The 123,068-nt window shown below is 35.8% G+C and overlaps 5 protein-coding genes, 2 non-coding genes and 3 pseudogenes across 9 annotated transcripts; 3 read left to right on the top strand and 7 right to left on the bottom strand.

Annotated features, from left to right (window-relative positions):
* The first annotated feature begins 1,852 nt into the window (after window positions 1–1,852).
* On the top strand, window positions 1,853–16,274 carry LOC145571697 (DNA-directed RNA polymerase I subunit 1-like; annotated as a pseudogene). Its single transcript, XR_014096617.1, has 20 exons — window positions 1,853–2,034; window positions 5,820–5,988; window positions 6,143–6,412; window positions 7,055–7,216; window positions 7,379–7,552; window positions 8,226–8,388; window positions 8,755–8,939; window positions 9,044–9,307; window positions 9,385–9,473; window positions 9,568–9,715; window positions 9,839–10,057; window positions 10,181–10,639; window positions 10,769–10,913; window positions 11,682–11,884; window positions 12,286–12,488; window positions 13,002–13,202; window positions 13,293–13,579; window positions 14,158–14,298; window positions 14,743–15,445; window positions 15,664–16,274. The product of XR_014096617.1 is annotated as a DNA-directed RNA polymerase I subunit 1-like (transcript).
* Window positions 16,275–28,884: 12,610 nt separating this feature from the next.
* Window positions 28,885–30,199, top strand: LOC145570699 (serine carboxypeptidase 1-like; annotated as a pseudogene).
* A 140-nt stretch (window positions 30,200–30,339) lies between these two features.
* Window positions 30,340–34,964, bottom strand: LOC145571696 (uncharacterized). Its single transcript, XM_081630722.1, has 3 exons — window positions 34,615–34,964; window positions 31,297–31,624; window positions 30,340–30,658 (listed from the first exon to the last, which is right to left on the bottom strand). The coding sequence occupies exons 1-3, from the start codon at window positions 34,766–34,768 to the stop codon at window positions 30,448–30,450; spliced, it is 693 nt and encodes a 230-aa protein (XP_081486848.1). The 5' UTR covers window positions 34,769–34,964; the 3' UTR covers window positions 30,340–30,447.
* Window positions 34,965–39,149: 4,185 nt separating this feature from the next.
* LOC145571695 (uncharacterized) lies at window positions 39,150–42,511 on the top strand. Its single transcript, XM_081630721.1, has 6 exons — window positions 39,150–39,540; window positions 39,642–39,838; window positions 40,501–40,581; window positions 41,188–41,424; window positions 41,872–41,949; window positions 42,056–42,511. Exons 1-6 carry the CDS (start codon window positions 39,426–39,428, stop codon window positions 42,284–42,286), a joined length of 939 nt encoding a protein of 312 aa, XP_081486847.1. The 5' UTR covers window positions 39,150–39,425; the 3' UTR covers window positions 42,287–42,511.
* Window positions 42,512–49,007: 6,496 nt separating this feature from the next.
* Window positions 49,008–60,365, bottom strand: LOC145570102 (clathrin heavy chain 1). The gene is made up of 30 exons (XM_081629094.1): window positions 60,074–60,365; window positions 59,261–59,465; window positions 58,742–58,830; window positions 58,546–58,624; window positions 58,328–58,455; window positions 57,726–57,824; window positions 57,517–57,625; window positions 57,059–57,138; window positions 56,746–56,973; window positions 56,596–56,661; window positions 55,790–55,906; window positions 55,308–55,505; window positions 55,071–55,187; window positions 54,564–54,623; window positions 54,387–54,473; window positions 54,108–54,191; window positions 53,888–54,022; window positions 53,740–53,802; window positions 53,560–53,664; window positions 53,373–53,485; window positions 53,025–53,277; window positions 52,787–52,923; window positions 52,426–52,704; window positions 51,304–52,306; window positions 50,718–51,203; window positions 50,461–50,631; window positions 50,188–50,373; window positions 49,953–50,075; window positions 49,743–49,853; window positions 49,008–49,610 (listed from the first exon to the last, which is right to left on the bottom strand). The coding sequence occupies exons 1-30, from the start codon at window positions 60,119–60,121 to the stop codon at window positions 49,458–49,460; spliced, it is 5,112 nt and encodes a 1,703-aa protein (XP_081485220.1). The 5' UTR covers window positions 60,122–60,365; the 3' UTR covers window positions 49,008–49,457.
* A 6,617-nt stretch (window positions 60,366–66,982) lies between these two features.
* On the bottom strand, window positions 66,983–68,692 carry LOC145570698 (uncharacterized). The gene has a single exon (XM_081629855.1). It carries the CDS (start codon window positions 68,570–68,572, stop codon window positions 66,983–66,985), a length of 1,590 nt encoding a protein of 529 aa, XP_081485981.1. The 5' UTR covers window positions 68,573–68,692.
* Window positions 68,693–85,493: 16,801 nt separating this feature from the next.
* On the bottom strand, window positions 85,494–87,907 carry LOC145571694 (putative protein phosphatase 2C 25). Its single transcript, XM_081630720.1, has 4 exons — window positions 87,415–87,907; window positions 86,423–86,764; window positions 86,133–86,312; window positions 85,494–85,980 (listed from the first exon to the last, which is right to left on the bottom strand). Exons 1-4 carry the CDS (start codon window positions 87,793–87,795, stop codon window positions 85,816–85,818), a joined length of 1,068 nt encoding a protein of 355 aa, XP_081486846.1. The 5' UTR covers window positions 87,796–87,907; the 3' UTR covers window positions 85,494–85,815.
* Window positions 87,908–97,614: 9,707 nt separating this feature from the next.
* Window positions 97,615–97,761, bottom strand: LOC145573596 (small nucleolar RNA snoR136). Its single transcript, XR_014097579.1, has one exon. It is a non-coding gene; the product is annotated as a small nucleolar RNA snoR136 (small nucleolar RNA).
* Window positions 97,762–97,856: 95 nt separating this feature from the next.
* LOC145573284 (small nucleolar RNA SNORD25) lies at window positions 97,857–97,942 on the bottom strand. Its single transcript, XR_014097333.1, has one exon. It is a non-coding gene; the product is annotated as a small nucleolar RNA SNORD25 (small nucleolar RNA).
* A 1,385-nt stretch (window positions 97,943–99,327) lies between these two features.
* LOC145571693 (uncharacterized) lies at window positions 99,328–103,787 on the bottom strand (annotated as a pseudogene). Its single transcript, XR_014096616.1, has 4 exons — window positions 103,360–103,787; window positions 103,155–103,252; window positions 102,239–102,304; window positions 99,328–101,602 (listed from the first exon to the last, which is right to left on the bottom strand). The product of XR_014096616.1 is annotated as an uncharacterized LOC145571693 (transcript).
* Between the last annotated feature and the right edge of the window lie 19,281 nt (window positions 103,788–123,068).

Raw genomic sequence — 123,068 nt, 5'->3', positions numbered from 1 at the left:
AGAGAGAACGGAAGAGAGGGGAAGGACAAATTTAAGGCATTTTTATTTTGTCAATATATTATGGGCCTTGAGAAGGTAAATTGAGTCTGAATATGAAGTAGAATTTTATCTGGCCCTTTTATAAAAGTTTACATTTTATTTTATTATAATATTTATATACTCAAACCACTTTATTTCATAAAAATAAAACAATATTTTTCTAAAAAAAATATTTGACTATTAAAATTAGTCAAACTTCAAAATAAAATTAATTAAATAATTACAAATAAACTTAAAATCTAGACTACATAATCATCTATTATTCCCTCTTGGATTTCTCATAATTTTCTGGTTTCCTCTAAGAAGAAAGAGGATATCCCTGTCTAATGTCTTTTGAATTTTTGATGGCTTGAAAGACCAGTAGCAAACAAACCTCTATCTTTAATCACGGATATCTCAAAGTAAATTTGATTGACTAGTAGCGCAAAGGCTTATTTGTTAGGCTTAGTTATATATAGGGTTTGGTTAAATGAAATGGGCTTGGTGAGGTTGTTGAGTTTGTTGGGCTAGATTGAGTTGTGGAAAAAATAGATAAGTAATTAGCTAATTTTTTAAAAAAATAGATTTTTTTTTTTTTTTTTTTTTTGTCCAACAAATATGCTATTAGTAAGAAGATAAGATTTCTAATTTTTTTTTTTTTTTGAGGGAAAAAAAAAGATTTCTAATGATATTATTACTTTCTGTTCAAAAAAAAAAAAAAAAAAAGATTTCTAATGGTATCGTCACTATCGTGTGTTAGATGACTATTATTTAATGATATTATTACTTCCCGTTCAAAAAAAAAAAAGATTTCTAATAGTATTGTGTGTTATAAACTATGAATCTATTATTTAAAATATACATTAGGTTTTTTTTTCTCTTTTCTTTTCTTCAAATTGTTACAAAATTAGCTACGTATAACTTTATAACTAGTGAGTAGTCCGGACGTTGCCCCAGACTGCTACTGTTGTAGTGCTGTAAACGTGCAATCGATAAATTTTATTAACGACTTTTTAAAACTGAAATTGTCGTTGTACGTCTTTGAGTATTTTTTTTAATTGAACCTTGGCTTGTAGTATGCATTTATATAAGTTTTTTTTTACATATTAATGACATAGTTGATGATTGGCTAAGATGGTTAAGTAGTCACCTTTGTTATAAAAAAGGTTGAGGGTTCGAACTTCCTTATCCTTAGAATTACCACATCTATAACAATTGGTGATTGACATTTGCTTAAAAAATAAAATAAAAGGATGGGCGAGGGTGGGCAGCCGAATGCCGGTGACGATGACGCGGGTTGATGGGCTAGGTTGTGGTGGTGGGAGGGGTAATTGGTTATTTTTTTAATTAATTCTTAATTAAGTTTTAATTATTTTATTTTCTGATTTTTTTTAATTTTTTTTAAAGTGATAGACCAGTTAGAATAGGATACATGTTAAATTAATAATGTCATTTAGCGTTCGTTAACGGAAATGACTGTCAAATAATATTGTTGATAAAATATCGTAAGAGGGAGGACATAACTTATAACTTTGAAAAAAATATTCAATAACTTGGGGGCATACCTTAGAAAAACCATAAAATAAAAAAAAGTGAATATTTCGCGATCAATTCCTATAATCAGTCTTAAAATTATTTCGCGAAAAAGTATTCCAACTTTGTTTTTTTTTTCTTTCTTCTTCTTATAAATAGAGTGATTTCAGGAGAGGAGAGAGAATTTTCAGTTCAATTCTCTATAATTTTGAAGATGAATGGAACAGAGGTATAATCAATTTGAACACTGATTTAGTCTATAACTCTTGTTTTGTTTTGAAAAATTAATTTGTTCGTCTGATTGAATTTATAGGTAGCAACAGAATGTGTGAAGGAAATCGAATTCGGGTTAATGACAGATGAAGAAGCAAAGAAGCTTAGCGTTCTTAAAATTACGAACCCGAATGTGCTTGACACTGTTGGCCGGCCTCTCCCTGGTGGCCTCTATGACCCTCTATTGGGTCCGATGAATGATTATACTCCGTATGTGATTTTATTTTATTTCGACGTTATTTTTTTTTATGATACGATTATTTTAATTACAATATTGCATTGAAAACTGTGCAAAAAGCGACAAAAAATAAGGAGTATTATAATGTTGTAGCACGGCCAAATTCGATTAATTCTAATAATTAATTGCAATGCTGTATTGATAATTGTGCAAATTTGATGGACCAAAAAAACGGTGAGGGTTGAGGTTCGGTTATAGTCTTTCTCCTTACCGTAAAAAAAAATTGTGCAAATTTGATTAATTATTAGGGAGTATAATTAACTCCGCCAGTGGGTTTCCCGCTGCCAGTCCCAAGCCTGGATAAAGGAGGAGGGTTACGGTAGGCCAGTGACAGCCAGTATAAAACTTCGTCACATCCCATGACATGAGCCAAACAGATATTTTCGTGGGGGCGTTCCCTACTCAGCGACGCGCTGCACTTCCTAGACCCGGGTGTAGTGATAAGTATGCAAGGGTTGCTAGGTCGTCGCCCAGAAGCGACGCGCCACATTGCCCGAGTGTGGTGTCAAATGAGCAAGGGCGTGCCATTGGGGCGTTCCCTACTGAGCGACGCGCTGCACTTCCCAGACCCGGGTGCAGTGATAAGTATGTAAGGGTTGCTAGGTCGTCGCCCAGAAGCGACGCGCCATATTGCCCAATTGTGGTGTCAAATAATCAAGGACTTGGAGTTGGGATCAGGAGGGAGCGTGGGAGAAAAGATTTTAGTTTGCGGATTGGTTCTTGGAATGTGGGGTCTCTTACGGGAAAATCAGCAGAATTGGTAGAAGTAATGAAAAGACGACGCGTGAACATCATGTGCCTCCAAGAGACAAGATGGACAGGAGAAGGAGCTCGAGGCTTGGTTTTGGGGTATAAGGTATGGTATGTTGGGCAAGAAACGAGCCACAGAACAAGGAATGGTGGAGCTAGGAACGGAGTTGGTGTGGTTCTCGATGAGAGGTTGGCAAAAGAGGTGATCGAGGTCTATCGGAAGAACGATAGGTTGATAAGGCTGAAGTTGCTATGTGGCAAGGAGATTGTGAATGTTATCAGTGCTTATGCTCCCCAAGTGGGTTTAGATGCAGAAGAGAAACGACAATTTTGGGAGGACCTAGACGAGGTGGTGCAGGGTGTCCACCACTCAGAGAAGTTATATATTGGAGGGGATCTAAATGGGCACGTTGGGGCGAGCCGAGATGGCTATGAGAGTGTCCATGGAGGCTTTGGGTATGGGCAGAGGGACGCCGGTGGTGAAGCTATTATGGATTTTGCCCAATCATATGATTTAATTTTGGCTAATACTTGGTTTAAGAAGAGGGATTCACACTTGATAACTTTTCGGAATGGAGCAAATGCAACTCAAATAGACTTCCTGCTCACAAGGAGCATAGATAGCCAAAGTTGCATAAACTGTAAGGTTATCCCAGGGGAGAGTGTGGTCACCCAACACCGGCTATTGGTAATGACTATTCGTCTGAAAGAGAAGGCGAAGAAAAAAGTTAGACAAGAAGAACCAAGGATAAGATGGTGGACCCTAAGGGATGCAAAAGCTAAGGTTTTTACAGAAAAGGTAATTGAAGAAGCGGATTGGGATGGAGAGGTGGATCCGGACATGACCTGGTTACGAATGAAGAACTGTTTCCTAAGAGTGGCCAAAGAGGTCTTAGGGGAAGTAAGGGGAAGAACTTCGGTACAGAGAGATACTTCGTGGTGGACTGAAGAGGTGAAAGCAGTAATTAAGCAAAAAAGGGAATGCTATCAAGCCTTAGGAAAATGTAGGAGTGATGAAACCTTTGCAGCGTATAAGGAGGCTAAGAGTAAGGCAAAGGCAGCTGTTCGCCAAGCAAAAGAAAAGGCATATCAGGAGGTTTATGAAAAGCTTGATTCCAAGGAGGGAGAAAGGATCATTTATAAGATGGCAAAGAGAAGACAAGAGGCAAGGAAGGATATTGGCATGGTGAAGTGTGTCAAAGATAAGAACCAAATGGTCCTAGTGCAAGAGGAGGGCATCAAGGACAGGTGGAAGGGGTACTTCGATGAATTATTTAATGGAAGTAATGGAGTTGTGATAGGAGATACCTCTATGAGTGATGAAGAAATCAACATGGAGTATGTGCGAAGGATTAGGAGAGTAGAGGTGGAGATTGCACTGAGGAAGATGAAACCTAAGAAGGCGGTTGGCCCTGATGGGGTACCGATAGAGGTGTGGAGGTGTTTGGGTAAGATTGGTATTGATTGGTTAACAAACCTTTTCAACAAGATATGGACGGCTACAAGGATCCCACAAGATTGGAGGAAGAGCACCTTGGTCCCGGTTTATAAAAACAAAGGAGACGCTCAAGATTGTTCTAACTATCGAGGAATTAAGCTTATGAGCCATACTATGAAGTTGTGGGAAAGGGTGATTGAACAAAGGTTGAGGGCATGCACAAGCATTTCAGATAACCAATTTGGTTTTATGCCTGGGAGATCTACTATGGAGGCAATCCATTTGATAAGACAAATGATGGAGTTTTATAGGGTAAAGAAGAAAGATCTTCATATGGTCTTTATTGATTTAGAGAAGGCATATGACAAGGTGCCAAGAGAGATACCTTGGTGGGCAATGTTGAAGAAAGGTATCCCACGAAGGTATGTAGACCTAGTTAAGGATATGTATCGGGATGTGTCAACAAATGTGAGGACATGCGGAGGGTTGACAAAAGATTTCCCTATTACAATCGGATTGCATCAAGGGTCTGCATTAAGCCCTTTTCTTTTTGCAACGGTTCTAGACGAATTAACTAGACCAATTCAAGATGAGGGTCCATGGTGTATGCTGTTCGCAGATGATATCGTTTTGGTGGATGAGACTAAGGATGGGGTTAATGTCAAGTTGGAGCAATGGAGGCAAAGGTTGGAATCTAGAGGGTTTAAGCTAAGTCGGAGTAAGACTGAATATTTGGTATGTCGTTTTGGCACTCAGAGGGGGACAAGCAATGAAGTGGTGAGTTTGGATGGAAAGGATTTGACCATGAGTGAATGTTTTAAGTACCTAGGGTCGATCATCCAGAAGAATGGTGACATTGATCAAGACGTGACCCACAGGATTAAGTCAGGGTGGCTTAAATGGAGAGCGGCCACGGGAGTGCTATGCGACCGCAGCATTCCCTTAAAGTTGAAGGGAAAATTCTACAGGACTGCCATAAGACCAGTGTTGCTCTATGGTACAGAATGTTGGGCTTCTAAGAAAGAGCATATTAAAAAGATGGAGGTTACGGAAATGCGCATGTTAAGGTGGATGTGTGGAAACACTTTAAGAGATAGAATCAGAAATGAGGTTATTCGCAAGAAAGTAGGTGTGGCGGGCATTGTAGATAAATTAAGGGAAAATCGTCTGCGTTGGTTTGGACATGTAAGACGGAGACCCGAGGGTGCACCGGTGCGAAGAGTGGAAGAGTGGGACCATGGAGGGATTAAACGAGGAAGAGGGAGACCAAAGATGACTTGGTTGGAAGGAGTGAGGAAGGATATGAAGTGCATGGATTTACGTGAGGATGAAGTTTTGGATCGTAAGGGATGGAGGAGAAAGATTTATGTTGATGACTACACGGAATAATCAAATTTGGTTCATGTTAGCCGACCCCACTTTTGGGATTAAGGCTTTGATTGATTGATTGATTGATTAGGGAGTATAATTAATTTAGGGGGTGGCATTATGTTTGTTGATTGTTTTGTTTGATTGTTAGAATGTGCATATTGTTTGTTTTAAGACATTGTTGTTTTATTTTATGTACAGTTGCAAAAAGTGTGGTCTTCGTGACCATTTTTGCCCGGGACATTTTGGTCACATTGATCTTGTGTCACCGGTTTACCACCCAGTCCACCCTATATTGTTCGATAGGCTCGTGCGTGTTGTACAGAACACTTGTTTGATTTGTTACCGTTTCAAGGCATCACAAGAGGAGGTAATATACTATTTCGTCGTGGCAAATAATATAATGAACCTAGTTAGTCCATGTTAAGCTCCTTGGTGATTTCTTGCTTGTATATATGATTTTTTAGACGTATGTATCCTGCCTAAATGAATGTTGGTTGGTACGGTTTTTCAAATGCTTGCAGGTTGAAATGTGCATCTCTAAGTTGAACCTCATAATGAAGGGTGATGTTTCTGGCGCTAGAGAGTTACATGATGATGATGGTGATCGTGTTTTAAGTAATGATCACGAGGACAGTGATAGCAGGGTTGTTCATGATGTTTGGACCTCTTTTCAGCTTTCTGAAACACTTTCGGTCTTGGATAATTTCATGATGAAGAAAAGGACCAAGTGTAGTCATTGTGATGTCAAGAGTCCTCCCATTACTAAACCAACCTTTGGTTTGATTCACATGGTAAATATATACACTAACAAGCTGCAAATTTTGGTTGAGTTAGTCGTATGTGTGTAATGACTACTTAGTGTTTATTTGAAAATACTTTATTTGGTCATTCTGCTATCTATATATTGAGATGAAAGAGATTGATCCTGAAAACTTAGTCAAACACAGTCGTAATTTAAGGATTGCTTTGCCTTCCCTACTCCTTTTGTTTGGGTATTATACTAGTGTATGGAGGAGTTCATGGAGTCTAACTTATGAGTTACAGGGAATACTCGGAATCTATCCTGGAGTTATAAGGATGCATTTACATTAACACAGTAGTTAATGATAATTAAAAATTGTGAATGTATTCTATCAAAATTTTGAAGATCGATTTACTAGTTATGTGTTTCTTCTGCCAACATGATTTTGTTTTTCATTCTGTTTACTGTATTGAGTTTCGGTGGTGAACTGGGATTATAAATATTGCTGCTAGAAACCAGAATTTTTTTTGTCCAGACTAAATGAGGAAATTCGCTCTCATTGTTTAATCATTGACTAAATGCGTAGCTACCTTTTCCATGGCTCTATCATTTCACAAAAATCTGATTATAAAAACTATTAATATGATTTCTTTCTTTCTAAGTTGATATGTATATAATTACTCTTTTTTAGGGTGGCTGGAGTGATGACAACACAAAGGCAAATATTATCAGAGGGCATAAGTTGGATGAAGGAGATGTTGAAGGTTCATCAAACAAGCGGAGGAAAATAAATGATGATGTGCAGTTAAAATATATGAAGTGGAAAAAACCACGTTCTCTATTGCCAACAGAAGTATGTTATTTCTCCTTTTCATATCATATATCATAAGGATAGTACAAACTGTGGCTTAAGCTTTTCTAGTTTTATGTATGCTCTTGATGCTTTAGCAAGAGGTATTGCATAAATACTAACATGGACATGAATCACATGATGCAATTAACTTGATACTTGCAGGTCAGAGGGATAGTAGAGCGTCTTTGGGAAAATGAGGCTCGGTTATGCTCATTCATTTTTGATATTCGGCAACTTCACAATACATCTCAGAAGAAATCAGCTTTTACGATGTTCTTCTTAAAAACTATTCTCGTGCCTCCTACGAAGTTTCGTAACGCTTCGAAAGGTGTACTAGTAAGTTTCAACTATATTCTCTTTTGTACACCCCAACTAACCTGGGGAGATTTCGCTGCTTGTTTATTGTGATTTATGAAGGTGATTATCTTTTATCAAGCTTGTTAAGCTGGCTAACTATTTGTCTTTGTGCCTTTTTTTTTTTTCAAAAATACAATAAAAAAAAAATTTGACCATTGACACTAGACTACTAGAGAGAAAGCATGAATTATCAGGTCACTTTTTAAAGTAGTTTATTACGGATCATGAAGTTTAAAGTATACTCTAGTATCATAGAGTAATTCTGTAGTGATAATTCCCTTTTAATTTTGTGATATAATTCATGTAATAATGGCTAATATGGTATAAGAAAACTATGAGAACTAATTCTAGGTTTTTTTGGGATGTGGAAGTGCTTGGACTTGGGGAGAGCATCAAGGACATTAGTATGATTCATTTTAGAGGCAAGGATTTGTTAGATGAGGACCTTGAGAGAATAATTCCTTTTGTTAGATGCAAGTTATGAACTTTGTTTTATGACTGCAAAGTTTTGGTTTTGGCTACAAGTTTACAACTGGTATAATAGTGATTCTGCCTTTCATTGTTACTGCTGATGACTTTTTGGTTGTATTGCTGTATTACATCTTTATAATGCACACTCACATTTACAGGGTTATGATTATTGTTCTTTTAGGTTACGGAGCATCCTCAAACTGTTCTGTTGGGCAAGATTTTGGATGCTAATGTGTCCTTGGCTAATGCTTATGAGCAGCATGCTGAGATTGATGTTATTCTTAGTAGGTGGATGAATCTTCAACAATATATAAATGTTTATTTTAACAACAAGCGTGCAGCAGGTGAGTCTGCATCTTTGTTTATTCATCAATCATCACCTTCTTGTCCATGATATTCATATTATGACCTTGTTCAAACATGTGATAGAGACTCATCTTGCGTTACGTCTTGGTATAATTCTATTCATAGTTTCAGTAACTCTAACAAGTGTAGATGTTGTTTTGATTAGTATCCTAATATCACACAGATTTTCTCCTGAATATGCCGGTTATTAGCTGCTTTAGATAAATTTGTCTTGTCTTTGTTTGGATAAATTTGTTGAAACTGATCATGTGTGACTATGTCTTGTCTTGTTCATAGAATGACAAGTTGCTGCCTAAATAAAGCTTCTTTGATCGCCCTTAATTTATGCACATTGTCAGGTCTAGCACAAAGAAATAAGACTTCTGGAATATGTCAAATGCTGGATAAAAAGGAAGGCATATTCCGGCACAAGATGCTTGGGAAAACAGTTAATTATGCTTGTCGTTCTGTAATATCACCTGATCCTTATTTAGCTACCAATGAGATTGGTATTCCTCTTGTTTTTGCATTAAAGTTGACCTATCCAGAGGTGAGATTGATCTCTTTGAAATTAAGCTTTTGCAACCTTGGAAGAGAGTTAATATTGGACAATAAGGTTGTGGTTTCAATTGAAGTTTTATGTTGTCAATGCAGAGAGTGACACCATGGAATTTGACAAACTTAAAGGATGCCATTCTCAACGGGCCTGAGATTCACCCTGGTGCCACACACTATGCTGATAAAGTATCAAATTATAAACTATCATGCAGTAGAAAATCGCGGGTAGCTTTCGCAAAAAAATTATCATCTTCAAGAGGAGTCACAACACAATCGGGGAAGACTTTTAGTAATAACTATGAAGAGAAGGTTGTACAGCGTCACCTGCGTAATGGGGACGTAGTTCTGGTAAATCGCCAGGTATGACTGTATGAGGAGATAATACATTACTTCTGTCTAATGCTTTTTTAGTCCCTGATACATTTTGTAAATTACAGCCAACTCTCCATAAACCAAGTATGATTGCACTTACTGTTCGTGTCTTGCCTAAAGAGAGGACTCTTCGTTTTCATTATGCTAACTGCGAGTATGTTTTTCCTCCTACAATGATTCTTTGGTATATAATTCTGTAAGGTTTTTGATGCTTAACTTGTCACTACTTGGTGATTGTTTTGATTCAGCTCCTTCAATGCTGATTTTGATGGTGATGAAATTAATGTTCACTTTCCACAAGATGAGATCTCCCGTGCTGAAGCTTACAATATTGTCAATGCTGATAACCAGTATATTGTTCCTACTCGTGGTGATCCTAAAAGAGGCTTAATTCAGGTTTTAATCTTTAATATTAACTGAGGGTCAATAACTCAATATTGAATTTTTCCTGCCTATATCCCACTATCTTTTTTTCCCTATTTGTTTTAATGTTTCTCATGTATCTGTACTTGTAAATAGGATAACATTGTAGGTGCTGTGCTTCTCACAAAGAGGGATACATTTCTTACCTTGGAAGAATTTAATCAACTTATTTGTATGTCCGGTGTGTGTTCTTTTGGCGTCCCCTCTCTCAATGCCAAACCTGGCCAGAAATTATCTGTTTTGGATTCAGAAAATGTGGTACAGGCTTATCCACCGGTTATAATTAGACCAAAGAGGCTTTGGACAGGAAAGCAGGTTCGAATGAATGCTTGTCTATAACGCTGTATCAATCATTTGTATATCTTAGGTGTTAGAAATCTTATCTTTTAACCTTCTCAATGGACTTAGCTTTGACATTCTTTAATCACTCCTGTGCAGGTCATAACTGCAATCTTAAATCAAATCACAACAGGATGCTTACCGTTTACTGCTCAAAAGCGTGCAAAAATTGCACGAGAGTATTTTGGGATGGATGAATCTAAGAAGAATGGTGAAAGTCTTAAAGCAACTGATGAGGTTTCTCGAAAATTTAAAAAGATTCGGAAATCTAAGAAGATGAATGTTGGAAGTTTGACAAAAAGCAGTGAAAAAGAGTGTTGGAGGTTCAGAAAAAAACATTCAGAAACTGGTTTGGAAAGAAGGATGTCTGGGTATTCTAGTCACAGCATTGATGAAGATGTTGTGTTTGTTTACAAAAATGAACTAATTCAAGGGGTTATTGACAAGGAGCAGTTTGGAAAGTATGGATTAATTCACACAGTGCAGGAGATGTATGGGTCTAATGCTGCAGGACACTTGCTTACTGCATTGTGTCGTGTTTTGATTGCTTTTCTACAGGTGGCCTCCTGCTATCTTATTGATTTTTCTTCCACTTATTGTGGAATGATTTGTTTATGATTTGATATTGCAATTGCAATGTTGCATGTGACTTGCATTAATATTTTTTTTGCTCATGCTATGCTTTAGATGATGCATGGTTTTACTTGCGGAGTTCATGATCTTCTCCTAGTACAACCTTGTGACAACCAAAGGAAAAAGTTGCTTGATGCTTGCCTTAACTGTGGCAACGATGTTCACCAACAATTTATTGGCCGTGAGAAAGAACATTTAGGTATGTGATATAGTTCTTCACTGTAGAATTTTTGCCTTATTAACTTTAAGAAGAGTTAGTATCGCATTATGTCCTAAGTCTCTTAACCTCTGTCACTTAAGGACTTATCATGATTTTATCTGCAAAAATTTGTTCATGATCAATTTTCTTTCGACCAACTCTTTTACCACTTAATGTGAGTGGGGTACTGGGGCATACCATGATTTTAATGAATGATGTTGCTCCTTTCATCCAAAAGTTTAATTTGGGTCACCAGATTGACCATTCTCATGTCTATGTTCCTTAAAACAACTATGTTCCATTGTTTGATACTCTATTTCATTGGGATAACTTCTTTGCTAACACAAAACTACTAGGGGTAGAGGTTCTCCTAGTTCACCTATTTTTCTACCTTGGTTTCACTTAAGTCTTGAAACCATCCTATAAAAGCCTCAAATTTCCAATTGTGAAAGGCGTTCAAAGCTCAAAACAAATCACAACACAATAAAAATATTCTTGGAACAAGGTAATGTGTTTTGACTTTATAATTTGACCTTGGTATCACATACTACCTCTTTTTCTGTTTTTGATAAATTGCTATGTATCTTTAGTCTCACTTGTCAATGTATAACATGGATTACATGGAGGAGTTTCCAAGGCTTTCCTTTATTAGACTTGAAAGCTATGTGCGGCTTCTTGTTATTGTGCCTTAATTCATAATTTTGTATTGCAATTTACTTGTTAATTGTTCTAATTTTTAGCTTTGTCCTTTTCTTTCCGTCCTTTTAGACTCTTTGGAGATGCAAATTGGAATAGAGAAAGCAATTCGGGCTAATGGAGAATCTGCAATAATGCTACTTGATGGGATGATGAGAAGTAAGCTTAATACATTGAGCTCAGCTGTCACTAAGCTATTTCCTGAAGGTCTAGTTAAGCCTTTTCGGAAAAACGCTCTTTCTCTTATGACACTCTCTGGAGCTAAAGGTGGCAGTGTAAGTTTTTGACTCTAACTGGCTTGTTGCTTTATTGCTCATGTCTGAACATATTAGTTCGTGGTCCAATGACTCCAATAGTCCAATCAAAATGATCAGATTTTATATTTTGAATGGTCACACATAAATGGTAATTATGTCAACAAGCTAAAGCATATAATTGCTTTACAAATACATGCTTAAAAAGTAGCATAATTAAATAATATGATCAAAATAACATGCATTTGAGTGATTTGACAGATTAATGCTTTGATGTTTATTTTAACAATACCCCTTTATTTTTTCTCATTTGACTAGTGACTCCTATATTCTCTAAGTTTGTTGGTTTGTACACTTGCTACAGCTTGGCTGCAATCTCATGTGATCTTCACTGGTATTCATTTTCTTTTTACATTTGGCAGTTCAATTTCCAACAAATTTCTCTCTTGTTGGGTCAACAAGAGCTGGAAGGGAAGCGTGTACCTCGGATGGTCTCTGGAAAGACATTACCATGTTTTGCCCCTTGGGACAGTTCAGCTCGAGCTGGAGGATTTATTAGTGATCGTTATCTCACTGGTCTCCGCCCCCAAGAGTTTTATTTCCACTGCATGGCTGGTCGCGAAGGGTATACTTTGTTCAATTGTTTTTCTCAGACATTTAATTTTTGCCCCCAAAATGTCTCATTTAGAACTTTTATCTATGCCTTAAATAGCAGTGACAATCCACCTAAATGGAAAGTAGCTAGCTGAGATAACTTTGCACGTGTTTTAAGATTTGAAGCTCGTAATACGCTCTTAATCACACTGTCTGGACTCTGGAATGACTAATTCCAGACCAGTGTTTTCTAAGGGGGGAAAGAAACCTAGTTAGGAACTTAGGATCATCATCTTTCCTATATTTTAAGGAATCATTAATATACTGAATTGGAAGTAGCTTTGCCTTCAGATTCTTGTAATTTGCTAGGAAGGTGGGCTTAGTTTTCCCCTTTCCTGTTTTAGGTAGCCCCATTATTTAAGTTTTATGTACGAAATTTTCTTTTACATGTAATAAGGAATCAGGGGCTTGGGGTGAGGATGTTAGTTAAGAATAACTTGACGTTTAGCTTTTTTTGATTCATGTGCTGTCTTTTTGTTTATAGATTAGTCGATACAGCTGTCAAAACATCTCGCAGTGGATACCTGCAAAGGTGCTTGATTAAAAATCTGGAGTGCCTCAGTGTTAATTATGACTACACAGTTCGTGATGGAGATGGGTCCATCATCCAGTTTCGCTATATGGAGAAGATGGGGTTGATGTTCATAAGATGAGCTATATTCGGCAATTTGAAGCATTAGCATTGGTTGGGGTGCCTTAACCTACAAATGTTTGAGGGTTCCTTTCAAATTCTATGTAAGACTTACTATATTTTGATTTTGAATTTTCCTTCCAGAATCAACAACTGATCGTTAGCAAAAATCCTATTGGTGAAAATGATGATGAATTCTTATCCAAGTATGTTGAAGAAGACAATGAAGTTCCAAATCAACTTGCTAAGGAAGCTGAAGAATTCTTAAAAAATCATGCAGCAGCATTGAATTCTCGACATACACACCCCAAGGATTGTTTGAACTTTCTGAAATTGGTTAAGAACAAATACTACATGAGTCTTGCTCATCCAGGGGAGCCTGTTGGAATCATTGCCGCTCAGTCCATTGGGGAACCTTCCACCCAAATGACGTAGGTATTCATTCTCCCTCCTAGTTTGTGCAAATATTAAGCTTTTTTGGTTATCAGCAGCAGGAAAACTTTTAAGTGAGGATTAAAAAAGTTGTGGCTAGTTGGTTCTCCTAACATGCAGTAAGTGCAGCAGTTAGCCAGTTAGTATGATGTGATTTCTGTATTATATTGCTTTAAACAAAGAGAAGGTGGAACATTCTCTGTTTTAAGCTCCTCCACGCGTTATGCCTATTGTCTTTCAGAATACTTTGACTAGATGTCCTGAAATTGGATTTTGTTTAAGTCATGTTCTTACAAGCTGTTAGATGCTTTATTTATTTATTTATTTTTTTACTGCACCAACCTCTCATCTGTACAGTCATATTTTAATGCTTTTCTCAAACTTCTTCATTAATTCATCTTAATCCTCTTCTTGTTACTTTGATTACTATGATTTTAGTGAGAGAATAGCTAAAAAATGAAGTTTATTCATAGCATGTTATTGCCAGATTGCAAGTGGCATCCATTTTCTCCACTTTCGCTCAGGAACCCTTTAATTTATGCACTCTCTTTTTGGTTTCGTGATTATGAATTTTCAGATTGAATACATTCCATCATGCTGGTCGAGGAGAGATGAATGTGACGCTGGGAATTCCACGTCTGTCAGAGATTTTAAAGGATGCGTCAAAGACCATTAAGACTCCTACTATGACATGCCCTTTGCTAAAATGCAAGGCAATGTGAGTTCTGTTTTTCTTTCTCGCATTTTGATCAAATCTCATTATGTGTGTGACTGAAAATTAGAGACAGATAGATTATCTGTGCCGAATTGTTTGAACCTAAAATTTTCGACTGCCAAAAAATAAAAGGTGAAATCAGAAAGGAAGATGAATGTGGAATGGTACAAGAACTTTTTTGCATGTGGCAATTAATTGTTACATGTGGAGTTGGATTTTCTTGGGGAAAAACAATGATTTTCCTAGTATTAGGATCTATGAAGGTCTACATACGAGTCTGCTTATCACATTTGTAATTGTCGGAATGGAGAATTGTTTGCTGTTCTTTCGAGTTTCTGCCACATGCAAAGTTCTACTTTTCTCAGTGCCTATAATGTTGCAATATCTATGGTTATTACATTTTTCATTTCACGAAGTTCTGCTGATTAATATGCTGTACATTTGCAGGGATGATGCAGAGCAGCTTGCTGCAAAGTTAAAGAGGATTTCGGTTGCTGACTTGATAGAAAACATGGAAGTTAGTGTTCTTCCATTTTCCATTAAGGAACATGAAATCTGCAGTATTTACAAGCTGAAATTAAAGCTTTATGATCCTGAACTTTATCCTCGTCACACTGATATAACTTTAGAAGACTGTCAAAATACCCTGCTAAATGAGTACTTGAAGAAAATGGAAGCGGCAATATCAAGTCATTTGCATTTGCTTTCAAGGATAAGTGGTATTAAATTGGAATCCCAAGCTCAAACGGTAGGTTCAGATGAGATGGATGAAGATGGCTCTGAGTTTGAGTCACAAACAAATGAAGATAGTGATAGTGATAGTGAAGAAGAGGGTGATCCTTTCAGTTCAAAGGCTCGGAAAAAGAAAGGGCGATCTAAAGATGAGGTGGACTATGAGGATGAAAACTCTGAAGAGGAAGTTGAGGAGGAGGTAGAACTGAACGAGGATGAAATTGTGAAAGAAAGTGTGGAGCAAGAAGAACTAAAAGCCTCCTCTGACCCGGATTCACTGCAGCCGCAAAAGGAAAAATCAGAAGCTGAACAAAGAAAAACATCAGCTAAAGATAGAGCAATACATGTTGCTTGTGATGGACTGTTTTTCGAAGTCCATTTTAAGTTAACCAATGAACCGCATATATTGCTAACACAGGTATGTTGGTATTGCAAAAATTCGTATTTGTTTCTGTTGGTTTTCATCATCTTGTAGACTATTTATGTTTGTGTTTATGTGACCGCTGTTAGAACATACCTACACTTTAAACTATACCTTCACGACTGGCATTAGAGAAACTTCATTGATTTTATGTGATGAAGAAGTATGTCTTAGATATCATTAAGTTATATTTTCTCACTCGAGGTTTTGTGCAGATTGCTCAGAAGACAGCTGAGAAAGTTTATGTCAAGAACCCTGGCAAGATCGAGCATTGTAAAGCTGTGGAGCTTCATTTGGATGACTCAGGAAATGGAGGGTTCTCAATGCTTAAAAAAAGTGAAAATTCTCGTCCTGCTCTTCAGACTGCAGGTGTGGATTTTACTACCTTTTGGAATATGCAAGATGAGCTTGATCTCAATTTCATTATGTCCAATGACATACATGCGATGCTCGATACTTATGGGGTTGAAGCAGCCAGAGCGACCATTATAGCAGAAGTATCTTCAGTTTTTGGCCACTATGGAGTTACAGTGGACATGCGGCATTTGACCTTAGTTGCTGATTACATGACACATACGGGCAAGTATAGGCCATTGAACAGATTTGGGGGCTTAGCAGAATCGATATCTCCATTGAGCAAGATGGCCTTTGAGACTCCCTCCAAGTTCATCACTCAAGCAGCTTCTGGAGAAGTTGACAACTTGCAAACTCCTACTGCAAGGAATTGTCTTGGTTTACCTGCTAAAATTGGTACAGGATGTTTCGACTTGAACTGAAATTTAGATGTGTGATATGTTTGTTAAAACGTGGATTATAGAACTCTAATAGATGGTATAAATAATAAATTTAGCATAATACTTATCTAATTATTTTATATGGCAATAAGTAAATTTGTTAATGTAGAAAAACCCCTAACAAATCCACTACATCTGGTTATATACTTGTACCAATTCATGGGTATGGATTCGAGTACAATTTTCAAAAACCAACTGGACATCCACTAAAATAGGAATTTCGAGGTGGTTGTTGAACAAAATAGAATTTTTGTTCAAAATATCACCCAAGTTAAATTCTTTTTACCAAATTGTAAGATTAATTTATTTTTATCAAACTGTCACTGGTGTAATATTTTTTATTAAGGTCTTGTTCAGTTCACCTTAAAAAAATAATAATATTCAGTAAAAATAATTTCAATTTAGTAAAAATAAGTTCAGTTCAGTAAAAATAATTTTAGTTCAATTAATTTAATTTCAATTCAATAAAAATCAGAAACTCTAAAGAAGAAATATAATAGAGAATCAGTAAAAATAATTTTAGTTCAACAAAATTAATTTCAGTTCAATAAAAAATAATTTCATTTTTGTTCGGTAAAAATAATTTTGGTTCATCAATAATAAGGTAAAGTGAACGGGCCCTAAATTATCGCTAGAGTTTTTTTTTTTTTTTTTGACCAATCTATTATAAGTATATAGGTATTCACTTTCTTGATTTTTACGAGTAAATATTTTTTTTTTACAATTGTAAAGAATACTTCGTATATAGATCCTCACTTGGATTCACTTGTGAATATACAGTCCGTCTTGTGTGTGGCCACTTATAAATGAACAAAGTAACCCCTATAACACTAACAAGTAACCCTTGTAATACTGACTGAGTAACCCCTATAAAATTGACTAAGTAACCCTATAACACTAAAAAAAAAAAGTAACCCCTTTAACACTGTCCAAGTAACAACCCCTATTACAATACGAATTAACCCCTATGATGGTTGGTCACACGGTGTGGCCAGCCACATATAAGAATTTGTGGTTTTAGTTTCTTATCATGTCCTTAATTTTACATTATTTATTATCTCTTTGCTTTCAAATCTTTATTGTTTGTAAAATTAAAATACTAAACAACATTATTATAATATAAATTGAGAAGTTAAACAACATTACAATTTTTCATTAATGGAGGAAAATCATCAAACTACAAGTGCTTGGGACCTGTTTTGTTCAGCTTAATTTCAGTTCAGTTCGGTTCCTAATTTCCTTCTATCATAAACAATTCATTTCAGTTCAGTTCAGCTCCAATCAGTTCACTTCAGTTATTTTCAGTAAATCGGAACAGGCCTTTAAAGTCAACAGATCCATAAATTATCCATACAAATTAACTAAGAGTTCCTTGTAGAAATGAAGAAATCAAAGCAAAGTTCTCCGAAACTGTGTAATTGTAACTTCACGCCCTGCCCCTCATATTGTCACGTGTAGGGCTGTGCACCGGTCCAAAACCGGACCGGTCCGGACCGGGACCGGCAGGGACCGGAACCCGGAATAAGCAATTTTTAAGAACCGGAAACCGGACCGTATTATGCCGGTCCGGTTCCGGTCTGGACCTGTTTAATACGGTCCATTCCGGTTTTGGACCGGTTGGGACCGACTGTACCTGTTTTTTTTTCCTGCATTTTAACCTGTTTTTTTTAACGATTTAACCTGTATACTTTTTTTATCATTTTTTTTAACCTGTGTACTTTTTCCCCAAAAATATATAAATCACAAAATTAAAAAAAAAACCAAACATCATACACCCCACTCAATAGTCAATACATCCGAATATCCGATTTATCCAAATACAAACCAAAACAAGTCCCAAGTTAAATACAACACCAAAGTAATACAAGTTTAATGAAAAAGAGCTAAGTTCTTCAATCTTTGATAATTTCTCCTCTCCATTTTTCTATCAATTCTCCATCACCGCTCTAGCAAAAAAAAAAAAAAAAAATCATCAACGTTAGAGATTAGAAGTTTAAAGATACTTTAAATGAAAATAAAAGTTGGAAACATTACCTCCAAATCTTAAATCATGCAAAATAGTCCACAAAAATGACCTCATGATCTCCATCATCAACTTCCACCTCTAATCAAATGAAAAAAATAAATATTTAAAATTTCAAAAAAATTGAAAATGCAAGTAATAGTGTAAGAAATACCTTTCTCAATCTCCTCTAAATCTTTTACTTTTTCTTCAACATCAACTTCCATCATTCCCTTTGGTTTAAGCCAATCTTGAGAGCAAATCAAAGCTTGAACCATCTTTCATATAAAAAAATAAAATTAAATAACAAAGCCAACATAGAATATAAGAATATCAATATGTAAAAATAAAATAACTTAAAGCAAAAAACATTACCTTAGGTGTCAAAGAACTCCGAAAAGGATCGAGATGGCGACCTCCCGTACTAAAGGCGGATTCCGATGCAACGGTAGACAATGGAATGGCTAATATGTCACGTGCCATACGTGAAACAATAGGATAACGATGTCCATTTTGTGCCCACCAAGATAAAGCATCCATTTCTTCTTCCTCCAGCCCTAATTGTTCATTGATGTATCTATCAAACTCACTATTTGCAAATGAATTATCCGCTCTCATCTTTTTATTAACTCTACCCTTAACTTTTGCAAAATACGCCTTATTCTTACTCTTATCCGCCACATCAACATCTACATCAATTGGCACATGATCTTCACTGTTGCCACTTTGAGGAATGAAGGAAGAATACAAATTTTTATACTCTTCAAATAAAGAGTAAGTAAATTGCTTTACTTGAACACCAAGTCTTGTCCCTTCTTCCTCTCCATACATATCCCTAAGTATTTCCTCAACAATACGAAATTTGGATTGATGATCAAGAATGGCAGCAACATATATAAACATATTCATATTAGCCACTTTTCCCCAATACTTATCAAATTTTTTCTTCATTGAAATGGCCATAGCTTGAAAATTCAAATCATCACTTTTTTCCCATTCCTTTAGCAAATCATAAACATATGCAATGTCAAACAAACCTTTATTACTTGTCACATAAAGAGAACCAGAGACATTACGAGTCAAATGATAAAACTCCTCCAAAAACAAAACTAACCTTCCCACCTTGACCCAATCATCATGGTCAGGAGGTTTTTCATTATCTTTCACACCTTCTCCATCGGGAAGTGACACCCCACCAATAACTTTTTGAAATTTCAAAGCTGTTTCCAACATCATGTAAGTTGAATTCCATCGAGTAGGAACATCAAAGCATAAAGAAGATTTGCTTTGTATATTAGCCTTTTGAGCAAGATCTTTGAACCTAGCAATTCTAGCAGGAGAATTCTTGATATATTTTACAGCATGTCTAACCCTATCAATGCACACACCATGCTCTCTAATACCATCCCAAACAATAAGATTAATAATATGAGCTATGCATCGAACATGAAGAGAATTTCCATTATTAACACATCCGGTTCGTTGAACCATTTTTTTCAAATGTGCACAAGCAAGATCATTAGAGCTAGCATTATCAACTGTAACAGTGTACAACTTATCCTCAATACCCCAATACTCTAAACATGCCTCCACTGCTTTACCAATGGCCTCACCCTTATGACTAGAAATAGGACAAAAATTTATAATTTTTTTATTCAATTTCCAATCACTATCTATGTAATGAGCTGTGAGACACATATAGTTGATTCTTTGAATTGAGGTCCAAGTATCAGTTGTGACACAAATTTTTTGACATCCCTCAAATGATTTTTTAAGTATTTCTTTTTCACGATAATAAAGGCGTAAAAAATCACGAGCAATAGTAGTACGACTAGGGATGGTAAACCCAGGACAAGCAACTTCCACAAAATACTTAAAACCAGGTTTTTCAACATGTTTGAATGGCAATTCATCAATAATGACCATACGAATCAATGCTTCTCTAACCTCTTTAAAATTAACAACCCCACACTTCAGTTTTCCAGCCTCATTTTCATTATCCCCGGGTTGAAAATTCAATTGACTTTGCTTACCCTTACCCTTGTCTTTATTTTCAGGATTACCAAAACAATTTTCAGAATGATTTTTAACATTTTTAGTACCATTAACATTGCCATCAGCAGCAAAAGTTTTTGTACAAAACTTACATTCAGCACGTAGTTTGCCATCATCATCTAAGTACTCAATGTAGTTCTTCCAATATTCAGCCTTCCTCTTGGTTTTTGTTCTAACCAAATACTTCCGTCCCTCCGTAAGTGTCTTGTCCGGAGGCAAGGATTGCCGCAATAAATCAATATCAGTGTTGTTAGCAGCATCCGAAAGTGTATGTGTCGTTTGATCAGAAGAGTATATAGGTGCCCTTTTGGATTGGGAGCTCGCCATCTACAACATTATATTTAATTATATGTTAAGAATAGAATGCATTATTTGGCGAAACCACAGAATCATAAAACATTAAATTGAACATGCAACTGAATACAACATTATATTTAATACTCTGACATTATATAACATTATATGGCAGAAACCGCAGAATACAATATTATATTTGATTATATATCCCAAAAATATGGCAGAATCATATGAATAAAAACATATTAAAATCAAAAACAATTTTGTAAAAGAATTGAACATGCAACTGATGCAAGCAACTTACATTGCATGAATATGAATCCGTTGTTGAACAATTGAATAGTAATACTCTGAAAACAAATTAAATACACACAATTACATGATTTACATCCAAAAATGCCTATCAATTTATTAAGTAACAAAAACAGAAGAAAAAAAATTAAAAAAAAAAATCACAAACCTGACTTTCGAACTAGAACAGGAGCAATTTCCGGTGAGGGCTGTTAGGCGTCGACGGCTGGAGTCATCGGAGGAGGAGGCTGAGTCATACAAATTGAATTTAATTAAACAAAAAAAAAAAAAAAAAAACCGAAGAGATGAGGAGGCTGGAACATACCTGGAGCCTGGAGGGCTGTAGGCTGGAAGTCGAAAAAGAGGGCGGTGCTGCGGCGGTGCGGGCTGCGGAGATGAGGGCGGTGCGTCCTGCGGAGATGAGGGCGGTGCCGCGGCGGCTTCGGGCAGTGAGTGAGAACGGGAAAGAGGTTAGAGGAGGACAGAGAGTGAGAGTGAAGACTGAAGAGGCTGTGAATGAGATTGATAGAAATTAGGGTTTTTAGGAAATTGTTAAAAAAAAAAAAAAATATACATTTTTCCCGGGTTTCCGGTCCAGCCCGGAATTTACCGGGTTTTACCCGGACCGGACCGGGAACCCGGAATGACTGATTTCAAAGGACCGAGGACCGACCCGGAAGGCTACGGTCCGGTCCGGGTCCGGTCCGGTCCCGGTCGGTCCCGGTCGGTTTTACGGTCCAGGTCTAAAAGTGCACAGCCCTAGTCACGTGTATAAAAAATAGATTAAGTCAAGCTATTAATGATGATTAATAACAATTAATTATATTCGATTTTTTTTCCTTTAATGATTTATTGGTACAAATAATTTTTACCTCGTTGTTATGATACCAATTACCAAGGATGCCAAACTAACGTAATAGGAAAATTGAGACTTTTTTTTGAAAAAAAAGAGGGAGATTGAGACTTCTAAGTGCTCTTCTTGTTGAATTGGAGGAACATATCCATCAATATCGTGATAACGATTGTAAATTTACTATTTTTGGACTCTCCAACACTGGTTGGAATTTCTTACGAAATGATTCAAACATCCACACCAAGTCACCAACCATATCAGAGACATAAGTACCGCTAATGTACTTTATATATACTCGTATATTATATTATATATTAAGAAAAATTGATAAAAAAAAAACCCTCTCTTGATTCCTCTTGAATCACATTGCCGGCCAAAATCAAACAAAATCGGGCTCACGTTGAACCTCAACATGGTTTCATGGAGGTCAACTCTTCATTCAAGAATGGCGCATTTACGGGAAATGACCCTTTTAGGGTTCCAAAAAAATATGGAAACGCTATACCGAAATCCATTTGCTTGGAATATTAGTACAAAATTATCTCTCTTTTTTTTTTTTTTTTCCCAACTTTACTTCACATGCAACTTATGTATTATAAGCAGTAATTTTTTTATACATATCAATTTTTTCCTAGTAATGCAAGGGTAGGGGACTTCCTTTGAGACAAGCTAGAAGCCTAAATTTGATGCAAAGAAGTATTGTTTGGTCATTTGTTAAAATGTACTACATATATTTTAGTAATAGCCAAACTTTACTATTGATAAAAAATTAAACATAATAATTTAAAGGATAAGTAAACTACAAAATTAAAATTTGATTATTAAAATAAAAGTTTTATCTCATCAATCACGTATATAATCCGGAAGCGAGTGTGCATGAATGGCTTGTTTAACTTCTTTGAGATGGAAAAGCCTCAACGTATCTCATTGTACACAAACTACAAAATAGCAGCCTTTATTTTATTTTTCATTTCTCGACTCTTTTTAGCATCGGTCTCTAGGGAGTTGATACCCAATGAGACTAAGAACCTCTAATTTGATCATGTTGATGAGCCTTAAGAAAAGGGTTAGCGGAGGCAGCATATTTAACTAATTAAAATTTTATTATATTATTATCATATTTACTAAATGTAAATTAGAGCTTTAATGAGTGCGTTTCTAATGTTAATAGCCTTCAAAATTGCAGGGCCTTTATGACAATAATGTTCTTCAATTGGTCATGCATCTCTTTAACTCGGGCCTTTTAAAGTTCAACAAGATGGGAAACACTTCTTTAGAACACATACTCATGGCATAAAGGTATGACATCTTAATAAGTACCGCTAAGGATTCGCTAATATATATTTATGATATATTGGCTGAAAAGATTTCCATAATTCAAAATTCACAAATTATACTTAACGGAAGATTTTTATGCCGGACACTACGTACCCCAACTTGGGTGTTCGGGTTACATTCAATGAAATCAGATTCAGTCGGATCTATTTTAAACATGAGTTATGATAAATTATTGTGTTTATAAAAGTCGAAATTGAATAACTGAATTGGATATTTTTCAAGTCAGTTTCGAATCAAGTTGGGTTGGGTGTGGTTTTAACACCTCTAGTGTATGAGTGCCATATACTTATATATATATACCATGTCGTTACAAGTATGATGACCTATTGAAGTACCTATTCCTAAATCAAGTAGGTTTACAATGCCAGCTTTATATCAAGGAAACTAAATTACATAAAGAAGATAAAACAAGAGCTATAGAAATTATTATGAGTCTTTAATACCCTTAGGAGTCATGTGACAAGCTTTTAGTTGGTTCAACTAAAGTGTTTGGTACTATTAGTAGAAATTTAACTCTAAGTTATGAATCTTTAATTTACTTTTGCTATGAAATTTGTGCGACCAAAAGATAAACAAGTATAATTGTTTGTATAAGAATCGATACTAGGTGTAATGACATTCGAGATCAAAGTTTCCTTTCATAATACAAGTTTACTTTCATAATACAAATTCTTCTAAAAATTCAAGATGAAAATCATGAAATCATCCCAATTTATCTCTATCATGCTGGTCCTACTACTCATTGCTAGTTCCTACAGTATATATTTTATGTATTTTTTTATTTTAAAAAAAAAAAGTTATTGTCTTATTGATGGATTGATCATTTGACTCTTTTCTAATTGTTTTATTTATTTAATACTTGTCCCCTATTCATGTTAACATGCAAATAATTTAAGTATTTTTCACTAATTTATTTATTTTAAGGGATACTATGTACGGAGTATTTGATAATTTAAGGTTTGTTCCTTATATAAAGGACATCATTTTATGGGTATATAAACTCAATACGTTTAAATCATGTCAATTGAGAATGTTAAAAGTCACACAATGAATTAAAACAAGTATGCGTGTGCTAGTTATATTTTACGAGTATAATTTTATTTTTCATAGAAAAATAAATTGTATGGGGTGCAAATTTAATCATCTCTACGTGTCATTGCAATTATTTATGTATTTTCTTCATATATCCAAGTAATACAACTAAAATATCAATGTTATAATCAAATAGCTAGCCCATTATTCATTCAGATATACTACGTTATAATTTGGTGGGTACATTATTTATGACAGGGTCTAATAAATTGTGTTGTAATGTTAAAACAGGTGGTACATTGGCAGCAAGAGTACAAGGGTCAGCGGACATAGATGCCATCATTGTTGCCGAGTGTGACAATGTCGGTGCATGTACTCCCGATCTTTGTAATTCACATTGCCAGTCCCGTCGGGGTACTTCGGGTCAATGCCAAACCGATCCCACGAAAAAGTCGTTGTTTGCTGTTGTTCTTAAATTAATCGCGTTAATTACACTAAACTGAATAATTTAAGTAATGACAATAATTTTTTGATATTATTTTCCGTACATTATTTTTTCTCGAATTTAGAAAATTCGTTCATACTCCCTCTGTCCCTTTTTTACATTCCTGCTTTCTTTTTTGGGTATTCCAAAATTACATTCCTCTTTTCCTTTTTTAATAAGTATTTTTTTTCCAAATATCTCAAATTATCCCTCTTTTTCTGTTATGTAATTAATGCTCACTCTTATTTTCTCACTCTTACTTTCCTATTCTCACTCCTAAATTTAGATAAATATGATTGGTTCTTAATTTTCTAATAGGAGTATGTTATTGATCCTTTTTTTTTTTTTTTGCAAAGGATTGATGACATGACATCATTAAATATTAATCTATCTTTGTTTTACTCAAACACATCATTTAATGTTTTGTACTTCCCTGTGTTTTGTTTTATTGTTATTTGTTTTATTCTTAGTTCCTTAATTCCCGTGTAATTTTACAAACAGGAATGTAAAAAAAGGACGAAGGGTGTACATAAAATTAATTTTAAAGTAAATAAGTAATCAGTATTATTACCTAACAAATTTTTTACATAAGATCAATTATCCATGACATGGCAAAGAGGGAAGCAAAATTTATAAATAAACCTGAACTCTGAATCATATCTAAACTTTTACTTAAAATTTACCAACAGGTGACATTGAAATGGATGATAGAATGAAATAATGAATGCCGAATGATAAAGTTAAAAAAAACAAATGCACCAATTTTTCCTGAAGAGTATTGCTAGTTTGCTACGGATTATAATATGGGAATTGGGATAAATTATTTGATTTGATTTAAAAGTAAAGACATGATATATAAACTTCGCATTTCGCAAAATCGCAATATGCACTCATTGAAAATACCCAAGTCCAGTAGTCCACCCTGCAATCATGCATGCATGAGCGAGTATGTACTTGACACCGCCGGTGCCAAAATTTGTAATTAAGTGCCCAATCATTTATTTATTTATTTATCTACATAGGTTAATTTTTATTTTGGAGGAAGGGTAAAAAATATTAATTTATTTTTGTCCCTTTTGGGGTGATTTCTTTTTTCTTTGTATCGATAAAGATATTTAAATTCCAATATTGCATTAATTAAAATTCATACGACATCTATAATAGAGATTCGACGTTAACAAAAACATAAGATATTGAATCAAATAAAATTTTCCTTCATAAAAACTACGATCGTCGAGTAGATCTTGCACAGTGGAGCATCTCTCTCTTATATCACTGGAAAATACAGCCTTGTTGGAGAGATAATCTAACGATCTTTTGTAGTCGTTAGGATGTTTTCCTTCTGATTTATCTGTCTGTATTCGAAAACTTGATAATTTTTTCACCAACAAAATAATTTCACGACAATCCATTAGATCTAATATCATGGATTCAAAACTAAGAAATTCCTCCCCCGAAAAGAGGAGATAAACCTTGTCTTTTGAATAAGGTCGAAAAACCCTTGTCTTTCGAAGGAGATCATAAATCCTTTCTTTCGAGAGAGAAAAGTTCTAGGAGGAAGCATTATTATAAACCAAAAAAAAAACTTTAAAGAAACAAGAATTGGGGCTTTCAACCCCTTTAAAGTTCAACAATAGAGGCTAGGGTTTTGGAGAGAGGAAGGAGAAGAGAGGAGAAATTTACAATGGGTTATACCTAGCAAGGTAAAATATGTTTTAAATTTGCTCATTTGATTTAAATGAGCAAAATTCATACTATGATTAGTGATATAAAAAATATAAGCTTTGCTCATTTCTATTTAATTGAATGAGTAAATATTATGGAGTAATTTCTTTGTAAAGAGAAAAAGTTTATTTGGATTGAGGTTTACAAATTAATATGCTTGTTGTTGGAATAATATAAAAGCTAAATTTTGTGTATTTATGGTCCATAAGTTGGAATAGAGTAACAAAAAGAAAAGTTTGGACAAATTTGCTAATGTGCTAATCCTCAACAATCAACAAAGAAATAAACTTATGCCTCTTTACAAATTTAGCATAATGGTCTGGACGATAAAAGAAGATAGGAAATGATTGTACCTCACAATAATATAAAAATTTAAAGAGAAGGAAGTACATAAAAATAAATCGAAGTTTAAATCTAAAATGATCAATTGTTCTTGGTATTCAAAATAGGGGAACGAAATTATAAAGTGAAGAGATAGAGAGAAAATGAATTTATAGAAAGAATATGAATCTTATGAGACTAGAGTTAGATAGAGAGTTAAAGACGCGAAAGAAAGTAAGTCTTGTTATATAAATATTCAAAAAATAATAACATATTAAGGGCCTATTCACATTTACTTAATTTCAGTTCAGTTCAGTTCCAATCAGTTCAATTCAGTTCAGTTCAGTTCAGCTCCTAATTTCCCTCTCTCATAAAATATCCATTTCAGCTCAGTTCAGTTCAGTTTAGTTCAGTTCAGCTCAGCTCCAATCAGTTCAGTTCAGTTCAATCCAGCTCAATTCAGTAAATGTGACAGACCTTAACTACAAATGAGCAAACAAAAATTGATTACTCTGCATTATTTTCCCCTAAGAAAAGGTTATTATTTAAAAAAACCAAGCAAGTAAATTACTTACTCCGTATTTCATAAAAATGAGCTGGAAATGTATTTGCTCATTTCAATTAAGAATTAAGTATATACAAGTTGAAAAAGAGTCATATCCTTGGACCTTGGAGCCTTAGACAGTTAGACATAATGAGGGAAGATACAGCTTATCCAAGTAGGGATGTTGGGCCTGAATTAAGATTAAAATTGGGCCTAGACTAAGAAAATATGTTTATATACTGATATTTGGAAATTGAAAATACAGATTTTTAGGCCCTTTTTATTAATACATTACACGGAGTCATAGTTTTTGTTGCAACGCTTAGGAAAAAATACAGATATTGGTTGTATAACTGTTGAGTGATAGTTTTTGTTGCAACGCTTAGGAAAAAATATACCTATTGATGGATGATGAACAAATTAAATGTATTTATTTTAGGTGGGTAAATCAGTTAGTGTAACGGAAGAGGTGTATCTGTGTATGATCACTTTTGCAGGTGGTATGTTAAGTACAAAATATAATTTTAGATTTTTTTTCCGGGTATAAATAGATGAATTTAATATTCTTATATTACTCCGTATTATTTATTACTATTTAAATTAGTAAAATAACAAATCTTTTATATAATTTAAGAGTAAGTTAATGAGGTTTCTCCAAACCCCCAATCCTCAATTCTCATGCACTTTTTTTTTTTTTTGGCATTATCCTCCAAATAATTTCCACATTTTTTAAAAAAAAAAAATAAAAACAAAAATAGATTTCTAAGTAACTTCCACTATTACTATTTTTACTAATAACACACATACTATGCAATTTTAATTAAAAAAAATGAAAAACAAAAAATAACTTATTTTAATACATCAACCAATAATTTATAAAGACTTTTTTTTTACTTATTTTAACAAATACTTGTTTAATTTTATAAAGACATGAGTAAAATGGGTTATGGGCACCTGAGTGGATCTATTCCGAAAGTTTAATGGTCATGTACCTGTTCAATGTTATATACATTTAAAATTTAAAATACAACAAAACTAGAGATGATCAAGAGGCAGGCTTTTCCAAAACAGGTGGCCCATTTTAGGCCTTAAAAAAATATGTCCAAACCCGCTATTTCGAAACAAATTCGAACCGAACTTGATTTATAACTAAAAATGTAATTTTAGGTAGTCTAAAACCCATATTATTTTTGTAAAAAATGGGCTGGGCTCAAATTTTGGGCCCCAAAATCCTTTCCTAACCTAACTTTTTTTGGGTCGGTCCGAGCCAACTTTGATAAAGAGTCTATGCATAACAACTTAATAATTTTTTGGTAAAATTGGCTTCGACACTCTGAACTATGGCTTGGGTGCACTCAGCACCCTGAACTAAGCGGCATAGCCAAAACACCCTAAAGTATTAGCTTGGGCGCACTTAGCACCATAAATGAAAATTTCCGGCCAAAAGTAGCTGAATTCAGACGAATTTTTTTTAATAAAAAAAAAATGTTTTTTTTTTTAATATTCTTATAATTTCTTCTTCTTCTTCTTCTTCTTATTATTATTATTATTATTATTATTATTATTATTATTATTATTATTATTATTATTATTATTATTATTCACGAAAATACCACGTTTTGCGTGTTGTTATTTTTTTGTGACGGAAATTGTCCGAGTAAGGTTTTGGGGTCATTTTTGTTGAGCCATAGAATGGCCTCATGGAGGCTGACAGGATCGCAACCTTGCCCGACCAACCTATTGGGGTTGATTTCAACCAATATGCCGGGTATATGACGGTTGATCCGGCTCAGGGGAAGACATTGTTCTATTACTTTGTCGAATCCCCTAAGAACTCTTCTACAAATCCTTTGGTTTTGTGGCTAAATGGAGGTTTGCAATAACATATTATTTTTTTGTATGTGATTGTTTTATTTTATGTACAAATAATTGACTACTTGTGGTCGCATGCCATAATTTCGGACCAAACTCATGCTAGTATCCATACATATTGCAACTTTTCTGATATTTTTTCATCAAAAAAGTGTATGGATTACTATGTAAAAGAAGCTGGTGAAGAAATGGGGAACATTGATGTTTTTAACATCTATGCTCCCTTATGCAACATTTCTAATAACCCGAAGCTGCACGATTCGGTACGTTATCCAAGAAAACACACCATAAAGTGATTTATTATTCGATAGATTATACCTTAATTAGACATTAAAATTAATTAATTATATATATATATATATATATATGCAGGTTGAAATTTTTGATCCCTGCTCTTTTTATTATGTGGACATGTACTTAAACAACAAAAATGTGAGGAAAGCTCTGCATACCAAGAGTAATCCCAAAACATGGTCTCCATGCACGTACGTATACTCATAAATTTTCCATTTTAAATTTTCATTGTACTATAAGAATATGTCATTATTTAAGGCAATATTAGTTACTAATTCATTTTTATTAATTAATTTCTTAATATAATCTCAAATTTCAGCTATATGTTTGACTGGCATGATGCACGGTTGACTGTTTTACCTCTAATTAAAGAGTTGATTAGTGATAACATCACAATCTGGATGTACAGGTAATGTATTGAATCAACTATTTTATAAGATTAAAATATTGATTATAAAAAAAATTACTATTGTGCTAATTGTGCTATGCTAATTATATTTCGACAAAAATATGTGACTACTTTCAGCGGAGATTTAGAAGAACGAGTGCCCGTGACGGCAACTCGATACGCCATGGAAATCTGGCAACAATGAGGTCTAAATAATCTTTTTATTCAAATTATCTTTTGATTTAGTGTTACATTAGTAGTTAGTAGAATTGGTGAAATAATTCAATAATTAACATTATTAATTTAATATACAGGTTGGAGGGTATTTGGTGGAGTATGAAGGGCTGGTATTCATAACAGTAAGAGAAGCAGGACATCAAGTACCAAGCTATCAACTAGAGAGAGCTTTAACCCTTTTCTCTTCATTTCTTCAAGGAACTTTGCCTCCTCGTCCTAGTTAATTAATTATAGATTATGTGTGTAATCAGTACTTTAATTAAAATATTTCGGAATTGTATGATTTGTATCTACCTAAGTTTAAAATCCTGTTTAACGATAATGATAATAATAAAGTGGTTTTTTTTTTTTTTTGAAAAAGAAACTTTGATCTCGAATTTCAAGTACACCTAGTATGCTTCTTATAGTACAAAATGCTTTATACTTGTTAATGTTCCGAAATAATACACAAAATTTTATAGCAGAAGTAAAATTAAAGATTCAGAACTTTTCTGGACAAATGCTCTCTTGCTCCACCATGATGATGATGATGGTCGTGATCATGAAAAATGAGGGTTAAAATTCCTACCAAACACAGAACTGAACCAACAAGAACCTTGTCATACCGCTCCACCCAGTGAAACTTCAGCTGACTAGCACCATAGTAGGAGAGAGCTACCAAAGAGGTCATCACAGTGATAGTGCTGCAAAAACAACATCAGCAAATAAACATCATACACAACTGTAGTCCAAATAAATTCATTGATTTTTTTTTTTTAAAAAAAAAGATTATTTCACGGAGCAACGGAGTTTTTTAAAAAAAGAAAGCAAATACAGTCATAATAAAAGGGACCAAGGCTAGATTCATGGACTAAGGCTGCTTAGGATGATGCTTAAATATAGTAAAGTTAACCTGAAGTGAGGGCAGCAGAACTGGCCTGAATTTTTGGAGTTCCAACATATTATTGACCCAAGACCAAAAAAAAAATTCCCAGCATAATAGCTCATTTCAGCTAGCATCCAGTCAAAAGGTGATGTAAACTGATAACAAATACCAATTTTGCTTATTTTTAACCTGAAACTGATATGAACCTCATTGACAGTAGTCACAGTACTGACCAGTTTGACAGTCTCACGATGCCCTTACAGATATTAACATAATCTGATTCCCAAGAATGTTAATGTATACAAATGCAGAGTGAATTAGATATTAACATAATCTAATTCCCAAGAATGTTAATGTACACCAAAATAAAAACAGAATTCATTATTTCCTTCCAGCACATTATTTGGATTGTTAGGTTAAGGAGACCTGCAAATTAATGAAAATCAAGCATTGTACCTGAATAACAGTACTATGATGGCTAGGACCATCATTGAGGATGAATTTCCAACAGCTAGAAACACTGGAAGTGTGGTTGCACAAGGTGACAGCGCAGGAACTAGGACAAGTCCAGCGACAGCCATTTTTTCCATGGGCTGATGATGAGAATGACTATGGCCGCCCTTTCCTAAAAGAAACAGCAAGATGTAACTTCCGCCAAGTACTACAAGTAGCAAAGAAGCAAGCTTATGCACAGTTTCTTCCCCCGCAATGGTATTGGCCATGGTTACAGCTGTTATGCCAAGAAGTGCAGTAGATATCACATGCAAACATGCTCCAAATACAGCTGCATGAAGAGAAGGTCAACTACAATGAGTGTCTAGTTATCAAAGGCATGCAAAGTCTTCTGAAAACTTAAAGCCAGCTTAATATAGATGAGACTTGATAGCATGATAGAAAAAAATCAGATAAATTCACAAAAAAGGGTGCATCCACAATATACAGTAAAAGCATCTGCAGCTGTGCATTTCAGAAGATGCAATTGTCAGAATGTACAGGATTTGCGGGTCTATGGGACAAGCTAAATTGACACCCAGACATGCAGAGAGATGCAAGCATGATTATGGATGCTCAAAGAGTCGTTCATCATCAAAGAGCTAACTCGCATCAAACTTTCAAGTTTAAAGTTTAAGAGGCAGTAGATTTTTCATGATTTATACAAAATTACAAAGTATATAGATTGTCACATGATAGCTAGAAAACAGTGTATAGACTAGACTGTATTGTCTGTAATTCTGTATATGGGCACAACGTTGTGGCAATTTCAGTGAGGTGCACAGCTCTTTACCACATTATTTTTTTTTCACTTTTTTATCAGGTGTGCATCGCTCCAAGGTGCACTGAAGATGACCTTTGAGAGGACATAAAATTTTAATTAGCTAAGCCCTTCTCCTGTACATGGGTGACAGCCGTGGCACCCCCTAGGTGTACTCAATCAATCAATCAAAGCTTTAATCCCATAAGTGGGGTCGGCTACATGAACCAAATTTCATTATTTTACCCCCTTGGTGTACTATATATTTAAGTTTTAATAAGCATTCTTCACTAAACCAATTAAAAGGAATAATAAAATTGTTTTTTTACAGGTTCAAAAGCAGAGTAGAAAATTAATCTACTTGCAGACAAACAAAAATACCAGCCAAACTAGGAACACTCTCAAAAGCGGGGTAACCAAGTAATCTAGAGAACACACTAGAGTTGAGTATACTAGTATACTAGAAGGTTGACAGAGAATTAGGTAGACGAAAGCAATGCTTTGTCAATCATGAGCTTTAAGGCAACTAGTGCAAGATCTCAGCTAATGTGGTATAATGATGATTGGAAGAGGACCTCAGTAAGCCATTAATGGAAAATGGAAATATGAAATTATGCAGGTAGTAAAGTTGTGGCCAACAAATTTCTTTTTCTTTTTTTTTAGGTTAACATATTTGTAATTGTCTCAGCTATCAAATGCTTGTGTTAAAAATAGTTAGCTGCTTTGAAAATGGGGTCTTTAGATCCTGGGCTGGCATGTCATGGTACTAGATAGACCTTTTGATGTGGGTTTCTGATTCCATGTTGACCATAGTTGTGCAGTCATAATGTTTCATGACTCAAGGAGAAAGAAATTAAGAAAATATTGGTGTATTGATGTATACAAAGAACATACATACTTTGACATCAGGATGCAATATATGCTTTACCTTCTCATATTCTGGTGTTGGACCAAATTGCAATTCACTAAAGATTTACAGCTAAAAGCAAGACACGGAAGATTTTTTTTTTTCTTTAATGGTGAAAACAAATTAAGAAGTGTTGCCTTATGATTAAACATGTAGATGTCCTCCCTAAAGGTATATCATACAAGAGTGATGGTAGGTAAAAAATCATCCTACTTGTATTATAACCAAGTAAAGACTCTAGTTAGTCTAGTATTCGTCAGCCTTCTTTGAAGCTCCATCACTCTGAATACGCATATAAGATCATACCGAAGATACAGAATCTCATGCAGCTAAAGGATTCAGCAAATATGAATATGTAGTTCCCCTTCTTCCTTCTCGGTGACATCTCTCAGTCTATGGATAAGTAAAAGTTGTGCTGGACCACCACTTATCATGTTATCAATAACTGTAAGGATTGCCTCTGGATTACTATTCTCACCCTAAAAATAATATCATTTCAAGCAAACCGCTTACTCCAAATAGTAACAGAACAGAACAATATACACCATTCCCCCTAAAAACATCTAAATTATTCATAAAGAGAAAAACTAAATCCGCAAATCTATATTTGAACCCATATAAACACTAGCATCCATTCTCAACCTGAACCTACCAACAATCCAAATTCTTTCACACTTAAAAATCCCTAAAGTACAAACAATCCATGGTCTCTCTACTTTGAGACATGAGGGTCAACTTCTTTATACTTGAACAGCTTTTCTTTTGCCAGTTCCAATGCTCAGGATTTACTATGGACCTTCAATCCAAAATCTTTCACACTTTAGAATCATTTAAAAAAAATTAACTTTTGCTACGCACCATCTTAAAGATTTACAACATTTACCATCTGGTAAATAGAGCTGAAAAAAACAGATATTAAGACGATAATCTTGCCTAAGGAGAAAAATCCACAACCAAATCTAATCAATCACTTTATTAGAAATTTATAATCTCACAAATGTTGGACTTCAATGTGGATTTCAGAGAATTATTGAACATCTTAGATCACTCACATTAGGAATAATGATCATCAAAACCCCTCAATACAACTTCTTCTTCCATAGTCCATGGCTCCATACCCACTCCATAACAAATCTTAACAATGAACCACTAGTCCACTACACTATTGAGGATACCTTTACGGCTTTACCTACCGAAGAAGCCTCAAGAAAGAACCATTGATTTCATCTAATGCCGAAAATCATCCACTAGAAAATGGAAGTCTCTAAATATTTCTTCCCACCTCCTATAATTATCTAAACTTGGAACTCTATATACCCTTCATTATGTGTAAATCCTAACCACCTATTCCAAATCCTTGAAGAACTAAATCACGAGATTAAAAACAAGCAATTTACAAAGAATTATACAAACAATACATAGACTATACATAAATAAACAATATTAATACCATAAATGACAATAGATCCACATAAATTGAGCAAATTAATGCAAAAATAAGACCAAACCCACAAGATTTAACAACAATTTAAGATTGATTAAGCAAGAAAGAAAGAAACCCAATTACCAAAAATTACAGATTAATTGGAAGATGCTGAAAAAAAAAGGAACTTACTGACTAAAAGGGTGCGAGAAAGAGTCCATTTTTGGGCGCGACCAACGATGGAAAAGGGCAACCAATGAGTAGGAATGAAGGAATGAAGTAGGGAAACTGTTGCGATCCCTCCGATTGTTGATAAATCTTCAGGTCCTATGCTTTCAAATTTCATTTTTAAGATCACCCCACAAAATTTCTTGCCCTAATTTTACAAGTTTCAAACTTTAACAATTCCCAGATTTTCTCTCTCTTTCAGTGTTGCTCACTGTATCGACATTGAATTTTGATTTAGTGTACTAAACTTTCATTTCCTGGGTTTTAATTTCTGGGTTGTTGGCTTGTAATCGAAGCAAATTTACGATTAGATGAAATAACCTTTTTAGCAATAGACCCTACAAAATTAAATACTCAATTTAACAACATAAACCCAACATATCTAGACATGTACAGTATTTATGTATTACGAAGTACAAGCTAAGAGACACACGCTACGCGTGTACCATATAAGAAATGTCCTATATTAGCCCCTATACAACTACGATTTAATCTACCTAATTTTAGTATTAAATTTTATTCCGTACATCATTATCTTTATATTTTCAGATATTTTTAATTTAAAAATTATTAAAATAGAAAAATGCATATACTATTAGAATGCATCAAGGAGTTCAAATCTAACAATTAAAAATTACTCGTATAAATTTATTGAAATATTTATAAATCATAGGATAGGAGAAAACAAATCTACATAGTATTCTATCTAATGATTTGTTACATAATAATTTTATAAGTATCAGACTATATACCCCAATTTTCTTAAGCAATTTAGACAACCTTGGCCCCAAATTGTAGATGTAAATCTACTCTATAAAAAAATACATTCAAATTTTGGATAAATAAAGATAAAATTTAGCAATCTATGCAGTACATGTAAACTTGCAGAGTGCCTGTCAAAAAAAAAAAAAAAAAAAAAAAAAAAAAAAACTGCAAACTGTTTGAATTTGTACTCCATTCTTTTTCTTTTTTCTTCTTCTTTTTTTTGAAAATATTTGTACTCCATTCTTCTTACTCTAATATGAAGTAATTGATAAAAAAAAATTAAAAAACATCGGATAGATTTTAACTTCAACTATCAATTTTTCATCAGATTTCATATAAAAAAGTAACACAAATATAACAATCATAATGTTTTTAAATTAAAAAAATGAAAAAAATTTAAAAGCAAAAGATTATGATACATGCCCTCGTTGGGTTTTCTTCAAAAAAAAAATTAAAAAATCATCATTATTTAAAAAAAAAAAAAAAAAACTTCATAAATTTTCACAATCATGTTTCAATAAGAAAGAAAAAAAAAAAGAAACTCAATTATTTCAAAGGTATACCTTTTTTTTAATAAAAAAAACGATTACCTAGTAAAAAGGATTAAATTTATTTGATTGCTGTGGCAATATAATTTAATTAGAAAAGCACCTTAATCGACGAGTATGCGACAATGGCGATAAAGATTGCATTCTCTACCTTGCATTTGCATTACATCTTTAATTACAGTAGCCGATAGTTTTTTTATTATTGTGGAAGGATTTGCTTAATGATGGAATTAAATAAGGGAATAGTTAATGGGTTCTTAAAAAAAAAAAAAGGAAAAGTTAAGGTGAAATTTAGAAATTTTGAGTGGAAGTAGTTGTGGTATGTAACCGGTAAATAATATAAATGTAATTTTTTTAGTGAAAAAAAAAATCTAAATGTACTTCTGCAATTTAAGAAGGGTAGTTTTTTGAGGGAATTTAAGAAGGTAGTTTATTTTTTCTAAAAAAAAACACACACTTAGAAAAGTAATTTTTGCAAATTGAGAAGGGCATTTTGGGAAAAGACAAATTTATCAACCAAGATGCCCATACTATAAATATATATTACTATAGATTAACAAAATTAGAAAACGCTAAACAACACTCTTATTTTACCGGGTAATGCCCGTATTTTAAAATGAATGGACGAATCTACTTTTTCATAAACTCTATTGTTTACACCCCTCTAACTCGAGAGCATTCTCCCTCCTCCTAACAAATTAAACCACCACCGACCACCACCAATTAATGGACATTTGCCAGAGAAAATGTGGTGATATACATATTTTTTCCCAAATAAAGTCATAAACGTTTTATTAAAACCAAGGTCGGAAATGCGCAAAAATCCTAGTGCGTGGTTCTTACAGGCTCCTGTACGGTACAGACGTTTCTCGTATAAGAACATATTATACAAATGTAAAGAACATACAGCTGTAGTAATAAGAGCATACTATTAAAATGTAATGAACATATACCTAAAGTAAAAAAGAACATATTTGCACCAAAAAAAGAGTAAAAAGAACATATGTCCATGTTCTTTGATAGTCAGTGTAATGTACTTTTATTTGTGATATAATATTCATTGCTTATTGTGAAACGTTTTTTGAATTTTGTCTTTAAATTATGTTCATTACATGTTATTATCATGTTCTTCATTATTATTACATATGTTCTTTAGATTTAAAAAAAAAAAAAGGATGTTCTTTACAAAACAGTTGTATGTTCTTTACAAAACAGCTATATGTTCTTTCCGCGATTTTTGTCTGTACCAAGTAAAGTACAACCGCATGTACCTTAAAATTTTCACAAAAATCTGTATACCCGCATAGTTATACAAAATTTTTGGGCGTTTCTGCCATTATATTCTATAAACGTTCGAAAATTTCAAATAACCATGCGGTTTTACAAATAAATTAGGCGTTTCTGACATGATAGTCTAAAAAAACAAACCCAAACGCCTAAAAATTTAGAACTACCAAGGCAAAATTTCTGGACTTTCAAACGCCACTGCGTGAGATTATGATTGTCATTGTCACCCTTGATTTTCGAAAAAAGTAGGCACTTTTGCCTTTCAAGATAAAAGGAAAAAAAATATTATTGTGGTGATTTGTGTAGTGTGGGTAGTGGTGATTTGTATGTAAAAGGGAGGAGGTGGTGGTGGTGGTGATGGTAATAGTTTAGAGAGAGGGGTAAAATACGAGTATGCTCGTAAAATAACTTTTATTTTACGGGCGTTAACTGGAGAATCAAGGGCGTTGCTAATTATTTTATTTTATTAATTTTTTTTTTAAAAAGTATTTATTAGTTCCTACCCCCTCCTGCCCTTAATTTTTGCTCGTACGTAAGGTCTTATTTACCTTACTTTAAAAAAAAAAAAGATTATAAAAAATAAGTTTAGTTTTAGCATACATAATTTCAGTTCAATAAAAATATATAACTTTAAAAAAGAAACACAATAGAAAATAAATAAATAAATAAAAGTAAGTTTAGCAAAAATGATCGCAATTAGTAAAGTTAGTTTCAATCCAGTGAAAATAATTCAATTTAATAACAATAATTTAGTTCACCAAAAATATGGTAAAGTGAACACGGCCTAAGTTAATTTATTACGGTGTATTTTTTTTGTTGGAAAAAAGTGATGAGAGAGAAAATCAGTGGGGTTAATGGGATGATTGTGAGAGTGGTCTCCTATGTCTTAAATAAGGCAAAACTAAAAGGACAAACTAATTGAGACAAAAAAATAAGGGATGGAAGGAGTATATGACAACTTTTTAATATATACATATACATATATATATATATATATATATACATATACATATATATATATATATATATACATATACATATATATATATATATATATATATATAACAACACTTGTGGCCTGACCGGGCATTTTTCTATAGAGTAGCATAAACTTAACTACAACTCCAAATGTGACTTGTCTAGTAGTAATCTAGTACTTGGTATAAAGAATAAATGATACAAAATATGCATTAGCAAATGTGTGAGGATGAAATGGGTAGAATAGACTCAATAGAGACTTTCAAGCATAAAGCAAATCCAATAATCAATTAACCTCATTTCTACTTCATGTACTCACTTTATTGGTTTATACAAATTCAAATTATTCATTCCAACTACAGTAGGTTTCAGTGGGTCACTAACTTACAAGCATAAAGTTGATTCATTCACCTCATTTTTGTTTTACCCCAACTCATTCCTATTACTATGTAGTAGTTGAGATTTATCTTTGTTAACCAATTTATTATTATATATATACTAGTATATTTGTTTGTTATTGTAGAAAGCCATAAATGTAATATTACAGACGGGTTCGATTCTAAAATTTTAAGTGTCACCTTTAAAATTTTAACCAATTAAGCTAGTTGACATCCACATCAGCAATGATTTTATCAACATAAAAAAGAAAAAAAGAATGTTCTGTAAGATTATATAATTAATCTAGTATCATTACATGTGTGATCAATGCTGAGTCAATCATATTCACGGCCTAATGTGTAATAATTAAATATGGGTTTAATGTGAAAGCATTTGTGGTGATTTAAAAAAAAATTCAATATTTTTGTAATTCGCAATTTAATATGTGCTTAAGGACACACCTTACATAGATCATTATTAATATAGCGATATTAAACTTTAGATCATGTCAATTTACGTTAAACTATTGTTTGTTCGATCAATTTCACATGTGATATGGATATGGGTCGAAAAATTCAAGTCTGGATCAATTTTGCAATTTGTACTACACTTGCGACGGCCTTCGAGAGAAGCAACTAATGATTACTTGTTTAGGGGATTGGCGCCAAAAAGAAACCTTTCAGATATTCAGCAAAATGGAGCGCAAAAATTAGGGTTCCTCCGTTTACATTTGATTTACCCCAATTTGCAAACTTCTACTCTCCAATTTCGCTCTTCGTCATCAATTAGGGTTCTAGGAGAGAAGAAATTGGGCGAAAAATGCCGGAATTAAGCTGGAAGCACCACACTCTAATTCAATCTCTACTCTCTCGCGGCCCTCTTAAGTCCGAAGAATTCAACAAAATTTTCGAGGGAGTTACTGGAAGAAACCCAGGTTTCAATTTCCCCCTTTAATTTATTTTAATCTGAAATTATTGTGGTATGAAATTAGTATTGTGAACCCTAATTCCTCTGTAATTGTAACCGTTTTTTCAGGTTCTAATGACAAAATGTTTAACGATTATTTATTGAAGATTAATAAAGAGCTTTCCTTTGTTCAATTTGAGTTGCGAGCGTGTAGAAATCAGTATGATGGTACAGTTTATTATGGCGTCGTCAACAACGTTGAAGATGAACAATCGAAGCTAGGGTCTAGGTACTCAGCTCCTCAAATTGCCTTTTATAAGGGCATTGTAAGCTTCATATCCCTGTGAATTTCAGTATTTTTTCTTCGATTTTTATGATTACCGTTCTATAACAATGTTTTGGTATTTGGGAGATTAATTGAATAATTGAATTGCTAATAATTACATTGTTGTGTTGTTGCTACTAATGCGGGTTTAGTTGTTGTCAAAGGTTATGCTTAAGCTATAAGAAATCGTTAGTTGTACGGAGTATCTATTTTAACTGACAAAGTATAATGCGTTATATTATATGTGACCTTAGTAGTTTAGTGAATAGATCAATGAATGAACAAATGTGTGAATTATTTTTAAAACGAATATAGTGTTGCACAATTTTTGTCAAAGCAAAATGTCAAAAAGTGTGAGTGTTATATATTTGGAAATGGATAGGGTAGTATGCTTGTGTGAATTTCATGTTATAATGTGAATTTTCATAGTACATTGAATGTGGAATGTATGGTTTTAAGCGGGAAATTTGCTGATTATTTGGGGTTGGCTGCTCTGTGTAGTGTGTAAGACATAATTTGGATGGTTTGATTTTGAAACTGGCTGTTCAGTGCAAGATAAAACCTGCATTTTTGCTTGTTGTGGAATGTATGGTGGAAACTGGAGTAAATACTCCAAAACTTTTTGTTGAATTGCTGAGATTTGCTTTCATTTTCAAATGGCAGATAGAAGCAATTGCACAAGATACTGCAGGTCAAGGTTGCATCACTAATATTGATGCCCTCCATATAAGATTGGACAGTCAGGTTTGTAAACTTCTCTGTGTGGATAACAGTTTTCAAATTTTGGAAAACTTATCAGGCGATTATTGTAGGAAGTAGGAACTTCTTGTTATATAATGATATAATCATAACACGTGTATTCAATATGTTCTTCCTTTCATTTATGATGGTCCCTTTAAACCCCCCCCCCCCCCCCCTTCACCTTTTTCTCTCGTTAGATCTGTGTGGGGTCTCAGGGTCTAGGGGGATAATATCATGAAAGAATGGGGACGGGTGAATGGACGGTGAGTTCCAGAATCAAGGATTGCAAAACGCAGATGTTTGTGTCAACTGCACAATCTGCTATATACCTGTGATCATTGGCCTTAAAAATAAGAGTAGTCCTAATTTACTAGCTTTAATTTGCTTTGGGGAGAGGGATGGGGGTCAATTTGCTATATTTCCAGACTTGTTAAATTAATAACCTTTCGCTAATGTTCCATATATTTCCAGTCAGATGTTCTTGCTTCTGTCTTTACTCTGTAGCTCTCCTTTTTCTTAGTCAACTAGATAGAGGCATCTTTCTTATTCTCGTCCCACTATTAGGCAGCTTAATTCTGGTGGCTGACAATTGTTGTTTCTAAATGACAGATCCCTGGTGGCTCACAACCACAGTCAGAATCACAATTCCAGGATGCGCCTCCTGCTTTAAGGAATTTTTCAATGTCCCAAAAAGAAAAGGCTCTTGAAGAGCTTGTACATGATGGATGGCTCTCCAATGTAGATGGTAATATCGGACTTGGTATTAGATCATTCCTTGATCTCCGAAGTTGGTTCCGCTTAAATGAGATTCCTTCGTGTGAGGTTTGCAATGAGGCTGGGGTGAAGGTGGGTTATTTCTCTATGTTAAGTTTTTATTTTTGTTATTTTTTCGTCTTTATTTTGTTTTACAGGGAAGTGAATTTCTAACTTTTAAACTCGTTCAACAATAAGTTAATAAACATCTCTTTCTATAAAGTGATTGTTTATGTTCATGAGATGATGTGTGCTGTTTTAATGTATTAGCTGTATTGAGCCTCTCACTTCTGCAGTTCTGCTACTAGTTACTGTTTCTCTAAGTTAAGGTAAATTATGCTGTTACCATGTAAATGCAAATGGGATTTTAGCATTCTTTTAATTTTGGTTTTGTAGATCACATCTGAATATCTGATCTTAGTCGTCAATTGCTTATGTCAGAACTGAAGTGTTTTGCATCGTTTTAGTGGCTGCCAATTCTTGTTGTCTTTGCTACTTCTCTAATCTAATATATGTAGGTGCAATTATTTTTTCTAATAGGCGGATTTGTGCCCAACTGAAGGCTGTCCCATCCGAATCCATAAGTACTGCCTCCTTAAGAAGTTTTCTCAAAGAACGGTAACACATCAGTTTCCAGGATTTTTTTTTTTTTTTTTTCCCCCTCTTTTTTTTTGGCAATCAGGCTATTCTTGTTAAATAAGCAACTCGTATTTATCATTTTCAGGCTGAAAAGGTTTGTCCTGGCTGTCATAGTCCTTGGCCATATACAGTTACCAAAGCAGAAATGGTGGACAATGAGGATGAACCAAGTGAGGCAACAGAAACTCAACCTTCAAATGGATCTTCTCAGAGAAAGAGGAGAAAGAACACCCAGTCTCAGACACAGGAATCAGATAATGTAGGATCTGGTTCCTCTCGGACAACTAAATTGAGGAGATCTTCCCGCATTGGCTAACATTGCCGATGTCAACTGTTAGGCGCTTCTGAAGATTTGATGTTCTTAATGCATAGTTTTTTTGTTGTAAATAGTTGTTTGGAACTTCTGAGGATGTCATTGTCTAAATCAAAATTGTGTTAGAAGGTAGGAAACTTAGCTGAAGATCAAACATTGGGGATCAGTGGCTTCCTCTTGGCAAGAATGTTGAGGTTTGTTACCTTCCATCTATATATGATGGTTGTGCACTTAGCTAACCTACCTACAGCATCTTAGGGTTTTCCTCATTTTGTAAAGGAATGGTTTGAGTTATCACATTGATATTGAGTATCACTTTCAAATTTGCAAAACTTGAATCCATTTACTAGGAAAATCTATTTCCTTTTTATTTTTGTGTGTTAATTGTTTATTAACATATAAAATCAAACTGTTAATAGAATTATTCTAACAAATCGAATGAGAATTATTCCATTGTTATTTAATTTAAAAATGAGTACTCCGTATCCACATAAATAATTGCATAGTTGTATGGAGCACGATTCGTTATTTGTTTTGGGGGCCTAAAATTGTAGCATTTGATGTTGCTTAAGGTCGCCTACAACTATTAGCAATTGAGCAAATATTATTGGAGGTTTGAATAAGTACGGCAGCAACAAGTGTTAGGTTGTTCGGACTCACAACAACCCTAGGCGGCGTCGGTATATTCACATTGACAAATTTATCACATACTATTTCCTCCATCCTCAATTATTTGCCATCATTATGTACACTTTAGAAATAGATTAAAAAAGAAAAATGGAGAAAATTATAACTCACTAAATAATACAAATATACAATCAGTTATATGTTAGAGATTTAAAACGACATATCGATAGAGGTGATCGACAATCGGCCTAATGGCCCGAAAAATGTAGATTTTGTTATACATATCAAGGTGTCCGTACGCCCAAATAACCCAAGATTAGTTTGCTCTTCATTTGATGACTAAATAAAGAACAATCATCAAACTCATGGGTGTACGGTACTTCCAGATGGGTGGCCGGATGTATATAACAAGCTACAGGTTGGGTGCAAGATTTTGTATTATAGCCTGGCTCGATTTTAGATCAACTCAATGTCTCCATTATATTTGTGGAATATACAAAAAAAAATTGCAAGTTTGTCGCAAACACCCCCCTCTTTGCTCTTTCACTCTTCAAAACCTTTGATAAGTGCGCAAAATTGAGGGCAATCAGAAAAACAAAGGCATCGTAAACATGATTATTCCAGTTCGTTGTTTCACTTGCGGCAAGGTAACCGTCTTTAGGGTTTAGGGTTTAATCTGTTGACCTTTTCGATTAAATTTGTTGTTTGAATGTTTTCAGGTCATCGGAAATAAATGGGACACTTACCTTGACCTTCTTCAAGCTGATTACACTGAAGGGTAATTTTACACTAATTCTTCTTCTGCATTATACCTAATTTTATTGAAAATCCCACTTTACCATTAGTTTAGGGATTGGATTTCTACTTTTTGGATGAAATTATGTGCATATCTTAATGGGTTTCTTGTGGTTTTGGTTTTTGAATTGTTCTTTATTAAGATTAGAGAGTGCAAATTTGGTTACTTTTACTGCTTAATGAACTTTGTATGTATTTAAGGTTCTTGTTTTCTTGCTTATTGAAAAATGTCGGAGTGTTTGAATGACAGTTGGAATTTCAATTCCTACTGTTTTCAACTATTTGGTTCTCGGGTCCGAATTGGGTTTGGGTAGTGCTGTTAGATTTTTCATGTTTTGGAATCAAATTAGGTTGGCATAACCGCATAAGAATCAGATTTAATTACTTCTGTTTGCATTTGATTGGCATATATTTTGATTTAGGGATAGAAGTACTTCTGCATGCGTTTGATCGTCTGAATGGCTGTGTGTGCTTGGATTCGATTGAATATAATCTCGACTTTGATGTCTTTTTGCTGCTTCTTTGACCTCATTTTACCATATTGGGCAGCAACAATAGATATCAAAGAGGTCATAGCTGTCAGAGAATGAAGTTGGGGTTGGGGGGGGGGGGGGGGGTGGGGGGGGGGTGGGGGGGGGGGGGGGTGGGGGAATGTGGTGGTGGTGATCTTTGGGTTGGGATTATATGGGTGTTTATGAATATACTCATCTCATTTCATTGCTCTAGAAAAATATTTGTCGATCACATTTTGGGTTTGGCTTATTGTTTTTGTGTGATTGTGTTGTCATGGAAAGACTGAGGCTTAAAAATGTGATGTGTGCTATGTAGCTTCTATGAGAATTCTGTTTTCTTTCAAGAAGACTTGCATGGCTGGATCATTAAAGACCCCGAGGATGTTGTTCTTTGCTGACATGAATACATAATGCTTTTTCACAGGGATGCCCTTGATGCATTGGGATTAGTTCGCTATTGTTGCAGGAGAATGCTGATGACCCACGTCGACTTGATTGAGAAGCTCTTGAACTACAACAGTAAGTTCTCTCCTTCCATATCATGCCTTGCTCATACTCATGCACTCAATACTTTCAAAATTGTAATTGCGTGACTGCATATGATGTGCTTGTTAGACTTTGTTTGCAACTTTTCACACAGATATAAACCTACAAATGTATGTACGTTGAGTTTTACTTTTCTATTAGAGTGGTTCTTGCCTGTTCAGTCTACCATTTCTCAGATCACTACCACCTAATATATTATGAGTGCCTGTATTGGGAGAATGACCATGATGTAAATTGATCTTAACGTCCAAGAAAATTGATTGTTTAAGCTTTATAAGTTACAAATGGTGGATCTTTTCTTGTTGTTTACACTGTTGTAAGGTTGTCTTATCCTGTTACACTGATGTAAGGTTGTCTTATCCTGATTCGTCCCCTAGTTTCACACTTCCGTTTGGTTTATACTAATATGTTTATCTGATAGACAATCTGTGAGAATCCGTGAGAAAAGAACTTGAGAGAAAACATATTGTGTGTATGTTTCAATTTCTGTCCAATTAGCTGAGCCTACTTATTCATTTCCTCCAATTTGAGATCGAGTTCTTCCTTTGTTTCTTTCTATGGTTGCACAATGATGTGTTTTACCCTCTATTTTCTATCATTCAGAGTAATCTTGACATTTTTCTTTTGTTTATAGACATTATAGAGTCGAGTTTTGGTTTTTAAGTAGTCTTCATATAATTGCTATCTGACTCGTATTATTTCTTGCAGCTCTAGACAAGTCTGATACTAGCTGATGAGCTTTTTGGGAGCAGTGGTGGAACCGTATAAGATGACCATCATTTGCTGAATAGTATTAGGGGCTAATTGTGGTGGATTCAAGATATGAAGATTGCCATAGTTTAGGACGCAAGTATGAATCTTCTATTGTTTACATGAAGTTATGAACCAATGCTCATCTACTACATTAATACAGCTTGTTATGTCATGTAAACTGTGACTGTTCTGTTTTCGGCTATTATATATGAAGTACCTCTTTGTTATTTCTTGAGTAATTCAATTTGAGACTGCATTAGTAAACATATTAACATACAGCTCGGTTTCAAGTTTTCAGAAGGCTTTTTGTTGGAGACTCTGGTAAATTCTGTAAATTTTTGTGGACAAATGAATAATGTTGTATGGTATATATTTCTTTCTTTCAACTTACCTGAAGCAATTAGCATCAGATCAGCCTTTGAAAACTTTACTGAGTGAAGTTGTTCAGCCATCTTAGAGGCTTGACCTCAGGGGAGATTGAGTTGGGTCTGGATGCTATCAAAGCAATGGGAAATTGGCGCTAATCCTAAAATGGACGTCCAATGTAACCAATTAGTTTTGCTATCATTACTGCTAAACTATTGTTAGTTTAATAATCTGTTGCAGATTAATGTTTTTGATATTTGAACGGATTAAATGCAAATTAAGTGTTAAACTTGTAATTAAAGTTTACAATTTTAAAACAAAAAGTAGGCCTTACATATACACTTATTGACTTTATTACGGAAATGTTAAGTTGACAAAGTATTTTTGTTGACTTAATTATAAGTTTGTCACTAGATTTGCTTTTTCCGTTTATCATAAAGATAGGGGCTTTCTCAAAAAAATCACTGATATGTAAGTATCAATTAAACAATACAAACATTGTTCAAAAAAAAAAAAAAAAAAAAAACCAAAACAAAAATTAAACAATACAAACATTTAGTACTTGATTTTTATTCAGAATTAAACAGGTTCATACAAAAATAAACTAACGAACAATAAGCTGAAATAGAACATGCATAGAATCATAGAGGCGTTTAGCATGGATCCTATTGCCAAGCACTAAAGATGGAATAGTGAGGTTGTTACTAGACTCTGAAAGAAACACTTTTACACATTCAAACACTGATCTTCTCGCTGTTTTCGAGTAATTCCACGCTTGCAGGTTCTTGTGACTCTCCATGGATACCATTGCATCCACCGCACGATTTGCAGCATCAAACAATAGGGATGAACAATGAGTTAATGCATTTTTAAGGCTTGGATCTGATACATTCTGAGATAAAAGGTCAGCGTTGACATGATCATAATTGGCTTCAGAATACATGCAGTACAAAAGGGAATGTATAAGCTCTGAAAAATCATTGGAATCTCTACTTGTGTCTGCACTTAAGCAATCAAAACACTTGTGTGGCTCCAATGTTTTGCTACAAATCGCTTCAAGTTGTGTTTCGTTGGTGGAAGGCGAAACTACTGCTGGTTTTATGAAGCTGAGGTGATTCAGAAGGGTTATTAAGAGGATGGCTAATAGAAGGATGAAATGACTCAAATGAGAGACCGAAAACTGAGCCATTTGTCCTAGTTTTGTGATTGGTATGAAAATAATGTGAATAATGATGGTTAATCAATCTCTTAATTATTATTATTATTATATATATTAAATCTTGTCAAAACTTATATGGTAATTTTGATGTCAAAAAAGGAAGGAAATCATGATTTGATTCATTACCAAATGATGTCATGGAAAAGGATAATCACAATAAGTATTTGTAATCATTTGACATATAACTATATTTAACGATGCATAACTTTGAACAGTAACACAATAATGGGTTATTTGGGAGACCAAATGAAATCCAAATGAGCCCAAACTTGGGAGTCCACCGTTTTTGGGCCCAATGAAGACAATGGTGCAGCCGGATTCTTGAGAAGAAGTCCAGAACATTCTAGAACGTGCTAGGAGTCTCGGAATGTGTCCGGAAGCTTCTGGACTTTCTAGAATACTCTTGTACATTCTTGTACGCCTAGAGTATTATAGAATACTCCGGAAAGTTGTACATAAGAGATGTAACTCAGAATTGTATAGAAGTGTCTAAAATAGCCTTGTTCTATGACCCTCTATTTGAGGAGGTTAGAATGTTCTGGAATAGAACTCTCTAGGTACTTGAGAGGCCTATAAATAGGGACCTTCCCCTCATTTGCAAGACATCCAAGCATTTTTTGTAAATACTCTCTCTCAAGCAATGCAAGTTCTCTTAACTCACTCTTTTGTGTTCTTACTTACTTTCTCACTTATTTAAGCTTTCGTTGCCTTACTTGCTAGGAGCAATACTTGGGGTTAAGCCTTGATTAGCAACCTTTCGGAAGGAAGTTAGTGGGCGCGTACATCTATAATTATTTTTAAGAAAAAGCTAAACAAGAATGACTACTTAAAAATATTTTATTAAAACTAATCTGAAAATATTATCTTATACAAGGGTAAGGAATGACATGAGCAGGTGACTTAAGACATGATTATGAAGAGTGCAATGTTATGAGTTGAGTTATGAATTTGAAGGTTTCAGACACCACATGGACCTATCTTCCGGAGTACTGTCATGGAAGGATCTCAATGTCCAACTTTAGCAAGTCCTATAATATTCATTATCAGCGATAATACATGATTTTGAACCATTTTTAGTGATTTTTGAAAAAAATCAATCAATTACATACTACTAAAAGCGAATCTAAGAGGACACTTGTCAATGTGTTATTAAAAAAAATCCCGTCAAAATTACTTTCTAAAAAAAAAAATTATTACATTAAAAAAAAGGATTGCATTTAGATTATGACTTTTATTTTATATAAAATCTAAAGTAAACTTCCTAAAATATCGACTTGATTTTCTCTCTCGTGTTTTTATTGTTTTAATACGAACTGTATTTCATTTTTAATACAAACTGTATTTCATAAGGTTTAATACTGATCAATCGATTTAGTGTTTTAATATCTAATTATATTTTCATTATAATTAGTCAATATCCGTGCATTGCACGGGGTTTCACCTAGTTCAAGTAATAATGGAAAATGCATTGCAAATCATAAAATGTTGTTTGAATCCATATACGGCAACCAGTCAATACGAGGTCAAATAAAGGGTTGTGATGGCAATGACGGAGCTGTGTTCGTAATCAGCTAAATATATGAATAAGAAGCAAATTATATGGTTCCAAGTACCTGATGTAACATAGTCTAAAAAAGTCTGTAATTCTTCAAAATTAAAGTCTATTACTTACTCCGTACAATTATAGACCCTTTTTGATGAATTCCAGAACTCGGTATGAACAACTTAACTAATGATTGAGGATACACCCCAAATCGTAAAAAGTTAATGTTGAACTCGCAGGTTTTGCTCTAAGTGCAATAGAGTCTAGAACCCATTAGTTGATACTTTGTTATTGAAATAAACTTCGCCTCTGATTACTCAGAAAAGGAAATACAAGGTGCAGAAAATTTGCTGAAATACAAGGTGCAGAAAATTTGCTTCTCATGTATTCAACTTGCAAATAGTTTCAAATACGTCCAACATTATAAAACAAATTGTTCGACATTAAATTCCATAACCTATAACCTATACACAATGGCAAATCCGCCACTTGCACTTCAAAATCCACAAGATTCGAATATTTCAACAAGCCAGCACTATAAACTTACAACGAGATAACCTAAGGACCAACCCGGACTACCCAAAGTGAGAAAACTTCGACTCAGCTAACAAAGAATAATTAAAGGCATATCCACAACTCCTACAGCTACTTGGTGCATTCACAAACCGCAGAGATCCAAATGCAAGACGCCTGAAACTTCACCTCGATAACCCAGCTACTAGAAAATTTGATAATGCCGCAACACTCTAACAGCAAGTTTACAAAAATTTCTAGCACCTAATGTCACATATTACTTGTATGAATTGACCATTTTTAGTACGAACCCATTGGTGGCATGCCAAAAGCAGGCATGCCCATGGTGCCCATAGGAGGTGGAGGACCATATCCGCCACCCATTGCACCTCCTCCCATTCCTGGCATTGGTGGTGCTGGTAGAGCAAGAGGGAGCAGCTGTGCATACATATTCTGCACAAGATTTCAAGGGGATGTCAGAGAAACATAAATTATAAGGAATTGGAACAAACAAAAGAGGAAAAAATGAAGCAGACATAAACCGAGAATTCAATAAAACATCAAGGGCAACTTCAAGAATCTTACCTGCTGTGCAACCATGTCTTTCTCTTCTTCTTCTTTTGCTTTAACCTCTTTTTGAGCTTCGAGTTTAGCTTTAATCAACTCATCCACTTTGCCCATGTACTCTCGAATAAACTGTGGAAGAGAAATAACAACAGACACAAGACTTAAGGAGTGAAATCAAGGTCGACGTAAATCACTAAAGAAGTCACAAAACAAGTCTTTATTATTGACCTGTAAGAGATATGGGAAGGCAAAGTCGATCATATTGTTTAGCCATGCAAGCTCCAATGCAACATCGGCTCTTATCAAATCGTAACAAACAAAAAGACATGAGGCAAAGCATTCCTTCTTTCCCTACAAAGAAAAAAGAAACAAACATGTTAAAAGAGCAATTACAATTCAACAAAGTCACTTTAGCTTTCTTCCCAGGAAGGCTCGTCATTGAAAAAGCAGCAAAAAATAATACCTGCTCAATAAAGTACACAAGCAACTCCTCAGCAAGCTCACGATCACCTGACTGAGAAGCGGTTTCCATCGCATCCTTGTAAAGACTGTCTTTCTTTGACAATGCGATGGATTGCTTCCATCTGCCGGCCTTCTTGTATATATAAGCTGCAATACGCCTCATTTCTAGCAACTCGTGTTTCTCCACCTGTTTACATTGATCAGACCGGTTGTTAAAGCATTATCCACAACACAAAGATACTATAAGAAGCAAAGGAAAAGTCGATCATTCTACCTTCTGGGCAAGACCAATCTGATCAAAGTTATCATGCAAGTCAATGGACTCACGAAGCCTGTCATAGTCTTCTTCCTCAAGATAGATTTCATTCAGTGCTTCATTCACAGCAGATACATTGTTGCTTTGGACAGCTACCATGTATGGTTTCACAAGAGGAAGTTGACCAGCCTGATATATATAGTAGATAATGATAATAGATTAATACAACACAAATGGAAATATTGATCAAAATGCAGGACAAGAGCAAGAGGCACCTTTCTCATGATGTCCACAACACGTGTATGGTCCACACGAAGTGCAAGAACATTAAGTACATCATTAATCAGATCGGGATGCTCCTGCAAGTAGAAGTGCACTGCCTTGTAGTAATGCTCCACATTTGCAACCTTAACAATAATGTCTTTAAACTGCATGTGATCCCATGCTTCTGGAGAATGATTCATCACAGTGGTGGCAGCATTGTCATACTCATCATATTGAATGTATAAATAAGTAAGCTCCTTCCAATGCTGTTGCTCATCACAAGCCCTAATCAGCTTGGGTATGTTGAGACGGGTAGAGAACAATTTGATATGCTCCATGAGCTTCTCTGGGCGGTATCTTGCGTAGAGAACTCCCAACTCGGTGAAGATACCCATGTGTGCACGTTCCAGTCCCAAACCACTTTCCATAAGGGAAATGAGCTCGTTAAAGCATCCCCTGTTTTGATAGTATTCACTGACCTCTTCCAGATCATCCACCTATAGAAGAGATTCACAATTGAGATGGATAGTAAATGTAAAGATCACATAGAAAAATCTGGCAATAAAAACATCATTTAACCAAGAACAACTAAATTACCTGTATGATGACATTAAGACCACATATCTGAGCCAATCGGAATTCCTCAGCATCTACACAGGCAAAACAAACTTCCTTCCATGTCTTTGCACTGTTAGCCTTGCGAGCTGCGTCAACAGCACCTTGGAACTGTTTCAATTTCACAAGAGTGACAGCAAGCTTAGCCCAGTTGGAAATGAATGCATATATGATCTTTGCCGCTTCATATAAAGCTTCATCATATAGGCGATCGCCAACAAGTTGAAGATTGGCAACATTGGGCATTAAAATGAACTCTTCAATTTCACTGAGTCTATCAATCTTTGCATATGCATATATAAGCTCACTGTCAACCTTGGGCTCCTTAACCTTCTCCCTAACCATCAGCAGATACTTCACCAAGTCATGGTAAACATCTGCATCCTCAGAAGCTTTGATAACTTCCAAGAAATGGGTTGAATCCTCAGCCCGAATAAATGACTCTATTGCATCACTGACTAGACCTTCCCTGAGTTGGGCCTTTGCAACCTGGCTCCACACAGCATCCTCTTCAACACGGAATGCAAACTCTACAGCTCGGTCAATGTTGCGAATATTATCAAGCAACACATTCACAGCCTGGACATTTAAGTTGAATTTTTTGAAGATCGCAAAAGCTTCCTCATACAACTGGGCTTCCACTGCCACTTCACCAACAGCAGGTCCATCAAAGTTGTCCAACCTATTGATGTAATCCATAACTCTAGAAGAATCTGCCTTAATAGCAGTTAAGATAAGTAGATTTTGCAAATTAAAGTTTCCACTGAATGCAGAGTTTTGAAGGACGATCTTTTCAAGAAGCTCAATCAGCTCATGGGGAAGATCAGCAGTCATGAAGGCCTTAACAGCAGCAGAAACCTGCTCGGGGCTCTTACTCTCTGGCAATGCAGTTGAAACAACTTGATCTATCAATTGCCTTCTGTACTCATTTTCAGGAGTTAGGACCTTATCCCAGAGTTCACCGTCCATTCTTTCCACAACATATCTGGATACAACATTAAATTGCAGATTAATAAACAAACACCAACAAAAAAGTAGCAACAAACATTCTTCTCCATAGAGATAGGAATAATCATTCTTGCAAGGTCTCACGCTTTGACTTACCTAGCCTGCAATTTGAATAAAGAATTCTTAGCTGTAACACTAATAAGCTCATCGTCACATTGTCCCCGCCTATATGCAACAACAGCAAGAGTAGGATCCCTTTTCTCACAATATTTACCCACAACACGCGAATCGTAGTAAGGATTGGTTGTGAGAAAATGCTCTGGGTTGTTATTGCTGTCAATGATAATTTTACCAAGAGCGTTGTGAACATGCACGTCAGTGCTCCCCTCACTGACAAGGTGCTCCAAGAACTGTGTGAGCAAGCGTAACCGATTTCTGTTTAAAAAGATAAAATTAGCAGACCTAACACAAATACTTGCAAAGAAAAGGGTTACGAAAAAAGAAAAGGTATGCCCACCTCTTCTCACATTCCTCCACGAGAGGCTCAACAGGAAGAAGAGAACGCACAGAGAGAATGAGGCCTTTGATAAAATCTTCAGGACATTCATCATCTAGCAGCTGCCCGACAACTAGCGGAGCATTGGCAGGGTTGACCTATAGAGCAGAATTCAAAAAGTAATTAAAGATCAATCATGCTTAAAAAGCTTTCAATTAATTACAAGTAAGTATCGGTAACTTTTGAGTCAAAAGAGCACCTTCTGAACATAGCCTTCAATATAACGGAGCATGTTGTTCCTGTAGAGATAGTGGGTAAGATCCGGAACAAACCCAAACCGGTCACACACGTTTATCAAAGGTCTAGCATCGGGAAGCTTTGCTTCCATCAAGAAATTCTTCGTTTTTTCAGGATCATAGAAATTCGATTCACGAGTTACCCGCTCCACTTCCTTAATTTGCCCGGTTTTAGCGGCGGCTTCAATGTACTTGAAATGGATTTCTGGATCTTCACTGTCATAACAAACGAGAACATTAGGGGGAAAAAAAATGTTTAATGAAATAGTTAAAAATTGAATTGATCCAGAATTTATTTAACTACACTTTACCTGGAGCTCAAGTATGAACCCAAGAAGAAATATAGTCCTTCATAAGATTTGAACTGCTCAAAAAGCTTTATACAGCCATCAATACCCAACTGCTCACAATATTCTTTGGCAACCTGCACAGTGCACAAAAACACGTCAGACCCTTTAAAATCCAACGATACAAAATAGAGAAATAAATGAACAGTACCTGCACAATTATCTGCAAATTGCCTCTGAGATTAACCATCAAAAGATCTTTCATGCATTCAAGGGCCCACTCCTTAGAAAGGGTTCCAAAGAACTCTACAAGTGCCTGAACCAAAATCATTACTTAGAGGCAATGTCACAACCATCAAGAAACAGTCACTCAAAAACAAGGCTACCAAACCTGTGGCTCAATAGCATGTGTGTTGACTATGACACGCTTCACATCCGGCAACTCAGTGTAATGCTGCATATTTGAGAAGACACTTAGTCCAAGAAAGTATCAAAAGATACAAAAAAAAATACTGCCCATTAATAAGAACAGGCATTACCTTCAAAGCCTGCAAATACAAGCCAGCCTTTTCACAGAGTTGTGCAATTCGAGGACGATCATAATGGCTAAACATGCCATTAGCTAAGATTGCATCCGCAACATTGGGAAATGTCACAAGATTAATTTCCAAAACCTGTGAAATTCAGATTGTGTAAGGAAAGTGATAAGATGCAAAATAATAAAAAAAATTACAAGAAGCTTAAAGCACAAGGTCTCACTTTAGTTTGGAGATGACCATGTTCTGGTAAATTGGGCTTAAGCACATCAAGCAAAAATGCTGTTGCCTCTCTAATCAAATTTCTCTGATAAAACAAAGTAAATCTTGTCATACTCTAGGCAGTTGGCACTATGGATTTTGAAAATTAGATAATAAAGTCAAATTTGTTAACTATCACACAGATAGAAAAGTCTAAACAAATTCTGAAACAAGCGTGAATCATCAACTGATAATCAGAATAAACCACTAATGTGTCCTATAATAAATACACATACAGTACCTGAAGAAACAGGTCTGTGATTGTATTGTAATCAATAGGGCATCCTCCCTCCATTTGAGACATCATCAAAGCAAAATTAACAGCTCCCTGCAATAAATTTCAAATGTTAGATCACACATTGAACTTTCTTCATCAATCCATACAAAGCCAGCAATCAAACTCACAGTAGAAAATTACCTGTGGATCAGTTCGCAAAATCGTTTGCAAGAGGAACAAATAATCAGGTGTGTACCCAACCTGCACCGATGAAACTGATATTCAGCATCCTAATACAATATACCAGTAATTTTAACAAGTACATGGTAAAAAAAAAAAGCATACACGGAGAACCATAAGAGATTAAGAGGTTCTGTTCACAAAAAATTACATCGCACAACAACAAAAAACACTCAGCTAAATAGTAGTAATACAGAGTAAATACAAAAGGTCCACAACTTGTATATATCTATTCTATATATAGCAAGCAAATAAAGTAACCAGCTTTGTATATGGAATCTGTAACCTCTGTTCCAGCTAACAAACAGTCTAAATCTGGCAAAAGCCCTTACCAAAATGTGACAAGACAAGAGATAGCTAAACAGAGAATATAAAAAACCTAAAACAGATTTCCTACAAGAATGTTGTTCAGAAACTCTCAATCATTACTGCTCTTCTCCAAAATTAATTAATCAGGAATGCACCAACCTGCTTGGAATATATCAAAATCTTATCAAATTCCCTCCTCTCAGCAAACGCTGCAACAACCTTTGGAGTCGCCCTAGCTTTAATGTATATTTTGAGAGCAAGGTCAGTATCGACTGTCTGCATACAAAGAAATATGCGAAATCAGAAAGATGTATGAAGCTGCCTCAGAGACAGCAAACAGGCATCTGATGACAAACTTGAAGACCTAACACTGTGGCATAAAAGTCTCAAACTAACCTTCACAAGATCTCCAAGCTCCTCGCTACATTCAAGCTTGTCCTCTGCCAACCAATTCTCCAACAAATTCTTTTTGTTCTGATTAACAACCAGTCTAGATAGTTCCAGTGATTCAAAGGCATTGAGTTTTCCTCTAGTTAGCAATGTTCCAAAGTACTGCAATAATGGAGGTGTTTGCCCAGATTGAACAGGAACACTCTGCAAAAAGCAATCATAGTTAGAAGATGAGGAGTCCCGAAATGTCGAAATGTCAAGCAATCAAGCCAAAATCATAAAAATAAAGCCTCTCGCTCAGAGGAATTTAATAGTGACATGCACCTATGAAGAATTCCAATGCGAGAAACCACAAATGATTGACTGTATTATACCTCCACCAAACCCCACATAAGTACATATAACATTTTCTACCTAAATGGAAAAAAAATATGCAAGTCGTGAAGGAAAGGAAATGCCTGCAAGTAAGAAATATATATATTGAATACCTGGAACTTGGCAACAGTATCAGGAGTACGCAAAATTCCTTGGGGAGATTCAGCAGCAAGCTCAGCTGCCTCCTTGTACTTCGTTTGGGCAAATAATTCCTGGAATCGTTGGACAACCTAAACAAAGAAGGAAAAAATAGGTTAGGTTATTTCAAAACAGGGAGGAAAAAAAAAAAGAAGCATAACTTTCAACCTGAGAGATTTCTCTATGCTATTAAAATGAATTTTGAAAGTTTTTACATAACAAAAAAGACACAATGAATTATTACTAATATAGAATTCAGAATCTTATAGATCTATAGTCATTTCGTGACAGCCCACAAGAAGAAAAGGTTTAAAGTTCACTGTTCAAAGCGGATGAATTATTCAACAGTTTAGAGCCATAGCTCAACTATCCAATTTCCATAACAAACGAGCAAAAGATTTACTAAATGTTTAATATATATAACAACAAATAATAAAGCCCATCCTATTCTCCCATCTCACCCCATAAGCCAAAGTTGCAGCAATTAATTCCTTCCTGATACTAATATAGTAAATGCCATTAAGTATGCTGAATCTTGTTACATAATTATCAACAGAATGACTTAAATGTCACCTGAATGGCCTCAAAACAAGTTAAAAGGAAAGGTTACACTAAATGTATGCGGTATCGAGAAACATGCAAATAAAAGTGTTTCCAAAGCCAAAAACGAAGGAAATAAATACAAATTAGTTATCAGAGTTGATCAATTTTACCTAAGCAAATAAAAATAAAAAATAAAAAAACATTTGTTGTAGCGAAAAAATTAAAATATAACACTAACCAAGTTTTCTGCACCAGGAAGGTTTCCTCGTTTTGCGAGGTTAACTGCAAGCTCCAAATTGTTAAGCTGCCAAACACCAGGAAAATGTCAATATACATATTCATGTATTGGCTAATTACACAGATAAAGCATTTAATTTCAAATTCTAACCTGGCTACTAACAAATGTCACAATTGAAGCTTCGTTTACAGTGGCTAACAACACCTGTCCTCGTCTGTTGATAGCATAAAATCCACCAACTGATGAAGCTTCAGATGTCAAAAAAATTGGATCGGGACTAATTCTGTTTCTGTAAACTGCACTAGCTGTTTCCAAATCATACACAAACAGAAGCCCAAGCTTTGTGATAACATATATCAAGCCATACTTCTGGGATATCTGCAAGATACAAACACAATTGTTTTATAAAATTACTTAATGACTTCCAAAGTTGCAGCAAAATTATGAGAAACACTCAAGTTACCTGCATTGCAACAGGAAAATCGTCCGCAAAATCAGGTGGGAAGAAGAGATCAGCTTGTTTCTTACTAAATCCAGGTTTCCCTGAGTAATTTGGTGGAATATGTATCAGTAAGAATAAAATGAATATTCCAAATCTAAAAGTAGTGCATGAATTGCTCTTCAAAGACTCGCAATTATAAGAACTATTATATGTGAGTAATGCGACAAAGCAGACAATCGAGAAATAGCATTCTGCCAGCAAAGGAAAGAAGGATTTTTGGTTAATGCCCAAACAACAATGCAAAACTCAATCGTATATCTAACTTCTGTCATAAAAAAAAAAAGGCTACAACACATAAAGCATGCCGACCATAAAATGGAAAAAAACATATATATCCAGTAAAATTCAAGATCAAAAATTCATAATTGTCAGCATGAAAATATTTTTGATAAAATGAAAGAAACTGTAAAACATCATACCAGCCTGAGCACCAAGTTCAATGACATGCAACTTTGAAGTAACTTGTCCAGCATTGGAGGTCTTGCTGGCAAAGGCAATAAGAGTCGAAGGATTTTCATTTCCAGGAACCTACACGAAAATAAAATCACCAGGGATTAGTAAGTAGGGGGAAAACATCATTGAAGTAACAAACTACAAATATGGGTAGGAGCATTTTTGGGATTTGAACCTTAAATTGAGCAAATGAAGCTGCATGAGCTTCAAGAGCTTGACTACGTTGTTGATCCACTGAAAACAGCTGCATGTTTCCCTTAACCAATTGTGGTCTCTGTAATGTGATAAGACGAATCCTGAGTTATATCATCAGGCGAAGAGAAGAGATAGCCCATACCATATTTTTTTTTAACATACATGTAAAGTATTGAATGACATACTCTGATATTACTTCATATTAATTAAGAAAAGGCATATCCCAATGACTTAACTCTTGGTGGAGATTATCAGTATTATACGACTAATGTTTTAACAACAGCTCAGTCTTTTTCAAAATGATCTTTAGAATGGATATGCCAGGAATGATAGTTGGATTATATAACCTCAATGACTAAAATTTGAAAACATTAGCAAAATTATTACACTCTGACTTTAGTAAAATCTAGAAGTATATATGAATTTCCTGCTTGAGATTTATAAACAAACACATCATACATATTCAAAAAATAAGCGGGGTAGTGAGGTAAAATGTGAAATTATCAATGCTCCGCCAACCCCTAAAGTGACCATTCAATTACCACCAGTAGCCGAGACTATATAAATTAGGTAAAGTCAAACCTCAGGAGCACCAGGAGCGATTCCGATCAAAACCAACCATTTCTCTGAGGGATCACAACGGTAGTTGATTATTTGATTGTTTGCCAGATTTGCAGTCCGCTCAAACATTTTCACAGGCTCCGTATCACCTATTCACAGTAAGCATAGTTTCTTAAAAATTGCATTCAGGGGAAGACGATCAAAAAGAAGAAAATATTGTTGTGGGTAAAGAGACTTGCCTTCAATTGACCAGTGGTATACCGATGTCTGTGTTACAAGGCCCAACATTTTAGGGGTAATCCATTTCCAGAAGACAACCTACAGGGGGCAAAAAAAAAAAAGGACAATAGACTAATGTAAATTTCTAGATCAGGAAAGCAAGCAACCAACAGCATGACCAAATTCTGCTGAATGAAAGTCCAATATGCAGCATACCATCTCAGGCATTTGGTGGGACTTTATCTTTGCTTTTGCTTCAATATTGAAAATCTGAAGGTGATCCTGAGTAGTCCCCGGAAGTTGAGCTTCATATCAAAGATCACAAATCAGACAACATCCAAACCCCTGCCCTACTCCCCCCAATGCGACAATAGAACTGTAATTAAACTTAGCACTAGTAGCTTATGCAATCATACTCTGTACCAAAGAAATAACAAAATTCTAGAGCAGATGACTAGAACTTGGGTTGATGTAAAATCATAAAAACATCTTTGAGCACAGGTTAAAAAACTACAGCCTGAAATTTAAACCTAACACTTTAACAGTACAACATGAAGCCAAATACAAAATGTGTCTTAAATAGCAGCAACAGCTACCACAAAAAGTGAAATTTTTTATAAGCAAATATGACAGAATTACAGCACCAAATTCAAAGAAACTGGTCACTAGCATCTAACCATGCAAGTACTCTTTCAAATTTAAGCAAAAAAAAGAACATGAGAAATGTAATCCTACCTTTAAGAGCAAGAATTCTTGAGTTAGGGTTCATCAAAGCAGAATCAGCCGTGATGGGACGCCTCAAAGGCTGATTAGGCATGTTCATGTCAATAATTACAACGCTGTTCTGAGGCGAGGTCTCTCTCACACAAATGTACTTGTCTGATTCCATCGTTACATGAGTGAAAGTAATGAACTGTGACCCGATTCCTACGCTTGGAAGCTGCAATTCCCAGTAAATAACATAAAAACTCAGCCTCACTCCAAACTTATAAATCCAACAAAACATCTTAAGTTTACAAAATTAAGGATCAAAAGTAGCAACTTAAGTTCATATGAATTGCACCAACTCATTTCAGTTTAACCTCAAACAAAGGTAGAATTCATCCTAATTTCACTGAATTTACAGATCATAATTCAGTATAACTTAAACTAAACTACTTCCAATACGCAAATTATTCCACTAAATTCCACGAACTCAACTTAACTACTAATCAAAATCAATAACCAAACATGATTAGCAACCCTAAAAATCGCAAATTTCCAGTGAATCAACAAAATTCAACTTCACTGAATTATATCGACTCAATTATACATAATTTCCAATCAAATCTATAACAAAGCACATCAATCAAAGTCCAAATCAACTAAAGTGCTCAATCACGACAAAGATCTGAGCAGATCCGATAGAAAAAGCCATACATACAAACAGCACCAAAATCACTAGGGTTTCAACTGAAATAACTCAAAACAACAAAAAAATTCAAAAAAAACACCAAAAAATCTCAAAATAAAAGCTGAATTTGAAAATGATGAAGGAATAGAGTTTACCGTAAGAACTTCCTTCATGACAATAGGAGCATTAGCGGCGGCAGCCATGGCTGAAGATTAAGTAGATCTCAGAGTGAATCGAAAATTAGGGATTTGATTTGATTGTTGTGAGTTGCGAAGAATGGAAGTGCGAACCCTCCCTTGTGAAAGCGAGGGTTCTTGGATGATGAGAAACCAGAGGAGAGAGAAAGATCTGTGTGTTTTTTTAGAGAGAGAAAGTGAAGAAGAGAGGTGAAAGAAAGAAGAAGAAAATGAGATCTGTTGGATAAAAATACGAGTGTACTAGTCTCAATTTTGTGACTGCCTAAAAATGTGAGCGAGTAAAATTTTTGGGAGTACTCGTATATCTTGTTGTTTTATGGATTGTGCTCCATGAAAATCAAATTGTTGCGGCTAAATAAACGTTGAAAAATATAAAGTGTGTAATACAGAGATATGATATAGAGTGTTAATTTAGAAATTTATAACATGATCATTTGTTAATTGAGATTACTCGGGATTAATGTGTGTGTTATGATACTTAACTACACTATTAGAATTGTATGGAAAATTGAAGTTGTTGCGTATGTTTTATACCATGCTCGACTGTGCTTTAAAATGGTAGTATATCTAATGTGTGTCTCGTACGGATATTACGGAATATGTATAATTGGAGCATTTACCATATTTATCAAGAAGTGAATATAGCAACATATTAGATAGCAAGCGTGGATCATTTAATTAGCGATAATATGGATATTATTCTTGTAATAACTTTGGTTTAGGATTCTTTTTTCAAATGTATTAGGACTTTGGGAGAGGATTTTTTTTTAATGTTTTTTTCCCTTTTCTTATCTTTTTATTTAAAAGATAAAAAACCATTTTTACATCTTTATTTGCAATGTCGTCTGAATACTCTTTTTTACTTTCTTTTTTTTTCACAATTTTCGTCGTTGGAAACAATATTTTCTAGTTTTTGTATATGTAGAGTGTATGTATTATACTCTATATTACTTTGAATTTTTATGTAATGCAATTTTTGTTAGATAAGGAAGTGTTTGATCTTTATGTCATAACAAAATTTAAATAGTGTAATTTTAGAGTAATATTATGAAATAATGCTCATAGAAATTGAAAGGTCTTCCTCAATTTGACAAAAATTAAGCAAGGTTAAATCTCACCCTTTTTTTTTTATACAAACTTTGCAATCTAGATCGCACAACGTAAGTTACAAATCACTTCTTGAAAGTCTATTGTCCAAATTCAAACTTCCTAAAATCATTTTTTTTTAAGTTGATAACATAAAATCAAGGTATCTTAAATTCAGAAAACAAACATTATAGTCCCTTTGTTTCAGAATAAATGCCCCACTTTAATCGGCGCATATTTAACTATCTGTAAGAATATAAAATTAATATTCAAAAAGTATATATTGAGACGATTAGAATAAATATCAACATTATTATGTATAAAAACTTAGCCTTGTTTGGTTGCACTTCAATAATGGGGGAAATACAAAATCATGGAAAATGTGTTTATGAGTAGTTGTTTGGTTGGCAAAAATGTAGGAAGTGGAAATTCCTTAGGAATTTGGAATTCCTACAAAACATGGGAATTAATTTCCCTCACCCTACCTTGGTCACTCAAATTTCCCACATGTATTTTGGGTGAAATTACATTATTGTCCTCAAAATTTTGTAAAAGTAGTTCAAGTTATAATAATACATGGGTATTACATAAGTTAACCAAACAAAATATAGGAAACTAATTCATGGGAAATACGATTCCTATATGTCAACCAAACACAATTTTAGTATTTCCTAGGCAATAAAATTTCTCATGTATTGTAACTTCCTATAGGCATTTAATTCCCATATGCAACCAAATGAGGCCTTATAAGCATAAATGGAGGTCAAAGTGGTGTGTGGATAATGCAAAAATCAAAATGTGATATTTGATTTAAAACGTAGATAGTATTTCGAATATTATCTAGACGTAAACATTTAACATAGTATTAGAATATTTCAATGAACAATACTAATATACTTTAAATAGTTCATCAAATGGATTAGTAAGAACATGAAGATATATTTTTTCATAGTCATCATGTTGCAACAATATGTTCATTTTATTTGTTGTATGTTAATTAATGGGTCTAGCTTATAAATTTTGCCTTCCTTCTGCCAAGCTGCCAACAGCTAAAAAGCATTGCTTTCTTGCTGCCCATAGAAAAAGGCCCATATCCATTTGTGGGTGGTATAATCCATGTTTTGCAACATAGGCCCATTAAATAAACAAGGAAATTAGCTCAAAATGCTTTAACACAAACACACCAAGTCTCCAAATCCATCACATGCCATGCGGCCCAACATATTTGAGCTTCTTCTTTTGTTTTTGAGGAAACAACATACTTGAGCTTAGAACTATAGAAATGAATTTTTATTAATAGAGGTAAGAACTAAGAAGAGTATAGATTGAACGTCCTCCTCAAGGGGCTACACCTAACGACTAACTCGTACTAGTAAGAATCGAGAGCAGTTACAAGCTATTACAAGGATCAATATGCTACATTTGCTATCTAACTTGCGGCTCTATTAGCTTCCTTTTATATGCGGTGAATCTGTTATTTGTCAAATACTCAGAGTTAATTGTTAAGTATATCAAGGTGTTTATGCTCATATTAGTCATATACACACAATACATTGGTCACTATATAGGACTATAGTAGTTCTAAACTTTTCTCGATCCTTGCGAGTGGATTTCATGTACTATGGTTGGTCAGCTATATATAGTAGTCCTAAACATGTGTAATCAATTTCGTCTAACAAGACTATCAAAAATAGTATAACCTAAATGAAAAAGAATTTTGATATAACTTCTAAATACATTCATTAAAAAACACAATTAAAAGAAAATAAATGACACCGACTTATCCACCTTGAAAAAGTACTAACATGTATACACATAATATAACTAATATATAAAGCTAAACTTTTAGCCAGGTCATGAGGCAGCGACACTTGGCGTTCCAACTTTTTGCCAAGTGTCGAGTGTCGCGCCACGTTGGATAGATTTAAATAGAGTTCAAAATATAAAAAGGTTAGTTTAGAATTCTTTTTGGATAGAATTTTGGATAAAATTGTTAGTTTAGAGTTTTATTTTCGATAAAATACCAATATTTCAGATGTATTATAATTTCATTCAAAAAAATTATTAGATTATAATTCTAAAAAATTATCATATACATTTATTTTTTATATAATAATATATTTTGGAGCGAATGAAATAGTTCAAAACGTAAAACATCCATTTATAATATATGCTAATCGGTTAAAATGATATACTTCACAACCTAATCGAATTTTATTACTATGTACATTTATTTTTTATATAATAATATATTTTGGAGCGAATGAAGTAGTTCAAAACGTAAAACATTCATTTATAATATATGCTAATTGGTTAAAATGATATACTTCACAACCTAATCGAATTTTATTACTATGTAGATCTGTCAATTAGGGTCGGGTCATAAGTCATGTCGGATTGGGTCATTTTAGGTTACGAGTCAAGAAATGTTCAACCCTTGCCCAAAGTTTTGGGTTCGGGTCAATCCAACGGGCTTTGAACATTTATTTTATTTATTTCTAATTTTTAATTTTTTTCAATGTATTAAATCGAACGTTTCCACCAACATTATTATTAGTCATTACATGTCTACTAGATAGCAAATTGTCACAAAACTACATCAATTCCTAACTAATTTTATATCAATGATATATTTTATAATTTGATATATAGATTAAAAATTTATCTTAAAATTTAATAAACAACCCGGGCATCGCACGAGGCACAAAACTAATACAATATATAAACTCAGGTTAAATTGATCAAAATGTTTCTTATTTATGGTCGTAATATTTATTTATTTATTGAAATAATTAGTAGAAACAAGGTCATCACAAAGGGAAATGATATTATGGAATTCAATCACATGTACTATTTGTTATCACCCCAAGAAGATTGCATATATGAATTCAAGTTGTTTATCATTTATGTGAACAATAGCCAATCAAGTTGATCTAGACAATTTCAACTCCAAATAGATCAAATATGGCATATTCTCGTGCATATAGGGATCTATTATTTTAGACAACATGACAAAGTAAAAGCTAAGTATAAAATTAATCCTCGTTACATAAAATAAAGTATTCAAACTACTGCTAGAGTACTAGGACCAACCACTTTTCTAATCTAACTTTTATCTTTTCACAAGCATTATAAGTTATAATCCAACAGATCAACCACCATGATGTAAATTACTTTTACAAGAACCTTTATACCCGCCTAAAACAAATATCTTCTTAATGAAACAATGCACATAAATATAAAGACGCAATTTGCTAAAGTTTTTGATATGAATGGAATATATTTATAACCTAAGTTGCAATTTGCATTAGTAATTAAGGGGGTATACATAGAATTAGTATGGATTAGGAGATAGGATAAGAATATGTGTATCGTGTATGCTTAGGAAACCAGCCGAAGATGCGACCAACCAAGTGTTCCTTTGTTTCTTGACTGTATCACAACAAAAAACCAACCATCCAAATCAAGCAATAATCCTTTGTTTCTTCAAACTATATTGTTCATCAATGAGGGTTGTGATGGAATTGTTGAGACCCCGATTGAAAAAAACATACCCACTTTAAGGCATGGCAAAGATTGTCCGGGTTCGTTGTCTCTTCTAGTATACCTAATCCTTAATAAGTTCATTCATAACATATTATGTGAGCGACTTTTTATTTAACTATTTGATCTAAAATGATAATATGCTCCTTTGTTAATCAAAATCAGTAACACCATATAATGACGTAAAGTATTATCATATTGGACCTCTTTGAAATGTTTTAATCCACGGTCTATCAACAATTCTTTTGCTCGATTAATTGACTCGACCTACTTATCAATCTATAATAAATTAACCTTCGGCTCAATTTGGCCCACTTTTACTAAGTTTGGACATTGAATTGATTTCCCAATCCAAATAATAGCTTACAATACCTTTATACTATAACCCGTGTTACTCAATCCCACTCATAATAATCATATGAGATTTCAATATCAATCTGTGTAGTGGCTTCAATCAAGTAAAAATCGGTTAGAAAGAACAAAACATAAATGTAAAAAACAAAAATACTTGTCATTATTAATTCTTTAAAGGTAACAAAAAAGGAAAGAACCGAGTTGGATTTGACAAAAGATAGTAAGAAAGCAAAGCATGTGAGATAAGGAATTAGAAGGGAACCAAAAGCATGTGAAATCTATGAAGCAAAAACTCCCATATATTAAAGTGGCTAGATGTTGATGAGCCATATATCACTGTAAGACAACCGAGTATATCGTAACTATTATCTACACTTCACTACACTACACGTGATTAGCCATTACATTGAGATAAAATTGAATTGAATTCAAAGTTTGTGTAAATAATGAAGAGATAAAATCCAAGTCAGATCATATCATAGCAATTTCTTATTGTGTGGTTGTTTATTGAAACCGTCTTTTTCATGCCTACTTGTGCTCTTTGCCTGTGCACTTGGCGTCTTTGCCTCGGACCTTCTCGTTCTTCCCAATAGCCCAACGCCTTTACTTCGCTCCTAAAGTCCTTTTTTTTTTTACATTATCCAATCTTTTTTAGATGTAAATTACTTATTTTATTATTTGTCAACCGCATAATTTGAAGAAAGATTGATAAACTTATTGCCTCAAAAATATAAATAATACAAAAGATTATAGTATAATAAACTTTATCCCTACTTAAATACTCCTTCTGTTTCACAATAATTAACTTGTTTTACTTCTTACCTAAAACTTATAGAGTTTTGAACCATAAACCCTCATCAAAGTTGTAAATATCGTATCAAAACATTATGACTTAGCTAATATTAGTTTCATCTTTATATGCAGTATAGTAAAAAAAAAAGAAGAATTACTTATGAGCATATAAATACATGATTAGTGCATGCGCAAAAAATAGAAAAATAAAAAAATTAAAGTTAAATAAGGATGGAGAGGATATTATATGTACATAGCATACTCCCTTGCCCTTAATTCTAGAAAATTGTTTTCTTCCAACTTTCTCTTAAGCTTATCTTAATTAATGGTCATAAGTGGCTACTCGTTGCTTTCTTTGTCACTTATAAAAATATTCCTAATTAACCTAGTACCAAGTATTTGATTATATGCAATTTGGGCAACTAGATAAATATCCAACTTGGTCAAGTTCATTGTTGTTTGACTTGGCTTAGGTAGGTTCGTTGTACCATTCATTTTCATAATTCCATTTTATTTAAAGATAAATAAATAGTACTAATAACATTACAAGGCTTCTTTTAGAGTAGTAGCATACCTAATATCCATATTAGTAGCAACCCACATCTTATACATGCACACCTAATTGATGCCATCTTAATCAAATAACTGTTATCTTTTTAAAATTTATATTATTGCCAACTTAAAACTTACACTTAACTTTTTTAAGGCAATGAACTAACTCAACTAATGTGTCGTGTTACGAGAAGTTATTGTGTTTGAGCTTCTCTAATCATCACTTAATTTCAAATTTACACATACTAGCTAATCAAATCATGAAACTTACCCCATCGATCCTTATTTCTCATCAAAGTTGATAATTCTTTGTCATACATATATTTTACGTCGTTAATATAAAATGGGTAATTTTCAGCTCATCAATATATAAAAAATACCAGAACAAAGTAATCCTTTAAGATGAGTATCAATAATCAAACTACATGATTTTAACATGTCGTTAATATTCCATACAACAAGTGTTTGTTGAATTCCAATTATATTGAGTTGACTAGTTAAATTAACGCATAAGTCTTTTTTTCTCTTCAATAAAGAAAATCAACACGTTGTAAATAGAAGGTAGGAATTATCCAAATGAGGCAATATGCAGCACACCAATATGATAGACTTTGACTTGGTATTGACTTTTTGATTAGTAAACTCATTTAAGCATTCAAAGTAAACCATGTTAAAATTATAACGAAAAATATTACTACAACTTGCGCCATTATTCCAACTTGACAAGAAAATAAAAATAACAAACAAGTAATCATATTTACTCATACTCTTATTATTTCTTGTAAAAGAATACAATACAACTAATAAAAATAATACTGACTTTAAAAATAACAATATTTCTACTCTTTCATTAATATTATTACTATTACTATTCTCAATCATATCCCCACCACCATATGAATCACCGTGACCGCACCGTCCACCGCCGCCGTCCGCACCGCTAACACTACTACTTCTCTCATCATTATCATCATTAGAACTACTTGAAGTTAAATTTACCCACGTTGGAATTGTCCAATTTGCCCCTTCAAAATCAGAATATTCCGAACTTGTCCCTTCCGAAACCTCCTCTTCTTTCTTGCTCCTTAAACATCTTACCTCCTCCCAACCGTCACTTTCCCAATTTACCCTCATCGTGCTCGCTAATTTACCCACCCTATCCCTCGCCGATGATACCCCTTCGAATAACCCATCACACCACGACAACAACGGCGATGAAGGTGTTGATGACGAAGGTGTTGATGACGAAGGTGTTGATTCTTCATCATCATCAGAGAAATCAAGATTGTTCCAATCAAGAATACTTCTAGGAGTAGACTCTGTAACCTTGGAAACAGTTACAGGTACTAAAAATGGGTGTTGGAGTAGCTGATCACAGCTCCAGCGTTGTTCCGGGTTGCGATTCAAGCACTTGTCCAAGAAATCCCTTCCGAGTTCGGAGATATTCTTCGGGTATTCGGGTAATTCGTTCGAATACCCGATTTTAAACAAAGTACGGGCGCCATTATCTTGCCACGCTGGTACTCCGGCGAACATCTCAATCACAGTACAGCCAATTGACCATATGTCAGACTCGAACCCTTGCGCTTCTCCGCGTACGGCCTCGGGTGCCATCCAGAGCGGACTCCCACGTGGCACAATCTTAGACCTTTGATCTTGGAATTCTTGATCATTGACAAATTTTGACGAGCCAAAATCAGCGAGTTTCACGACACCATGAGTGGACCCCATTAGAACGTTACTACCCTTTATATCACAATGAACAACACCTTTTGAATGAACCTCCTTCAACGCCTTCACCAAGCACCACGCGTACGATCGGATTAACTCCACGTCGACACCGCCGATTCTCGCCACGTCACCTCCGGGGAGATACTCCAAGTGTAGATTCCTGTGCAACGTCGTTTCGTCGTCTCCGTAATACTCGACGATAAACGGAGAAGACGAGGAAAGAGAACGGAGGATTTTAATCTCGTTCTCTAAACATTCCAAGCTTTGAAGAGATTGTTTTGAAGCTGTTTTCACCGCGAAACGACTGCCGTCGGATTCTCTTATACCAACGCTAACTGAGCCGTAGCTTCCCTTTCCGATCATCTTGCCTCGAACCCACTTCAAGTTTTCAACTTCCATTTTAGCTTCGATCTTAAGCTTTCCTATTTTAATTTTCAATTGATTTAATTTCCTCTGTTTTTTTGCTCTGTTTTTTTTTTTTTTTTTTGAAGGGTTATTTTTCTTGAAAGTTGTGGATTATTGACATGGACCAAAAAGAAAGAGAAAGGCGTGTGGTATATATAGAGGTGTGAAAATTAAGGAAATTAAAAAAAAAAAAAGGAAAGTTTATTGAGATATGACGTAAGGAAATTTCTCACCAAAGTTGGTTTAGAACTTTCGTTGACGTAGAAGGAAAATCATACTCGTAAATCCTCTTACTATTTACCGACTCGGTATTTCTATTGTTGTTTCATTAGTTGCATCTGCCTACTTGTCAAATAACTGCTGTAAACTTGGACTACGACTATATCACATTAGCAATGTAACCCTATTTTTTAGCTCGATATGATTCTAAATGTTAGTTAATTTTAGATAAGATAAAATTTTATTCAATGTATTAGTTTCCTAAAATCACCATATATACATCACTATACTTTTCGGACACGCCAAATATCACTAGTAAAATTCACTACTCGTGGTTAATTTCTAAAAAAATTAAAAAATATTTATAACTGATACGAAGTACTCATATTATCTTATGGGATTTATACCGTATCTTTTCCTAATCTCTAATATCTCATATGATATCTACATCAGATATGTAAAGATTGCATTAGATATTACGGAATACTCCATAATCAAGCAGTGGAATTGTATGAACTTAATTAGATTTGTTTCTAGAGTATGCAAATGAGGGTTTTTACCGGAAGTGTAAGGAGAATTAGAGGAAGTCAATATTGGTTGGTTGGTAAGCTTTAGTTAACATTTCTTGAATAAAATTGGACACGTGGGTTGAAAGGGGATGGTTCTAGGAAAGTTAGATAGGTTCTCGAACAACAACCAAGCAAGCAAAATCACTTCGGATTTACTAGAAGATTTTTTTTTTTTTTTTTTTTTTTTTTTTTTTTTTTTTTTTTTTTTTTTTTGGCAAACAAATACAATTTTTTTGGGATTGTATGAATATTTTGAGTGACATAATTATAAATCTTTGCTCTGTTCATCCTCTGTTTCTCATTAATACCGTATAATTAAAATTTAAAACTATAATTATTTAACAATATAAGTTATTTTAATCTTAATACTAATACCAAGTCTACTAGTACTATTAAATATTGAATGCATGTAATCATATTTTCGAATATAATATTAGATCATGTTATTGCTTGTTGAGAAGCAACAAGAATATGATCTTGAGGGTTGTAATATAAAAGATTTACTACAAGCACGAAAGAGATCGCATATCTTCTAAAACATTGAATTATAAATCGCAATTATAAGGTTAGGATTCCTATTTGGGATGAGTAGTTTTGAAACGTGAAATTATGGTGAATGATATGTTATACACTACATGTCATTACTCCTCTATTTTGTCCTTTTGGTTTTAATATTTTTCTAAACTATTGTTCATATGATTTGTTTACATTTTTAATCTCTATAGATAAGTCAATAAAGATATTTTTTTTAAAACAAAATGGATCTTAATCTTAAGTTTGACACTATATGCTTTTTTCATTTATAAAGATGCTTTTTTGTTAGCAAATAAAAAATTAGTATTACACAATGGAGCAGATTGAGATTCTCTCATTGTTTTATTTACTGTACAGTCTATCTTAAACTAGTTTGATAAAGCATTTAAATTTGACCAGTGGAGACTCGTGATGTGCTCTAGCAAAAATAAATGCACGGCGTACATGGTTAGATTTAGTTTGGATTGATCATGTTTTATGAACAAACTAATGAATTATACTTATTTGGCAAGTTAAGTAAAGGATATCTATTTCGTCCGTGTAGCCTCAACTTTGATCTCCGTAACCATGCTCTAGCTTTAATAACATAAATAATAGAGCCAAAAATTTCAGTCACCGATTCAATTTTTAGTCAATAACATGTAACCAATTGAATTTTAGACTGGATTAATCCATGAACATTAACATATTTTTTAAAAGAAAAAGTTACAGGCTTTTATTACTTGGAGTGCCGAACCAATAATCTATACGTAGTAGTAGTACTACTACTAATAGGTAGCAAGACAAGATCATAATATACACTATAACCTGAAGATGCATGCATTGCAAATGCGTCAAGGAATCAAAACTAGGAACAGAATGGTGATAACCATGCATAATTGAAGCTTATCACGTATGAGTGACTTAGATTACTTGAATTTGTCACCCATTACGCCACATACACATCCACAGCGCTTAAGAGTCAACAGTAGTCCAATTCCCCAAGAATTAAACACAAAAAGATGGCATGTAGCAACATATGAGCCGGTTCACTATATTTTTCACATTATCCCCCTTCTCTTAAAAATTGTCTTACTTTTACTTTTACGATGATGCATTTCCAATTTAAATAACATCGTTCCATTACACGAGACAAAATCACTTACTTATTTAATACAACTCTTTAAGAGTAACAAAACGATACTTAGACGAATATAATAGAAGTATCAGGCCTAGATAAGATATGAGTCATGAGATTGTTAATTGCGCTCATGTAAATAAAAAGTTGAATCTTTACTTTCATGTTAGATCAAAATATGTAGAATATATCAGGTCAATTTTTGACATTTCTAAGTAAAACGGGACGCGAGTACTCGTATTGAAAATTGAGAGGGGTTCAAGTAGCAAGGAAATGGAACCTCAAACTTTAGGATGAGTTCATCCATTACGCAGTAAATAAGCAAGTAAGCCACTTGTCAATTCTACTTTAATTAATCTTTTTGGCTGGAAAATTAAAAATAAAACGGCAAGTAGATCCAACAAGTTTAATCTGATCTGGAAAAACAGCAGCTCAAATTATGGGGTCCACATAAATGGGTTGACAAAAAACCACAACATAGGGGCAAATTATACTCAAGCAAAGGTCATTTTTTCATAATTTCATTTTTTAATTTTAAGGGTAGAAAAAAAGATGAGGTGGAAGAATATGATTGGTTAAAGAGGGGTAGCACAAAATACGAGGCTAAGAAGAGGAGAGAGAAAGTATCTGAAAAATGTGATTGGTTGGGAAGTGAGTAGTGAGTACTTCTACGCTGCCGTTGACGTGCACCACTTCATTACCTTATTTCTTTTTTACTCTTTTTTATCTTTTGCCATTTGTCACTTCCTTATACTACCACATAATCCCTTCCACCCTGCCTAAATTTAAATATGATTAATAAATAACATTTGCATACTGACATTTTTACACTCTGGCTTAATATATTTATTTTATATACTTATCTGACATCTGTCAATTTATATTCTCTTAAGCCAATAAGCCGTACTTGTAAGTTAAAACACTCTGGCTTAAGTTGGTACGGACTAATTACTAACTAAATTGATGTCACTTAAGCAGGTTTCGAGTTCGAGCTTAATTGGTATAAATTTTTGTTAGAAAACTCACTCATTATAAGTCAAGTGTGCGACCTTGGTTGAATTCGATTACAGTCGAAACTAAACTCTGGTGGATTGGGTGTGACATACTAGAAAAAGAAGTTAAAACATCTAGAGCATAATGTATTACTCTGTATATTTATCTAACTTTTACTTATATCAACTATTCCATAGTAATTTGTATAAGTTATTGTGTCTCGAACTTATCTATATTGTATAGAGTACCATACATATTAAACTTAAGAGTATTTAAGTAACTCTAATAAATTATGGTAAGATCAAATAAATCGAGTGAATGCGACATATAGAGAATTTGGAGAAAACAAAAGTAGCCGGTGGTGAAAAGTTGTGAACAACATATTATTGGTTTCGATATTGCTTATATTAGAAAGAAAGTTTTCCTTTTCTACTTTCATAAAATAGGACTTCTTTGATCATCTTACTATAATTATTGCTCAAGCACTTCTCCCCCTCCCTTGTACGGTTGTACCAATTATTTGGTGATATATTATATAAAAAATATTATACTTTGTACCATAACATAACATTTATATTAGATTATTAATTAAACAATTAAACTAGAAGGATAAATTAATAGTATACGAATAAAGCATGAATGTATGTATGCATGCACGACAAATTAAGCTCAGGCAGGAAGCAAAAAAAATTAAGTCACTGCTCAAAGTACTTGGCCACTAAACCTAATTAACTAATTAATTAAGTATTAAGACTAACACCAACCAGAAACGATACAAATACAAAGTAATAATTAATATCAAAATCAAATGTTATGTGCTTGGGTGTTTGGTTGCGTGGATGTGGCTTACCTTGTTGTAAACATGCGGTTTCATGACATGTCCTAAAATTCCATAGAATATTCAAATCAAACTACTCCGTATTTTTTTTATAATTAATACAGTGTAACTTTTTACACTATTTATTTATTAACTTTAATTAATTATTTTACTGATATATAATCAAGTAAAATATTGTTATATTTCATATAAACTCTGTAATTTATGCATCGATAAATATATCTGGTCAAAATGTGTCAATTATTCACTTATTCATAAATGGTAAAATGGATCTAGTATAATAATCATTAGAAGTTTGCAAATAAAAATCAATAGGAGTATTTTATTTTATTTTTAAGTACAAGAACTAAAACTAAATTTAATGATTTGTTTTTTAGTGTAACCTAGGGAAGCGTGACACTTGGTGGTGGCAATTGGCAGGACCTTTGCCTAATTGCCCACTACTTATGTGGATAAGGCATGTGAAGGATCACACTATGGTGAAGCTTACCAAATTTGCATTGTTTTTGAGGCTTAGCTTTTTTTTTCAGGATAATTTGCATTTAATTATATTCGTGTTTATTCAACTTATGATTTTGCATATACCGAACTGTTTAAAGGACTACCATACCTTTCATGATAGCGCACATAATTGCGTCATTTATTGTATGAATAATGATGCAATATTTGGTATGTCATCCAAGGATTAGGCATTCTTTGATCAATTCGCTTTGAGAAACATAAGATTCGTTATAAACAATTTTCAATTAGTAAAGAGAAAAAAAAAAAAAACAAACAATTTCAATTATTAAAAATCAGATACAATCAACAAAAATACATGCAGAAACTTTTGTTTGGTGTAAGTACGTAAAACGAATATAAAGAAAAAAAAAAACTACAGTTCAACCTAGATTGGAAATACATAATCAAGATTTTGCACATCCTCAATAAAAGGTCGTGATCTAGTCTAGGGTTCCTAACTAGTTTCCATGCGAACAAATCATTATTTCCCCAAGGTAAGACATTGGACACTTATGTGACTTATGTCAAGGAAATTGAAGCAACAAATAAACTTCATGCTTTTGTCAACATCAGAGAATTTTGGAAGAGCCAACTTGTAGTTGACAAAAATAGGAAGCTAGGTGATAGTTCATGGTGACTTTAGCTATTAACGCCAACATATCGAAAGAAATAAAGCTAGTGGTATAACAGTCGGCAAAAATTTATGTGTCAGTTTCTTAGAATTTTTTCTAATATGGACTCGTACAAAGTTCGTAGGCAAAATCATCAAACTTATATTTGAACAAGTATTCACGTGTTGTCCTAGTTGTCACTCAAGACGTTGTGACACTTGTTAGCTAAATGAAATATTATGTACAATTAGGACAACCTTTTTTTGTTTTTGAAATCAGTAAATCACTACTATGGAGTATATAAAAAAAAGGATGCAAAGATATTCTCCTCTTGTTACTTATACAAAAAAATGGACCCTTAACATTGACATACACTATAAACCGTATCTAATTTTCCGTACCTAACAAAAAACTAAATAATAAAGCTTAGCATACAAGAAATTTCCTCTTTTTTGTTTTTGTTTTCCCTCCAATTTATCATGAAAGAATTTATGGTACATACGTATATTTTATCTTGAATAATAATACCAAAGGGTGAGCTCGTACGCCAACCAAAAAGCAAGCAACAAAATTAAAAGTTGTTGATAATTGGATAAGGGGCCATTTTAGTCCTCTCCATCACTTGTGGATCGGACAAATTGTTCGATCTTTTGATACTTCAAACTTCAAAGGGCTAGCTATCTAACTTTTAAATGAACTTTTTTTCAAAAAAAAAAAAAAAAAAATGAACTTTTTTTTTTTTGAGGTTTTACCTTTTTAAGGAATTTTTCTCATCCATAATAAAGATTAACTTATATAGATAGAACATGATTTTTATGTTCTTATTATATATCCCACACATTTGTCTTTTCTAGGATACGAACAAGAATTTATACTATCTAACTATCTATGCCAATTATTCAATAATGTGCACGCAACATTTATAAAAGTTTTTCAAGACATGATTCAGAATATGTTGATTTTATTTTGTCATGCCTGTTTATGTAAAAGTGTTTTATAATATGTTGCACGTTGAAAGTACATAATGAGAAAAGTTTGAAATAGGTATGATTGTACGAATATAAATCATTTCATAGGGAGAATCATAGAGAAAGTGATGGGCGAAATTTAGATGATTCAATTCTCCACATATATGGTGAAATATAGCCACAATTTTTGAAGCTTTGGACAGCCAAGATTGGAAACTAAAACACATGCAATTGGCTTTAAGAGCAACCAACAAAACAATAAGTTTCTGACATTTTTTTTTTCTAACAACATTTATGAAAAGATTTTTTGTTTTTGTTTTTATAAAAAAAAATCTCAAAAATTATGAAGAGTCACATTCAAGAGCACATGAAAACTCAAGTTATGAGATCTCAGATGCTCTACGACCACAAAACTATTGACGTATCACATTTCTATTTTAATTTCCATCTTTTATTTTTCGTTTGTTGTTATCGACTTATCGGAATTGCGAAATTTCTGTGGAGCTTAGCTAAATTCAGGGAATTTCGGTGTGGTAAATATGGACAATATATAAGTCCAAGTTAGTCTTATTCTAAAATAATCATTTGGTGGGTCTATACACAAATATCATATATTCTAATCCAAAAAAATTAAAAAAGAACAATCAAATATCATATATTACTTGATTTTACGTTCATATTCCATCTTATCAAAGGAAAAATAGTAACGAGCATTAATGATTGATGATAAATTGATAAGCAGGGAATTGAAAGATGTTAGTCCGTATTATTTAGCTGATTGATAAAATGATCGATGGTGATGTTATTACAATTTTACTAAGGGCCTAATCTGAATTGAACTGAATTATTTATGAGAGAAGGAAATTAGGAATTGAACTGAATTGAAATTAAGCTAAAGAGAGCAGGTCCCAAGTTACTCATTATTTTTCCTTTTTGCAGCTTAATACAAGCACACATTATAATGCATGAATATACGATTATGGAATGAAACAAGCATCACAAAAATCAACGTGTGTATTGTACATGGCAGGCGAAGATGCACATTAATTCCTCTTCGCAATGGATTAGATTGTGCAAAATACACTCAACACTCTTTAATTTGCTACCACAAAATTTATTACCGTATATTCCTTTGCACATTAGATTGCTTGATTTGTACACTTTAATTTCTCTAGGTCAAGAGTTCAAGGCAAAGGAATTTTATCACAATCAACATGGGATGATACTAAAATATAAATTGATGCTACGTATTCATCAAAAGTGAAAGCATGAAAAGCGCTACACTTTTCACTTGAATGTTCGTATATTTCGCTTTAAGCAAGCATTTGTTGTATGTGTGAAACATAAATCATACGCTCATACAAAGTGTTTTTATATATTTAATTTCCACATATATATCGTTTACATCTCAATTTTGTTATGTTTTAAGTAATTTTACGCCTCTTGTTTTTCTGAACGTATTAGATTGATAATTCATTCATCTTCCTCTGTCTTATTTATATACACTTGAGTCTACAATTCTACATGTATCTAGTATTCTAGTCTGATATTTACCGCACGATAACACTAGTACGTGTCATGCATATAGTTATACATATATAATTTCCGAACCCACCCAATATATACAAAAGAATTAAAATTTGTCAACAATCTAGCTTAAATTGTGGTTAACATCCATATACTAACTCACCAACATGAATTCACTAACTTGCAACGAATCCCATCCACTTTATCTCACTTAGATGCTAACATTTGATCCAACCGTCAATTAAGCTTTTAATCAACATGAATAGATACAAAATTCAGTGGCTTGAAAATTAATTAAAGACCATATATACTCAAATTATTACCTACCACAAATAACTTTACTACTAGTATGTTAGTGACTTTATTTAGTGGGCATTCATAAAAATTGGACTAATATATAGGGGTAGTGGGACCATATCATGTTCAACAAAATTTGGTCCCAAAGTTAAGAAGAAAAAATAAATTAAAACAAGGCAATTAATTAATTAAATTCAAGTGAGGTTAGATGATTAAGCAAGAAGTTAGGGGCCTGTTCCAATAGATTTGTTTGTTGTCCCGTGCAAGAATGACAAGCTTACAATGATTTTGCTACCTAAATTACTATAAATGTAACAGATTATTGGAAAAACATAATTTTCATGATCAAGAGTAAAACTTTCACTTTGTACATGAGCTGCCCCACATGGATTGAAATTAATTATGAAGTATTAATTATACTATGATTGCTAACTAATGAATTGTATGGCTCACAAAATTGTAACGATCTAACTCTAAAATAATGTTCTTTCAAATCAAAGAATTAAACATACGTGACCTTGTAATTAACGGATTATAACTTATCTGATCTCAGCTCAAATTCCACCCTAATCCGGATTCCTTCTTAGTCTCGCCCTATATATCCATTAAATTGAAAATTTTGGTCAAGTTGGTGACAGTAATGTATAAATAAATCATAACTCAAGTACTATACTTCCGTTTTATTCAAGCATATTAGAGACGATATCGTTTATTTAACTTTTCAAACTCATTTGATATATACTTTACTCGACAATAGCATTTTAGATAGCAGGTAGCATTTTACGGTAGAATCGACACGACGACACCTAATCCTATAACATGCATATAACACCCCAAAAAAAAAAAAAAAAAAGGAAGAAGAAGAAATATAAGACCGACAATGTAAACGTGAGAAACTTAAAGCAAGGCAAAAAACAAGAATGACATGCAAAACACACCTCCTTAAAAATTGTAATTGTAATTTGTTCACCACTCTTTCACGTAGTTTGGTCTAATAGAATCTTTTTTGCTAGTTGTAAAATACGTATCACATTAAAGAACATCACTCAATCTAGATAGCTGTAATATACAATAACACTTTATATTTTATTTATTTAATTTATGTAATTTTAGGTAATATACTTGAATTGTACGGCATCTAATTGTTGAAATAATGATACAAATACAAGAGATTTAATTTGTGGAGTAGTGAAGTATATAAATTGTGTAAAATGGGGCCCAAAGATAAAATGTGAAGATGAGGAATAATGATATTAAAAAAATGTGATCTTTGAGATTCGATTCCTGGATCTGTGGGGACGAATTGAAAGTAGGCAACCAGCAGCCTCCACCATTTTCCATCTCACTTCTCTCTTTTTCTTTCCTTTTTTTTTTTTTTTTTTTTTTATTTTAATTTTTTTTTTATTATTATTAGATGTAAGCCCGTGCGATGCAAGGTTCTAGTAAATCATTTTATTTAATTTAAAATTTTGTAAATTTATGAAGATCATTAATTAAATATATGGATAAAATTCCTAATATCATAAGATAATTTTTTTTAATTTTAACCCTAAAGTTATCTTTTGTTGTTTTATTTATTTTATGTGGTGTTTGGATTTAAAATCCCAAACCTCATTCACTAATTTTGCTTATATGACAATTTAAATTTTTAATTCAAAAAAGAACTGACAAATCTCGTTTTTTTATTGATCAAAATAATTCTTTTGCCTATGCATTTATTTAATATACTCGTTCTGTTTAAAATGTGAGTCTCATTTATAATCATTTAACTATTAAAAATTATGGGGAATTAGTCATATGAGATATAGTTTTATTCTCGATTAGTATATTATTAAAATCAAACTTTTATAATATTTGTTAGGGAGAGATTAAAGATATTTGCGATCAAAAATTTACATCCATATATGTAAAAAAGATAATTTTTTTTTGAGAAGATAATTATTGGTTTTTAAAAATAATTTAAATTTTAACTATTCTCTATTCGTTGTTTTTACCTATGTGTCAAAATTCTTAAATCTTATTCGTCACTTTTGCTTAGGTGGCGAGTAGATTTTTTAATTCTAAAATAAATTATTAATCTAATTTTTCATTTGACAATATAATACATTTTCTTATGTGGCGCGCCAAATGCTCCCGAAAAATGTCTACTTTATTTATATATATATATATTAGATTATTATTATTATTTTAATAATTAAAATTACCACAATGTTGGTCATTTTTTAAAAATTTTATAATTAATTTTGTTTATGTGTGCTTGATCTACTCCGAATTATTTATACTTATTATATGCAATGGATGCATATACAATGATAAAAGCCATTAATTAACAATGTTTTTTTTTTCCCCTTGTATTCTTAATTACTAAAGCTTACTTTGTTAATTAGCTAAGTTATGGAGCACTAATTATGAGTTATGACACATTGATGACAGCATATTCCACAATAGCTGTACACTAAAATTGTGAATCTTGTTATTAATATGGACAGCAATATAGTGATCTCCTGGAACAAGTAAATTTCTAGTCTAACACGGTTAGCCTTGGTCATGTTTGACACTTGTAATTAAGGCCCTTACTGGATGAGCAAATCCAACATCAGTCCGATCCATTGGTAAGAAACTAAAAATTGCACCTTCCATCTTTCAGGTACTCCCTCTATCTCTTAATACAAAGCCTCTTTCGAGCATTTATTATTCACATAATAAAGATAAAAAGGCTTTTAATTTAGGGACGGAGGGAGTATTAAGTTTAATAATTAATAATATTAATAATAAAAAAGAAAAAAAAAATCTTACCGTCTATTCCGATCCCTACATTAAAAGGATGGAAAAAATAACACATTTACATGAATCTGATCCCATAAAAATGTTCTTCTTACGCCTTCATGTCTCACTATTTCAAAATGGTAGATGTATAGAGTATGCAAGGTTTGGTGTAACAATAAACACAAAATCAAAGCAAATGAACAACTAAAGTACTAAAATAATACAAGTAGTACAGTAGGTTAGTAGCTAGTAACTAAGTGAGAGTGACTCAAAACCAATAAACATGAGCAAAATATGGTCATTTGGTGGCTAAACATATTTGTTTAATTTTGATAGAGCCAAGGAGGCACTACCAATTTCATCACATGGGCTGCCAATGGACCAACTGAAAGTGAAGAGACCTTATACATGTGGGCCATTTATACATTGAACACTTCCTTAGCATAATGACCTTACTTGTCCTTAAATTTCATGTTCTATATTTATACTTGACCCTTCAAAACTTTAAAACTTAAAAAGTATTTTCATAAACCGTTTACATTAAAATACATTGAAATTAATGACGATGAAATCGATACATTATATTTTTATATTGGTATTTAATAGTTGTACTAATAATAACACTACTCGAATTATTTTATTGATATAACTTGCATACAATACATACGTATGTTTGTGTGCTATATTTTTTTAAATTAAAGGGAATTATGTAAAAACACTATGACAATTCGGTGAAAGTTTACTCACTACATACGAAGTAGTATATTAATATTAGGGATAATAAACTCGATATTGAGTTTACGAGCGAGTAATGACTAACTAACGAGGGTTGATGAGTTGTTCCTCTTACTTGTACTCATTCCCCACCCAACAGACTCAATTTCATCTTGAAAAAATCAGAGTAGAAGTACCACTCTAATCTAAAGAAAGTAATCATCATATCAATTACGTTAATCATTATATGTTAATATAAAAAGAAAGTTGCTTAACTAATTAAATTATTAGAAAAGGTCAATAAAAACAACTAACCACCAAACATGCAAAAGAGGACGAAAGGTGAGGAATCCTTATTAACTTCCATTAACAGTGCGGTTGATATGGTCTACTATAAGATTGGTTAAGGTCAACTTTGACTTTTATTATTTAATTATTTATTTTGACTTTTGAGTTTTATTAAATTGTTTTTCAAAATAAAGTAACTTTGAATTATTGGGTATGTATAGCTTACCTTATCTTCCTACTCTTATCTCGATAATAATAGCTTCTCATTGGCCATTGAGTTGTTAATCAATTCTTTATATCGACCTTTTTTGTGTTTGACTTCTCAAAATTTCAGTTATTAACTTATTATTATGCATTTCTACAAGTTAGCACATGCCCCATCTATCTTTACTTTTGATATAAGTGTCAATTATTCTAATCCTATGTCTTGTAAAGATTATTGTCTCATTTTAATACGAAAAATTAAATATCAAAAAAATTTAAATAGATTATTAATGAATAGATGGAGAGAATAATTTAAGTATGAGTTTGACGTTATAAGTACGTAACATTGACAAATGACAACTATCTCCAAGTTTGTAGTTAATTTTCGGTCTTTATGTTCGTTCTAGAAGTTGAAGGCTATTATTATGAAAGGGGACAAAGTTGTTGGCAAATTTATTGAGAAAAACTAAAATAAAATGTGACCTATTATTTGTGATACAAAAAGGTTGTAATAGATAACACATAGACCTACATGATCTTTCAAAAAAATTGGAAAAAAATAAAATAAATCTACCTCAGGCAAATAACAAGCATATAGGCAGGACTCGCAGGAGAAGTAAAAATCTAGTAATCTACCGAGTATTTCATTTTTTTCTTCTAATTAACAAGAGTATAAATCAAATACAAATCAAATACAGTATTTAAGATTTTCAAACACATACTCCCTCCATTCCAGTAATATTATAACAACTAGACTTTTACACTATTCATCACACTTGTTTGACCAGGCCACATATTATGATTTATGTAAAGTAAAATATAGTCATGTGGGGTCTTGTTAGATTCGTCTTATAAAATACTTTTACAATATCAACTTATTATAATTTTTTTTTATATATAATATAGATATTTAACATATAAAATGTATTTTAAGATGCATAATTTCATTCTTATTGCATATTTGTGGAACAAAGAAAGTATTATATTATTAAAAAAAAAAGAAAATATAACTTGTGATCCTTGCAACGCAATTCATAATCAATTCATCAACAAACCCGTTAGTTGGTTTGGTATGAATGTGTTAACGAATGTCTAAAACTTAATTTATTTAATTTGTATCCGTTGATTTATTGCACCAAACTTATTTACTTATTGTTAAACTTGTATTTAGAATTCAGTCATCAGTCAAATTATGACTATGCCCTCTATTAACGCTTTCACACTTTTGAAGGACACCTCACACCATGACACCATAATTTTAAGTTAATACGTAATCAAGTTTAAATTTACATTATTGATTTAATAATAAAGGGCAAAATATAAAAGATTTAGTCAATGTATACAAACTGTCCCATTTTAAAGGTACCTGTGTGGTAACTATTCTAGCGTTAAGTTAAATGTATATATTGTTCATTTTACTTTGTAAGTTATTTATCATTTACTTTGACAAAATCACAAAACAATCAAGATAAATAATATGACAATTTAATTATTTAATACAATTAGCTAATTATAAATATAAAAAATCAGATCAATCTTCTATTCTTCTCTATAAAATTAGAATGATTTTTGCAATTTGATACATACATACTATAAATATACGTGCGTTAGGGACACATCACGTGTAGAACAATCATCAAGTACAATATATTACAAAGTCAAATTGACTGCCCACTCTAATGTGTACACATACGTATGGTACTTCTATAATTCTATGAATAATTTCGCATGTGTTGTTTATATTTCTCATAATGTTTTTAGAGACAAAAAAAAAAAAAGCGTTTACGAGTTAAAGAAGTTGACCTGATAATACTTCATATCATACCAATTATTGTGCACCAAATAAATGGTTTTCCCTTGAGAACAGCTAACCTAAAATTTCCAGAAACATCTAAAAGGGTGATGTGAACATCATCATAATCTTCAACAACATTTTGGAATAATAAACGTGTACACCGTAACATCTTTACTCCTCTAAGAAGATAAGCTACTGTATTATGTCATGTATTGCACCAATGATGACATTGATGACACTTGTTGTAATTTCATTAGTGTATAATTAAATTTTCTTATTTATGACACTTGTTGCAATTTCACTACCGCATGTGTCTTAATGTCTAGAGAAAAAATAGAACTTTCCAAATATCTGGAAGCTAGATTGAGAAATTAGTTTAACACTTTAACTTACTTATTATGGAATTTTAATAAATTATTAATATTTTAACTACTCATATGGGAATAATTATAATGTTATTAATTTAGAATTCTAGGCTGAATAAAAAAAGATAAAGGACAAATCAAAGCTAATATTACGTACTCCGTATATAGTTGATATGTTTTTGAGATGAAAAAAAAATTGAAATTTGTGCCGAGGATAGGATAGACGGAAAATGTTACTATGTGTATATTCGTGCTCTATAGAGTATTCCGTAATTCTTATTGTCGGCCTAAAGAGTACTCTAAGCTATTGGCTTCATAGTAATTCCAACACGTTTATAATAAGATTTCTTTCTTAAGCATATAAGACAATAGGAGAAGTAGTCAACTTGAATTATGCGTTGTAAAGTAAGATGTAGATTTTACACTTGGTAGAGCTTGTGACGTTCTTTTTTTAAACTCCTTCTCAAAGATGACCAGCCCTTAAAATGTACTCGTAGTCTGCGCTAAGGTTTTGCGACAGAATATTTAGTAAAATTTGCTATAGTAGACCCTCAAATAGTAGTTCTGTTGGAAATCAAGTAAAGCAACTTATATTCAGCTGTTGATAATAGGTTCAATTGGTTCATGACTTCATTCTAACCAACACTCTACTGTGTTCGATGACTCAAACTCGTATCATACGCTATTCAACGCAACTTTCCCTCGTGTACAACTAACTGAGAAAAACCATTCAGCTTAAAGAGGTAGTACCAAAGACTCAGCTCAGATCACTAAAGCCTAAGCCATGTATCTATCAGACTATCAGTTATGTACTTACATGATGTAACAAATAATCGCCTACTAAAGACCTTAGAAGCTTGACTGTTATATCATCAAACTCGGCCCTGCCCTGCAACTCAGCTACACCAATGCCTTGCAGAAGTAAGTTCTCATCGAAATCATCAACAACAGCTAAATCTGTTTTGATAATTAGGGAGGTCAATCTTAGACAACTTGCAGATATTTTGACAGAAAAATGTATGTAGACATGAATACATAAGTAACAAATAGAACATCATTAATTTGAAACATATACTTTGATAGAAGTGACTAAACTCTGGAAGACTTGACAATTACATAGTTTGGACATAAGTTCCTTGATAATAGATTCACCCATTTCTAAACAAACGAGGATACAGCAATCAAGGATTTATGTCCGAAAAGCTTCCTTAGGGGATTGAGTGATTGACCACCATTAGCTTCAAATTTCATACTACCAGCAAAGTATCAACACTAACACAGTAACACTTGGTTTTGGATGAAAGTTGTCACCAACAATTAAAGTCTACTCGATAATAAGAGAGCATACTATAGGCACAGAAATCAGAAATTTTGATAGAGTTAACGAACCATCTTCTGTTAGCATCACTGGATCATCTGAATCAATCTCATACATTACAGTCTGATATTATCTATTATCATAAGTTGAGTACTCAAGGCTGCTATACTAAAGCGACAAGGCTTCCATAACATTTGATGGACAAGTTCAAAGCAATATCAATCCTATTGTGCAAAACTTACAATTCAGCTTGTGTGGTGCAGCACACCTATGCTATCCTCGAGCAAGATAGCGTATACGGAGTACAATTATACACTTAAAGAAAACACGGGATTACTGATATACAATTGTCATATCAGTGCTTAATGTCCTCAACACCCTTAAGAATTAAGAAAAGTATAATGCCAAAATAATTTGAACTATATAATTTATACACACAGGACAAGGAAAATTAACCTCTAGTTAATCAAAACATGCCTCTAACAAAGACAGAGACACACTCTTATAGCCATCTACAGCGTGCTTGGGATTAGAGTAAAAAAAAGGGCAGAGAGAGAGTTACCATTTGAGTTTTAGCTAGCTCTTTGGTCCAGCGCTCTGTAATGCACAATCCCACTTCACTCGTGCTCAGATCAACCCATATTCGTCCACAATGAAAGTGCTTTATCTTATATCGTTAATATTCATTATCCATGTTGATTCTACCAATTTGGCTCACTTACTGCAGGGTTAGTAGCATCAACATTCAACATAGACATACATATTAAGTGGGGACGATTCAAGAAATCAAAACTTTATCTGGACCTTCATCACTCGTGCATTGCTCTCAAAGTCAGTACAGCAGGTGTCCAAGGAGCGCATAAAATTGCCAGAACCTGGTTCTCCTCTTTTATTGCTTTTGATTTTTCTTATACCAGCTTATAATTTCAGATCTTGCAGAATAATATTCCCTTGCATAAATTTGCTCACAACAAGCCTATATTTGATTGGGAGCTTAATAATACAGGTAAGCTGTCAAAATATACACTCCTTATTAAAGAAACACATTGCAGGGTAAGAAAAACATGGAAGTACAATGCAGAGTGTTCTCTTTTCAACACCGAGAAATACCTCGGGATTTTATGGTACAATCCATCATACTAGAGTAGTAAGCCTCGATTTGGCATACGAATATTGCTGAGAAATATAGATAAGTCATCGCCGTGCATGGATGGAAGGTAATACAATGACAATATATATTGACAGAACATAATAAAAGATAGTTCAGGAGAAGCAGAATTTTGTATTTGTCAAAAGAATCTGTTAGTGCAACTTTATTGAGTTGTTATTACAATGAATTATGCAAAGAATATGGTCATTTATGCCTACATCTGGAAGGGCATGAATTCCCCTAAAGAATAGTACTGTAATTAGATTAACTATGAACTTCCTACCTACTAATCACTTATAAAAGCATTATCTATATCATCTCAACTGAGAAACAGATTGCGAAATGTCGCTACAAAGCTATACATACTACAAGTCTACAAGCAATGTATAATCCAGCTATTTGTATCTCAACTTTGTTATAGAGTTTGCTTGCCTCGTCATTCTAGTCAGGGTGAGCTAGTGAGCTACTTCCTGTATTGCGGCAATTGGATTATCATTACGCTAATGTCATCTAAAGAGCCTCGCAATACAGATAACTCAATCAGTTTCTTACAAGCTGCTAGTGGCTGAATTTTGTCACTTGCAGTGCACAAAGGTCGGGCAAGATCTACAGCTTCTTGATTAGTAACCTGTACCAATTGAATAAAGAACGAGATATTAGTAAATAAAACAACAATAGTTCTCGATGCCAGATAAATTATCAAAAAAGAACCAGCCTGATTGATTGACAATGCAATAGTTGACAATCCTTGACATGAGTAATAAGTTTGAGACGCAGTACCTTATCCCATAAACCGTCGGATGCTAGGATCAAGAACTCATCATCGGATTTGATTTTGAGAACCTTTGTTTCAGGTTCAGCAATCACCCACTGCTTGAGCTGCCTGTCTCCGATTCCTCTAGACACGGCAAGGGATCCTTGGATTCTCCAAACACCATTGTAAGAATCAATGTATCCACCCTATCAAACCCAATCAATTTCACATCCATAAGTCAATTATTCACATAAAGTTTAGTGCCAAGGAGAAAAATTCAAGCAAAGCAATGATTGAATGGATTAAGAATTCTTACCAAGGCTTCAATTCTATCCTTCTCGTCTTGCCTCGAGGGTCTATGGTCAGTAGTGAGCGCCTCGGCCACACCACCCCGGCTTAAGACAGCCCGACAATCACCAGCATTAGACACAATAAGGTCACCCTTGGTGATCAAGGCTGTAACACAGCACGAACCACCGAGTAATTCTTGTTCCAAAAAGTCGGAATCTGTTTTCAAGTAGCCGTGTTTAACAGCCTCCTCAACGGTATTCTCCTCGTCCTTCGTAACTACTTCTGCCATAATATTTTTGTTTAGGTTTTCTGCTACATATTCAGCAGCTTTAACACCACCATGACCATCAAATACACCAAAGAATGCCTACACAACACATAAAATGCAGCAAAACATGTCAGATTTCACTCAATTACTAATTCAAGTGCTTAATAATAAGCTATATCCAAATAACTAGCTTAACATCCATCTAAAAGATTACAATCCACAATAATTATTAAGGTACTGTATTTTACTTTTCTAAGAATCATTAATTCAAGACATCAATTTATGTTCATAAACCATCAAAATTTTCATAAATTCCTATTTTCCTTAATTTATCATCAAAATTACAAATTGAGTTTTCCTTCTATATTTTTCCTCGAACACTTTCCCAAATTTCAAACACCCAAAATTCAGAAAGTCACAAACTTTCATACGTTTAATGAATATTCATACGTTTAATGAATAAACATCCAAAATTTCAGTGGTTTCAACCCAAATTCATTCATAAACCCAGATTTCAATTAAGTTCCACAATACCAAGAAAATTAAAATACTTTGAGCATACAAGTCCAAAAATCAAAATTTTCCACCCAAAATCATGTAAACCCAGTTTTCCCCAATTAAGTTCCATGATAAAGCACTTCATATCAATTAATCATTATTTAAAAAAAAAAAAAAAAAAAATCAAACCAAAATCATCAAAATCCCAATTAATCCCAAAAAAAATCCCACAAATTAAATCAAATAATTACCTGTTTAGAATCACCCTGAATATCAAGCACAGCAGAAAATCGATCCTCCATAACAGCTCTCCTACCTTTCTTACAACAAACAGAGTAAAACCCATCAAAATCATCTTCGACCATTGATTCCTGCACAGGTCTCGGCGTTGCCGGAGCTCCAAAACCCATATTCATCATCGGAATATCCAATCTCGCCGGCCTTTTTCTCTTCATAACCGCCGTCGCCGGCGAAGATCCCGACGTCGACGCCGCCCCATCTCCGCCGTAACTCTGCCGGAAACTGTTCGATGATGGAGAAACACGAGATCGAGGAGAAAGTGTTGAACTTGAGAAGATTGATTTGTGATGAGATGGTGAAAAAACAGGGGAATTTGACACTACTACTGACATTATTGATTTTATTATTTTTTTTGGGAAATTGGGGTTTTAATTTTTTTTGTTGTTTTAATGATAATACTCCAATAATGTTGTAAAATTGTTGTTGTTTGAGAGAGAAAATGAATGTAATTGTTGTGTGAGAAAAAGAAGTGAGAGAATTAAGGGTGTATTTAAGGGAAAGAAGAATAGAGGAAGTCAATAGTGGGGTCAAGTTGTAATTGTGTCCGTGTTGATGGTGTGTTTTAAGATGCTGATTTTGAAATTTTGACCAAAATTTATTGATTGATTAATTTAATATCAACACCTATTTTGTTTGGGTGTATGAAGTTTCCTCTATTTGTTCTTGGATATATGACTTATAACTTAGGAAAGTGTATAATGGGGTTTAAGGATTAAGAAAAAGATTGATATTTTGTGAAGTGTATCTTTGGTAATTGACTTGTATGATGATGAGGAATGGTAGTACTCGTAGTATTTAACATTATATTGTGGATGGTGTTTTGAAAGTGTGAACACGATCATCTTTATATCGAGATGGATTTAGTAAGATTTAATAAATTTTTTAATGTTGTATATGTCTCAACTAAATTAATTGGACAACTTTTCAAGTTGTTTGCATTTGAAGTGTATTTTATAAATTGTTTTATTGTTAAGTGTGTTCGATTTTCAATATCATTATAAATTGCTTTATCACAAACTCTTTTCTCTGCTTGCATATTCTACATTTCGAATTGCCTTATGTCATTGTATGATTCCTTTTACTTTTACATTTATAAATTATTTATGAAATAGCAAATAATTTCATATCATGTTAGATTTGAGATTTGGTAGAAGAAACATACCATGAAAACATGATAGTTTTAAGAGATTAGTTTCAACAATCCTATGTTACATGAAATGTTAAACTTCATTAAGAATCACACTTGGATACAAATATTCGTACAACTTTGCAAATTGTCCTTCTATTAAGTGGCAAATAACCAGCATCAATGTTTAAATTATCTTCAATAATCACAATAGGGCCTGTTCACATTTACTTAATTTCAGTTCAGTTCAACTCCAATCAGTTCATTTCAGTTCAATTCAATTCAGTTCAGCTCCAATCAGTTCAATTCAGTTCAGCTCCTAATTTCCCTCTCTCATAAAATATTCAGTTCAGTTCAACTCTAATCAGTCCAGTTTAGTTCACTTCAACTCAGTTCAGTAAATGTGAACAAGTCCTAAATCGACAATTACTAATTAATCTCATTTTATATATTGGAACTAAAAATCCCTAAAATTACAGCCGAATATTGATTGTTGCCTTCAAAATAATTTAATCAAACAAAGCCAATTTGTCATAAACAAACATAAAATAAGGTAGCAACAAAAATAAGGTAGTTAAATGACAACATTTTGAAAGCAACGGCTAAAATAGAGGGTCAAACACGTTAAATAGTGTAGTGAACACACATCCTAGGAAACTAAAGTCTTAAAGAAAGGGTGAAGATATACAATACGAGTAAGAATAATAATACTTGTAGTAGGAGAGAGAATATAAACAAATTATTGATTGTTTGCTTGCAAAAACCTGTTGTCAAATTTGTGTTTTTTGTTTTATTAGATTCCTCCATGATTATGATTGGACTAAATCCTAAATCCTAGAAATTGCTACGAACTTACCGTTATAAATTCAGGACTTTGCCTAAGCTTTTGTCATTTTGTGTTGTCCTTTTTGGGTTGATATTTTATTGACCGTTGCGTTTACATCTCTACAAATTTGTCTTTGTATATGGGCTTAACCCCTAACACGGGATTAGTTGATTTAACTAGGACTTTGGAGACTAATTATTTGAAGAATGGTAAACGAGTGAATTTGTAATGACTAAGATACAAGTAATATGGTTAGAATTATTTGGATTTATAGTTCAATATTTGGATTTCAGTTTCAAACATAAGGTAACCTTCATTCATTAATACAAGTTAGGGTCTATTCAGGTTAGTTTTCATTTCAATTCATCTCCAATCAGTTTAATTCAGTTCAGCTCCTAATTTCCTTCTCTTATAAATAATTCATTTCACCTCTATTTTTAGTTCAATCCAGCTCCAATCAGTTCAGTAAAGTAAATCAGAACATACCCTTAAGTTTAGTTCTCTTCAACTTAAGCTCAGTTAAGTTCGGCTTCTAATTTCCTTCTCTCATAAACAATTCAATTCAGTTTAGCTCGGTTCAGTAAATCAGAACAAGCCCTTAGAGACTCAATAGAAAATAGACTTTTCACTTTATTTTTTATAAATAAAATGGGTCATGCAGGTGACAATTAAGCCTAATTTGATAATGGCCTTGTTTGGTAAAGAGTTTTTTTAAAGAGTTTTTAGCTTATTTTTCTCAATTAGATGTTTAACCAATTAAAAAAAAAGCAAACTTGGGTGTTGGCAAATAGCTTATTAAAAGAGCTTTTGGGCTAAAAAAAAACTCTTTTAGAAAAAAACTCATTATAAGAGCTTTTTAAAATTAACTAATTGAACAATTAGCCTTTTATCTTTTAAATACACTAAAACAGTTAACAATTAACAGCTATTTACCAAACACTTTTACACAATTAGCTAATTATAACCAGCTAGTCAGACCAGCTAATATAATAAGTTATATCAATTAGCTACCAGCTAATTACCAAATAGGGTCATTATAGTAATTAACTAGACCTAATTAAATAGACAACCCAGTAAGAATTTTGGAATAATGATTGTTTCAGGTAAAACAATGGGACCTTTCCGAAGGTCCTGAGGAGTGGTGAAAATTGGGCTCGGTCCGAATGATGCTGGGCCGAGGGTTTCCTGCACAGCAAACACACGTAAACTGGCCTCGGGGGTTGTGCCGAGGAAGGCCCCTCCGATGCCGAAGTCAGTACAATGTGTAGGGAAATAGCTATGCAAGAGAATTAATTGCTTGAGGCTATATGTGTATATATGTAAAATGGCGGAATTGATGCCTTTTATACCTTTGCACATATTGGAAGAGTGGGCCTAAGCCCAATTGACTTGCCACGTTTGACTGACCTTGACTTTAGCACAAATGGAGAGTTGAACCTTGACCTTGGGCTTTTAATTGGATCATTTATGGACTGGGCCCAATTGGACTAAATTGGACCCAAACAACTTGCCCCCCAGACCCGATTTGGAAGGATGACGGGTCGGGTTTAATTAATCCAGAAAAAAGGAGGGAAGTAAATGATTTAATTAATCCAAATAATTTGAATTTAAACCGCAATTAATGAAGTAACTACCGTTGAACGGATAATTGAGGAAGATGGACGGATAATGGGTAGTTAATTAGGAGGGAATGTGTTTAACGGTTACTTAATGAGGGATTTAAGAGAAAATTAAAGCGCGGACTCCCAAAATTCCCATTTCTGGAAATAAAACGAACGGGGCGCACTATTTCTCCCCATTTCTTCACAAACACGAACTCGAACTCGCGAAGAACCCTAGAACCCGCATCAAAACTTCACTGGTTCCCCGAGAATTGAGCTTTGAAACTGGAATTCGTCTCTCCGAACTTGTAGATCGACAAATTCTGCCTTAGATTAAGGTAATTTTCCTTGATTTTTGTTTGATTTTCTTAGAATTTGAACACATCCCCCTTTTCTCGACTTTTCTCTTCGAAAATCCGACAATGGTGAGAGGTGTGAGAGGTAGATCACGCCAGCCACGGCGAGCGCGACAAATTCAGGATCCGAGGGACCGGATTGAAACATGGAATGAGGAAAGGGCAAGACCTGACCATGCTGAGGGGATTAGAGCAACCCCGATTTCTTCGGCGCCTCCTGAGGGAGCGGAGGAGCCGAACGTCTCTAGGCAGGATGAAGAAGTCCCTGCCATGCTTTGGGATATACTCCCTGGCTTTGAGGAGTGGGAGAACCCCGAAGTGATCTCGGCGATGATGAGGAACAGGCCTTACTTTTGGTGGGTTAGGCACGCCGAAGTGTATCGGTTCGCCGAACAAATTGAGTTGCACTACGACATTCTTGAAGCCGATGGATACTGGTGCCGAATGCCTACGGCATCAGACAGGATTCATCGTCCACCCCCTGGGTATGTGGGGGTGTACACAAGGCAGCTTCAGTACGGGCTGCGTTTCCCTTTGGACGAGTTCATCAGAGACCTTCTGATTCACTACAGGATTTCTCTGTGCCAATTGACCCCTGTCAGCATCCGAAGGGTGATGACTTACTTATGGGTTTGTAAGTTCTTCAGATACACGCCGAACCTGCACTGCTTTAAAAAGCTCCATCAGCTGGTGCCGAATACTCAAAGCAGGTATGGCGAGCATGGTGCTGGGTGGTATCGGATCGAGTCCCACCCCCAGTACCTAACAATGTGGCCGAATGACTCTTCAGACAAGGACTGGAGAGGGCAATGGATTTGGGTTAGGGCACCCACAGATCCAGGCCACCCCTTCGTCTTTAGCGCTCCTAGGTATCTCTCCGAGCCTGACCCAGACATGTCGAGTCTGGGCCCTTTGGAAAATGATGGCCGAAGAGAATTTCATCCCAATCAGGCCAACATCTTCGGGAAGAGGGATAACCCTGGAGGGGTCGGCCGAATGAGATTTGTCCCGGAGACTAGGCTCCCGGACAACCACTATGTCTTCCAAGAGAATATGCTTGCTGCTGTCGGCCTCAGCCGAAAGTTTAGAGACGGTAAGATCCTTCGGCTGGGGCCGAGGCCTATTCCTTTCTCTTTTTCTGTTTTTGATTTGCACTTTTTTTTTGGAGTTGTTCAGCATTTTTATTTTGCTGAACTAACTTCTGCTCATTTGAGTGTTCAGAACTGAACGAGGCCACCGCAAGAGTCAACTATAGGCGTCTCGGCGTCAACGTTGAGAGGACCATCACCAACTCGGTTCCTCCCATCACTGATTCGAAAGACAGGGAGGCGCACCTGGACCATTCTCACCTCCAGATTGAGGCCGCTGCACTCTATCAGAGGCAGAAACCCTGGTGGAAGAAGCGTGACCCTTGGTATCGCTTACTTCCCGAAGAGGAGGAGGCTGATCGGACAGCTGAAGAGGTTGCCCGTGCCATTGAATCCTGCGAAGGAGGCGAGGGGACCTCCAAGGCTGCTGAAGACGAAGCAGCTGCCAGAGCCGAGGCAGAAGACGAGGCCTTGGTAGGTTTTTTTTTTTTTTTTTTTTTTTTGCTTTTAACTTTTCAGCTTCCTTCTAACTCAATCCTTTCTTGCCCGCCCAATTCTGCAGCCTGGAGGAGGCAGAAAGAGAGAGGGCAAAACTCCAGCCCGTCCCGAATACCTTTCGGACAGTGAATCCTTGGACTCGGAGGACATGGATGATCAACCTCTCGTCCGCCGAAAGAGAAGAAGGACGGGTCCTGCTGTCGTGGGTCCCGGTGACTTCGAGCTGAGGCCTATGCCGGGGGTTGTTATTAGGGACCCTGCCCCTGGCTGAGGCGGGGCTCAAGGTGTAAGAAGCTCAAGGGGTCCTCCACCCCCAGTTCATCCACCACCGAGAGTCCCATCTCCACCAAAAACTCCCCCTCCAGAAACACGAGAGATGGAGGTGGATCAAAGGACTCCTGAGCCGAAGGAGGCGGTTCAGGGGGAGGTGCTGAATCGGGAGAGCGCTTTCGAGCTCTCCACTGAGAAGGAGCCAGCTACTACAGGGGTAGCTGAAGAGACAGTGGCAGCCGAGAACATGACAAATGTTGTCACTGCTGAAGGATTTGCTGCGGAGATTCAGCAAGCTCCTGACGCTCTCCTAACGCCGCCAGAGGAACATCCAGTGGTTGAAATAGTCAACCTGGATGAATCTGCTGAAGAGACGGAGGACCAGAATGCTGAGGTGCCTTCGTCTTCAATTCCCTCCTTTCAGACATTCAGGTCTGAAGAAATGGGATTCTCGGCCCCCCGCATCCCAATTCCCGAGCACATCTGGGACATCATTTGGGGCCAGAACAGAGAGGGAGCTGCTGCCTACTTCGGCAATTTTGCCGGCATGTGTGAAGTAGATAGAGCAAGGTTGTGGTCGCTGAAGGCCACTGCTGGGATGGGAGAATCCAACAGAAGGGTTCCTGACCCTGCTAAATCCAACCAACTGCTGATGATGCAGGTAAATTTCTCTGTCTTGCCTTTACTTTCTTCTCTCTCTCTCTTTTTTTTTTTACTGACTTGTGCCTCTATTTTCGGTGAGCCGCTGAACGTCCCTCTTTATTTTCGGCTCAGGAAGATCGAGCGCTGCCTGGACTTTGGCGGGATTGGCATCAATCCCCCTTTTACTGACCATGAACCCAAGGAATTTCCCTGACTTCACACCGAAGACACACTTCTTCGGATTCAGCTTCATTTGATGTTTCTTAAGGTGGCGAAGGTTTCGGCCATGTCCTTAACATGGTCCTCATCTTTTTTGCTTTTGACGATTGTATCGTCAACGTAAACCTCCATGTTTCGGCCTTTTTGATCGGCAAAAACCTGATCCACCAGCCTTTGATAAGTTGCCCCCGCATTTTTCAATCCGAAGGGCATCATTTTGTAATTGTACACCCCGGCGTTTGTCACGAATGCCGTTTTTGCTCGGTTGTTAGGGTGCATGAAGATCTGATGGTACCCCGAGAATGCATCCATGAAACTAAGCAAGGCATGGCCACTTGTCGAGTCGACTAGCTGATCGATCCTCGGCAAGGGATAAAAATCCTTCGGACAAGCCTTATTTAGGTCCGTGAAGTCAACGCACATTCTCCAGGCGCCATTGGCCTTCTGAACCATCACCACATTTGCTAGCCATTCTGGATACTGACAGGGTTCGATGAAGCCTGCATCCAGCAGCTTTTTGACTTCCGCTGCGATGTCTCGGTTCTTATTTGCGGAGTAATTGCGCTTCTTTTGTTTAACTGGCCGACACGCTGGGTCGACGTTAAGCTTATGAGAGATGAGGTCTGGACTTATCCCGGGCATGTCAGCTGCCGAGAAAGCAAACACATCTCGGTTGTCCCGAAGGAGTTGGATAAGTTCAACGCGGGTGTTCGGATCGAGATCCATCCCGATTGTAGCACATTTTCCGGCATCCCCTTCAGTCAACTCAATAGTTTCAGTCTGCTGGTCCAGCTCCATTGTTGTTGGGCTGGACTCTTCACAATCTGGCTTGCTGTCTATGTCAGCAGGCATCCCAGACTTTTTCTTCTTCGGCTGGCCCTCTGAGTCTTTCGGCTCAGATGAAAAGCTAGCCTTTTCTTTTTCTGGCCCTTTTTCTTTGGGCACAGACCCTTGGGCCGAAGCACTTAGGCCTTTCGGCTTCTTCGCACTTGGCTCTCTTTCTTTCTCCTCCTCATCCTCATCGTCGTCCTCCGAACGACTAGTGGGTGGCTTGAGGTAGTTGCACCTTTGGGCTTCCTTTTGGCTGCCCTCAATCCTTTCGGGGTTGCCGGCGTCTGAAACGTAAATCATCAGCTGATGATATGTTGAGACTACCCCTTGGATCTCGTGAATGATGGGTCTCCCCATGATCACATTGTACACTGAAGGAGCATCGATGACCAAAAATTCAGTCATGACGTTCCTAGCTGATTCGTCGCAGCCGATGGTGACAGGAAGGGTCACCTTCCCATCTGGGTAAGTTGAAGCGCCATTAAATCCGGATACCGGGTAGGGTACCGGCGTGAGGTGCTTGGGCTTCAGCTTGATTTGATTGTAGGCCTTTCGGAACAAAATATTTGCTCCGCTACCACCGTCAACCAGAACTTTGCTGACGTCGTGGTTGGCCATCGTGGCGATGATCACCAACGGGTCCTCGTGAGGGTACGTCACCCCCCGGCAGTCAGCGGAAGTGAACGTCATGTTCGGCACCGGTGACTGGGGTGGCCGAATATCAGAATGATTCACCTGATGGGTCAGTGCCCTAAGGTGACGCTTGTGCTCCCTCCGAGAGCATACTCCTCCCGAGATAGCATGAATTGGAGGGAATTTTCCCTCCGCAGTTTTGTTGTTCTTTCGGGGGAAGTCAATTTCCTGCCGAGAATCCTTTTCGGATTTCTCAGCCTCTTTTTTCTCGCGGTGATCCGCGATATATTCTTTCAAATACCCCTTTCGGGTAAAACAATGGGACCTTTCCGAAGGTCCTGAGAAGTGGTGAAGATTGGGCTCGGTCCGAATGATGTTGGGTCGAGGGTTTCCTGCACAGCAAACACACGTAAACTGGCCTAAGGGGTTGCGCCGAGGAAGGCCCCTCCGATGTTGAAGTCAGTACAATGTGTAGGGAAATACCTATGCAAGAGAATTAATTGCTTGAGGCTATATGTGTATATATGTAAAATGGTAGAATTGATGGCTTTTATACCTTTGCACATATTGGAAGAGTGGGCCTAAGCCCAATTGACTTGCCACGTTTGATTGACCTTGACTTTAGCACAAATAGAGAGTTGAACCTTGACCTTGGGCTTTTAATTGGATCATTTATGGACTGGGCCCAATTGGACTAAATTGGACCCAAACAATGATTTAAGGTTCAAATGTATGTTAGGTCAAGTCAAACACTAATAATTATCTATAATCATAGATTTCTAATCTGATGAAATACAATTATATAACTAACTAAAGTGTACAAATTGTATTTGACATAATAAGACTTAGTACTCCGTACTTGGTAGCTAAGGTCTTATTGCATCGGAAATTTCTTGGTTATAAGCATGTCAGCTGTTAAGTACTTAAGCATCAAATGGATTTGGATTAAAGTCATAAAATGTATCAATTTGTTCAACTCAACATTAAAATAAAACATTGGGCCGCAAAATCTTTTATGGCTCCATCAATTATTTGAGAATTATTTTTTTAAAGTTGTTAGAGACCTTAGTTCAGGCCCATCTTCACCAACATTTGCAAAACTAATAATTTTTGGACTTTACCGAGCCGATGTAGTAGTCAAGTATTCCCATTGTCATTACGGCCTCTCTTTAATTTATTTTCAGTTCAGCTCTAATAAGTTCAATTCAGTTCTGAATTTCCTTCTCTCATAAAATATTCACTTAGTTTAGCTCCAATAAATTTAGTCCTAATAGCACAAGTTTACTAGAAAAAAGTGATTTTACTCCACAAGGCTAGCCAAGCCCACAAGGCTTCAATTTGCTTCAATGTCGCACCACCACAATGTTTGGATTCTTCATTTTCATAAGGAGAATTTTATATAGAAATTACTCAAGGTGAGTTCTTCGGTCAAGGTTACTTTATCATATGCTCATACATATCCCCTTTTCATAAAGATGCTCATAAGTCGGACATAATCAGTGGTTTTGGGCCTTTGGCCATTTTCCACTTGGGCAAAGAAGTGAAGAACTCAATTCTCTAGCCATATTATTTACGTATATAAGATTAATAAAAATAAATTAGTAATGAATTAAGATTAACATTCTTTTTCTTTAATGTTGAAATGATCAAAGTGACCAATCGTTTTTCGCTAAGATGGGTAACACAATCCGAATGTATACGGGCCAAAACCTATGTTTCTAATTAGCCTCATCATGAGACCTTTAAAAAAGGCCCAAATTCATTTAACAATTTTTTTTTATATATACAAATTCATTTATCATTTTTTTTATTATTATTTAATTTGAAAAGTTCATTTATTTTAGCTAAATCTATCATTAATGATTAGACAAAAGCTAACGCCCAGGGCATCATATAAACTAGTTATTTTTTTTAATTTTTTTTACAAGAGATTAGCTAGTTAAAAAGTAAAGGATTTAAAAATTAATATTAATTACACCAATTAACATATTTGTCATACTTTTACAAATTAAGGACATTCATTAGCCAGATCCAAATATAAATTGGTAAAAAAGAAAAAAAAAATGTAGTTACCCAACGTCCAAATGTAGCACGGAAAAAATCTACACCGGATAGCGAGGGGAACAAATTAATTTAGGATTCACATTTTCAAAACAATGCCCAATTATATAATTAGCACCATTTTATGCCTAATCAAAGTGAACCCTAATTCTTAATAAATTAATTACTTAATTAACCATCAATCAAAACCCAAAAAAAAAAAAAAAAAAAAAAAGAAATTTTTGTTAGCAAAAAGGCAAGAAAAATACTCAGTCCCTTAGATGTTCATAATGAATTGCGATCATTTCCGCATATCATTACAGGTCTGTATTGACTCATCACCGCAAATTTCCTTGCCACAAAATGAAAAAATTACATAAATAATATGAGAAATTTAGCTGTTTTCAGTTAAATCTTCATCGCTGAAAAATAATCGAAGAAGAAAAAAAAGAGAAAACAGCACAAGTTGATGTTGCTTCAAGGGAACGAGTCAAAGGGAATATATATTATCCGCATCAACCAACAAATGAAGCCTTCAAAGTTCAGATTAATTTTTCAACAAATCTTCAGGAAAAAAGAAAAAAAAAAAAAAAAAAGAAAGAAGAATGGGAATTGGGGATAAAGACAAACACTAGATTGGAGATTGGAGAAGAGGAGAGAGAAAGACGACTGATGAATGAAAGGAGGAGATTTGATGAGTTTATATATAAGGTTGGTAAAATTAGGGGTTTTAAGTTGAGTTGGATCGCCGCTTCTAAATCAATTAAGTTTTGGGTTTTATGACTTGGGCTTAAAAAAGGCCTTTGTCATATCAAGTCCAACTCAGATTCAAAAAATCTTTTTATTTTTTATTTTTATTTTACAGATGTTATGATATGAACTCTAATCTAACAAGAAATGCCCTAATTAATGGTAAATTTCCCCATATATTTAGTAAAATTTGTTATATACACCTGGGTGTACGGTACACTCGGGTTATTTGCTCATTAACTTTTGCTCATTTAATAAATGAGCAAAAATTTTTAGCTTTGTTATATTGACTTTGGACATTTCTGTTAACATCATTTATTTTGACTTTTTTGATTAATGATTAATTATAAATATAAAACAACATAAGCATATGAGGTGTTACACTACTTGTTTTAATTTATTTATTCATAATATCATATTTATTAATGGTCAAAGTGATGCATTGTAACTCAATAGAATATCAATCTCATAAAAAATTGGGATTCGAAGGTTATGCGATTCAAAATTTCAAATGTTTACCTCAAATGTTTACCATTAGACTAAATATTACTTGGCGTTTATTAAAGTATGATGAGAGCAAATTTTGAATTCATGTCATAAATACTACCTTTTCCATAGTGATAAAATTGTAGTTTTAGTGAATTTTGAACAAGTCGTGTAAAATTCGAATAAAATTTGTACTCAAATTGGGAAGGTAAATGAGAAAACCCCAAATTAGTGTAAGTTGCTCTTTCCTTTTTGCAATAATCCTACTTAGAGTAACAATGATCCATTTTTATTTGTTACCACTACCATCATAAAACCATGACTATTTCTTAGCACATCAAAATATATAACTTCAAAAAATTTAATTCGTACTTTACTAGAGAAAATCCAAAAACCTCAAAACATATTAGATAAGAGAAAGGAATTGAGTAAATTGACATAAAACAGAAAAAGTAAATTAAAAGGCCAACTTGAAGGCATTGAATTGCAATTTTATTTCTTTCTGATATCACATTCTTAGTCTAATTTTCCCAGTACCCTGTTTAGTGTTTATCCTATTTTGAAGGTGAGAATTAACAACCGGAATCTACATTTAGTACTGATGAGTGATAAATAACGCAGCTTAGTAAAGCCTCAATGAAAATACACCTTTATACAAGTACAAAAAAAGCACTTTCATATCATACACAATAAATTTACATCAGTACTCTATTTCTGTCTATGCTTGTTGTCCACCCGAGAGCAACCGAGATTTAACTACCTTTTTGATGCATAAACATAATCATCAGTGGGATTGTCACGTTCCTGGTAGTCTCTAGTCTGCACAGTATCCATGCTTGTGTCATTAGACATTTTCCCTCCACCACCAATGTGATCAAAATTTTGAGAAGCTGATCCCATGTTCAGCTGAGATTCGCTGTTCTGGTTTACCCTAGGCATATCTTTATCCTGGTACTGATGAGTCAGAACTCCACGAGACATCAGCATGTCAGGGGAGACACTGTTCTGCATGGACGGGGGTATGCTCTGGTGGTTCCAATTCTGAGATATTTCTGTGGCCCTTGAACTTTGGAGTCCTCTAGCGCTGTTCTGGTACTGTTGATTTTCATATGTATTAGCATCCCGTCTTGAGAAATTTGGGTTACATGCGAGAGAGGCCATGTCCTGTGCAAGAGCTGGAGGTACCACATTTGCATTTTGAAAGTTTTGTGTACTTTGAGGAGTTACCATTGACATTGAACTCTGCATGTCTATGTAAGTTCTGTGACTGTCCTGGTATGTAGCTGTTGTAAAGACTCTGAAGGATAGTCATTTGAGGTACTGGCACTTTGAACATGATGTGGACTATCCTTGTAAAGGTTCTCATTTTGTTGAGCGTGAGATGGCATGCTTCCTCCATGGAAGTTCGTGTTTTGCAAGTGCGATGGCATGTCCCTGGCTGGGGCTGAGGGTTTAAAATTGCCGTGTGAGTAATTATTTGAAATTTGGGGCTGTGAGGGCCGATTTTGGTATTGTGAGGAAGAACCCCAGGCCTGGCCTTGATATGGAACATTACTTGCATGAGCTGAAGGTGGCATATAGTTATATGAGAAATTGTTGTTTGGGGTTGTGGGTGGAGGGTGGGCTTGATTTTCAGATCCTCCGGGAGGCGCCCAGATATGGCTTCGGCTTCCCCAGCCTTGGGAATTTGGATCCATTGTACCTGAATGCTGAGGTGGAGGAGGTGGGGTCCAGGGCGTTGAATGATTTTGCATGTGGGGGGGTTGAGGAGCCATATTCTGAGAATAGGTTGGAGGAGCTTCATTTTGATAACCTTTTGGACGTGCTTGATTTTGAAAGTAGGTTGGAGGAGCCTGATACTGAGAGTAGTTTGGATGTGATTGATTTTGAGAGTATGATGGGGGAGCCTGATTCTGAGAGTAGGTTGGAGGAGCTTGATTTTGTGAATATGTTGGAGGAGCTTGATTTTGATAATAGTTTGGATACATTTGATTTTGTGAGTAGGTTGGAGGAGCCTGATTCTGAAAGTAGGTTAGAGGAGCTTGATTTTGAGAATAATTTGGACGCGATTGATCTTGAGTGTAGGTTGGAGGCGCCTGATTCTGAGAGTAGGTTAGATCCCTTGGAGGGGCCTGATTTTGAGAATAGTTTGGACGCACTTGATTTTGGGAGTAGGTTGGAGGAGCTTGATTCTGAGAATAGGTTGGAGGAGCCTGATTTTGAGAGTAGTTTGGAAGAGCCTGATTTTGACAGTAGCTTGGAGGAGCTTGATTTTGAGAGTAGGTTGGAGGAGTATGATTATGAGAATAAGTTGGTGAACCCTGATTTTGATTATAGGCAGGAGGAGCATTTTTCTTAGTAAAGGTTGGAGGAGCCTGATCCTGAGAATACGTTGGAGGAGCCTGATCCTGGTTTCGCAAGTGGTAAGGGATCTGCATTTGAGAGGATTGTACAGCTTCATTTAAAGAATCAGCAGAACGTATCCGACTCTGCTTGTAGTTACCAGAATCTGATAAAGATGAAGGCTGAGAAGTCTGGTTTTGCGTGGTTGATGTCTGTAGGGCCGGATTAAGATAATTAGGTGTAGATATCCAGTTTTGGTTCGAATCATCACATTCTGATGAAGATGTTGGTTGTCTTGATCGTGAGTTTGGATCCTTTTGCCTTCTTGAACTTCTGTTTCTACTTCGCTGGGATTCTGCATGGTTTCGAACCCATATTGCATGATATTTTGGGTCATACGGAACTGGCTGTCCATTGATGAAAGGCTCGCCTGTAAATAGCAAATCAGAAGAGAAAGAAAGAGGAAAAACCATGTAACATAAAAGATACTAATGACTTCATCTCTAGAGCAACAATCTCCACTGCTTCCCCTTGTTTAGGGTCTTTTGGTTTAGTTTTGTGGGGAACAGGGTTAGGGAAGTTGTTACCATACTTATGAACTAATTCAAAACCATGTGGAATCATAAGTTTATCATGGCATTACACTAGGCCCCCAAAGAGGCTGATAGGGGCGGAAAACAGACATTGTCCACAAGAACAATGTACAAATTTAGGTAGGAAACAGAGATGTTCCAATGAGAAAATATTACATGACCAGTGACCAAAGAGTGGCCTAAGGTCCCAGGTCTCCCAGCATCCCAGGCAACGAGTGAGTTACAGGGCAAATATACATTGGCATATGCAGTGGATATAAATGACTACCTAATGTATTAACTGCAACCAATAATTCTACACACCAGTTTACAAAACAATTTGATTAAATAAACTTCCCTATGGCAATACCACGACATATAGTCATACACTCTAAACAACAAGCAAAAGGGCAATAAAACAAACATTGAAAACAAGAAATAAGATACTATCATTACATGACATAAAACTCCACAACAACAAAATCTAATCTTACCAGCATAGGTTTTGTTCTTAACATCCATGTAGGAATCTGGGAGAACCCATTGAACATTTGGTAGCTCTGATCCAAATGAAATTTAACACAGCATTAGCATTTAGCAGTCATACAAAACACACACACACAAACTAGATATTTCAAAGAAACTAGCAAACACAACTCCAATTGCATTGCCAGGTGCTACAAAAGTGAAATAATCAAAGGATGTGCAATTAAAAGAGTAGCCTCCACTATAACTGAATACAAGTTGGTTTCCATCAATTTATCATTGAATGCAATATAATAACCATATATCTGCAAGAGAAACATAATCCAAAGCAAAAAATGATGAAAATTATCAAGAAATAACACAAGAAATAAACAAATTGTCAAACATATATACTTGAAAAGTACATAAAAGCGGTTAAACCAATGATGAAAATAGCAAAACAAAGCTATAATTCACTCTTGATTTCTAACTATAATTCGACAAATCGTCCTCATTTTAGAGCACCAGATGACATAAGTGATCAAAGGATGTGGAATTGATAATGTAAATTACATCACACTCATTTTTAAGCATTCGACATGATCACAATATTATATACTCGTACACTTTTATACATTACAGTAGTTCATAGTTGTGTACCTCTCCCCCTCTCATCCTTATTCACTCATTTCTGTATGGCATATTACCGAGAAACCAACCGTGATTGATTATTATTCTAGTAAAGGTAACAACTATCTTTGACATCTCAAAATAGAATATGCAAAGTGTAATGACACAGGCAAATTTCTGGAAACTATGCATACTTACAAAAATATCAACTTTTAAGAGCTTTGTGAGCTTAAAATTATGACATCACATTCATATAATTAGACAAAGATTAAGCAATTATGACATCATCAAAACAAATAGCATAATTTGACACACCTTTAAGCTTATAACTAAGCTCCTCTGAAACTAAAGCACCAAAAGCAAAGTAATGGCGTGTAGAAACCGAATAAATCTTCATTCTAGCTTCTTCTTCACTGCACAAATAAAAAATCAATCAATCTCACAAAATTCCAGAAATGTAAACCTAAATTCAACGCAATTCACAGAAATCAAATTAGAGTAAAAGAGATTGAAGAGAAACCTTCCAATAATTTGAGCTAGGGTTTTGATATAACCATCGATAATATCATCGCGAGTGAGCTGAGGATCAGGAGCTTCCACAACAACAAGCCAATGCTCAAAATCGCAACCTTCGAGCATAATCGTCTCCTTCGGCAGTCCATTATTTCTCGAAGACGACTCGGAAAACCGAGTGGAGAAGCTTCGAACGCCATTAAAGCTACTTCTGAAGCTCCACTTGTTTATCAATGGAGACGAATTGAAAGACGACAGGAATTTCCGAAGTACTGAGGTTGAAGAAAATGGAGATGATCGAAAATTTAGGTTAAAGGTATGAAGAGAAGATGAGTTGAAACGAGAAATGGAGGAATTGAAATTGAAATTGGAATGAAATGGTTGACGAAGAGAGAGAATTATGCGTCTGTGAGAGTAAATCGCCATTGTTGATTCTAGTTTCTCTCTCCTCCCTAAAACCCTGCATAAACCTGGAAGTTGAAAATGGAGGGATTGTAGTTGGGTTTTGGACTTTTGGGAGATTGGGATTTGGAGGTTCATTACGTTAGTTTGGGTTGACCCATCCAATATGACCCTATCCAAGTAAAAGTTGGGTGAATTACTATAGAATTATATATACTTCCTCCGTATTCTTTTAAGGTTCCGTCAAAATTACTCCGTATTTTTCATAATATTTTTAAGGAAAATTACAGGATAGTTTTCCTTTATATGGTTATTACAAGAAAAGGTAAAGTGAAATTAAAAATAGTAGTGAAAATATGGGGATGGATAAGAGGAAAGTAAAAAGGAGATGAGAAGAAAGAGAAAAATGTAACTTCTCTTACTTTGTGATTGAAAATTGATAGATATTATAGTCATGATAATATTTCTCACAGATTAGGATAATATTTGTATATGTTTTGTATCCTTATCATACAAGGTTTACGATATTTGTAAAACTCTATTTATATTGATCAATGGCACACACTCCAGATTGAGGAGTTTTTCCGAAATTCAACAAAAATGTTTTCTACTATTATGGATAAAATTTTCCTCTATTGTATTGAGAAAATTATTTTTCACCCTTTAACAAACCAAACAAAGGGAAATGGAAAAATCATTTTCCATGAAAATATTTTACATCAAACCAAACGGAGCCTAAATGCAATACACCTTTTCGGGATATACTTTGAGGAAGAGATTAAGCAATGTAAATGTATAAATTAATCAAAATAATTTTTATACGTAATACCTTACCCTTGTCTAATCATAGTGTTCAAATAATTTTGTTAAATTCGCTTGTTTACCTAGTCTAATCAACTCATAAAAATGTCAAAAAGGTCTGTTACATTTAAAAGAATACAGAAGAAGCATGATATTCTAGAAACAAACACGTAGGTCGTGTTTGGGGAAAAGCTGAAAACTGAAAGTTGAAGCTGATTGTATTAACTGATTTGACTGACTTATTTTATTAGCTTATTGTAGAAAAGTGTTTAATAAATAACTGATTGTTTAAAACTCACTGATTATGTGAAATGACCAATAAGCTAATTGTAGGGTAGGTAGTTCATATAGGATTTTTAATTAATTGGGAGGTATACGTGTCATTTCACCATAAGATTTGAATAAGCTAATTGAAAATTAAAAGCTTCTAAAAGGAGCTTTTTAAAAAAGAGCTTATTTAGTGGAATAAGCTCTTTAAATAAGCTTCCCACTAAATACCTTGAATTAGCTTATTTAATAGTCAATAAGCTAATGTTGGTCAAATAAGCTAATTTTGCTCAAATTAGCTAGTTACCAAACACGGTTGTAATGAAGAGACATATGTAGGGGAGGAAAAACAAGAAGGTATAGGTTTTTGCTTACAAAGGGAGAAAATTTATTTGCCATTTAAAAAATTGCTATGGACAATTCATCAAACTCTCAACACTCTCAAAGTATAGACTCTCAAATCAAAATACTATGTTCTTTGAGCTTGGTATCAATTATGCCAACTGTTTCGGGTAGAAACAACGGGACCTTGCCGAAGGTCCAATAAGGTGGTGAAGACTGGGCTCGGTCCAAGTGATGATGAACCGAGGATTTCCTGCACAACAAACACACGTAAACTAGCCTCGGGGGTGTTGCCGAGGAAGGCCCCTCCGATGCTAAAGTTAGTACAATGTGTAGAGAGAGAAAGCTATGCAAGAGAATTAATTGCTTGAGGCTTTTGTGAATGTGAATGAATGTACAAATGTAATATTGATGGCTTTTATACCTTTGCACATATGGGAGAAATGGGCTTCGGCCCAATTGACTTGCCTTGTGAACTGATCTTGACTTTAGCATTATTTGGAGAGCTGAACCTTGACCCTGGGCTTTTAATTGGATCATTTAATGTCTAGGCCCAATTGGACTAAATTGGATCCCAAACAACTTGCCCCCCAGACCCGATTTGGAAGAATGACGGGTCGGGTTTGATTAATCAGAAAAAGGAGGGAAGTAAATGATTTAATTAATCCAAAAGATTTAAATTTAAACCGCCATTAATGAGATAACGGCTGATGGATGGATAATTTGTGGAAGTTGGACGGATAATGGGTAGTTAATCATTGGGACGTGTGTTTAACGGTTACTTAGTGAGGTATTTAAGAAGAAATTAAAAGCGCGACCCCTCAAATTCCATTTCTGGAAATAAAACTAAAGAGGCGCACTATCTCTCCTCACTTCTTCACAAACACGAACCCAAAATTCTCGAGAGAACTCAAAAATCCGCATCAAAACTTCGCCAATTCCCCGAGCATTGAACCTGGAAACTGAAATTCGTCACTACCATCTTGTAGATCGGTAGATTCCGCCTCAGAACAAGGTAATTTATCTCGAACTTAGTTTGATTTTCTTCGATTTGAACTCTTTCCCCCTTTTTTTCGATTTTTTTCTTCAAAAAATCAACAATGGTGAGAGGAGTTAGATGTAGGGCCCGTGCTCCAAGAAGGGCAAGGCAGCTTCCCGACCCTAGGAACGGGACGGGAATATGGAATGGAGAGAGAATGGGACCTGACCCTGCTGAGGGGATTAGGGCGGTCCCAATATCATCGGCACCTCTCGAAGGATCGGAGGGGCCCAGCGTTTCTGGTCGGGACGAAAGAGTTCCCGCCAGTCTTTGGCCTGTTCTCCCTGGGTATCAGGAGTGGGAGGACCCCGAGGTTGCCTCGGCCATGATAAAGAATACCCCTTACTCTTGGTGGGTAAAGCGCGCCGAAACGTGTCGGTTTGCTGAGCAAATTGAGTTGCATTACGGCATTATGGAAGCTGATGGGTATTGGTGTCGAATGCCCGTCGCATCGGACAGGATTCATCGCCCACCCCCGGGGTATGTGGGGGTGTACACTAGACAGCTCCAGTATGGGCTGAGGTTCCCATTGGACTTATTCGTCTGAGACTTGCTGATACATTACAAGGTCTCCTTGTGTCAGCTAACTCATGTCAGCATTCGAAGGGTGATGACATACCTCTGGGTCTGCAAGTTCATGAGATATAACCCCAACTTGCACTGTTTTAAGAAGATCCACAAGCTGGTGCCGAACATCCAGAGTGGACATGGGGACCACGGTCCTGGGTGGTTTAGGATCGAGTCTCGGCCAGGACATCTGACAATGTGGTCGAATGACTCTTCGGACAAAGAGTGGAGAGGCCAATGGATTTGGGTTAGGGCACCCACAGATCCTGACCATCCTCACGTCTTCAGCGCGCCGAGATACCTCTCCAACCCTGACCCAGAAATGCTCAGCCTGGGTCCCTTAGAGAACGATGGCCGAGGTGATTGTAACCTTGAGTAGGCCAACATTTTTGGGAAGGCTGAGAACCCAGCTGGGAGAGGTCGTCTGAAGACCATTCCAGCAACTTGGCTCCCTGATAACCACTACATCTTTCAGGAGCACATGCTTGCTGCTGTCGGCCTCAGCCGAAAGTTCAGAGATGGTAAGCTATTTCGGCTGAGGCTGAAGCCCTTTCTTTTTATTTTTTCGCTTTCGCACTTAAACTTTATTCGCCACTTTGATGTTGCTGAACTAACTCGTGTTCATTTCCTTTGTTCAGTGCTAAACGAGGTCACTGCCAAGGTTGACTACAATCGCCTCGGCGTTGACCAAGCAAGGACCATCTTGGACCGAGCCCCTTCTATTACTCCGTCCAAAGATCGCCCTGTCCATCTAAGCTATACCCACTCCCAAATTGAGTCTTCAGACCACTATCTGCGGCAGAAGCCTTGGTGGAAGAAGAGAGATCCTTGGAGTCAGCTCTTGGACGAAGAACTTGAAGTTGCTCGTACTGCCGAAGAGGTTGCACGAGCTGTTGAAGCTTTGGAAGGAGGAGAAGGGTCCTCCAGAGCTACTGAGGAAGAAGACGAGGCTTTGCTGAAGACCTCGGTGAGTTACACTTAACTTTTCAGCTTTGAAATTTCTTTTTTTTTTTTTTTTTTTACTCACACTCTTCTTGCCCCCCTGTTTTTTGCAGTCTGAAGAGAACAAAAAACAGAGAGAAGGAAAAGCTCTTACTCGTCCCGAAGATCAAATCCGAGAAGATTCCGAAGAATCGGATATGGACGAACAGCCCCTTCGAAAAAGGAGGAGACGGATGGCCATCATCGACCCTCACGACTTCCAAACGGGTCCGATGTCAATCGGCATCAGCATCAAGGAGCCCGAGGAAGGCGGCGATGAATTGACGAGGGTTCCCCCACCACCACCACAATCTCTGCCGAAGACCCCTTCCCCACCTCCTGAGATAGAGGTGGACCAAAAGACTCCCGGTCCCAAGGGAGGGGTCCCAGCTGAGGGGATTGTAGATAGTGCCGAAGGGCACAATGCTGAAAGTGCTGAGAAGCCCGCTGCTGAGGGTTTCTCAGCTGATATTGCTAGGGAGGTTGAGGCTTTCGTCCTCAACCCCGAAGAGGAAGCAGAGGTCACCATCATGGACTCTGCTGAGAAGGAAGAGAAGACTGCTGAAGAAGAAGAAGCTGAACCTCAAAGGGTTCAGGAAGTTCTTGAGTCTTCCTTCCCCTCATTCCAGACGCTGCACTCTGGAGAGATGGGGTTCTCGGCCTCCCGAATTCCAATTCCTGATCATATCTAGGACATCATATGGGGCCAGAACCGAGAAGGTGCAGAAGCCTACTTCGGCAATTTTGCTGGAATGTCCGAAGTAGACAGGGCAAGGGTCTGGTCGCTGAAGGCCACTGCTGGGATGGGCGAATCCAGCAAATCTGTCCCAGACCCTGTAAGGACGAATCAACTGCTGATGATGCAGGTAAATCCTTACACTTGCTTCTATTTTTCTATTCAACTCCTCAGCTCAAAGTTATTGTGTTGTTTTTTTTTTTTTTTTAAACTGAGTTGTGCCTCTGCTTTCAGTTTGTGCACAATCAGACTCTCACTGTAGAGCTGATAGACACCCTACAAGATAGGGTGGACGATGCTGAGCACGCTAGGAAGGTGGCTCTTGAAGAGCTGAAGCTTGCTCAGCTGAAGCAGGCAGCAGCTGAAGAAAAACAAAAGGAGGGAGAGGAATACGAAAAGAAGGCCGCTGAAGCCCTCCAGACCTTTTGCACTGCTATGGAGAAGGAGGTTTTCCCCCCGCTAATAGAAGGGGAGAACTTTCTCCGAGACCATATGGGAGTGGACGTTACCAAATTCAAGGCTGTCATTGAAAGCCGAATCAGGGATGGAGCTACTGCACAGGCTGAGATGCAACAGAAATTGGAAGCTTCAGAAGCCAGTAGGATGGCTGCTGAAGAACAGCTCCAAGCCCAAAACGTCCAACTCTCAGAAGCTGAGAGAGCCAAGCTTCGAGAGGCTGAGGATCAGCTAAGGGTAAAAAATGACGAGCTGACTCAACTGAAGACTGAAGCTTCAGAGGTTCAGCAAGAGCTGAACAAGCAGAAGGGTGCCTCTTCCAAGCTCACTAAAGAGCTAAATCAATCCAAGAAAAGCTTGGAGGAGGTACAGAAGAAGCTAGCAGATGCTGAAGCCCTGCTCAAGACCCGCATTTATACTCAAGAAGAGTATGAGATGGGATTCAAGAACGGGTTCAGAGTATGCCGAAGACTTTGTCTCCATGCTGAGCCGAATCTGGACTGGTCCCAATGTGCTGAGTGGGTCCAGGATCCAGAGGATCCCCATATGAAGTTCCCTACTCAAGCTGAAGCTGAGATTCTTACAGCTGAAGAAGCTGAGGAAGAGGAAGAGAGGAGGGAACTCGAAGCTGAACAACTAGAGAGGGAAGCTCAGCAGGGTGCACGGCCTGCTTCATCTGCTGCTGGAGCTGAAGCCAGCATTGCTGATCAGTCTGATCCTCAGGCTGAAGCATAGGAACTCGGGCAGTCGTCTTCAGAATCTTGCGGTTCATCATGCGCTCAACTTTAGACTTGCCGCTTCTGAAATTTTTTGCCTTGTTTTTTTTGCTTCAGCTTGCCTTGATGTACAAACTGCTTTATTTGTTTTTGCATGTACTTCGGCAGCTGTATTTTTCCGCTTGTGGGCGGCTGCCGATATTTCATTATGTCCTTTGAACTAGGCCTGTACAAAACTATCTGAGAATCCGAAAATCCGAAAATCCGATCCGCAACCGATCCGAATTTTAGGATATCCGATCCGAGTTTTCATTTCGGATCGGATATCCGATCCGAAAAATCGGATACAATTTCGGATATTGATTTCTAAATTTTCGGATATCCGATATCCGAAAAATATCGGATATCGGATATCGGATATCGGATATCCGAACTGATATCCGATATTTTACAAGGTAAATATTATTGAAATTAAATATATTTTTATTTTAAAAAAATAAATATTATTAAAAAAAACTTAATAATCAGTACTCAGTAGAGTCAATATTTCAGTAGACAATACTCACAATAGACAACCTATTCACTATTTCACTTGTTCACTTTCTCTCACTAAAAACCCTAAATTCTTCCCTTTCCCTCTCTACGCTCATCCGCTCTAGGCCTCAAGCTGCCACGGCGCCACCCCACCCCACTGCCACGGCGCCACCCCACCCCACCACCACGCTCCAGATCTCCTTCATTCCACTCGCCCAGATCTCCTTCTACTCGTATTTGCTCGGCCTCAAACAAGGTATGTAGTTCAAATTCATTGTTTTGATGGATTGAGGCAGGGGTAGAGGGGAGTCATAGGCTTTAACGAAGTGAAAATGCTTAGAGAATTCGGCCTCGAAAAGGGAGAAGAAATGTAATGGATTGAGAATCAGGACCTTTGGGAGATTTTCCGGCTGAGATTTTCCAGTGATATCCATTGGTAATTGAGATATATATTGTGAGATGAGGTGTGGCAATGTTGTTTCTATTTATAGTATAGAGGGTTTGTTACAGCTTAGAGTTGTGCAATTATTATTGTAATTTCTAGTATTAATTTGTAATCTTTTAGAGTTAATTAATTCAGTGAACTTGTACATTCTAGAGACAAATAATAGAGTATCAAGAGTGAAGAAGACTACAATGTACAAAAACTACTTTCAAATGTCAATTATGGAGTATAATTATAAGTAACTTTCAAATGTCAATTATAATTATAACTTTCGGACACATGAGAGTTGTACATCAAATTATTAATATAAAGTACTAATATTAGGTGAAATTAGTCGTCAGATGCTATATTTATAGACAGTTAAGCATGCTATTAAGTTTTGTGTTAATTTTGTTGAATTTTTATTGCTTATTTTCTGAATTTCGTGCTTATTTTTTGTTGCTTATTTTCTGAATTTCTTGCTTCTTTGTTAATTTTTGTTCAAATTCTTATTTTCTGTTACTGCTTTAGTGCTATACTCAACATAATTATGTGAGTTTAATTTTTTGTTGGAGAATTCAGATTCTTATATTGTAATTGTATATGAATAATTGTAGGTAAATGGATGAAACCGTTGATATGACGAGTGAGAGTGCCACTCCTTTGAATGAGGAAGGTACACAAATTCCAGAAAATCCAACTCCACAATCTGAACCAGAAGTTCAAGATGTTCCTAATTCAAATAAAAGACCAAACGAAGAAGATGCTCCAAGTAAAGGTAAAAAAAAACGATCTTGGCTTTGGGAACATTTTGAGAAATTCAATAAAAATGGGGTTGAAAGATCAAAATGCTTGTATTGTAAAATTGATGTTTCTGGTAGCTCTAGACTTGGCACAACTCCTATGAAAAATCACCTTCAAATTTGTAAAGAATACCCCCCTAACATTGATAAGTCACAAAGACGTCTTTCTTTACAAAGTGAACAAACTACCAGAGATGATAGTGTTGGTGAAAATGTGGTGGGGGAAAAGAAAGGAAAGTTAGAGTTGTGGAAGTTTAAGCAAGATGATGGTCGTAAAGCTTTTGCAAGAATGATAATAATGGATGAATTGCCATTTAGGTTTTCCGAGCGTGAGGGTTTTCGTTACTTTATGTCGGTTGTCCAACCAAACTTTCTCATTCCCTCTCGTATTACTGTGGCTAGGGATTGTTATCGTGTCTATGTAGATGAAAAGAAAAATCTAAAAAAATTTTTTAGTAAGTGTTCTTCACGTATTTGTCTCACCACTGACACATGGACATCTTGTCAAAATTTGAGTTATATGTGTTTAACAGCCCACTTCATTGATCAGAATTGGAAATTACATAAAAAAATTTTGAACTTTTGTCCAATTAGTGGTCACTCTGGAGAAGTTATTGGTAAAGAAGTTGAGAAAAGATTGCTTGAGTGGGGCATTACTAGAGTCTTAACCATAACAGTAGATAATGCAAGCTCAAATGATGTAGGACTTCAATATTTAAAAAGGAGGTTTCAAAGGTGGAAAGATGGTACTGTTTTGAATGGTAGGTTTGTGCATATGCGTTGTGCAGCTCATATTCTCAATCTTACTGTGAAGGAGGGTTTGAAAGAAACAGATAACTCTATAAAAAGAATTCGTAATGGTGTGAGGTTTGTAAGATCCTCTCCGGCAAGAATGCAAAAATTTAAAAATTGTGTAAATCAAGAGCAAATCGAGTCAAAACGTCAACTTTGTCTAGATGTTGATACTAGATGGAACACCACTTACTTGATGTTAGATTATGCCTTGATTTATCGTAAAGCATTTGATTTGCTTGAAACTTGTGATGGTGGTAAATTTAGAACTGCGTTGTCTAAGACTTGTGGTGTTCCCGAAGATGAAGATTGGGACCGTGTTGCTTCTTTGATACCTTTTCTTAAAATTTTTTATGATGCCACTCTTAGACTTTCTGGTTCTTTATTTGTTACCTCTAATATGTACTTGCAAGAGCTTGTGACAATCAATAGAATGATTAAGAGAAGGTGTGATTCTCATGATCATAATGAGAAAATGATGGCTTATGGGATGAAGGCAAAGCATGATAAGTATTGTATAGATAATATCAATTTGATGTTATATATTGCTGTTGTGCTTGATGCTAGGCGTAAGTTGGATTATGTTAAGTGGGCAATTGATGATCAATATGATTCGGATAAAGCTAGGGAGTTGTATGGTAGGATTAAGGAGACTTTGACTTCTTTATATGAGCATTATGCCACACAACAATCTGAAAATCAGTCCACCACTTCTGAGTTAGATGATTTGTCTTCACAAGATTTGGAAAACTATGATGAGCATGATATGGCAGTTTATGAATTTGAGAGAGATGTTGGTGCACAAAGTGTTGTTCAAAAGAAGAGTGATTTAGACAAGTACTTAGAAGATGAAAGAGAACCACATGTCATTGGAAAGAATTTTAATGCATTAGAGTGGTGGAAAAAACGTGAGGAAAGCTATCCCGTAGTCTCTCTTATGGCTAGAGATGTATTAGCCATTCCCGTGTCCACCGTAGCTTCGGAGTCCGCATTTAGCACCGGTGGTCGCGTGCTTGATCCATTTCGTAGTTCTCTCTCACCAACAATGGTAGAAGCTTTAATTTGTGCACAAGATTGGTTGCGAATGACAAATGAACCACTTGTGGTGGAAGAGCGTATTGAAGATCTTGAGAAGATTGAAGAAGGTAATATATTTTTTCTTTGTATGATTTCAAGTATAATTTATTTTCTTTATTTTAGCCTTGAGTTAAATGATAACTATTAACTTTTTTTTTTTTGGTATAGAACTGTCCACTTTGGTTGAGCAGGTTTCGGTTGTTGATGACTACATTTGAGGCATGCATTTGAGGAGTATTATTGCTACTGTTTTTTTTTTTTTTTTTTTTTTTTTTTTTTTGCTACTGTTTTTATTATTTAGTAAAATGTGATATTGAGACTTTGGTAAACTTTGTAATATTGAGACTTTACTAAGCTTTGTATTTTTTATTTGAGGAGTTGGATTTGTAATGCACTAAGATTGCTATGCTACTGCAGTTCTGCTTGTGTTTGTGGAGTATTTAATGGTTTTTTTTAATTAATTTAATTTGCAAAAAAGACTACTACAATTATTGTACAGGTTTTTCAAAAAAAAAAAAAAGTACAGGATTAACAAGTACAGCCGTACAGGATTACAAGAATACAACCATAAAATTTTGAGTTTTCATTAAACATTGGATAATGGATATCTGAAATATCCGATCCGAATGATTTCGGATATCGGATATTGGATATCCGAAATTTTCGGATCGGATTCGGATTTCAATTTCTGACATCCGATGAATCGGATATCCGATCCGAAATCACATTTCGGATCGGATATCCGATCCGTGAACAGGCCTACTTTGAACAGTCTGAGCTTTGTAGCTGAGCATTTGAACTTTATCTGATGCATTTGTCTTCAATTACTTTGCCTTATTTTGAATGCTGTAATTTTTCTTCAAAAATTTGCTAAGTACAAAGCTTTCAGCTCGAAGAATTCTGCTGAAGATAAACTTGCGCTTATAGTGCTTCTTGCCCCCCTCAGTAATCTGAAGACTCAGGTCTTTGGATTATTGAGTTGGGTTTCTGTCTATCTTTAAAAATGGCCAACTGAAACACTAGGCCAACTGAAGGCAATGTTTCAGATCATGGCTTTCTGGGATACAAGGCTCAGTTAAGGCAATATCCCAGACTTGTCCACAGATTCATGTCTTTGGAGAACAAGTCTTACTGAAGTTTAACTTCAGCTGAAAGACCAAAGTTCTTTTAAAAAGACAAGTTTGTCAGCAATCTGAAACCCAGTTACCCGAAGGCGAAGGTTTCAGACGAGGCTGAATAAAAATTAGGGGTGTTCATTCGGTTTTCGGTTTGGATTTAGTCCAAATCCGATCCAATCCGAAATATAATTCGGTTTTCAATTTTCCAATCCGATCCGATCCGAATTTCTCTCTTGATCCAATCCGATCCAATCCGAATTAAAATTCGGTTATTTGGATCCGATCCGAAAATCCGAATTATAATACATTATTTTTTAGCGTCTAATACGATCATAAAAATAAAGTTTTAATATAAATAAAAGTCTTTAAAATCATGATTAAAATAAATCAAGCCATTAATTAATTAATATAAAGTCTCCCTAATTTATTTTATGTAAAAGTAACTATTTGCCCTAAACTTCAAAAAACATATTTACACAAGCTTAATTTTACAATTCGGTTTTCGGTTTGGATTGGATCCAACTAGAGTCAATCCGATCCAATCCGAAAATCCGAATTTTCAAAAAATCTCAATCCGATCCGATCCGATTTAAAGTTTGGATCCGATCCGAATTGATAATTCGGTTTGGATTGGATTGGATTTCGGTTTTTATCCGAATTATGGACACCCCTAATAAAAATTTTCTAATTGTTGCCGTTATCCTTGGTTTTCTTTCTATCTTTAAAAATGGATATCTGAAACACAGGGCCAACTGAAGGCAATGTTTCAAATAATGGCTCTCTGGGATACGAGGCTCAGCTAAGGCAATATCCCAGACTTGTCCATGGACTCATGTCTTTGGAGAACAAGTCTTACTGAAGTTTAACTTCAGCTGAAAGACCAGAGTTCTTTAAAAAGACGAGTTTGTCAGCAATCTGAAACCCAGTTACCCGAAGGCGAAGGTTTCAGACGAGGCTGAATGAAAACCCTTAAAGAGTAGATAGAATGAAGAAAACTTGAAAGAATAAAAAGTTGCAAAAATAATAGGAATGGTGGCTCTGAAGCCTTTCATTAATAACTCAGAATGTACTTACAAAGATTGTTACGCCCCGAAGGGTTTACACATGATATTTCTTAAGTACATCAGCATTCCAGTGATTTTTCAGCTCAGTTCCATCTAACTGACGAAGTTTGTATGTCCCTGGCTGAAGCTCATCATAAATTTCGTAGGGTCCCTCCCATGCAGCTGAGAGTTTCCCATGGATTCGACCTTTCTGAACTGCAGCAGCATTCCGAAGGACAAGGTCTCCAATTTTTAGAGGCCTTGCATGGACCCTTCAGTTGTAAAACTTGCTGATTCTCTGCTTGTAGGCGGCCATTCTATCTCGGGCTGAGTCTCTTACTTCATCAAGGAAGTCGAGGGATTCCTTCATAAGTTGCTCGTTCTCAGCTGAGAAGTGGTGCACTCTTAAACTTTCAGAACCGATTTCCACTGGAAGAACGGCTTCGGCACCATACACTAGCTCAAAAGGTGAATAGCCCGTTGCCTCTTTTTCAGTTGTCCGAAGTGACCAGAGGGTTCCTGGGAGTTCCTCTATCCACTTGGACTTTTGGTCTTCAACCCTTTTCTTCAAGGCGTTGAGGATTTGTTTATTTGCAGCTTCGGCTTGGCCATTACTTTGTGGATGACACACTGCTGAATATGCCAGTTTGATGCCGAATTGATCTGTGTACCGCCTCAGCGGTAGATTATCAAATTGCCTTCCATGATCAAAGACAAAAATCCTCGGAATACCAAAGCGAGTAATAATATTCTGCCAGATAAATTTCCTGACAGTTTGCTCTGTGATATTCGAGGCTGCTTCAGCCTCAATCCATTTGCTGAAATAGTCGATGCCGACTATTAACCATCTTTTTTGGTAAGGTGCATCTGGGAAGGGTCCCAAAATATCCAGCCCCCACTGGGCAAATGGAAGCGGATTAAGGATCGGCTGAAGGTCTCTAGCTGGCTGATGGATGACTGGTGCGAATTTTTGACATTTCTCGCACTTTCTGACCAGCTCCTTAGCGTCTGAGATCATGGTGGGCCAGTAATATCCGGCCCTCAATGCCTTATGGGCTAGGGTCCTTCCCCCGATGTGGTTCCCACAGATGCCGAGGTGAATCTCTCGAAGAATGTAATCCGCATCTGTTGGTCCCACGCATTTCAGCAATGGGGATGAGAAGGACTTTTTCAGAAGCTCTCCTCTGAAGAAGATGAACCTTGAGCTAGTTCTCTTCAGCTTGGAAGCCAAAATTCTGTCTTCGGGAATTTCTCCCCGAAGCTTGAAAGCTAGGATGGGGTCCATCCAGCTGGGCTCTGGGTCGGCGCAGCACACTTCGGGTGCTTCGTCGACACTTCTTTTTCGGCGCACCTCCACATATACAGATCTGTTCAGCTCGGTGAGAGTTGAACTGGCAAGTTTGGAGAGTGCGTCGGCTTGAGCATTCTGACCCTTTGGGATCAGCTGCACTTCAAAGGTTCTCAGCTTTGCAATAACTGATTTGATCCTGGCAAGATAATTTATCATGGAGGGCTCTTTGGCCTCGTAGCTGCCACCGATCTGATATGCAACTAGCTGAGAGTCTGTTTTCAGACAAACATGCTCGGCTTCCAGAGAGATGCACAGTTCTAGGCCCGCGATTGCTGCCTCATATTCAGCTTCGTTATTCGAAGTCTTGAAAGAAAATTTGAGTGCATACTCGAAGGATTTGCCTTCGGGAGAGGTTATCACTACCCCTGCCCCCGAACCATTTACGGTGGAGGATCCATCCGTAAAAACGGTCCAGATTTTCTTTTTATCGTCTAACGTCTCTTGGTAGGAGCATTCGGCCAAGAAGTCCGCTAGAGCTTGAGCCTTGATGGCTGTTCTCGGCTGGTAGCTGATGCTAAATTCAGTGAGCTCGAAAGCCCACTTGGCCAGCCTACCAGATTTTTCAACTTTGCCGAGAACTTTTTCCAGCGGCTGATCAGTTAAGACCACTATCTGATGGCAATCGAAGTAGGGCCTCAACTTCCGAGCAGCTACCACTACTGCAAAGGCAACTTTTTCGAGTAGAGGGTAACGAGTCTCGGCGTCCGTCAGAGTGTGACTGACGAAGTAGATCGGTTGCTGGATTTTATTTTCTTCCCTCAGCAGCACTGCACTGATGGTAGCCGGGCTAACAGCTACGTACAGATACAAAGTTTCCCCCTCCACTGGACTAGCCAGAGTTGGGAGCTGAGCTAGATGCTCCCGAAGCTGCTTGAAGGCCTCTTTTTGCTCTTCTTCCCAAACGAGCTCTTTTGTTTTTGGAAGTTTCAGGGCTTTGAAGAAGGGTAACCCCTTATCCGAAGCTCTTGAAATGAACCTCGAGAGGGCCGCCATTCTTCCGGTGAGCCGCTGAACATCCCTTTTTGTTTTCGGCTCAGGAAGATCTAGAGCTGCTTTGACTTTGGAGGGATTGGCATCAATCCCCCTCTTGCTGACCATGAATCCAAGGAATTTCCCTGACTTCACGCCGAAGACACACTTCTTCAGATTCAGCTTCATTTGATGTTTTCTTAAGGTGGCGAAGGTTTCAGCCAGGTCCTTAACATGGTCTTCAGATTTTTTGCTTTTGACGATTGAATCGTCAACATAGACTTCCATGTTTCGGCCTTTTTGATCGGCAAAAACCTGGTTCACCAGCCTTTGATATGTTGCCCCCGCATTTTTCAATCCGAAGGGCATCATTCTGTAATTGTACACCCCAGCGTTCGTGACGAATGCCGTCTTTGCTCGGTCATCGGGGTGCATGAAGATCTGATGATACCCCGAGAATGCGTCCATGAAACTAAGCAAGGCGTGGCCGCTCGTCGAGTCGACTAGCTGATCGATTCTCGGCTAGGGATAGAAATCCTTCGGACAAGCCTTATTTAGGTCCGTGAAGTCAACGCACATTCTCCAGGTACTATTGGCCTTCTGAACCATCACCACATTTGCCAGCCATTCTGGATATTGACAAGGCTCGATGAAACCTGCGTCCAGCAATTTCTTGACCTCGGCTGCGATGTCTCGGTTCTTATTTGCGGAGTAGTTCCGCTTCTTTTGTTTAACTGGCCGACACGTTGGGTTGACGTTAAGCTTATGGGAGATGAGGTCTGGACTTATCCCAGGCATATCAGCTGCCGAGAAAGCAAACACATCTCTGTTGTCCCGAAGGAGTTGAATAAGTTCACAACGGGCGTTCGGATCAAGGTCCATCCCGATTGTTACATATTTCTCAGCATCTCCTTCGGTCAGTTCGACCGTTTCAGTCTGTTGGTCCATGTCCATTGCTGATGGACTGGACTCTTCACAATCTGGCCTGCTGTCTATATCAGCAGGCGTCCCAGACTTCTTTTTCTTCGGCTGGCTCCCTGAGTCTTTCGGCTCAGATGAAGAGCTTGCCTTCTCTTTTTCTGACCCTTTTTCTTTGGGTACAGAACCTTGCGCCGAAGCACTTAGACCTTTCGGCTTCTTCGTGCTCGGCTCTTTTTCTTTTTCTTTCTCCTCCTCATCCTCATCATCGTCCTTTGGGCGACTAGTGGATGGCTTGAGGTAATTGCACCTTCGGGCTTCCTTTTGGCTGCCTTGGATCCTTTCGGGGAAGCCGGCGTCTGAAACGTATATCATCAGCTGATGATAAGTTGAGACAACCCCTTGGATCTCGTGAATTATGGGTCTCCCCAAAATCACGTTGTACACTGAAAGAGCATCAATGACCAAAAATTTGGTCATGACATTCCTAGCTGCTTCGTCGCAGCCGATGGTGACAGGAAGTAGAACCTTCCCATCAGGATAAGTTGAAGCCCCATTGAATCCGGATACTGGGTAGGATACCGGCGTGAGGTGCTTGGGCTTCAGCTTGATTTGATTGTAGGCCTTTCGGAACAAAATATTTGCCCCGCTACCACCGTCAATTAAGACTTTGCTGACGTCGTGGTTGGCCACCGTGGCGATGATCACCAACGGGTCTTCGTGAGGGTACGTCACCCCCCGGCAGTCAGCAGTTGTGAACGTCATGTTCGGCACCGGTGACTGGGGTGGCTGTATATCAGCATGATTCACCTGATGGGTCAGAGCCCTGAGGTGACGTTTGTGCCCCCTCCGAGAGCATGCTCCTCCCGAGATAACATGGATTGGAGGGAATTTTCCTTCCGCGGTTTTGCTGTTCTTTCGGGGGAAGTCAATTTCTTGCCGAGAGTCTTTCTCAAGCTTCTCGGCTTCTTTTTTCTCGCGGTGATCCGCGATATATTTTTTCAAGTACCCTTTCCGGACCATATCCTCGATTTGGTCCTTCAGCTGGATACATTCTTCAGTGTTGTGTCCCGGTGATTCATGAAACTCACACCACTGATTTTTATTCTTGCGCTGATACCACTCTGGGAGCGGTCTCGGCTTTCTGTAACTCTGCTCCTCCTTCGTCACACTGTAGATCTTAGCGCGCGGAAGAGAGAGCGGAGTGTAAGATTCGTATCTGCCCGCGAAAGGAGCGGATTTTTCCTTCTTCGACTCGTTGGCCGAAGATTGTTCCGAGGCTTTCGCCTTTCCCTTTGCCTTCTGGCCTTGGCCTTCAGACGAGGGTGCTTGTTTTTGTTTCCCTCCCCTAGATTGAGGTTGGGTTTTTGCTTTGTTCCACTCCTCAGCTCGGATGAACTTGTCCGAGACATTCAATGCCTCCTCCAGGGTCTGAGGTGAATTCATGACCATGAAGTCGGAGAACGGCCCAGTTTTGAGACCGTGCTGAAGGGCGAAAACTGCCAGCCCTTGGTCCAGCTGAGAAATGCTGGATGACTCGTTGCTGAAGCGAGTCAGGTAGTCTCGGAGGCTCTCGGCCTCACCTTGATGCAGGCCCATGAGCTTTGCGGTAGTCTTCTCTCGGCGATTTGCCGTGGAAAACTTGCTCTTGAACTTGGAGGACAGATCGTCCCACCCAGTAATTGAGCCTTCTTTAACTCCCTTGGAGATCCACGCTTGCGCGACCCCCTTGAGAGTGGTTGGAAAATATTTGCACCAAGTTGCTTCGGACCTGGGGCAGAGATGCATATGAGCCTCGTACGAGGCAATATGGTCCTTCAGATCCGAATTTCCATCATAAGTAATGTGCGACGGGATTTTGACCATCGGCACATGGGACTCCAATATCCATTGCTCGAATGGAGAACTGGAGGGCAGCATCACGGCTTTGCCCTTATTCCCAGCCGAAGGGGCCGCGCTCCGCCCTCTCAGCGAGGTAGAAGTGGTTTTCGTCCCGGGCTGGGAGGTCTGGGCCTCGGCTGTAGGGTAGGAGAGACGACTGTGCACGCTCTGTTCCCTATCGCCGAGCCGGTCGTGAACGCTTCGGCGAGCAGTTTCTGGCCGAGAGGCAGAACTGCTACTTTTATGGGTTCGGCTCGTGGTGAGCTGAGTGGAGGTATCCCTGAAGAAGTGAGAGTTCCTGTTTCTCTCCCTCTCGGTTCTCCAAGTATCCTCTTCCCATTCGCCAAGCTCCTTGAAGGAGGAGAGTTTCCCCCCCTCCTGGCCGATGTTCCTCCGCTGGTTTCTGGTTTGCGGAGGGGTTCGGTCGCGTGGAGGTGGCATGTTCTGGGCCTTCATGGCTTCCATGAGGACCGCTAAGGCTCTTGCTACCTCCTCCGAGTTGGGCCCCATCAAGGGTGTCCTCGGCTGAGAGCGAGAGTAGGTGCGAATACTCCGGGATTGGCTCCGGGCATGAGATTGAGTCCTTTGACTGGACCAGTTGTCCTCATTTGACCGAGGCGGACTCGGCGGATGATTGGACTGGATGATAGGAGATTCAGATCTCTCCCTAGGCTCCTCATGAGAGTCGGGTCCCGCGGAGGGGCTCCTATCCCGAGGAGGAGATAGGCTAGAAGTGGGGCGTTCCGAGGGACCCCCTCCTAGTGACTTTCGGCGCTTTCTCAGAGGAGAAGCACCGTCGTTTTTGTTCTTGCGATTCTTAGCCATTGGAACTAAGATTGAGGTAGAACGATTGAAATTGGCTTAAAGATTTTTTGAAAGTCTTCCCCACAGACGGCGCCAAATTGTTTCGGGTAGAAACAACGGGACCTTGCCGAAGGTCCAATAAGGTGGTGAAGACTGGGCTCGGTCCAAGTGATGATGAACCGAGGATTTCCTGCACAGCAAACACACGTAAACTAGCCTCGGGGGTGTTGCCGAGGAAGGCCCCTCCGATGCTAAAGTTAGTACAATGTGTAGAGAGAGAAAGCTATGCAAGAGAATTAATTGTTTGAGGCTTTTGTGAATGTGAATGAATGTACAAATGTAATATTGATGGCTTTTATACCTTTGCACATATGGGAGAAATGGGATTCGGCCCAATTGACTTGCCTTGTGGATTGATCTTGACTTTAGCATTATTTGGAGAGCTGAACCTTGACCCTGGGCTTTTAATTGGATCATTTAATGTCTAGGCCCAATTGGACTAAATTGGACCCAAACACCAACAAATGGTTAAATGGTAACAAAATTAAACTAAATATCAACTAAGGCAACTTTTTCCTCTTATTGGCTTCTTGCACAACTAAAAATCAAAATAAGCCGAGTAAAACTTGGAAATTAATTAGAATTCCATATATTTCGTACTATATACTATATGATCAATATTCAATAATTGAATGTTTTGAAACGACAACCAAAATATTACGAGTACAAGAAGTTTACATATCCAAAATACTACGTGGATGTTGAATAATAAGCATAGTCCCTTTCATTGTACGTAAAGGAGGATTATTTGGCAGCATATATTATTAATTTCTTAGTTTCCGGACGAAAGGCGTTTAATACGACCTCTAACATTGTGTGCTTCGTATTTGGCTGCAGTACGTTACGTGATTCTGTGTGACTACTCGTACTAATCTAGCGAGTGATGAGTTCTCACTCGCATCGGCGTTTTTAGGCAGACAATATTGATATGGTCCAACCGTCCAAGATCTACTTACTCTACCAATATCCTATATGCATATCCTTATGCATCACGAGTCGCCACATGCATTTCGAGTCACATGTCATTTCCCTATGATTATTGTAAGATGGTAAAGACATGTCGTTCTTGCGTGTCATACGTGTTATCAGATGAGTATGGAGTATTAGCTTGGTTACATTATGGTTAGATTCGAACCCTTACCACTGTTCTAGAAGAGTAGAATGTTGACAATATTAGAGTTAGGGCCTGTTCTCATAGGATTATTTTCAGTTCAGTTCAGTTCAGCTCCTAATTTCCTTCTCTTATAAAATATTCAGTTCAGCTCTAATAAGTTCAATTCAGTTGAGTTGAGTTCAGTCAATGAAAACAGGCCCCTTATGAGGGTGACCCAGGCCTAACATCCATCCCATCTCTCTCTCTCTCTTTTTTTTTTTTTTTTTTTTTTTGTTTGTTGTTTAGAGAGCCGTAAGAAAGAATGATGAGAATCGATTCCATAATCACCTGGAATTGGGAGGGGAGCTCTAACCACTTGAGCTATCCCTCACTCTCAACATTTAGATATATACATGAGGTGGGTAAATTGTCAAAAATATATGCCTAATTTATAATATAATTTGAATGCAGTATTAGGGTAATGTAAATATGTAATGTAATGCAGGTTAAGATATATATAGTTATTATCACGGTGAATAAAA

Source organism: Chenopodium album, chromosome 12, assembly GCF_948465745.1.
Source record: "Chenopodium album chromosome 12, dcCheAlbu1.1, whole genome shotgun sequence".
In the NCBI taxonomy this organism is placed as follows: Eukaryota; Viridiplantae; Streptophyta; class Magnoliopsida; order Caryophyllales; family Amaranthaceae; genus Chenopodium; species Chenopodium album.
This window is presented reverse-complemented; position numbering and strand designations above follow the sequence as displayed.

What these genes read in the sequence shown, in the direction of transcription:
- LOC145571696 (XM_081630722.1), bottom strand. Translation starts at nt 34,768, where the DNA reads ATGAAATTTGAAAGCATAGGACCTGAAGATTTATCAACAATCGGAGGG. An exon ending in TTCTCGCACCCTTTTAGTCA is followed by an intron (nt 31,625 to 34,614) that starts GTAAGTTCCTTT and finishes CTCTTCATGCAG; the next exon opens with CTGTATTTGGAGCATGTTTG. An exon ending in ATCATAGTACTGTTATTCAG is followed by an intron (nt 30,659 to 31,296) that starts GTACAATGCTTG and finishes TTGTTTTTGCAG; the next exon opens with CACTATCACTGTGATGACCT.
- LOC145571695 (XM_081630721.1), top strand. Translation starts at nt 39,426, where the DNA reads ATGCCGGAATTAAGCTGGAAGCACCACACTCTAATTCAATCTCTACTC. An exon ending in GCAATGAGGCTGGGGTGAAG is followed by an intron (nt 41,425 to 41,871) that starts GTGGGTTATTTC and finishes TTTTTCTAATAG; the next exon opens with GCGGATTTGTGCCCAACTGA. An exon ending in AGAAGTTTTCTCAAAGAACG is followed by an intron (nt 41,950 to 42,055) that starts GTAACACATCAG and finishes TATCATTTTCAG; the next exon opens with GCTGAAAAGGTTTGTCCTGG.
- LOC145570102 (XM_081629094.1), bottom strand. Translation starts at nt 60,121, where the DNA reads ATGGCTGCCGCCGCTAATGCTCCTATTGTCATGAAGGAAGTTCTTACG. An exon ending in TTTTGCGAACTGATCCACAG is followed by an intron (nt 54,474 to 54,563) that starts GTAATTTTCTAC and finishes AATTTATTGCAG; the next exon opens with GGAGCTGTTAATTTTGCTTT. An exon ending in TGTATTTGCAGGCTTTGAAG is followed by an intron (nt 53,803 to 53,887) that starts GTAATGCCTGTT and finishes TCAAATATGCAG; the next exon opens with CATTACACTGAGTTGCCGGA.
- LOC145570698 (XM_081629855.1), bottom strand. Translation starts at nt 68,572, where the DNA reads ATGGAAGTTGAAAACTTGAAGTGGGTTCGAGGCAAGATGATCGGAAAG.
- LOC145571694 (XM_081630720.1), bottom strand. Translation starts at nt 87,795, where the DNA reads ATGTCAGTAGTAGTGTCAAATTCCCCTGTTTTTTCACCATCTCATCAC. An exon ending in AGGATAGAATTGAAGCCTTG is followed by an intron (nt 86,313 to 86,422) that starts GTAAGAATTCTT and finishes TGGGTTTGATAG; the next exon opens with GGTGGATACATTGATTCTTA. An exon ending in CCGACGGTTTATGGGATAAG is followed by an intron (nt 85,981 to 86,132) that starts GTACTGCGTCTC and finishes CAATTGGTACAG; the next exon opens with GTTACTAATCAAGAAGCTGT.